The sequence below is a fragment of the Quercus robur genome, chromosome 6 (genome assembly GCF_932294415.1).
Source record: "Quercus robur chromosome 6, dhQueRobu3.1, whole genome shotgun sequence".
Taxonomy (NCBI): domain Eukaryota; kingdom Viridiplantae; phylum Streptophyta; class Magnoliopsida; order Fagales; family Fagaceae; genus Quercus; species Quercus robur.
Window position 1 is genome coordinate 8,765,225 of NC_065539.1, and position 144,179 is coordinate 8,909,403.

At 35.6% G+C, this 144,179-nt stretch overlaps 8 protein-coding genes, 1 long non-coding RNA gene and 1 pseudogene across 22 annotated transcripts; 5 read left to right on the plus strand and 5 right to left on the minus strand.

Annotated features, from left to right (window-relative positions):
* Positions 1-5,624: 5,624 nt before the first annotated feature.
* LOC126732610 (probable calcium-binding protein CML41) lies at positions 5,625-6,537 on the plus strand. The gene has a single exon (XM_050435555.1). The coding sequence runs from the start codon at positions 5,674-5,676 to the stop codon at positions 6,253-6,255; it is 582 nt and encodes a 193-aa protein (XP_050291512.1). The 5' UTR covers positions 5,625-5,673; the 3' UTR covers positions 6,256-6,537.
* A 36,021-nt stretch (positions 6,538-42,558) lies between these two features.
* Positions 42,559-44,766, plus strand: LOC126732611 (cold-regulated 413 plasma membrane protein 1-like). Its single transcript, XM_050435556.1, has 4 exons — positions 42,559-42,855; positions 43,980-44,087; positions 44,178-44,248; positions 44,360-44,766. Exons 1-4 carry the CDS (start codon positions 42,704-42,706, stop codon positions 44,593-44,595), a joined length of 567 nt encoding a protein of 188 aa, XP_050291513.1. The 5' UTR covers positions 42,559-42,703; the 3' UTR covers positions 44,596-44,766.
* A 6,181-nt stretch (positions 44,767-50,947) lies between these two features.
* LOC126732612 (lysM domain receptor-like kinase 4) lies at positions 50,948-53,757 on the plus strand. The gene has a single exon (XM_050435557.1). It carries the CDS (start codon positions 51,266-51,268, stop codon positions 53,180-53,182), a length of 1,917 nt encoding a protein of 638 aa, XP_050291514.1. The 5' UTR covers positions 50,948-51,265; the 3' UTR covers positions 53,183-53,757.
* Positions 53,758-55,036: 1,279 nt separating this feature from the next.
* On the plus strand, positions 55,037-57,297 carry LOC126732613 (lysM domain receptor-like kinase 4). The gene has a single exon (XM_050435559.1). The coding sequence runs from the start codon at positions 55,203-55,205 to the stop codon at positions 57,123-57,125; it is 1,923 nt and encodes a 640-aa protein (XP_050291516.1). The 5' UTR covers positions 55,037-55,202; the 3' UTR covers positions 57,126-57,297.
* A 2,166-nt stretch (positions 57,298-59,463) lies between these two features.
* Positions 59,464-61,940, minus strand: LOC126689822 (serine/threonine receptor-like kinase NFP; annotated as a pseudogene).
* Positions 61,941-62,447: 507 nt separating this feature from the next.
* Positions 62,448-65,026, minus strand: LOC126732614 (pentatricopeptide repeat-containing protein At5g66631). The gene has a single exon (XM_050435560.1). It carries the CDS (start codon positions 64,602-64,604, stop codon positions 62,631-62,633), a length of 1,974 nt encoding a protein of 657 aa, XP_050291517.1. The 5' UTR covers positions 64,605-65,026; the 3' UTR covers positions 62,448-62,630.
* A 2,189-nt stretch (positions 65,027-67,215) lies between these two features.
* Positions 67,216-95,549, minus strand: LOC126732615 (protein DA1-related 1-like). 5 transcript variants are annotated; one of them, XM_050435561.1, is made up of 13 exons: positions 95,063-95,549; positions 74,241-74,768; positions 73,243-73,373; positions 72,935-73,025; positions 71,609-72,215; positions 69,783-69,903; positions 69,566-69,649; positions 68,840-68,959; positions 68,455-68,667; positions 68,299-68,361; positions 68,077-68,192; positions 67,925-67,983; positions 67,216-67,839 (listed from the first exon to the last, which is right to left on the minus strand). In XM_050435561.1, the coding sequence occupies exons 3-13, from the start codon at positions 73,330-73,332 to the stop codon at positions 67,514-67,516; spliced, it is 1,890 nt and encodes a 629-aa protein (XP_050291518.1). In that variant the 5' UTR covers positions 73,333-73,373; positions 74,241-74,768; positions 95,063-95,549; the 3' UTR covers positions 67,216-67,513. The 5 variants fall into 5 exon arrangements, with proteins under 5 accessions (XP_050291518.1, XP_050291519.1, XP_050291522.1 ...); XM_050435562.1 differs by lacking the exon at positions 95,063-95,549 and having other exon boundaries at positions 74,241-74,376; positions 74,623-75,076; XM_050435565.1 differs by lacking the exon at positions 95,063-95,549 and having other exon boundaries at positions 71,609-72,197; positions 74,241-75,073.
* LOC126732619 (uncharacterized) lies at positions 71,798-92,467 on the plus strand. Its single transcript, XR_007659514.1, has 2 exons — positions 71,798-71,840; positions 92,355-92,467. It is a non-coding gene; the product is annotated as an uncharacterized LOC126732619 (long non-coding RNA).
* On the minus strand, positions 88,044-94,683 carry LOC126732616 (protein DA1-related 1-like). 6 transcript variants are annotated; one of them, XM_050435571.1, is made up of 13 exons: positions 94,535-94,683; positions 93,571-93,701; positions 93,281-93,350; positions 92,462-92,573; positions 92,237-92,335; positions 90,420-90,540; positions 90,202-90,285; positions 89,477-89,596; positions 89,090-89,302; positions 88,936-88,998; positions 88,720-88,835; positions 88,566-88,624; positions 88,044-88,480 (listed from the first exon to the last, which is right to left on the minus strand). In XM_050435571.1, the coding sequence occupies exons 2-13, from the start codon at positions 93,658-93,660 to the stop codon at positions 88,155-88,157; spliced, it is 1,473 nt and encodes a 490-aa protein (XP_050291528.1). In that variant the 5' UTR covers positions 93,661-93,701; positions 94,535-94,683; the 3' UTR covers positions 88,044-88,154. The 6 variants fall into 6 exon arrangements, with proteins under 6 accessions (XP_050291528.1, XP_050291527.1, XP_050291526.1 ...); XM_050435570.1 differs by having other exon boundaries at positions 92,414-92,573; XM_050435569.1 differs by having other exon boundaries at positions 92,237-92,325; positions 92,356-92,573.
* Positions 95,550-98,854: 3,305 nt separating the features above from the next.
* On the minus strand, positions 98,855-106,138 carry LOC126732618 (protein DA1-related 1-like). Of its 5 annotated transcripts, none has more exons than XM_050435573.1 (12): positions 105,831-106,138; positions 104,445-104,579; positions 104,129-104,219; positions 103,149-103,413; positions 101,609-101,729; positions 101,423-101,506; positions 100,624-100,743; positions 100,236-100,448; positions 100,082-100,144; positions 99,867-99,982; positions 99,710-99,768; positions 98,855-99,620 (listed from the first exon to the last, which is right to left on the minus strand). In XM_050435573.1, exons 2-12 carry the CDS (start codon positions 104,529-104,531, stop codon positions 99,280-99,282), a joined length of 1,560 nt encoding a protein of 519 aa, XP_050291530.1. In that variant the 5' UTR covers positions 104,532-104,579; positions 105,831-106,138; the 3' UTR covers positions 98,855-99,279. The 5 variants fall into 5 exon arrangements, with proteins under 5 accessions (XP_050291530.1, XP_050291531.1, XP_050291532.1 ...); XM_050435574.1 differs by lacking the exon at positions 105,831-106,138 and adding an exon at positions 105,567-105,795; XM_050435575.1 differs by lacking the exon at positions 105,831-106,138 and adding an exon at positions 105,452-105,795.
* Positions 106,139-144,179: the final 38,041 nt, after the last annotated feature.

Consider the following 144,179-nt stretch of genomic DNA (forward strand, 5'->3'; position numbering starts at 1 on the left):
TATCCTTTGATCTACTAGATTCAATTAAGAATAAAGTTAAAGCTATCCCACTCCAACTCTTTGGAAGTAGGGAAGACTCTATCATGTGGAAATATTCCAAAGATGGTGAATTCTCCACTAATTCAGCCTACCAATTAGCCAACCAGCCTGATTCAGCAGAAAATCCTTTTATAGAGTAGTGGATTTGGAAATTGAATATGCTACCAAAGATAATAAGTTTTCTCTGGCTTTATGTACATGGTAGCATACCTGTGAAGAGTGTTCTAGCAGCTAGGGCTATTGATTGTGATAAGGTGTATCCTATGTGTAAGCAGCATGAGGAAACTATTGTACATCTGCTGTGAGATTGTGAGGTTGCGCATGATTTGTGGTGTAAGTTGGGAGTTCCTTATTCTCATATAAACTCCTTTAATGAAAATTTTGCTAATTGGCTTAGAATTAATAGTTTGAGTATTGTTAGACACAACACACATATTCCTTAGTGCATGGTGTTTTTATATGCGGTTTGGTGTTTGTGGAAAAATAGGAATATTGTGATGTTTGAAAATGGTATACCAAATCCTAAGATAGATAAAGTCTGCCTTAGTCAAGCTAGGGAATTTCACTTTTGTGTGAGTAAGATCAACCAAGTAACCTCCAAAATACCCTTCCCTGTCAGATGGAATAAACCATCATCTGACTGGCACAAATTAAACACTAATGGTGCTTCCATTGGAAATCCGGGTAAGGTGGAAGGTAGAGGAGTAATTAGGGACTGTCATGGTGATTGGGTCAAGGGGTACTCAAGATCAATTAGTTATACCACTAGTGTGCTAGCTGAATGGTGGGCATTGCGGGATGGGCTGATCTTGGCCATTAAATTGGGCAAAAACCAGCTAGAGGTGGAACTTGATGCTAAGGTGATTGTGGAGTTGCTTAATGGTGCTGAATGTCCTAACCAGAGTTACTCTCCTTTGTTGAATGATTGCAGGTCCCTCATAGCAAGACTTGTGCAGTTTCAGGTGAGGCATTGTTTTAGAGAGGCAAATCAATGTGCCGACTTTTTGGCCAAAAGGGGCTGTTTTATGTTGGAAAATTTTGCTGTGTTTGATTTTCTCCCCTCTGCTAATATGTATATTTTGTTAGACTCTAATAAAAATAGGTTGTACTATTATAGGCATGTTGCCAGTACTCTTGCCTCTATGGGCAGTTTGTAATGTTTGTTGCTGGTTGTTAATATAATATCTATCCTATTAACCAAAAAAAAAAACATATATATATATATGTGTGTGTGTGTGTGTGTGTGTGTGTGTGTGTGTGTGGGCCACATCAAGTTGCTCCGGTGACGGTAAGATAAGGGATGTCTTTCTTTTTTCTTTTTTTGTGAATAGATAAAAGGGTCTTAGGTGTGGAGTTATCAACCTCATGTCATTGTCAGGTGACAGTAAATTAAGATAATAATATCACATGTACTACCAGACCTTGATGAAATTATTTGTTATAGGCACAACATACTTAATTTCTGATGTGAAGCGATATAAGAATTTCTACCACCAAGTCATTCCTCACGGTGATAATAAGAGATGTCTATTCAAGACCATTTCGTAAATTTAAATGATGATTACAACGTTGATATACTTTGTTATTTTTGGAGTTAGGTATACTACTATGTATCTATTTGGATTCATGTTTGCGTTTTGCTTCCACGCGTTTTCTCTATTTTTTTTTTCAAGCCGCAGTTGCTGACTATTCTCCCGTGCCCGTGCACTGTTCACGGACCATTTTCAGCAACTTTTTTATTAAAAATAGGTCCCACAGAACTATTCACACATTTAATAATTATTTTGCTACAGTGTTTTCAGTTTTCAGTAAAAATAAATTGTATCCAAACAGATCCTATATATACAGTTTTCACTGCTGTTAGTATTTGGCAGTATGTCGTGGGAAAATTGCAATGGGAAACGGGAATTGGTTTCCATTAATTTATGCTAGGTTATTTTTTGGGTAGGCCAGTGGGCCGAACTTTGTCCAATTGATACAGATCTAGGTAGGCAACTCATCCCTTAGCCTGTTTTACCTGTAAGGTTAGATTAGAGTGGACAACCAGCAACAACAACAAAAATTTGATAAAATTTAAATAAATGAGGTTCAGAAACCCTCTCGTTATGATAATCAAAGATCATCTAATCTTGAAAGGAAAAGAGAAGAAATTTTGATGAAACAGACATGCTCATTTTCTTGAAAAATAAAATGCTCATTTCAAATTAAAATTTTCTATTGCATTTTCAATTTTGGTGTAACCAAAAGATGCTGGGGGAAAACCATAGATGAGCCTGCATGCTTCTGACTTTGTGAGACCCCTGAATCTTGGCTCTATTCATGTCATAACTCATAAATTAATAGTCCTACTTTCCATGTCAAGGTCCACAAGTGGAGTTGGTCATATGCTCTCTGAAGGTTTTTTTTAGGAAGGTCATATGCTCTCTGAAGGTTAAATTAATATATAAGCTCATAGGGAATTCACTAAACAATGTTGAATGGATTGTAAGAAAAGGAGATATATTATTAGCATACCAGTGGAATATCCTCTACTAGATACATCCTAGCAACTTTAGAGTTTGGTTTGGACCATTCATTGTTAATAAATGGCTAGCTTGGGCCTAGGCCTCTATTGGGCTTTCGGATCCATCAACTTATCTTTTCGACCTCTCCTAACCTTACCTACCGAAACATGCATCTGGCCACAGATATACCAATTAATTTTGATAAACCACAGATATACCAATTAAAGTGAAGAGTATTACACACATATAGCCCATTGCTAACATTAAAGTAAATACATATAGCCCATTGCTAACATTATATAGAATTCCTTGTAAAAGCATAAACCTCAACTCAGTAATTAATGATACTTAGCGAGGTATATGTTACAACTAATTTATATTATGGGTTAATATTGATCCACAATGGAAAATTTGGATAAGAACACGTGAATCACTATGTTCACTCAATGCGTGGAGATGAACTTTTCTTTATTTACTAATATGTGTTGTGTTACAAGGATAATTCTCTAGCACAATTACACTCTTTATTGCTCTTTTCTTTCTATATTCTATGTTGTTCTTTTCTTTCTTCTTTCTTCTCTTTTATATGAGCTATTTCCTTCTTCGTATTTTGTCCTTGTCCACCTGAATAACTTCTAGTCTTATTAAGCTCTTCTTTTCATGAAAGGAGTTTTCTAGGGTTTCTTTTTACTATTAAGGAGTCCACCTGGATAACTTTTGGTCTTATCGGGCTCTTTTTTCCTAGTTATTCATCATGAACGGAGACTTCTTAGGCTTCTTTTTGTTGTTCAAGCTTGTTCTTCTATATTAAATGCGGTTGTGCTAGGCAAGTGACCTTCATTAATGCGGAGATTGTTATAGAGTCATTAGGAAATTTCAGAAAGCTAACTCGAAGAAGTTTACCTTCTCTGTGATTTACCTCGGTAGCTCGGACGTGACCTCGACATTGGGCCTAGAAGGTCATTGAGCCCTAACCAACAATCTAAGGACCCATGTTCATTATCAAAATGGGCTAGTCAATGCTAGATTTGCTTTCATTGTTTGGGCCAATTTTAAAATAAGCCTAATATTTACCTCACTACACTCCTCTATCTAGCCTTTCTCATTACGAAAGTGCAACATTTCTTTTCTCTCTCTCTCTCTCTCTCTCTCTCTCTCTCTCTCTTTTTTTTTTTTTTTTTTTTTTTTTTTTTTTTTTATGGGAAAAAAATGCAACATTTCTTTTCTCTTTTTTTTTTTTATTGGAAAAAAAAAAATGCAACATTTCTGGTACATCATAAAAGGAAAATAAGCATCATCTCTTTTGTTATATTTGTTAGTGTTGGCTAATTTCATATCAAAAAGTTTTTAATAACAATTTTTTTTTTTTTTTGGTTGCTTTTTTGACAGAATTGAGATAGGTAGGGATGTGAATAGGTAGTGTGGGTTGAGTTTGAGGAATTTCCAATCCAACCCGACTCCCTCGAGTTAAGAATTTCTAATCCAACCAAAGCCATAGTGGCTCTAAAAACCAATTCAGGTTGTAGGGATTGAGTTGTGTTGGATTAGGAAGCCAAGTTGGGTCCATTTTGTGAGGCCTAACAAAAAACAAAACCTTGGTTTTCATTCAATTTATTAAGTTCATTATTCAATAAACAATTATAATATAAGTAATGTAGTCTAATATTCTAATTTCAACAAAACTAAGTCTCAAACTTCTAAACATAAATCAAACTAACAAATATAAATTACATTTATTTTGTATACAATTCCTATTGCAGGTTGGATATCCAGTTACTTAGTTGAACATTTTGCCAGCTTGAACCTGGCCCAATGCAATGTTGAAAATAAATTAATAACCCAACCCATTCCATTAACCTATGAAAAACCAACCCAAAGCACCATATTAAGTTAGCTTTGTTAGGACGGCTTTAGTTAACCCAACTGATAAAGTTTTTAATAGTTGAATAAGAGATTTGAGGTTCAATTCTCATCTACATCAAAAATTGATTGGTGTCTTAATCCGATAATAAATAGCTATTATATTACCTGCAGCGGACACTATAAGTTAAAACTCTCTTTAAATAAAAAAATAAAAAAAGTTTTGTTGGGTTAGTGAGTTGGTACTCACCTCTGAATAGAAGAGTGCAAGTTGGCAGTTTGACCTGTACCTATGAAGTATGAATTGGTGTAAATAATTAACCAAGTTGCATCAGCAAAAACAAGAAAAACTTTTGGGCGCGCACACAGTGCTGATGCCATTGTTTCCTTTATTTAGGCACCTTCCCACCTACGCCGAAGATAAAAACACTTTAAAAAGAAGAAGAAGAAGATAATGGCGTGGTGTTGCAGACGCAACTGGAGTTCGCGTGAGCAGTACTATTTCTGCCAACATTATCAACAATAATTAAAAACCTAAAATGCGTTGTACAAACAAACCACACTAACCTCCACTTCTGTATCTGTTAGTCAAGTATAGGTTTCAAAGTGAATGCTTTTCTCACAACGTTTATAGTGCTAACTTCCACGCCTTTATTAATTAGTTGACGATTTGTGATTTGGGTTAATTCAGGCCATAATTATATGCGTTTGAGCAACACTCGCAGAATAAGATGGAGCATCCACAGAAATACAATCCAACAACCCAAACAGAATTTCTGGATTTCTAAACTATTTTACAAACCACTAATATAGTGAGTAGATACTGATAAGTGAAACAAATAATATTTGCACTATGAAAATCACTAAAAATTGAACACAATAATAATTTGCAAAAATATTGTAAACTAATTTGTGAGGATAGCATTATTTTTTTTTATTCTTTATTAATTTTTTTTTTTAACTACAAGTTGGTTCGTGCTTTTCACACCCTTTAAAAGGAGCGTATCATTTATGTTTGACGCTGCACTCAATCAATTTATGGGACCCGATAAGGAAATTGCCATGCACTTTCCTATAGTATTAAAAAAGTTTACGTAAGCAGCAGTTTCCATCCTCGAGGAAATTTCTTTGCAAGTCCCTTAGTAGCCCTTTATTCTTTTTCCAATCCTTGAGACTGGCAACATTGTCTACTTCTACTTTCTCTATATAAGGACAGTACGTGATGTCCATGTTCATGAAATAATTCATTTAATTTGCCACTAAACCAATAATGGCACCAGATAGAGATCAGAAGGCCTCTAAATGGTTTGCCAACAAGAGTGTTAGGTTGAGCCTCGATTGCCGAGGAGCAAAGTCTGTCTCGACATTAGACTCTCTTAGATCTCCGAGATCTCCTATGTCCTCGCCACGTACCCCAAAGTTGACATCAAAGGAAGACGAACTCAAAGAAGTTTTTCGTTACTTTGATGGAGACGGGGATGGCAAAATCTCGGCTTTAGAGCTGAGGGCATACTTTGGATCGATCGGAGAGTACATGTCGCATGAAGAGGCTCAAGGGGTCATTGCTGATCTCGACTCTGATGGGGACAACTTGTTGGACTTGGAAGACTTCCTGAAGCTGATGAAGAGGGAAACTGGTGGTGGACAAGGTGATGAGGACCTCAAGAAAGCGTTCGAGATGTTTGAAATGGAAAAAGGGTCAGGGCGCATAACCCCATCGAGCTTGCAGAGGATGCTGCATCGACTTGGGGACCCGAAATCGTTCGACGAGTGTACGGCCATGATTCGAGTCTATGACATCGATGGCAATGGAGTGCTAGACTTTAACGAGTTTCATCAAATGATGGCATAAACGGATAAGTATATTAATAAAATTGTTGTTGAAGTCTTAAATGTCATTGTGTATATAAATCCGAAACATGATGAACTCCTAGATTAGATGCATGATGCTCGTGATTTCTAAAAGCAAAAAACCTGAAAAAAAAATGCATGAGTACGTGACTCCATCGTTTCTGGTTGACTTTGCCTCTGCACAATCACATGGAACCAAATTTTTAGCAGTTTATAAATGGAAGCCTTGTAATAAAGTTTGAGTGGTACACTAATAATAATAAAAGCATGATTTGGCTTGGTTTGATGCTTGTAAATTATAATTTGCTTTGTTCATAAGAAAGAGATTTTTTTTTTTTTTTTTTTTTTTTCAATCAAAATAAAGTTGAGATTTCACCATTGCACTTTGATGCGAATGTAAATCTTTGAAGAGCCCCATCAGGACATCTGTAAAATGCTTAAAGCAAAAGCAAAGGTTAGTTGTGAAATTATGAGGAAGTAGGGGAAAAGAAACATGAATATAACAGGTAAAAAGAGAAAGCTGAGCAGGTCGCCTAATTTTACCTTCTATGTGAGCACTTCGAGATGAAATAATAGTCGTCCATGAGATCATCAAAATGGAAGTGCTTCCGATCGAAGGGAGAGAACCCACCCTTAATGACTTGACCTCTTTTTTTTTTTTTTTTTTTTTTTAACAAACACATACACATAAGAGAGAGAGAGAAATGGGTATTAATACAAAGACACACCACAACTCCACTCAAAAGTTATGGTGAATAATTTCACCTAAGTGTATGTTTGGGACCTTGGGTGGAGATTAAAAATTAAAATTATTTTACTATTCAGTTTATTTTTATTACTATTTATAGGTCTCATTGCACTTTTTGGCACTATTCATGGGTATCACTGTACTATTTCAACTAACTTTTACTTTTATCTACAATACTTTTAGTAATAATTTTTCAGTTTCAGCAAAATAAGCAAAATCCAAACACACCCTAAATCCAAGTTGATATGTTTTAAATAAATCACAAAAAAAAAAGAAGGAAATTCAAAGTATATGCTCTTATTAAAATCATCTTTCATTTTGAAGAAATGCATCATGTATTTTTTTCCCCCATAAAGCGAGTGTTTAAAAGTTTTTTGAGAGTCTAACTTTTTTTTTTTGATGTGTGCAGTCTTAATGTCTCACCCACTAGTTAATTACTACAGGCACATTTATGAATTCAAATTATACTTGGTATAAGAGTTACAATTTACATATTTTCTAAACTATAGATTTTTAAAATATGTAATGGTTTTTCATATTTCATATATATATATATATATATATATATATATATAATTTAATTAGATTTAGACTCTTTGATTTTTGTCAATAATTCACTTGTCACAAAATTTTAAAAAAAAAAATTAGATAGGAATGTCACACTAAATTGAACTCCAATTTAAAATATAATTTGATTTAAACTCTTCAATTTTTATACCTAATAATTCATTTGGCACAAAAATTAAAAAAAAAAAAAAAAAAGATGGGGCACGTGGTGTAAAATTGGAAATCCAATTGAGAATCTAATTGAATTTTCTCTGAGTTTTGACTTTAAATATATACTAGGTTGTAATCAATGCCTACATATGGGAATAATTAACAATAGTGATGATAAAGTAGAGAAATTATAAGATCCACATGGTGGACAAGTGATGTGGTCCACCATTCCACTAAAAAACTTCCACCTGTTTAAAATTGTTAGTTAGAAAATTTTTTTAAAATGAAATTAATTACTGATTCAGCAATTTTAAACAAGTAGAAATTTTTTAGTGGAATGGTGAATAAATGACGTGATCCACCAAAGGACTCTATAATTTCTCGATAAAGTGGTCTTACCCAGATAATCGTGGTCATCATTTCAGAATTCGTTTTAAGTATCATTTCATGTGCTCTGGATTTATGGTTTCAACTCCACGTAGCCTAAGAATTTTTTTTTTCCACCCACCAAACAATCAAATCCAACCAAACTATATATAAAAATTTTTAATTAAAAACAAACCAAACATATTTAAAGGATAAAACCTATAAAGCTATGTCAAACAATGGCTGAGTCGTCATCTGGTTGGGTAGAGGCCAGCGTAACAATGGGTGGTGACCCTCGTGGTGGTGGTGGCAGTCAAATTTTTCTCTCCATAGATTTGAGTTTTTTGTCTTGTTTTTCCATAATTTGTGAGACATGAAATGATTTTTCAATTTTTAAAACGTTTTTTAATTAGACTCCTCAGAGTCCCACATTTTACACCAAATTAAAAAAAAAAAAAATTGAGACGCATAGCACAAAATTAGACTTCAATTGTAGAATCTAATTAGATTTTCTTTGATTTTTTGGCCATTATATATATATATATATATATATATATATAGAGAGAGAGAGAGAGAGAGAGAGAGAGAGAGAGAGAGAGAGAGAGAGAGAGAGAGAGAGAGAGAGAGAGAGAGAGAGAGAGAGAGATGGAGAAATCCCTTAAGAATAACCCAAAAATATTAGTTAGAAATTTCAAAATCAAGCCCTCATAGATCTTAATTATAGCTCATTGGATCCAAATTACTTATGAATTTTATTTTTATGAATGTAAGAATGTACATGATCATGTGTCACATTATATAGAACTACCTTGTAACTCCATGCATATGCATAGATACACTTAAAAATATACAATAAAATGCATAATATAATTCCTATATATATAATTTAAATACTATTAATAGTTATTTTTATATATTGTTAACTCTTTAAAAAATTTTGTAAGAATATGATTAGGTATAAAATGTAAATTGTCCATGTAGGGATAAGGGCCCAAAATTGTATATTGAGTTTTGGGCTTTGGCCGAGGACGAATAAACAGTAGTAAGAGTATTAAGTTCAGAGTCCCCTAAGTAACATACAAGTGGAAAGGTTGGGAAAGGTGGTCCGAGGAGGAATATCTCCTCGGATAAGCCAAGCACAGATCGAATGCATATCCTATCACTCAAAGTGACCTTTCAGGAAACTCCATTGCTGGGGGCGTGCGTTACGAACATATTGGAAGAATGGGAGCTAGGAAATACCTAAGATAAAGCTGCTGCCACTGTATTGAATGCATTGCAGCTAACTTTCTGGCCGCATTTATGTGGAGAAGACCTTTGAACAGTGCTGCATTGGCTATCCCAACTCATAGAGGGCCAGAAAGGATGTCCGATGGGACAAACACTTAAATAGTGGTTTAGATGATCAACAAGTGTACGGTCAAAATCATCAAAAGAGAATTATATAATGTAAAAGACCCTCTATGGAGAAGAGATCGAAAATTTATAAGAGAAAGCATTGTAACAGCTTGAAAGAGATCTGTAACCTTTTTCAATTAATATATACTGTAATAGACCTCCTCGGATTGGGCCGATGATTAATTTACTTAGAGAACTTCAGTCCATCTTTGTTTGATTATCTTTTGAAATTCACCCTAACTGTTAAGTCATTCATTAAAACCTAGTTCTCCAACCCACTCTCTACAAATTCATTGTACTGGGCCTATTGGACTTAGATCCAATCACACCTTGGGTCAAGGACCAAATCTAGTCCTTACAGTCCATTTAAAAAATATATATATATTGTGAAGCACTTCTTTTTCATTTTTTTTTTAACAATTCATTTATTCTAGATTATCTAGTTTTTGTACTTAATAACTCACTTGAATGAATATTTATAATGTGGTATCATATTTGATTCTAAAATTAAGAAATAAAACCCTTTAAGAATAAATAATTTAGGACACATGTCACAAAATTGGAACTCTAATTTGGAATTCTAATTTGAGTTTCTCTCAATTTCACCTATTATTATTATTATTATTATTATTATTATTATTATTATTATTATTATTATTATTATTATTATTATTGTACGACACTGAGATCCTAGGCCCATACAGGCCCTGGGCCCAGTCCCATACAGGCCCTGGGCCCAATCCCACACAGGCCCTGGGCCCAGTCCCATACCAGCCTTGGGCAAAGGTCCAGCCGTCCTGCGCCCTTCTTGGAGCTTCCTTCATGTACGAACAAGCGCAGGGTATTGAATTCTGAGAGGTGATCGGACAAACGTTCCCGGTCAAATATACGAACTGTTCCCGGGAAATTGTGATATTCCCAGGGAATTGAGTTGTCGAACATAGTCGGTCAAGATGGAGCCAAGTTCCAAGATCATAAATGCTGCACCGCCCTTTCACCTAAACATCCACTTTAATCAGATAATATTGGACCTCCAGTAGCACTAACGGTGGCTGTAATCATAATCTTCCCACTAACCTTAGCTATAAATAGAAAAAAGTTGGGAGAAGAAGGGGTTCAGAAAAATTGAGAGAAAACAGTGAAGGAGAGAGTATAAACTGAGTGTCGCTTTGAGTCTCTCTGCCGAGAACGACCCATTGTAGGAAATCCTTAAGCCCACTACAAATAAATTGTGAGCCCAAGTAACCTAAGGCCCAGAAGTCTTGTACTTGGTTCCTACAATTATTATTATTATTATTATTATTATATTTCACTTAATCAAATAAGAATGTGTGTGTGTGTATGTTTTTCGCAAATGAAAATAAGTCATTGTATCATATTACTTAGGAGAGTGTATTGTATGTAACATAACTTGTCTCACATTTCCTTAAAAGTTACCATGGGTGTAGGTGAACTTTATAGTATGCTTTTGTATTAGAATCTCATTTCCTCTTCTGTGTGTGTGTGTGTGTGTGTGTGTGTGTGTGTGTGTTTTGTTTCTTAAAAGAAGGAAAAAAAAAATAGAAAAGAATTGATGTCTAGCTTTGAAAGGTGATAATACTCTTTTAACCCTTACATTTTTTTAGTAATCAATTTGGTATATATTATTTTAAACTTCCAATCAATTCCCATAGGAACCAAATTGACTATTATCAAAATGCTTAAACCAAATTAATAGTGACCCTAAAATAAAAGAACCAAAATAGTATTTTCACCATTTTATCGATCTTAAAGGTAAATTAAAGGAGAGAATAAATTTTTGAGGATTCAAGCTCATAGTAAAGTTTTGTTATTACCATTGATAAATCTAATGGGGGCATCGTTGTATTCTAGCTTTTTTCTTTTTTATTGAAATAATTCATCGAAGTTTTATTCAGAAGCTTATACATCAACTAACACAAAATTATTAATGTTAAGAGAAACATACTCCATTCATACTAAAAGCAAAAAGGAAAACCTAGTTTTCTTAGCTAAGGCCTATGCTACAACATTTTCTTATTTATAAATACGAGAGAATGGCTAACTCTTAAAAAGAGTTTACAAATGACAAAATGTCTTTTACTAAATGACCGCTCAAAGTTAGTTTTGAAAATGTCTGCTATTGGAGGCTTCGATTTTACCTTAGTAGGTCGGGGTCTCTTCATTGTATTCTAACTGAATGTATATACCTTTTTTTATTTTTTTTTTTATTTTATAATAAATTATTTTATTATTAAAATATTAACAAAGTAATATTGCCTAGCAAATGGTCACAACTAGGGGTGGCAAAATTGGACATGACCTGCGAACCCGACATGACATGATACGAAATTAATAGGTTATGGGTTAAAACTTAATGGATTCGTATTGTACTTGGGTTGATACAACTGACCCGTTTAATAAATAGGTTGGGTTAGTGTCCATCACATGAAACCTGTTTGATTTGTCTGACCCGTTTAATTAAATAACATTTTACCAATATACCCTTCAAACTCTGGGTATATAAACTTATTAGTTGTTGTGGTTTATTTTCTTTAACATATTATGGTTGATTATTTGTGATATTGATATATACTTTAGTTTTGAATTATTATTTGTAATACAGTTACTCATTAGTTTTGAATTTTATATTAAAAATATTTATTTGTTTAGTTTTTCAGAATTCATATCAATTTGGTTAATACTAAAATTAGTTTATTTATTTAATTTTTTTATGATAAAATATAATAAACAAGTCGATAAGACTAACCCATTTAATGAATGGATTGTATTAGGGTTGAGGAATCCTGACCCATTTAATAAATATGTCGGATTGGGGTTGACCCATATAGCCAAAAATTCTCATAAGTGGACACGACACGAACCTGACACGCGAACACGAATTGCCATCCCTAGCCACAACACATCTTCAAAGAAATCCAAGTAGAAATTAATTAGACTTCTTCCAATTCTGTTACTAATAACCGGGTCGCTAACCCAAAACTGCCTCCTTCCTTTGTCCAAAGGCAAAGACATTCAAATATTCTCCACTTTTCTTTTATAAAGTCAAGACAAAAGGGAAAAAAAATTTCTATATGTAATTATTATTATTATTTTTGAAAAAGGTAACACAATACCCCTTACCAGCTTGCAAAAAAATTAATTTTTCAATTGTAGGGTCACGTTTTTCAGTCCAAACCCAAAATGTATGGGACCTTAGACTAGTGAGCTGGGTACAATGAATTTGTAGAGAGTGGGTCAAAGAGTTAGGCTTTAGTGTATGGACAACAATTAACATGGTGTTTTTCACGATCAAGCTGAGATGAACTGGGTTTATCAAAGAGGGTTGGTCCTCGGCACGGTCCGAGGAGCCTTTTCAGGCGCCTCTTGTATGATAGGGTTTTTCAGTCTCCCTTTCTGTCTCCCTCCACCATCTTTTATAGTAGTTTCCTTCCTCCTGAATTGGGTTCTTAGTGCTGATACTTGTCCCATCAGCCCTTCCCTCCAGTTCTTAGGAGTGGTTGTAAAGGCAAAAATCCATGGCTATGTCAGGTTCAAGGCACTGAATGCAATAATAGCAGCCTTTCCTTCAGAAATTTCTATTTTATCTGTTGTCCTTTTCTGTTTTAGTACTTTTCCTATTCTGTGGAATGACCCGGATTGTCACTACTAGTAGCAGGTTGCTCCCTTTGTCCTCAGCTACATCCGTGGCCGAGAAGGGTTCTTCCCATGGCCAAGGAGGGGTTTTTCCTTGGATTGGCCCAACGTAGACATTGATATGGGCTTCCCGATCTTGTACCCCCCATAATAGCCCCTCAAGATTCTTCTTTTCTTCCCTATGGGAGGGAAGGAGAATCTCGATGTGATGATTGCCCTTTCGCGCCCATTTTGCACTATTCCTGGCTGTGAGACATTCTTTCAATTTATCCAAGCCTCGTTCCCGCCGTTTTGGTACACGAGGCGCGCTTTCATTAAGGTCTCTTTACGAGATGAAGCAAATCCAACGGTTGAAGACTGCTTTGGAAATTGAGCGAAATTTATCTCTCTTGTAATTCTTTCTTGGAGATTTGGGCAAATTGATTGCCACCAGGTTTGCCCCCTATATAAGACACATGGGGGGAGATCATTTTTCTTTATTCGCAGACCCTTGAGTTCTGCGGGAGTTTCAGACTTTTAACTCTCCAAATGTTTCCAAGGACCCCACTAAGGTAGTGATTGAGATTTAGGGAGTAAAATGGTCAAGGATAAGGGTGAGGGTGAAGGAACCAAACCCTTTTTAGAAGCCACAGGCGTCTCCGAGATTTAGAATGACACAGTTAAGGCAAGGGAGGCAGAGGCCAAAGATATTTCTCCCCTTCGACTGGACAAGAAAGAATTCTCTCTTCCTTCAGCCAAAATCTGAAGCAGGTGTAGGTTGCATCAGATTTTTGGTGCCACAGAATTTGGATTTCTTCCAGTGCCGTATGTCACGCGTGTGTGGATTTGGATTTCTCATCGCCGGTACCATCCATACTTGCTCGATTGCTGCTAGAGCAATACTTGCTCGATTGCTGCTAGAGCAAGTATGTGGGTTTGGCGTTTCTGCTTCTTCTTCTCTCCCATCGCCAGTGCCATCCATACTTGCTCAATTGCTGCTGGAGCAAGATTATGGATTGGGCGTCTCTGCTTCTTCTTCTCTTCTACCGCCAGTGCCATTCATACTTGCTCGATTGCTGTCGAAACAAGATTGAGGATTTATCGTTCCCGTGGATTGCTTTTTATAGTTAGCTTTTGATATAGGCTTGTCGAAGCCCTTTTATGTACACTGTACTTCTTCTTTGTCTAATAAAAAGTCGATTTTATTTCATTTTGCGTACCTTTTCTTTTCTATAATAATTATTTTATGAATGGGTGTGCTGGTATCTTTTCTTTTGAATAGTACTTAGAACTGACACCGTTGATGGTAAAGAGTTGTCACCTTGAACTTATCAAAATTGACGGGCACACCACTACCAACTTTAAGTAAGTTAACCATATAAGACTAACCAGGAAAACAACCGCATGTTCTGCATTGCGAATAGTGTGACCGCCTAAGGACGTGTAACCTAAAGTAAACAGTCTGAGGGGATCGCTGGGCACTAAGGTTCTTTTCCACATTTACAATGATGTTTATAACTTCAACTTGCTTTAGGCGTTTGGTCCGAGGACCGAGGCATGATTGAATTTAGCTTAAATGCTTAGAAAGGTGCCAGCGCGTGTTAGTTTCCACAAAGCAGGAGGTCCGAGGACCATGCAAGACCTTTGTTCTGTCTAGGACTTAGGTTTTTCTTGAAGTAGCTAGTTTCCACATAGGTTTGAGTCTAAGGATCATGCAAGACCTTGGTTCTGTCTAGTACTTGAACCTTCTTGAAGTAGCTAGTTTCCCCATAAGTTTGAGTCCGAGGACTGTGCAGGACCTTGGTTCTGTCTAGTACTTAGGTTTTTCTTAAAGTAGCTAGTTTTCCCATAGGTTTGAGTCTGAGGACCATGCAAGACCTTGGTTCTATCTAGTACTTAGGTTTTTCTTGAAATAGCTAGTTTCCCCATAGGTTTGAGTTCGAGGACTATGCAAGACCTTGATTCTATCTAGTACTTGGACCTTCTTGAAGTAGCTAGTTTCCCTATAAGTTTGAGTCCAAGGACCATGCAAGACCTTGGTTCTGTCTAGTAGTTGGATTTTTCTTGAAGTAGCTAGTTTCTCCATAGGTTTGAGTCCGATGACCATGCAAGACCTTGGTTCTGTCTAACACTTAGGTTTTCTTGAAGTAGCTAGTTTCCCCATAGGTTTGAGTCCGAGGACTATGCAAAACCTTGGTTCTGTCTAGTACTTGGACCTTCTTGAAGTAGCTAGTTTCCCCCTAGGTTTGAGTCTGAGGGCCATGCAAGATCTTGGTTCTGTCTAGCACTTAGGTCTTCTTGAAGTAGCTAGTTTCCCCATAGGTTTGAGTCCGAGGACCATACAAAACCTTGGTTCTGTATAGTACTTGGACCTTCTTGAAGTAGCTAATTTTCCCATAGGTTTGAGTCTGAGGATCATGCAAGACTTTGGTTCTGTCTAGTACTTAGATTTTTCTTGAAATAGCTAGTTTTTCCATAGGTTTAAGTCCGAGAACCATGCAAGACCTTGGTTCTATCTAGTACTTGGATTTTCTTGAAGTAGCTAGTTTCCCCATAGGTTTGAGTCCAAGGACCATGTAAGACCTTGGTTATGTCTAGTACTTAGTCATTTAGAAAGTTGTCAGTGCGTGTTAATTTCCCCAAAACTGGAGGTCCGAGGACCCGACATAGCTAAAATTCTGTTTAACCGCTTCAAAAGATTCTGGTTTGGCCCTCAGCTTCTTTCTTCGTAGGGGATTCAGTGAACCGGACTACTAGGCCCACGAGAATTAGCCCATTGACAAGTGCACAGGGCACACACTTGACGTCAGAAGCCCCCTAGAACCGTGCTCCGTTTAGCAATCCTTCCCGCTTAATCAACACTTCGAAGTGTAGACCTAAACGGAAGCTGAGTTATGACAATGACGGTGTGTTCTTGGAAATAATGGGGAGGCTTTCGTGTAGCTTGCACCACAGCCAAAATAGTCTTCTCGAGGGATTTTTGCTGATAGGAGCTTGATCCCACCATGATTAACCATTGCATTCGCCAACGCACAAGCTCTTCCCACAGACGGCGCCAATTGTAGGGTCACGTTTTTCAGCCCAAGCCCAAGATGTATGGGATTATAGACCAGTGAGCCCAATACAATGAATTTGTAGAAAGTGGGTCAAAGAGCTAGGCTTTAGTGTATGGACAACAGTTAACACAGTGTTTTTCACGATCAAGCTGAGATGAACTGGGTTTATCAAAGAGGGCTAGTCCTCGGCACGGTCCGAGGAGCCTTTTCTGGCGCCTCTTGTATGATAGGGGTTTTCAGCCCCCCTTTCTGTCTCCCTCCACCCTCTTTTATAGTAGTTTCCTTCCTCCTGAATTAGGTTCCTAGTGCCGATACTTGTCCCATCAACCCTTCCCTCTAGTTGTTGGGAATGGTTGTAAAGACAGAAAAGTATGGCTATGTTAGGTTCAAGGCACTAAATGCAATAATGGCAGCCTTTCCCTCAGACATTTTTATTTTCTCTGTTGTCATTTTCTGTTTTAGTATTTTTCATGTTCTATGGAATGACTCGGAGTGTCACTACTAGTAGCAGGTTGCTCCCTTTGTCCTCGGCTACATCCATGGCCGAGAAGGGCTCTTCCCATGGCTGAGGAGGTGTTTTTCCTTGGACTAGGCCCTTGGCCCAATGTAGACATTGATATGGGCTTCCCGGTCTTGTACCGCCCACATCAACAATGCTACAAGATCAAAGGCTTCTTTTTTCCCCTTGCAATAAACCCATTTTTTGAACAATTTTTTTTTTTTTAGAGAGACTTTCAACCTATGATGTCTACTTCTGATGATAGCTCTTTATTATCAGATGAAAACAACAATCAGTTTTTAGTATAGGTGGGGATTAAACCTCAGATTTCTTATTCAACCATAAAAAATTTTACCAGTTGAGCTAATTGAAACCCACCACTTTTTGAACCATTAGAAATGAAAACCGAGGCAAAAAGAAAGGTTAAATAGTGTATCATTTCTTTAAAAAATCATACATTATAGAATTCTTTTGGAAATTTTCAAGTATATTAGCATACTTAATTTCCATTCTTCTAAATAAATTTACTTTTTTCATTTTAGTCTTAAGTAATCAAATGACATGTTTGAGCTTCTTATATTTCAATTAATCTCTTAAGTTAATCTGTTAATAATGTGTATTGATAGTTTTATTTATAGCTTTTATTTACATGAAATATAATTATATTATTATCTATAATTATGGAGAGATCAGGACATGAAAAGAATTGTACTGAGTTTAAATTTCAATACCAAGTCTGAAAAAAAAAATTAACTTTATATTTACATTATATTTTGTATGTCAATCAAACATTCAAACGTTTTTTAAGATAATTGCTTTACTTATATTGGTTATAACTTTCAGAATTGTTTTCTTTTTCCTTTTCGTTTTAGTGATTTTTTTTTTCAATTAATTTTACCCCTTTTCCCCTTAGATTAAAATCCTGGATCCGGTTAAAACTTATGTGCAGGCCTAAAAATTACATGTGCTTAATAAAAAAAAAATTTATTGCGAGAAAACTGACAATGTAACTTTTCTTTTTTTGTTGGTCTTTGTTTAGTTTATCGTTCGTTTGTTTATTTTTTTGGGGGGGGGGGGGGGGGGGTGGGGGGTGTGGGGCGCAATTGACCCCCCTGACTCCTCCAAAAGTTTCTTCACTCTTAAGTCTTACCTGTATCATTCCAAAAGTTTGCTTCTTTGCCCCACCTACAATAGAGAAGAACCAAAACACACTCCACGTGCACATTGGCAACTACAAACTATCATTGGAAAAAAAAAAAAAAAGCAACAAAACACTCATTGACTGTTGATAGCATATCTCTTTTATTTTTATTTTGAGCCATTTACCTTTGTACCCTTCTCATTAAGTAAAATTGTTTTATTTGTTATTAATACTAATTAAAATTTTCAAATTAATTGCATTTTTATTAGTCTTTTAATTTTGCCTCCTCCGAACTTAAATCCTGGCTCCACCACTAATTTATCATTTTATGTATTAAAAAAAAGAAAAACTTAGGTACAGTATTTAGATATTGTTCCCTAAGTTATTCTCTTAAAATTTAGTCATATAATTACTTAACTAAAAATACACTTTCATCTCATAAAAAAACAAGTTACATAGTTGAATTTTAAAAAGAAAACCTAAAAAATATTTTACTTAAATTTTCTCTTCCCCTGTTATCTCAATTCTATGGCTGTATATATGAAATCCAAAGCCATTAAAGCCCTAACAAAATGTAAGCCCATATATAACTCCATTTCCATCAAGAGGGTTTTACAGCAATGACAATTTTTCAAGTTGACTCGGCCTTTTTTTATTAGGCCTAGAAATATTGGGTTCTGCTGGTTGATTTCTCCCGATTAATTGACCCAAGAAAGAATGTGCCCATTATATAGGGCTCCTATGAGCACCGTTTTAGGCTGCTGAGTGCTGATGGGCAAAAGGGCCTATATTTCTTTACCCACAACCGCAAGTTCTGTTTGCTGCTATTGTTTCTCTTGAGGGTTTTGTTTCTTATTCCAACTTATTTTACTACATGTCTGTTTAGAATTCACTTATTTTGGTAAAATTGAAATATTTTTGCTAAATGTACTATAAATAAGTGTAAAAGTTAGCTGAAATAATACAGTAGGACTTATAAATAGTACCAAAAAGTGCAATGAGACCAATGAATAATAACAAAAATAAGCTGAATAGTAAAATAAGTTAGCAAAAAATAAATTATCTAATTGCAACTTTTGCTATTGCTAGTGTTTATAAAGTCAAAAATCCAAATCAGATCTATAAAAGTCTTGTATACGCTGAGCGCATGAGACTTTTGTTTCACTAACAAGCGCATGAGATACCTTCGCAATCAGATCTTGAAATATGTGAGTTGTACATACAGATATTTTGACAACCCAGACAAATCTTAATCATGCCTTATTAGACTTGTTTCATAAAATGCTTCACATGATCCTTTTGCACACAGGTGGAGATTTCAATAATTTGCTAGGAAAATTTACAACAGTAGTGAAGGTGAAGTGTTACTCGACCGTGATTTCTCTGTATAAATACTACTACATATATCCCACGCTTTTTGGGTGAAGGTATAGGTCTGTAAACGATTTATTGCTTAAAACATTCATGCATGTGCAAGCACATGTGATTGTCTTGGTAAGTCTCTTCGTTTGAAGTTTATGGCTACTTGACTTTATTGTTCTTAATTACTTATTAAATTGCAATTATTGAAAATTTAAAACTGATCAGGAAAGGAAAAGGCACGAATATGGACCATCAATGCTAAAAATTCGTTTGGATCTCATGTGAGTTTAAGTGCTCTAATGACATGAAATTTTTCCTTCTTCAATTTTTTTTTGCAATAATCATAAAGAGTAACAATGCTTAGTTTGATTTGTTTAAATATAATATTGTGTTTTTTGAGTTTTGTAACTCAACTAGTACCTTTTAATTAAAGTTTCCAATGAAAATTCAAATCCACCATTCTAAACTATCAATTTTTTTTTTTTTTTTAAAAAGTGTTTTCCAAATAGTTTGCTCATAACCCTCTACTTCACTTAGAGGTTAAAAACAAAGCAGTTGAATTGCTCAGTAGGCTAGTAATGCCAATACTTATTAATTTACTTGCTACCGTATATATCCTCTCTATTATTTTTAGGGAAGTATATATCCTCTTTACCAAAAAGGAAATTTGTTTAAATGATATAGGCCTTAGTGAAGATGTCAAAATTTGTAAGCAAACCTAGGTTATATGTTTAAATGAAACCTTACTTATTACTAATGAAAAAAAATTCAAACTCTATACCTATACCTATACCTAGATGCTTTTAAGTAGGGATAGCAATGAGGTAGAATGAGGTTGGATGATTCAAGGATGCCTTGTTCTCGTTTTATTCCCACTTCAGGGTAGGAAAAACCTGTATGGGACAAATTTGGTGTGGAAGTTTGGAGGAAAATTGTCATCTGTAATGTGGTGGTTTCAACATTGATAAGGTAGGGATGAAACAAAAAAGTGAATGGGCAGTCGGGAAATAGAGAGTGCACCCCTGACTTGTCCCAAAAAAGTGTCTTGGAGATAATAAAAAAAAAAAAAAAATAGAATGTGTTTTGGAGTTTTCCTCGTTTGGAGATTATACACACACACATTTGGGCATGGTAAGGCAAGCAAAACTCATCCTCGCCTTGTTACCTCTTCAAATGAGGAAATCTCATTCAAGTTAGGGCATGTAGTTTTTGCCCCTTTTTTTTATACCAATTTTGCCATTTTTTCATTTCATTTTTTTTACCCTTTTTTTATTTCTTTTGATCAAACATGTTAACCAAGAAACAATTTTTTTTTCTTAAAAAAAGAAAAGAACGAGGAACATATTGATGTTGGAGGAAGATTTGACTAGTAGTTGTGGAGTCATAGTGGTGGTGTATGAGAAAATTTCGCTAATTATTATTGTTTACACAAAATTATTTGTACTTCAGTTATAAAACACTAGCCTCTGAGCACACGTGTACTCAAAGGCTCTTCTATTTTTTTGGGTAAATGTTAAATAATTTCATCAATTATAATTTGAGATTACTACATTTTCCAATTTAAAAAAAAAAAAAAAAAAAAAAAAAAACCTAGGGTGTGATGAGTATTATGTGTAAAAGTTAATAATTTTCTACGATTTACTTGTTCCATTCTATTCCTTTATGGACTCCCAAACGAAATGTAAAAGTTAATAATTTTCATCCGTCATAATTTGGAGTTACAATATTTTCCAATCACAAAAATACTTAGGAGTGTGACGAGGTGTTTGAGTTTGTGGGTAAAATAAATTTTTCATATATATCTCATCACACTTCTAGGTATTTTTGCAATTGAAAAATCCAGCAACCTTGAATTAAGATAAATAGAAAGTGTTAACCTCTAAAAAAATTAGAAGAACCTCGAAGCACACGAAATAATTTTATAAACTTTAAGATGTATTTTATTTGCTGTTGGAATTTATTTGTAAATTATTCTATCATACTAATGGTCTTCACACATTTCAATTCACAATGAGAGTAAAGAAATTTGACACAACATAATGACATAAAAAGTCTCAAATCTATTAATCTTTCTAAGCTTCACAGTGAAGTCTAAAGGGCACCAATAAAATCAAAATTGCTTTAATCCTATAAAAAATAAATGTATAATAAAGTCACTTCAAATAACATATAAGGGCAGCATAATTGGCAATTCAAATATCAAAATTAGATTAAAAGAAGAAAGATGTACTAAGAATGCCTTTTTTTAGGCTTGAAATTTCTCCAGAATTTTTTTTTTTTAAATTTTTAGAAAGGGTTCTTCTATCTTGAAATTGCAGAAGAAAGTGTTTTGAAGTATAAAATTTCCCATAAACATGTTTCAGGCCTGAATTACTATCCATGGTTCCAATATGAATGTGTTTTCTAATTTGTTCTCTTTCTTTAATAACAGTATTAAAAAGCATGTAAATTATAAAATCCACTTTCTGATGGGAGAAGTTGAAAGAGTTGGATACTGACTATATAGTGCCACTATGTTTTCAGTTCTCTAGGCTGAAATCTAGGAAAGAGTCAAAAGCTAGGGCCAATGGCATCAAAATGTGAAGTGTGGTGGTCAGTGGAGACAACATTGCTGCCTGTATATAAGACTCCAATCAGGAAAATAGGTAGCTCCCTCAAGCCTCAGTTAGGACAATAGAATGCCTTTTGTCATTGTGTTTTGTCATTGTTACTTACAAAAGAACTACTTTATTGGTTCAAGCATTTTCAATATGAATAATGTCTCTTTTGTATGGGTGTGTACATCACACTGTTTTCTGTAAAACATTTGCGATATCGATCTATGGATTAATTTTATCATCATTAATTCCATTTTAACAATGGGGTGTTTATCTAAGGTCTAAACTGGGTTATTGTTAGTTTCCCCTTCCTTTATATATATATATATATATAGTGATGATAATCAATCTTTATTTTTAATCCTTATGTCGCCCTATGTAGTAATTGAATTATATTTTTCACTTACAGCGGAAGTAAGGGAGGCATGGTGAGGTTCTATGACCAATATTGACCTAGACAGTTATTGCTTTGTCCATTTGCAAAGCAATTCTGCAGAGGGGAAGATTATTTGCTGTCTCCAGCGTGTGCTTCTAGAACCTACTTAGCTTTCCATAATTTGCTATCATCAAACAGATCTGATTTTTTTAAGGAATATAAATTGTGAGTATTCCAACTATAATTTAAAGAAGAAATCGTAACTATAATTTTTGCCACTTCAAATCAAATTGGAGCAAATGGAGGAACACCCAAATAATAATTAACATTTGCACACATGAAAAGAAAAGAAGAGGTCTACCAAGGTCATCATTAAGAACAAATAAGTAAAACTTAAAAAAATAAAAATAAAAATAAAAATCAAGATTTACATTCTCAACGAAGGTCAATGTGAAAATCCAAGAAAAAATTCCATCAAAGCAAAACCCTATATTATAAACTCAATAAAAAATAAAAACAAACAAACAAATGGCACACTAAATCAGCATTCATAAAATTCCAATAGAAATATCTTATCTTTTAGATGGGGCAATTTAGGATTCTAAGGTTTGGACTTAGAAAACTTGAATCCCATAACAAGTTCCACACTGCAACCATTAGTTAACTTTTGTGGGGAGAAGTTTGAAGCGTGCAGTTTTGCAATCGAGAGAAATGAGCATATAGGGGAAGGAACGAAAAAAGAGGTAGAAAAGAAAAATTGAAAAACTGAATGGAGGGCGTGTAGTGCGAAGTAACGAAGATGTGTATTAGGAAGCTGAATGACATTAATGTACTAAATTGACCCTATTATTTTAAACGTGATAAGTTTTTGCCCAAAAAATAAAGGTGATAAGTTTGAAGGAAGGGGTATTATTGAACCAACAAAAATCTAGTCCAAACAGAGAAAGCCCCTTAAATAGCAACTAGCCTCTGAGCACGCGCTCACGCGCGTGCTCAGAGGCTCTTCTATTTTTTGGGTAAGGGTTAATTTAGAGCATTTATTATAATTTGGGATTACTACATTTTTAAATTACAAAAAAAACCTAGGGGTGTGATGAGTGTCATGTGTGGAGAAATAATTTTCCAATCACAATAATTTTTCATCACAAAAAAATCTAGGGATGTGATTGGAAAATTATTTCTCCACACATGACACTCATCACACCCCTAGGTTTTTTTTGTGATTAGAAAATGTAGTAATCTCAAATTATAATAAATGCTCTAAATTAACCCTTACCCAAAAAATAGAAGAGCCTCTGAGCACGCGCGTTTTTTACTAATAAATTTTGTAAGGTTATATGTAATGAATAAATAAGAAAAGAGGAAAAGCTCTAGTACATATAATAAAATCACAATTACCGTAGAAGTGTATGGCAGCCAGAAACTGGGTGCTCTGTTTCAGAGGGGCCGTGCTCTGTTTCTCGACTACTAGTGAAAGTTAGAAACTCTAACTTCTCCTAGACCGTAGAAGTGTCGTCCCTCTTTGGAGGTGCCTCTGTCCCTTAGAGTAACAAGTTTACACTAAGGTTTGTTGGTTTTTTTTTTCTTGGGTCTTTGGGAAACACTGTACTTTACCTCCATGGACAAACTCACAACAAAATGGAACGGACTCTCTCTTTCTCAACGGGAAGGTCCCAAGTTTCAGATGAGATCAGATTTGGCTACGACGGAGTATATTATCGCAGCCAAATTCTTAACGAAAAGAGCCTTAAATATGGACGCCATTGCAGCTACTTTTCAACCTTTATGGCGATCCAAAAATGGTTTCCGATTGAAAAATCTTGGAAACCATATTGTACTATTCATTTTTGACAGTAAAACTGACGTTGAAAATATCCTTGCAAACGAACCATGGAGCTACGATAAAAATCTTATGATTCTGCAACGATACGAAGCGGACTCTGAAGTTGAAAATCTGTCCTTTAACCTCACCCATTTTTGGGTTCAGGTGCATGGGATTCCGGTTAGGTTCATGAACAACAAAGTGGCAGAGGGGCTGTGTGAGACAGCCGGTCAGGTGTGCCACTTGCAGAATGCTCCAACAGAGGACGGGGGGAGTTTTATGAGGGTCCGAGTGTTAGTGGACATATCTCAGCCCCTGTGCAGGGGGCGTGTGATAGCCTTTGATGACAGTAGGGAGCAATGGGTCACTTTCAAATACGAACGACTTCCTAACCTGTGTTATTGGTGCGGATGCTTGACGCACAGTGATAAAGACTGCGATCTATGGATCGAAAGTGAAGGGACGTTACCTGAATCGGAGAAACGGAATGGATCGTGGATCAAGGCTTCGCCGATTAATGGAAAGAGCAAATCGGTGCTCTCAGTCCCGGGCTTTTACGCGTCGAAGGCAGCCAAGCAGACCGGAGAACATTCCTAGCGACCCACCCGTCACGCGCCAGTGGCTGAGAAGTCAAACCGGTTTGAAAAGGCAACACAGCCCGAGATGGAAAGTACAGAATCGGAAATGGCGTCAAATCCGCAGGCAGAAGATACTTCCCTTGCTGGTAAGGCCACTACAAACTTGTCTCCATCAAACCCGGAATTTATGCCGCACTCTACTCACATGAATGATTTCCAAACTGTTCTTGAAGATATAGACCGCGATCTAAGCAAATATGATTTGCCTCTACCTGAAAATAACTCCCATAATATCCCAACCCAAAATATCACCCACCCCACGTCACCCCATAATATCCCAAAAACAAATGACCCCACCTCTCATACCAAAATCCATACTACGTCATTCCAAAATACCCATGACTTACATGACCCCACCCCTCATCCCAAATGTCCTAACACGTCACCAACACCACCTATCCCTCTCTCTGATATTTCCAACCTGACAGTACCTTCACACAAAAAAGCTAACCCCACGTTAACCCATAATACCATAGCTACACAGTACCATGCTATTCCCTTAAAAAACTCTACCACGACACTTACACCACCCAAACCTCTCTCTGATGCCTCCAACATGAAAATATCTCCAAAAAAAGCTAATCCCACGTTAACCCATGATACCATACCAACACAATACCATGCCACTCCCTTCAAAAATTCTACCTCGACACTTACACCACCCAAACCTCTCTCCTATACTTCCATCCTAATCGTAACTCCACAAAACAAAACCAACCTTACAACCTGGAAACGTTTACTCAGAAATGGAGGGGTACCACCCTCAGACACACTTGACATTATGGGACAAAAGAGGCCAGCAAACAACCATGCAGACCATACTGGGTTACCCAACAAGAAAATGGCAGTTTCTCAGCTTGGTAAGGAAAATGTTCAGATATTGGCAGAGGCTGTTCAACAGCCCTGCCAGAAGCAATGAGTCTCCTAGTGTGGAACTGTCGTGGGCTTAGGAACCCATTGACAGTTGATCAGCTTGCAGAATTAGTGTGGGCAAAAGATCCCTCTGTTGTGTTTATAGCCGAAACATGGACAGATAAAGCTAGGCTAGAACAAGTGCAAAGAAGAATTCAATTCAAGAATCTGTTTGAGGTTCCAAGAAGAAATAAAGCAGGTGGTCTGGCACTATTTTGGAAGGAAGATTTCAACCTGGATATTGAAACTTTCTCCCCGAACCATATAGACACCATAATTAATAAAAATGCACCTGAGGAATGGAGATTCACTGGTTTCTACGGTGAACCAGACACCCAAAAAAGACATGAATCATGGGATAAGCTGAGGAACTTGAAAATGAGGAGAACTTCACCGTGGTTATGTGCTAGAGATTTCAATGAAATCACTCGGCAATCGGAATTAGGGGGAAGAACCCGGCCACATTCACAGATGCAACTCTTTCGGGATGCTCTTGATGATTGTAGTTTCATGGATTTGGGATACGTGGGTTTCCCGTACACTTGGCATAAACACTTTACAGATTATACAGTCTTTGAGAGACTTGATAGAGGTTTAGCCACCACAGATTGGTTCACTAGATTCCCGGGTACAAAAATCCACCATCTAGATGTTACAACCTCTGACCACAAACCGTTGTGGATAACTCCGGAAAGGATGGATTCGAGTTTCCACAAACCATTTAGATTTGAAAAAATGTGGCTTACGAATGAAGGGTGCACTACTACAGTTGAGGCCGTGTGGAGGGAGAGAGTTGTAGACCCGTGGGACACCAGGGTTCTCAATAAAATAGATAAGTGCAGAAGGGAGCTGACTCGGTGGAGTAAAAAATGTTTTGGAAGTGTTAGAAGAGACCTTGAAACAAAGCGTAAGCAACTCAAGCAGGCAGAAAATGAGACAGCTCGGACTAGAAACTCAACCCGTATGAAGTTGTTAGAAAGGGAAGTTAACCAGTTGCTGGATAAGGAAGCAAAGATGTGGGGCCAACGCTCAAGAGTAATGTGGCTTAGAGATGGTGACCGTAATACAAAATTCTTTCACAGCAAAGCTTCACAACGTCGCCGACGGAATTACATTACTAAGTTACGGGATGCCACGGGTAACTGGTGTGGTGGGCAAGAACAAGTGAATACTACTATTCTTGATTTCTACCAGAATCTATTCTCATCCGCTGAGCCAAATGACCTGATGAAGTGATTGACGTTATCCCATATGTGGTTACCCCCGACATGAATGTTCAGCTTGACAGGGAGTTTACTATTGAAGAGGTGGAGGTGGCAATAAAGCAGATGGCTCCCCTTAAATCTCCTGGCCCCAACGGTATGCCCCCTCTGTTTTACCAAAACTATTGGTCTTTGATTGGGTCTGATGTTACTCACTCCATTTTGCACTATCTCAATAGTGGTGTGCTCCCGCAATCACTTTGCCACTCTTTTATCACTTTGATACCGAAAGTTAAGAATCCAGAATATGTGTCTCAATTTAGGCCAATAAGCTTGAGTAATGTGCTTTATAGAATCTTCTCAAAAGTTCTGGCTAATAGATTGAAAATTATTATGCCTCATCTCATTTCAGAACACCAAAGTGCTTTTATGTCTAATCGTTTGATTTCAGATAACATTCTGGTGGCCTTTGAAACACTGCACTACATGAGAAATCATAATAAAGGGAAGACAAGATTTATGGCCTTGAAGCTCGATATGAGTAAGGCATATGACCGGGTAGAGTGGTCTTTTATGGAGAGAGTCTTGGTGAAAATGGGTTTCCAAGAGAGATGGGTGAAACTGATGATGGCATGCATCACTACGACTTCATATTCGGTGTTGATAAATAGGGAACCCCACGGTCACATCACACCATCAAGGGGTCTTAGACAAGGGGATCCCTTATCCCCATACCTTTTCCTCATGTGCACAGAGGGGCTGCATGGATTGATAAATAAAGCAGTAACACATGGTGATATTCGCGGAGTATCAATCAGTCGTAACGGTCCTAAACTTACCCATTTACTTTTTGCTGATGATAGCTTAATCTTTTGTAGGGCTACGGAGAATGAATGCCAAGCTTTGTTGAACATTCCTGCTAAATACGAGCGTGCCTCTGGTCAACAAATAAACCGAGCTAAAACCACACTCTTTTTTAGCAAGTCCACCAATACTGATATCCAAGATAGGATCAAGGATATGCTTGGAGTAACGGTAGTTCAACAATATGAGAAGTATTTGGGTCTCCCCTCCTTGGTGGGTAGAAACAAGACTGAGAGCTTCACCCACATAAAGCAACAAATTTGGAAGAAACTACAAGGATGGGAGTCGAAGCTCTTATCTCAAGCGGGTAGAGAAATTCTTATTAAAGCTGTCGTACAAGCTCTCCCCACTTACACCATGTCTTGTTTTAAGTTACCACTCACTTTGTGCAATGAGATTGAGGCCTTAATTCGCAAATTTTTTTGGGGTCAAAGAGGTGATAATCGAAAGATTCATTGGGTGAAATGGTCGGAATTATGTAAGCCTAAATCACAAGGAGGCATGGGCTTCAAAGATTTAGCCATGTTTAATGATGCACTCTTGGCAAAACAAACGTGGAGACTTCTGCATGACACCCAATCATTGTTCTACAAGGTTTTCAAAGCCAAGTTTTTTCCCAATACCTCTGTGATGGAAGCAAGATCCCCAAGTAATGCTTCATATGCTTGGAAAAGCATATTAAAAGGAAGGGAGGTAATAAAGTGTGGAGCGGTGTGGAGAATAGGTACGGGAACTTCAATACGGGTGTGGGGAGATAATTGGCTCCCTGTGAAACACAAACCCAGAATTTTAACACCAAAACCGGATGGGGATGGTACTGTCTGGGTGAGTGACTTGATTGACCCATTGAACAGAACGTGGAAAGATGATATGCTTGACCGGCTCTTCTATGACTTTGAAGCAGCTACCATTAAGAATATTCCTCTGTGTCGCTCCATTCAAGAAGATGTCCTGATTTGGCCTTTTAATCCGGACGGAGAATACTCTGTTAAATCGGGGTACAGGTTCTTATTCGAAGCAAACACACTCCAACAGCCGGGACCCTCGAATGCTGAAGCCATGAAACCTCTCTGGAGTAAAGTATGGAGTTTGGAGGTGCCAAATAAGGTTAAAAACCTGATCTGGCATGCATGCTTAAATTCCTTACCCACTAAAGTGAACCTGGCTCGCCGTAAAATCACCTCTGATGGTTTGTGTGATATCTGTAGAGTGCACCAAGAAGACACGGTCCACGATCTGTATGGCTGCCCAATGCTGAGTTCCTTATGGAATCAAACTCCAATATGGAATCATGAAGCACTCAAGGGTAGCAAAAGTTTCACTGACGTTATGGGTTTTGTTTTTGCAGGTAATAAGGACCCGGAACTATTCTCTCTTGTCATATGGAACCTATGGAATCGCCGCAACAATCTTCGCCTCGGCAAAACAACTCTGCCCTTAGACAAAATAACAGAGCATGCTCGGGAAAGACAACTCGAAGCTCTCGCACCTTCAGCGAATCCATCTCTGCACCGGGGTCAACATCAGATGGCCTGGTCTTCGCCGGAAGCTCAACGATAGAGAGGTGGGTAGAATTCTAACTTGACCTTCGGAGAGTGTTTGGCCGGCACCACATCGGTGCTCTCTAAAGGTTTTCTTTCGATTGCTCTTGTTGTGCAGGTTCGCTTTGAGTCGCGAGTACGGTGTGACCTATTGGTGATAATTTTCAACGTCGTTAGTTGGCGCCGTCTGTGGGAAAAACGCGTAGCACTTCATCGCTTCCTAGACAAAAGAGTTACATGGTACTCACTCGCTCAATGGCAACCACGAATGACGTTCAAGAAGAAGAAGCCCCTACGACTGCCCTTGAGAAACAGGTCAGGACGCTCGCCATAGCCGTGGAGCGCCTCACCAAACAAAACCACGACCTAGAAGAGCAGCTGAACCAAAAGAATGCGGCGGTCAATAACCAAGGAGTGGATCAAGAAGGGACCAGCGCTGAAAGGAGAAATCAGGACGGACCACAGGAGAGTAACGCCCCGAGCAGACCAGTGCGACGGGACATTAGCATCCCTTCCCTGACGGAAATGGCTCCACAATCCATCATCGCGGAGATGCAGGCGATGAAGGAACAGATGGAAGTAATGATGAACGCTCTCAAGGGGCGAGTGTCAAGTGATCTTGACGACCTTGTCAACCAGACTGACTCGCCATTCACGACAACCGTCAACTCCTTCCCCCTGCCGAATAAGTTCCGCATGCCAAATATGGATAGTTATGACGGAGTCAAGGACCCTCTAGATCACCTAGAGACCTTCAAGACCCTGATGCACCTTCAGGGAGTGGCAGACGCGATTATGTGCAGGGCCTTTCCTACAACCCTAAAGGGCGCAGCAAGGATTTGGTTCAGCCGGCTAGCACCCAACTCCATCAGCACCTTCAAGGAACTAAGTGCTCAATTTACTACGCACTTCATCGGAGGACATCGGTATAGAAAATCCACGGCTTGTTTAATGAATATCAAGCAGCAAGAGGAGGAGACGTTACGGGCCTACATATCACGCTTCAATAAGGAAGCGCTCTCGATCGACGAAGCCGATGACAAGATACTGGTAGCAGCATTCACGAATGGGCTGAAAGGGGGTAAGTTTTTGTTCTCCCTATACAAAAACGACCCAAAGACCATGTCGGAGGTGCTTTACAGAGCCACCAAATATATAAACGCTGAAGACGCGCTATTAGCCCGAGAAGATAGACCTAAGAAAAGAGACAGACAAGAGGATCCCCGACAGGACCAGGGGCGGAAGAAAGGAAGGATGGGAGACCGAAGGGAGGACAGACGTCCAAAATCCACGGGCGGAAGGTTCACAAGTTTCACCCTGTTAACCGCTCCGATAGACCAAGTCCTAATGCAGATTAAGGACGAAGGGTCCCTGACGTTCCTAGGAAAGCTGAAGAGTGATCCCAACAAAAGGTCCAGAGACAAATATTGCCGCTTCCACCGTGACCACGGCCACAACACGGCCGATTGCTACGACTTGAAGCAGCAAATCGAAGCCCTTATCCGACAAGGGAAGCTGCAGAAGTTCGTCAACAAGGGGAGAACGGATCAACCCCCATAAGAACAACACCCTCGCCGAGAAAACAAGCGACCAAGACCCCCATTAGGGGACATAAGAATGATAATCGGAGGAACTGCTGTGGCCGGATCGTCAAAAAAGGCTCGCAAAACATACCTTCGGATGGTACAGAATGTCCAGTTGGCGGGCACAGTGCCAAAGATAGCAAGAAGAGAAAGCCCTATTGTTGGGTTCTCGGAAGAGGATGCACGGCGCCTACACCATCCACACGACGATGCCCTCATCGTCAGCATGCGGACAGGAGACTACAACATGCACCGAGTGTTGATCGACAATGGCAGCTCGGCCGATATCTTGTACTATCCGGCATTCCAGCAAATGAGGATTGACAGGGAGCAGCTAATACCGACAAACGCCCCGCTCGTTGGTTTCGGAGGGAGTAGGGTATTCCCTTTGGGCGCGGTAACGTTACCGGTGACAGTAGGAGATTACCCCCAACAAATCACCAGGAACGTGACATTCTTGGTGGCCGATTGCTCGTCCGCCTACAATGCTATTCTTGGACGACCTACGCTCAACTCGTGGAAGGCGGTAACATCAACTTACCACCTAATGATCAATTTCCCAACGGAGTATGGGGTAGGAGAGCTACGCGGAAGTCAAGTTGCCGCACGAGAATGCTACGTAGCTATGATGGAGATGCAAGACCAAATCCAGGCCTTGAACATAGAAGAGCACCGAACGATGGCAGAACCCACAGAGAAGCTAGAGGAGATAACTCTTGACAGTTCCAATCCAGACAGAACAACCAAGATCGGAATGCTTGCCAAACCCACAATCCGTCAAGAGCTCGTAGCTTTCTTGAGGAGCAATAAGGATGTGTTCGCCTGGAGCCATGACGATATGCCGGGAATCGATCCCTCGGTCATGGTACATAAATTGAATGTATTGCCCTCATTTCCACCCGTCCGACAAAAGAAGAGAGTGTTCGCACCGGAACGAGACCAAGCAATAGCGGAAGAGGTCCTCAAACTCCAAGAGGCAAGCTTCATCAGGGAAGTCTACTATCCCGATTGGCTGACGAATGTGGTAATGGTGAAGAAAGCGAGCGGCAAGTGGCGGATGTGTGTGGATTTCACCGATCTTAACAAAGCGTGCCCCAAAGATAGCTATCCCCTTCCAAGGGTCGACGTCCTAGTAGACTCAATGGCTCAACACCAATTACTAAGCTTCATGGACGCTTTCTCGGGTTATAACCAGATCCGCATGCACGAGGCCGATCAGGAGAAGACTTCGTTCGTAACCAATCAAGGACTATTCTGTTACAAAGTAATGCCATTTGGCCTGAAGAATGCGGGGGCAACATACCGAAGGCTAATGAACAAGATGTTCGCACAGCAAATCGGGAGGATGTCCAAGTCTATGTCGATGACATGCTGGTGAAGAGCTGGAAGGAGGAAGACCACCTAGAAGATCTTAAGGAAACATTCGGTACGCTTCGATCCTACAACATGAAGCTCAATCCGGGAAAGTGCGCATTCGGCGTAACGGCAGGAAAATTCCTAGGATTCATGGTATCCCAGAGGGGGATTGAGGCTAACCCGGACAAAATCCGAGCCATAGTAGAGATGGCCCCCCCGCGAAATGTGAAGGAGATACAAAGCCTTAACGGCAAGATAGCGGCATTAAATAGATTCGTGTCGAGAGCCACGGACAAGTGTTTGCCCTTCTTTCGCACATTAAAGAAGTCTTTCGAGTGGACGGACGAGTGTCAGTGAGCATTCGAGGAATTAAAAGCATACCTATCTTCACCACCCCTATTGAGTCCCTCGCAACCTGGTGAAGAACTTTTCCTCTACTTGGCTGTCTCCTCTGTCGCAGTCAGCGCGGCCTTAATTAGAGAAGAGGATAATGCACAGAAGCCTGTATACTACGCCAGCCGGGCGCTCCACGGTGCCGAAGAAAGATACCAACCTATGGAGAAACTCGCTTTCGCATTGGTCACGGCGGCTCGCAAGCTCAAGCCCTACTTTCAAGCCCATACCGTGAATGTAATGACCGACAAGCCCTTGCGAAGGGCGCTGAGTAACCCTGAAGCCGCAGGTCGACTGACGCTGTGGGCAATAGAATTGAGTGAGTTTGATATCAAGTACCGTCCACGTGTGGCCATTAAAGGACAAGCTGTAGCCGACTTCATAGCAGAGTTTACGCGTGACGAGGACAAGGGGGCAAAAGAATCCCCCCAGTGGAGCATATATACCGACGGATCATCCAATCGGCGAGCCGGAGGGGCCGGCATAGTATTGCTGTCACCTGAAGGAGACAAGATTGAATGTATGGTCCGTCTCGACTTCCCCACTACCAATAATGAAGCGGAATATGAAGCAGTGGCGGCAGGACTCGACCTAGCCAAAGCCGCCGGAGCTGAAAGTGTGGTCGTTTACTACGACTCTCAAGTCGTGACCAATCAAGTAAACGGAGATTATGAATGCAAGGGGGAAAGGTTGAAGAGATATCTTGATCAAGTAAGGGCGAAAGTCGGCGGACTAAAAACAATGATCGTCCAAATCCCCAGGGGAGAAAATGAGCTCGCCGATCGGCTAGCCAAAGCCGCTTCAGCAGAACATATGGTGACACCGGGTAATGTACTTTCTTTTGTTCAAATTTTTCCACTAATAGACCCCGACAACATGCAGGAGATACGCTCCGAAAGAAACTGGACTACACAGATAACTTCATACTTAAAGGACGGGTTACTGCCAGAAGAGAAGGAGGCAGCAAGAAAGCTAAAAGTCCAGGCGGCAAGGTTCGTCTTAATAAAAGACATTCTTTACAAGAGAGGTTTCTCCCGTCCTTATCTAAGATGCCTCGAAACTGAAGAGGCAGACTACGTAATGAGGGAAGTACACGAAGGGATATGCGGGAACCATTCTGGATCGCGGTCGTTGGTGCACAAACTGGTACGAGCTGGGTATTACTGGCCAACCATGCAGAAGGATGCCGAGTCTTACGTTAAAAGCTGCGACAAATGCCAGAGGTTCAGCAATTTTATCGGACAGCCAGCTGAGGAGCTGACCCCTATAACGGCTCCATGGCCGTTCGCTCAGTGGGGACTAGATATCATGGGACCTTTCCCAACGGCGGTAAGGCAGCTGAAGTTCTTGGTAGTGGGTATTGACTACTTCACAAAATGGGTAGAAGCGGAAGCCTTGGCCACCATTACAGAAAAGAACATTAGAAGTTTTGTCTGGCGGTGCATCGTATGCAGGGTTGGTATTCCTAGAGTTCTTGTCTCAGATAACGGGAGGCAGTTCGACAACGGCCATTTCCGGGATTTCTGCACACAGCTAGGAATAAAAAACCACTACTCATCACCCGCCCATCCTCAAGCTAATGGCCAGGTTGAAGTCACGAACCGATCCCTGTTAAAGATTATCAAGACTCGGCTCGAGGGGGCAAAGAGCATATGGCCCGAAGAATTGCCAAGCATACTATGGGCATACAGGACAACGGCGAGGACCCCAACAGGAGAGACGCCATTTCGACTGACGTACAGGAGCGAGGCTGTCATCCCAGCAGAAGTTGGGCTCACGAGTTACAGGGTTCACAACCATGACGAGAGCAGGAATGACGAATCTATGAGGCTACAGCTGGACCTGTTAGATGAGGTTAGGTCGGCGGCAGAGCAAAGGATCGCTAGATACCAGGATCGCATGGCCAGACAGTACAATTCCCGGGTCCGACACAGAGACTTCCAAGTAGTAGACCTCGTACTCAGGAAGGTCATGGGTCCAACTAGAGACCCTACACAGGGAAAACTCGGCCCCAACTGGGAAGGACCTTATAGAGTCACGTTATGGAAAAGGAAAGGAACATACCACCTGGAGACAACAGATGGAGAGAAGCTACCGCATCCATGGAATGCCGAGCATTTGAGAAAATACTACCAGTAATAGTAACACGGCGAATGGCAACCAGTTTTCTTTTTTAAGCTTTTTATAAGTTTTTCTTTTAATTGTTTTTTTTTTGCTACAATCTTGTCGTGCCTTTTTTAAGCCCTAGGGGGGCAGGCACTTTTCCTTTACGCATTTCTATAATTAGATACAATTTTGATCTTCTACTTGGATGTCATTACAATTGTCCACAAAATTAACGAAAACTGAATGAAGTCCACAAGATGGACGGATACAAAATGAAGTCCACAAGATGGACGGATCATCCTACAAGGACGATCACTGTAAGTCCACAAAATGGACGGACACAAAACAAAGTCCACAAGATGGACAGATCATCCTACAAGGACGATCACTGTAAGTCCACAAAATGAACGGACACAAAATAAAGTCCACAAGATGGACGGATCGTCCTATAGGGATGATAACATCCTACAGGGATGATAACTTAAAGTCCGCAAGATGGACGGATATAAAATGAAGTCCACAAGATGGACGGATCATCCTAAAGGGATGATAACATCCTAAAGGGATGATAACATCCTACAGGGATGATAACTTAAAGTCCACAAGATGGACGGACACAAAATAAAGTCCACAAAATGGACGGACCATCCTACAGGGATGATAACATCCTACAGGGATGATTACTTGAAATCCACAAGATGGACGGATACAAAATGAAGTCCGCCGGATCGTCCCAGAAGGATAACCACATACAATCCACGAGATGGATGGATCATCCGTAAAGTGGACGGAAATAAAATAAAGTCCACAAGGTGGACGGATCGCCACAACAATAAAAGAACGTGTCCGCGAAGTGGACAGACCACCAACTACGTTAAAATTTTTTACAAGTCCATTAAATGGACGGTACATTTAAAAGTGATATACAATTCCACAAAGTGGACGGATAACCACGACGATGAAAGGGCTGTCCGCAAAGCGGACGAATCATCGAAACGGTTAGAAAAGCCAACCATGAAATGAACGGTCATGCTAAAGGTAAAACACCACAAAGCAGACAGATAGTATATCCATAAGTCCACCTAATAGACGGATCCAATTAGAAGTAAGACAATTACCACAAAGTGGACGGATCCTCATAATAAACTTCTCTAAAAGTAGACGGAAAAGAAAAATCCTCACGGATGCAAATGCTCATTCAACAACGAAAATATGCATAAACGTAATCAAAGGAAAAAACATTGTTCGATATGAAGGCTGACATAAAACAGAAATAAATGTTTAAAGTACACATTTAAGTCTACCACTCCAAAAAGGAACAAACTGTTCTCAAAATATAAGAATTACAGAATTTCAATCAACTTTCTTAGGGTCGGCGTCCGGAACATCCTTCGGCAAGGTTGACTCTCCGTCATCCTGAGCTGTACCGTCTCTAAAGAGGTCCTCCATATTTTCGGAAGCGACAGGAAGAGCAGAAGTCTGGCCTTGGTCGTCAACTTTGATCATTGACACATCCAGCTCGGGGTAGGCCTTCTTGACCTGACGGAGCGAGTCGTCAAAGCCTTGCAGGAAAGAGTCTGCCAGCTCGCTCAACAAGGAGTCTGAGTCGCGGTACTCCTTGACGGCTACCTCTTTAGCACGACGGATCTCCTCCTTCAGTTCTTTAATCTCCCTCTCCTTCTTCTCTATAACCGTCAACGCCTCGTCTGACTTCTGCTCCAGCTCTTTCCTTGCCTTCTCAGAAAGCTCCAGCTTCTTCTCCATATTGGACCTCCATTTATGGAGTTGACCAAGTTCTTCCTCCATCTGTTCCACCTTTGCACGCACCCGGTCCAAAGTACTCTCACGATTAAGACACCGGTCTAGTAATCCCTTCATCATGACCAAGGATTACAAACAAAAAGAGAGCCCGTTACGTAATATACTAAACAACGAAAAAGAGAAACAAACATATTTGACGGACATAACTCACCTGAGCAACAGCAAAGAGGCCCGTCTCTCCCATAGCCTCCGCGAGTGGTTTCCCAGATCCTCATAATCTTCCGCCGTAATAATGGACGACGGCTTCTCCAACGCATACTTGGAGTCGTCATGGAGGAGGGGAGGAGGTCTCTCTTGTTTAGAGTCTGGGACCGTCATGAAACCTTTTCCCGTCCCATGCTTAGCTGGGGTGACGGTCTTGGCACCCTCAGCCATCAAGCCAACCACAAGTTCAAGAGAGATCTTGGGTTGCTTAAACGGACGGTCAGATTTTGATGTCAGTTTCCTCTTCAAGGCTGAAGCCGACCCCTTAGGTACCACCTCGCCGGATTCCTTCTTCTTGACGGCTTGAGATTTAATTAAAGCTCTCCTTTTCGCGTCTTCCATCTCTGCAAATAATGACGGATGAAATTAAACTAAGTAAAGTTAAATGAATGGCAAAGTAAAGTCGACGGGCTTACGTCTATGAACTCGCTCGTCGTATCTAATAGCCTCTTGGGTGGGCTCAGGACCGTCACAGTACCAATGTATGGTCTTCGGATTCACCAACTTAGCCCAGGTCCTTTCCTCCGGCTTAGTTTTTCTGCAAATCTTTTCAAGGAAACTAAATTCCTCAAGGCTAACTTGCGGGCGCCATCTACCTGCAGAGAAAGACGATCAAGATATATACATAAAAATGGACGGATATGAAAAGCATTACAAAATTAAGACGGGTGCATACACGATTGATTTATCACTGCCCAGGTTGTGTCAACGGGCATGTACTCCGTCTCCCCTGGACGGTTCATCCACCTGTCACCCTCCAGGAAGAAGTAACGACTCTTCCAGTCTCTATTTGAGTCTGGGGTCTCAAAGATCACCTTCAACAAGGGGCTTCGACTAGCAAAACTATACATCCCCCTTGATCCAGAAATCTCGTCTGGACGGTAACAGTGAAGAAATTCACGGACCGTCAGTCTCCTTTCTCCATTCGACATTGCACTATAAAGAATCTCCATGGCTATGAAGACCCTCCAGGCGTTAGGAGATATCTGGGTGACGGACAACCCCAGATAGTGCAAAAGTTCCCTATGAAGTGTAGAGAGCGGGAACCGAAGTCCTGCCTTCAACGCCTGCTCGTATACTTCGACACCCTCTACCCCTTCATAGTAACACTTCTCCGACACATAGGGTAGACGGATGGAAATGTAGTCCGGGATTTGGAAGTTGGTTCTAAAAGTGCTGAAATGTCTCTCCCTGATGACGGATGTGAACCTATGCACTGTCCACTCTGGTAGCATGATGAACTGCCTTAGTCCATCAGCACCTACAACAAACTCCAGTGCTTGATTCCCGTCGTCATCGGAACCTTTTATTTCAACTATCTCCATATCCTCATTTGTTGAGGATGAAGAGGAGGCAGACGGACTCCTATCTTCGCCGGGACTCTCTTGGTCTTTATGACCGGACGGGTATACATCCTCGTATTCCGTCCCGTCACGAACCACCGACTGGTTACTTGACGCACTAGACATTTCCTACAATTAACGAGGAAACCTAAGACTGACGGGTTTGAAAGTATTGACGGGTATAGTAAGCCTAACAACAATGCAAGGATGGAAATGTAACTTGACTATGGTATTAAAGTAAGTACTTACCACACTTAGCAGAGGATAGGTGACGGTTGGTGTAATCGGTAGATACTCGTCCTCGACGGAGTGCTCTGACAAGGTTGACGGCTTCGCTCTGACAAACGATTTCTTGTTGAAAATAGTAAAAATGGGAGAGTGAGGCGCCTTATATATATAGGAGATGCACGGAAGACGAAGCGACGCTTCGATCCTATACAACGGCCATTCAGAGATTGACACGTGGCATGCTCAATAAATATTGACAACCTGTCAGCACGCATCAATAGATTGTACCCTTCATGGAACCGTCAACTTTACGAATCTTCTTCTGACGGGTTAATCCATCTGGAACCGTCATCCTATCTTGCATAAATTCGTCAACCAGTTGTGACTATAAACTTAAAACCTTCTTTTTGTCTCATGGGTCTCATTCCGTCATTAAAAAATACCCGTCATACCCTTACGTTAGGATCGTCACCCCATTGATCCTTTGTCCTAAAAGCTGACGGACCATTGGGGTGAAGGGGGCAACTGAAGATGATAAAATATAGAGCCTGATGGGCCTACCTTAATGGGCCTGACGGGTTGGAACTGTTGGGCCTGTGTAAAGATGATCCCATGCGCTGTGAAGGCCCATCGCTGACAGACATAGTAAGGGCCCATGATCCGAAATCTCTATCGCCTAGAAAAGCCCTAAGATCCGAAAATGGAAATCCTTGCTCACCACGCTCAGGAGAATTTGTATTAGAGTCCCACATGGAAAAGATTTGGAAATCAAGAAGAAAAGCCAACTCTCTACCACTATAAAAGGCCTAACATCCTCGCAAATCAAGGTACGTTTTGATTGACCCTCTCTAGCGCTCTAGAGTGGTGGGAAGAATTCTAACTTGACCTTCGGAGAGTGTTTGGCCGGCACCACACTGGTGCTCTCTAAAGGTTTTCTTTCGATTGCTCTTGTTGTGCAGGTTCGCTTTGAGTCGTGAGTACGGTGTGACCTATTGGTGATAATTTTCAACGTCATCACCTGGGCTCCACACAAAGCACAAAATGGTGTTGTAGAATAGAGGCCAAAGATGCAAATGTTCAATCCGAAATAAAACCAAATAAATTGTGCAAGCAAAGGAATGATCAAGTGGCATAACCATCCATTGAGTTCCATTGATTTTCTTATGAAATCAAAGAATTAATGGGATTTTGAGGAATGCTCTGCATATTGGGTTCCACAGTTTGCTAACAGCACCACACGTGGTCTTGCCTAGCTTGCAATTGAGATTAAATCCATTTAAATTTTTGTTCAAAAAAATTCTAAAATAAATTTATTACAACATAAATAAAAAAGAAACCCTACTCACCATATATTCTGTATGACAATGGTTGCAACCCGAGGCATTAAAAATTGGATAACAATGAATGGAACTCAAGAGAAGACACGTTGAGAGCAAAAACAGATACAATATTTTAAAGCATCAATTGAATGTAAGAAATAGAAAACTAAAAAACATTATAAGTAAAAGAATAATATTTTCTTATATACTTATCCAGATAATCTTGGAAGTCAAGTAATGAAGTCTTTTGTTATTCCAGTGCAGTAATATTCTATTTGGTTTTTTTTTTTATATATCCAGAAGAAGAAGGAGATGAAAAGGAAGGAGGATATAACATGAAACTTAAATAAAATAAAATAAAAACTGGATAAGCAAAAGAAGTTAAAGAGAAGTTAAAATTTTTAAATTTGATAGTAAAGCAATTTCTTAGGAGTAAAACATGGGGGAGTGGAATTCAAACAATTTGTTAGGAGTAAAATGTGGGAGTGGAATTCAAACGTGTTAAGGTTTTTTTTTTTTTTTTCAAAATAGAAACGTGGTAGATAATTTTTTTGATACAACGTGGCTTTTTTCATTAGGTTTTTTGTTTTCAATTTTTATCAATTTAAGATTTTAAACCATTTCTTATGATTTAGAGATAAAGATAAGTTTATTAAATTAAGGGTATTTCATTAGGTTTTTTTTTTTTTTTTTTTTTTTTTTTTTTTTTTCTTTTACTGAACGTGAGGTTTTTTCTGTATGACAATGGTTGCAACCCGAGGCATTAAAAATTGGATAACAATGAATGGAACTCAAGAGAAGACACGTTGAGAGCAAAAACAGATACAATATTTTAAAGCATCAATTGAATGTAAGAAATAGAAAACTAAAAAACATTATAAGTAAAAGAATAATATTTTCTTATATACTTATCCAGATAATCTTGGAAGTCAAGTAATGAAGTCTTTTGTTATTCCAGTGCAGTAATATTCTATTTGATTTTTTTTTTTTTTTTTTTTTTTGATATATCCAGAAGAAGAAGAAGATGAAAAGGAAGGAGGATATAACATGAAACTTAAATAAAATAAAATAAAAACTGGATAAGCAAAAGAAGTTAAAGAGAAGTTAAAATTTTTAAATTTGAAAGTAAACCAGTTTCTTAGGAGTAAAACATGGGAGAGTGGAATTCAAACAATTTGTTAGGAGTAAAATGTGGGAGTGGAATTCAAACGTGTTAAGGTTTTTTTTTTTTTTTTTTTCAAAATAGAAACGTGGAAATTTAGGACTCTTTAAATTGATAATTTTATATGTCTAACCCTACTATTTTACATGTCCATTCCAATGACTCCTCAATGCAATCCAAAAAGTTTGTGCATACGTGAACCTAAGAGAGATAAAAGAATTAGGGAACCAAGTATTATTATTTTTTTTTTAAAAAAAACTTTAATTAACAAACCAACGTTAGCATGCATGTTATTAAAGAGAAGTTAAAAATTTTTAAATTTGATAGTAAAGCAGTTTCTTAGGAGTAAAACATGGGAGAGTGGAATTCAAACAATTTGTTAGGAGTAAAATGTGGGAGTGGAATTCAAACGTGTTAAGGTTTTTTTTCTTTTTTCTATTTTTTTTTTAATTTGAAAAAAAAAAGGGTCGGCCAGAGCTTTTTTTTACAAAACGTAGGATTTTTTTTTTTTCAAAATAGAAACGTGGTAGATAATTTTTTTGATACAACGTGGCTTTTTTTGTTTTCAATCACCACCAACATTTCAAAATTAAATTTAAAAAAAAAAAAGAAAAGAAAAAAAAAAGAGTTAACGCGATACATATATATAAAAAAAATAGAACTCAAGGTTGCTACATACCTAAATAAAAAAATTTAACGCCAAAAACATATACATTCAGTCACCTCCAACATTTCAAAATTACATTTTAAAAAAAAAAGGATAGTTAACGTGATACATTAAAAAAAAAAAAAAATGTAGAACTCAAGGTTGCTACATACCTAAATAAAAAAATTTAACGCCAAAAACATATACAATGATGGTAAAAAAAAAAAAAATATATATATATATATATATATATATATGAAGAAGGAAAAAAAAAAAAAAGAAGTGAAGTGAGGAAGGAGAAGGAAATAGTAATTGATCATACTGTTTTTATTTCAATTCAAATTTTTTAAATAAAATGTAAACAAAGGCTATTAAAGGAGGTAAGGGAAGTCATACTGTTTAACTGTTTACGAATGATTTTGAATGTTTCTTTTGTAGTATAAGGCAGCCCTGTCTTTGGATCACAATACCTACAACATGAAATGACAATTCATTAAGAAGTGCAATGGTAAAGTATATGAAGGAACCATTTATTTCAAAATTACATTTAAAAAAAAGAAGAAGAAAAAAAAAAGTAGAACTTAAAGAAAGTCAATCATAAACAAAAGAAAAGAAAATAAAGAGGAACTTACAAAAAATAGAACCTGAAAATTTGTTGAAGCCTCTGACAGTAAATGTCTTTAATCTGAAGAAAAAGAAAGGAGGATGTAGAGCTAAACTAAATGTCTTTAATCTTAAAAAAAAGAAAAAAAAATGAGAGAGAGAAAGTGAGATAGAAACTGCAAAGCGTACGTGAGTTTGTGATTTTAAAATGTAGGAGTTTTAATTTACATATCTATCTCCGGTAGTTGAAAACTTGTAAGTGGGTATGATGAGGGTATCTTAGGCATGAAAAATATGGAATCCAAACAGGAGAAACCCCTTAAATAGTAGTATAGATATAGATAATTTCAGTTATAATTATAAAATCGCAGAGAATAATTGATACTTAGTGTGTATTTGGCTCCAGCTTAAAAATCCAGTTTATTTTACTATTCAACTTATTTTTGCTACTATTTATGGGTTCTGCTGTACTTTTTGATATTATTCATAAGTCCTACTGTATTATTTCAATTAACTTTTACATGTATCTACAGTATTCCAAACAGTACCTTAGAAGGAATACAGGGTAGATCCCACGGCTGCATGTGTAAGCCACGTGTCACACCGTTTGTTAAACCTCATAGGGTTCTCGAAATTCCTGACCTTACTGAATCTCGGACCCCCCATGATTAGAGGCAATATAATATATTCTCAGACAAAAGAAAAAGAGAAGCTGCGCAGGTGACTCTGTCGTACAAGGTCTCAGTTTCTGTGGGCAAAGAGAGGAAAAAAAAAATCCTTTGACCCAATTTGAAACATTTGGTAAGCTAAAAGATGGAGACTCTGAGAATGGGATTTGCTGAAGTGGTTGCAAGTGTTGCTGGGCATACAGAGACAGTGGTTGGTAATGGTGCATCAACCGCTTTTACAGAAAGTTCAAGCAGTGCTCGAGCTTGGTTTCAATGGGGTGGAACCATCTTTGCATTGTAATAAGTTCTAATTCCACTACTCATCTTTGCTTATAGTTGATTTCTCTTTAGTAAATTTACTGGGTTGGTTTTATATTTCTACTGTATAGCAGTAGTTTGGGTGATTTTGATGTATGTCTTGAAAAGAAGTAGAAAAATGCAGAGGTTGAGGCATGTGAGTGATTAAATTATATGCAAAACACAGCTTGATGATTTGCTTTTTTTCATTTTTGTTAGATAAATTACTAAATTCACCATTTCCTAACAGCTTAAACTCTCGGGACAGTAGCTAATTTATCAGAAAATGTAGGTGGTATTACAACATTGTAATGAAGTAACGGAATTTCGAAAACTCACACGGTTCGTTTAGCTAAATTCCTTAGGTGTTTTACCTTAGTTTTCCTTCTCTATTAAATTCAACTATGTGACTGTATTGACGAATAATCATGTGTAGCTTTTGGGTTGGAGTACACATGGTAAGTTTGATCTAGATCTGGTCAAAGTATTTCCCTGTATTGAGAATCGATGTGTGTGCTGTAACTTGCTTTTTTTGCATATTTTGTTTGTGTTCTATGTTTCTCGCATACAATATAGCTTGGTTGAGTATTAGTTTCTCACAGTGCATAATCCAAATGATGATTGGGCAGAAATTTGTTTTATGTTACATTCTGTATCAGGGTAAGACTGCAAAATACTTCTAGAAAAATCATGGACTACTGTTGGTACTGGACTTGGAGAGATCTCATCCAATACACAAAGCTTGAGCATTTCTCTGGAGGAAGAAAATTCTATTATAATAATAGTTCCCAAAAGCTGCTTTTCAGTAAATAGGCTTGCTATTCATGTTCCATCCATCTCTTTTTTTGTTCATGCTTCAATCAAACGGCATACCGAATATTATGATCTCATTGATACATGTTAGATTTTGATATATTCCTTAGATTCAATGTTCACTGAAACCACCATAGCAATAATATGATACATCCAAATGTCAACTTTATATTTTGGTTCTGTTTTCATGAAGAACATTGGAACTTTTTACATTTAAGGTGGTCTGTGAAATTTATAAATTGGTGCCCAGTCTGTTGTTATAGCATTTCTCTTATCAAAAGTTTCATATTGTATCTGTCTTTGTCCTACAGGTTTTTGTTGCTCTTGAACCGAACAGGCCGGAGATCATCTCTGCAAACCACCCTTCTAGTATTATATCTCATTACAAGTTTCCCAACTGCGCTATTCAAAATTTTAAGGTGCTTTGCAACTCTCTATATGTTACATTATTTGCTTTAGATCCTTGTCCTGCTATTAGATTTACTAAACCTGTTAATCTAAATATGCAGAGGACAAATTGGTTGTTGGGTTGCCTTTCTTGCTATTGCAGCAAACCTCTACTTCCCTCAAACCTTTCCAGGTATAAATCTATACTGGACTACAACAAATCAATTTATTCATTATGTCCATTGTATAATTGCATTACAATTTAAAAAATTCTGCTCTGATTATGAATTATCTATCTGTGCAGTTTCTCGTTTTCTCCTATTTGTTATTACACCTGATTGGCTGACTGATAGACTGCGAGATGGCATTGTGAGTGGCATCGTTTGTCTAATAATTGGAGTTTCACTAGTTATAACTGAGGTTAGAGGAATTGGAGGATTGGGTAATTGTCAATGTACTTTCCACTGCTTTGGTTGTTGTCTTGGTATAGCTTTTTTGTTCTTCTTTACAATACAGTATTTGTGCTTGGGAACTTGGTAGAGAAATTGTTTTCCTGGGAGGGGCACATACCCAATATAATGACCTATTAGATCATGTATATTGCTTCATTTTTCGATAATTCTCCCAAAAGAATGCCTTTGGTTAAAATGATAGAAGATTTCTTCATGAGCTTTCTTTGGCTTCCATAATGATAATGAATTTTCTTGACCAGTGCCGGCAAATGTCAACTACTTTTGTGTTTTGTCCTCTTTTTTTTTTTTTTTTTGGGTGGGGGGGTTTGGAGGTCTGCTGTTACATTTGAAAACAATGAGATTCAAAATAAGTAATTCAAGCCCTATTTTTTATTTCAAAAATTTGTGCTAGTGTTTGCAAGAATTTCAATTCAAGATTTTGGATCTTGCTTTAGTGCCAGGAATAATAACGTGAACTGTTCCCAGCATTGAGAGGTCACCACTGTTGGGGATTGTGACAGAAGACTTAGGATCCTTGGAAGCTGATGTGGGGAGACCTGTTCCCATACTTGGAGGGTCTCTTTTTTCTTTTCTTGGTAGAACTTCAATAGAGATGTCAAATAAGAGTGTAACAACAGCAACAACAGACAAATAAATAAAACAACAAGGTACATATTAAAATTCTACCTTTGCCTTATCTACTGCCCTGTAGACACGAAAAGTTGTTTGTGTGCATTTGCCTGGCAGCTTCTGCATTATTGGAAATTCTCACTAGAGATGTCTGGGGTCTAACCTCCTACATCCTAATATAGTTTTCTCCGATATATCTCTCTCTGATGCCATTTGAATGGATGAGTAAAATTTTGGGTGTCAGATTTGATAGATCACCAACTGCCACCATATGCTCCAAAAGCCTTGCTGTTCTTTCAGTAGCTCAGGCATGCTTTATGGCCTTCAACTTGATAGTGATATTGGTGGATGTGGCAATAGGAAAATTTTATATGTAATTCATATCTTGAAGGGTTATAATGACATAACTGGTCTAAAATAATGCAGGCATGGAACTACCTGTTCCTGTATATTGAGCCCCATGCCTAATTTCCTTATAATTGCTCCCAAAGGAATACATATGGTTTAAAATATACAAGGTATTTCTTGAGCTTTCTTTGGGTTCTAAAATTGTAATGAAGGGAAAATTACAATTTGTCCCGTTGTGATTTGTCCCCATCACAAGTTAGTCACAAACTTTCGATTGTTACATTTGACCCCTTAAGGTTTTGACTAAAATGAAATCATTAAGTTTCCATCCAAAGTACCCTTATCGATTTCATTTTAATCTAAACTTTTGGTGTCAAAATGTAACAATTGAAAAAGCTTGTGTACTAAACTGTTATTGGATCAAACCACAAAGGGATAATTTGTTTGCCCCAAAAAATGCAAAATCTATTAATTTGGATGGAACCTTAATAGTTTCATTTTAATCCAAACTTTGGGGGTTCAAATGTGGCAACTGAAACTTTGTGGATTAAATTGTAATAAGGCCGAACCACAATGGGGTAAATTGTACCCTACAATGAATTTTCTTGATCCTACAAACTTCAACTACTTATGTGTTTTGTTTTACAATGGGGTAAATTGTACCCTATAATAAATTTTCTTGATCCTACAAACTACTTATATGTTCCGTTTTGTATTGCCCTCCACCAACCCCCCAAAAAAGAAAATATATTCTCTCCTAGTCAAGGAAAGAGAGAACGTAATCAAAATAAGAAATTCAAGCTTTTTTTTTTTTTTTTTTTAATAATGCACCAGTGTTTGGAAGAATGCCAATTCAAGATTTTGGGTCTTGTTCGAATTGTTTTCAGCAATGGGAGGTCACCACCATTGGGGGTTGAGAAAGGCTTAGGATCCTTGGAAGCTGTTGTGGCCGACCTGGCCCCACATCCACATGTGAGCCTCATGTGTTTTGAGAGAGTGGTTGCATGGAGTCATTGCATAAGATAATTTTTTACCTGTAAGATAATTTATCCCATAGTTGGGAGTCTCTTTCTCTTTTCTGGGTAAGTGGAGATGCCCCAAATGGTACAATAACAGCGCACAAACAATTGTTGATACCCAAAAAATCACAAGCAGTCCAACTCGGGGAACTAGACCATGAGCCTTATGTGAATACAAAGGACCCATTGTTCTATAAAGACACTCTTATAAAAGAGGCTGAAGAACCATGAAGAATGGGGTATAAGCCTATTAGCAAATAAAGAGAAAATGGCTTTGAATAAGGTGCAAATGACCCAAGAAAATGGTCATTAAAAAGGTCATTGGAAAGTCTGATAAAAAATAGGGCAAGCCCAAAAGAGCCCGCCAAGGAACCAACCACCAAGATCGAGTTCCTTGGAAAGAGAAAAATGAAGGAGACACACTGTGCTCCAAAAGGTATTGAAACTTTGGAATTGAAAATTGACTAATCTATATGAAAAGATTTGAGGGACCTCGGTTAGAGGGAAAAGCAAAAGGAGAAAGATGCTTGAGAGGCTTTCAAAGTTCACCCATCTAAAAAAAAAAAACATTTATACTACTTTCAAGAAAAAGAGCCAATAAGAAAAGTCACTATTAACCCAAGGAACCTTCGAAATGTCCCTTTCTTAGCCTTGAGAATGGACACCCTCCTCATTGAACTCAAATGGCATCTAATACACCACTTTCTATGAAGAGAAAACAATTAAAATATTTTCAAATCCGGGTTCCCAGGAAAACAAAATAAGAATGGAAAAAGGAAAGAAGACCAAGAACTCCTTCAGAGTCATGGCAGAAGGCCATGGTTGATTCAGAGAACTAAAAGCTGCTCTGTTTCAAGGAATCAAAGCATACCCACTATAAAAAGATCATCAAGGCAAATTTAAGGGAGGAGGAAAAAATACTGAGCATTTAAGATCTACACAGTATTAGGAAAAATAAGCAAGAAACACCAACCCAGGTCAAGGACCTTGAGAAGAAATATTGTGTGAATAAAAATTTCAACTTGTAGAAATACTTGGGAGCTCCACACTGATCTAAGGCCCTAGATCTCATAAGTCTTGTAGAGTCTTAAGGACCTACTTAAGTCTGTGAAGTTTGGGATTTATAGGCTATGTGGACTTTTCCCCTAAACTCTCTAAGAAAAAGAAGCATTGTAGAAAGGAAAATCTATACTTATAGAACTTGTATTTTTGAAAACCACATTGATCTAGGCTTCCAAGTCTCACAAGTCTTGCGGATCCTAAAGGGTCTATTGAGGTCTGTGGAACTTGGGATTTAAAGGTCTTGTGGTTCTAGGAACCAATATTTTAGGTTTCACAAATAAATAATAAAATCCATTAAACAATTCTTTTTTTTTTTTCTCTAATTCTTTTAGTTCCTTCATATACATATATGTATTTTTCCCTCTTGGATTTTTGGATTTGTGTTTGCGCGTTATCTTCCGTGGTGGAACCAAACCTAGCTCACCCATAACTCTACTATGGCCTTGCAAAGCCCAAGCCTTAAAACTAGAGCATGGGCCTGATTAATGACAAAAAATTGGCCTTCAGCAAGAATAAAAACAACGAGGTAAATATCAAAACTATACCTTCTAATGTCCTCTAGAGTCTAGACAGTAACAGACGTTCATGCACAATTGCCTATCAGCTATTGCATTATTGGAGATTCTCACCAAAGATATCTAGGATGTAGAGCCTAAATCTTGATATAGTTTTGCTCTTATGCTGGGGAGTATATTGGGCTTATAAAATTTTTGTCACCCTCTCTGCCACTGATCTAAATGGATGAGTTAAATGTTGGGTCTCAGATACTCAGATTTGTTAGATCACCAACTGCCTCTGCCAAATGATTGACAAAAGCCTTGCCATTCTCAGTTGAAACTTGAAAGAAAATTTTATACATCCTTGCTTGATGTGAAGCCCGGATTGGTGAATCACCCTTCTACCTATATATGACTGCTGAGGCTAGAATTTGCACTAGTAAGACATGCATAGAGACGAAACCAGGATTCAAACTTAGGAGACCGAAGTTCTTTATTCAAAGATTTAAAAAAATTAGAATATCAAAACTAAAGGTTGACAAAGTTGCTGTAGGGTTAAGGGCCAAAAATTATATATTGGGTCTTGGGCTTGAGCTAAGGACGTTGGTTGGTCCGAGGGCGAATATACAGTAGTGACGATTTTAAACTTAAAGTCCCATGAGTATATTGCAAATAGAAAGGTTGGGAGAGGTGGTCTGAGGAGGAGTATCTCCTTGGATTAGCAAAGCACAGACCAAGTGTATATCCTATTATTCAAGGTGATCTTCTAGGAAATTCCACTAATAGGGACGTGCATTATGAATGTACAAGAGGGATGGAAGCTCAGAAATATCTAAGGAAAGGCTGCTACCACCGCATTAAATGCTCTGCAGCTAACTTTCTAGTTGCATTAATGTGGAAAAGACTCCTAAACAGTGCTGTCTTAGTTACCCTAACTCATAGAAGGCCTGAGGGGGTGTCCGATGGGACAAACACTCAAGTAGTAGTTTGGATGATCAACAAGTGTAGAATCAAGATCGTTCAAAGGGAACTATATAACACAAGAGACCCTCCATGGAGAGAGGATCGAAAATTTGTAAAAGAAAGCACTATAGCTGCTTAAGTCATATCTGTAATCATTTTTAGTCAATATATACTAGAACATAACTTACTTAGATAACTCTAGTCCATTTTTGTTTGATTATCTTTTAAAATCCATTCTAACTATTATCTCATTTATTAAAACCTAGTTTTCCAATCCACTCTCTACAAATTCATTATATTGGGCTTATTGGGCTTGAACCTAATCATACCTTGGGACTAGGATCCAAAACGCATCTTTGCAATTGCATTATTAGCATTAATTTATTAATTATTATTTGTATTTTTTTCTTTTGAAAAAATTTTATAATAGGATTTTATAATCAAGAGTTTTGTAAATCAATTGACACGTCTTAATATTTTCAAGGTCTAACTAATGTGTGAATGGACAATCAATATGTGGCACAAGAGTTGTCTCTATGGCTGAGTGGAGTCATTTGAAAGGGGCATAGAGCTCTCAAGTGAGAGGGAGAAATTGGGTAAAGGTTATTGGATTTTTGTAATTTTTTTTACTAGGATTTGTAATTGATTTGTTGTTATTGTTTTTGCTTAGACTAGATTTATGATTTGTCTGAAGATTTTTCTTATTATCTGGATATGTGCATTTTTTATTATAGATTTTTCTTGTTATCTATTTGTTGGATTTCTTGGGTCAATTTGTAAATTTGGGGGGGAGGGGGGCAAGTATATAAATTTAAGTGTCAGAATTAAAATTCTTTAAGTTAATATGCATACTAGTATATTTTTTATTAAAGGTTGAGGAAAGCCATGGCCCCCCTCAGCCCTTGAGTAGTTCTGTCCCTGGACATGCATGCATTATTTATGGACTTAAAAGTTCATATTTTGAAATTTGACGTGTTGTATGACATAACTGATCTGAAAATCATACATGCATGGAACTACCTATGTTGGCATCATTGTGAAATTATTGTAAAATTCATTAAGGTTCTCTTATTTGAATCAAGTTTACACTGTTGTCCCTTCTCAAAAAAAAAAAAAGTTTACACTGTTGCCTCTTGTTAAAGGCATGCCTCAGCAAATTAAATTTCTTTTAGTTGTATTATTAAAGTATATTAACACTTATTAAAGCCTCCACAACCATAATAATTAACAAGTTTTCACCCAACCTTCGGTCAGGTCAAGGCCTTCGAAAATCAGGGGAAAGTTTAAACATCATGATTCATGACATTGACAAGGTGGATTTTCTTATCTTATTGCAGTTAAATAAATTAGTCCCTGAGACGTGTAGATTACTGCTAGCATTTATATATAAATAGAAGTTATTTTGATAAAATATAAATAGAAGTTATTATACCTTGTTCTAAGATCTAACTGAATAATAAAAAAATACTTTTTCACAAAGATTGACTTGATGTTTGCAAAACTTCTGATTCACGAGTAAGGATCAATAAGTTCAATGATTTTATTAAAAAGACCTAGTCTTGGTTTCAAGAAATTAATGGTTCAAACCAAGTATAAAATCATAATAACAAAAGTTTCTCATTGAATGGACATGAAACCTTTAAGTTTTGTGAGTAAATAATGGTCTCCTGAATTTGCAAACAAACTAGATTTCATATTTCCTATTAAAAAAAAAAAAAAAAAAAACTAGATTGCATATGGATTTTCATCTAGATATTCTTTTCAATGGTTTAAAGATTCAATAATCGGCTTTTAAAATTTTAATCGTAACATTTCTTTAGATTCTCATTAAAAAAAAAGGAACACAATTTTCAGGTATTTTGTTAACAATAGTAAAATAAAGCTTAATAATCAATTTAACAATCATATGCCACCCAAGTCTAGCTATAAAACTTGAAATTTTAGACAGGATAAGTGTTTTCTTTAAAAAGTTTCTAAGCCTAAGAATGAAATAAAGAGATGTTCAATCAATCCCATATTTGCTGATGATGACATATGGTCAACCAGAAATTGCGGTATGTCTGCCATTCTATACCAAGAAGACATTATTATACTCAACATGCACTGCTTCTGGGAATTTTCTTAACAGGGAAGGACAACTTGATCTTGACTAACTTTGTTGAAATAATAAGCCAATGATCAACCTACTGTCTGCCATAAGTTCCAAAACCTTCTTCTGATCTTTACACTTCAACCCACAATGAGTTTCCTCTGCATTCATGTTTTCACAATCTTTTTGTTCTCGTTCTGTTCTTTGATTCTAGCTCAGCAACCATATGTGGGAAAGGCCACAACAAACTGTAGCAACACAGAAATTTCAACTTCTGTCCTTGGCTACTACTGTAATCGCCAAAAGGACCAAAACCACAGTTGCCAAGCCTACCTCACATTCAGATCCCAACCCCCTTATAATACTGTTTCTGCCATCTCTGCTCTCTTGGCTTCTGACCCATCTCAGCTCTCTCAAATTAATTCAGTTTTCGAGAATGCAACATTTGAAACTAACAAGCTTGTGCTGGTTCCAGTCAACTGTTCATGTTCAGGTCAGTACTATCAAGCAAACACAACTTATGTTATCAAGCATACTGATACATATTTTTTGATTGCTAGTAACACTTACCAAGGCCTTTCAACCTGTCAAGCTCTCAAGAATCAAAACAATATTCAAACTAAAAATTTATATTCTGGTACAAGAATAACTGTTCCTCTTAGATGTGCTTGTCCTACAAAGAACCAAACTGCTATGAGTGTCAAGTATTTATTAAGTTACTTGGTCTTTGCCGGTGATTATGTTTCAAGCATTAGTAATAGATTTAATGTAAACACTGAGAGCACTCTTGAGGCTAATGGGCTTTCCGAACAAAACTCCGTTATCTATCCCTTCACCACGCTTCTGGTTCCTCTGCAAGACCGCCCATCAAATTCTCAGACAATAGCACCGCCGCCGCCGCCACCATCACCAACAGCATCACCACCTCCTACTTCCTCAAATAAAAGCTCATGTAAAATATGGTTTTACGTCCTTGTTGGGGCTCTTGGAGGAAGTTCTCTTGTACTGGTCTTTGGTGCCATATTGTTCTATGCATTCCTCCGTAGAAGTAAGAAGAAATCTGATTCCACTATTGTCTCAGATGGCTTCAAGGCAATTGAGAAACCAAAACCAAAAGAGGCTGAGGAAGAATCTGAGGACTTCTTAAAGATCATATCTAGTATTGCTCAATCCCTCAAAGTGTACAAGTTTAGGGAACTCCAGGATGCAACAGATGGTTTCAGTCCTAGTTGTTGGATTGAAGGCTCTGTTTATCGTGGCACGATTAATGGGAATTTGGCAGCCATTAAGAGATTAAATGGAGATGTGTCAAAAGAGATAGATTTATTGAACAAGATCAACCACTCTAATATTATACGCCTTTCTGGCGTCTGTTTTAATGACGCTCATTGGTATCTTGTTTATGAATATGCTGTCAATGGACCCTTGAGTGATTGGATCTACAACAACAGCAGTGATGGAAAGATTTTGAGCTGGACACAAAGAATACAGATTATATTTGATGTAGCCAGTGGACTTAACTATCTTCATAGCTTCACTACTCCTTCCCATGTCCACAAGGATATAAAGTGCAGCAACATTCTTTTGGACACTGATTTCAGGGCTAAGATTGCAAAGTTTGGTCTAGCAAGGACAGCAGAATGGCAGGAAGGCCAATTTTCCTTGACAAGTCACATTGTTGGGACAAGAGGTTACTTGGCTCCTGAGTATTTGGAAAATGGTATTGTGTCCACAAAGCTTGATATCTATGCATTTGGGGTTCTCGTGCTGGAAATTATGACAGGGAAAGAGGTTGCTGCTTTGTATGAGGAGGAAAATATGCAATTATCAGATGTCTTAGATGCTGTGCTTCATGAGGATGGACAGGAGAGACTGAGACACTCTATGGATCCTTCACTACTAGGGAATTATCCTTCAGAACTTGCGGTTTTTATGTTCAAACTGATTGATAGTTGCTTGAAGAAAGATCCAGTAGGTCGACCAGCCATGGATGAGATTGTGCAGTATGTCTCAAGAACCTTGAACACTTCACTGACATGGGAATCATCTAAGAGCATATCAGGGTAACAGAGTTTCTGTGGAAGCTCTTATGTCACAGAAGTTGAAACAGTATCAATCAAATACTATGTATGTTGTACTGATTATCCTTCCACTATATAAGTTTATCTGATTTGCTAAATTGAAATCGTATAATTTTTAATTGCTTTATTTTCTAAGAAATATAGCAGTTTTGAATCTTATACAATATTCCTTTCTCATTTTAGTATAGGGTGTAGCCTAATGTAGTTTGGAATGATATTTCTCATGAATTATAGTCCAAGAAAGCAATGAGATACTGAAAAGTTGTCTATCAACAGTTCCAGTGAAAAGCCATCAAGGAACTTGAAGAAATGATTAACATAGTGATTGTCAATTGGATAGATTCAAAGCAGCAACCCTAAACTGTATCTGTGTGAGGCAAACTTGGGTTTTTACTGAGAGGCTATGGTCATTCCCCACCCAAACCCCTGATTCCACCCTGGATGGGAGTCAGTCCCAGCTCAAGCCTAAGCCACTAAGGCCAAAGCCTAGGCCTAAGGCCCCATTACAAAAGGTTCTATCCTCTTTATAAAAAGATTCCACCTGTTATAAAAAGGCCAAAATTTCATGACAATAGGTGGTGTAAAACACATACGGTTGTGCATTATTTTTCTCACCGCTAAAAATATTAGACCTCAATCCAATTAAAACTCTACGCTATTGGGGTGAAAATGTTATAAATTTGATGAATTATCAATGAAGATTAATTTTCACTAATGGCTTAAGGCTTTAATTTTTGCAAACCAATATATCTTACTTCCTACATGCTCCTATTAGATTGTCAACATTAGCCACCTAATCTCTCACATAGCCACACACCAAATAATCTATATCTCTTCTTTAATAACAAAATCAAGATTGAAAATTAGATTACAACTTTACTTAACCATACATTGCCTGATCCAAGATAAAGTAAACCCCATTTTTTTAATTAAAAAATTGATGAATTTTCACTTCTTTTTGTTAAACTTTATGCTTGAACCATTGTATTTGATTCTCTATATAAAACTAACATTAGTATCAAATAGATTTATGTACTTGATATTTAAAAATAAAGTGGTCCACTCAAATTTATAGCCTTAGGCCTAAAATTATATTGAGTCAGTCCATAGGAGTCAAGTCTAGGCTAAAGTGTAAGTCCAAACCCCTTGCTTCTTCTTGGATAATAAATGTTTTATTAGGATTGTCATTATTTATAGTACTCTTTAAAATACAAGTTAAGAAAATTGATGTGGTAATATTTGATTGGTGGGTAAGTAATAGTTTTAAACCAAATCCTTTTGTTTAACTAGATCGCATATGTTTTTTTTCTTCTTCAAATTGCTAAACGTTGATCTTTGCAGGTTTGAGCAATTGCTTTGAACTTTCATCAAAACAAAAAGAATATTGACCATCATCATTTTATAAATGATTTGAAAGTTCAATTATCAACTTTTTGAAAGTATAACTGCAATATTTTCATTAGATTCTCATGAAAACTCATAAAAAGGGAACATAGTGTTGACATAGTTTGGTTACAATATCTGAAATTAAACTAAATATTCAATTTCAAAACATATTATGCCTCACAAGTCTAGCAACAAAACTTGAAATTGCAGACAAGTTTAAGTTTTGGAAAATAAAAATGTCTATCATATTCATATGTACTAATTTTAATATCTTATAGTAAGGTAAAGTAGCATTCTCCATTGTTTTTCCTTCGATGAAAAGTTTTTGTAGCCCAAGCTATGAGTGAGCAGATGGTCAACCGAGCCCACACATATATGTTGATGTTGGGACGTGGTCAAGTTCAATCATGTCTGCCTTTCAGTTCCACCCTGTCCCAAAAAGACATCGTAAAGAAAATTCAACACGCATTTGCGTAATTGCGTTGCTTCTTAGAATTCTCTTTTACAGGAAAAAAAGTCAAAACTACAGCTTCACCACCGTCATTGAAATTCTAAACCAAAGAGTTTCCTCCTACAATCTGCCATAACCCCCCTTCAGATTTTTACACTTCAAACCCAAAATGAGTTTCCTCTCTGTCATTCATGCTTTCACTATCTTATTACTCACATCATGCTTTTCTTCGATTCAAGCTCAGCAATCTTATGTGGGAGCGGCCACAACAGATTGTACTGGCAACACAGATAATTCAACTTCTGTTCTTGGCTACTTCTGTAATGGCCAAAACCAAAGTTGCCAAGCCTACCTCACCTTCCGATCCCAACCTCCTTACAATTCTGTTTCTTCCATCTCTGCTCTTTTGGCTTCTGACCCATCACAGCTCTCTCAACTTAATTCAGTTTCCGAGACTGAAACTTTTCCAACAAACACATTGGTGCTTGTTCCAGTCAACTGCTCCTGTTCAGGTGCCTACTATCAAAAAAACACAACTTACGTTGTGAAGAAAGATGATTCTTATCTTTCGATTGCTAATAACACATATCAAGCCCTTTCAACCTGTCAAGCTCTCCAGAAACAAAACAATATTCCCGCTACCAATATAAGTATTGGTGAAAATCTCACTGTTCCTCTTAGATGTGCTTGTCCTACAAAGAACCAAAGTGATGCGGGTGTCAAGTATTTATTAAGTTACTTAATTGAACAAGGTGATGATGTTTCAAAAATTAGTGGTCGATTTAATGTAACTACAGAGAGTATTCTTTATGCTAATGGTGCTAATGGGCTTTCTACCCAAAACCCACCAATTATTAATTTCTTCACCACGCTTCTAGTTCCACTGCAAGTCCCCCCAACAATTTCTCAAACAATTGCACCACCACCACCACCAGTATCACCACCTCCTACTCCTACTTCTTCCTCAAATGAAAGCTCAAGTAAAACATGGGTCTATGTCCTTGTTGGAGTTCTTGGAGGAAGTGCTCTTTTGTTGACCCTTGGTGCCATAATATTCTTTGCATTCTTCCGTAGAAATAAGAAGAAACCTGATTCCATTATAGCCTCAGATCGATTCAAGGCGATTGAGAAACCGAGAAAGGTTGAGGATGAATCTGAGGATTTCTTAGAGAGCATATCTAGTATTGCTCAATCCCTCAAAGTGTACAAGTTTAAGGAGCTCCAGGATGCAACAGATGATTTCAGTCCTAGTTGTTGGATTAAAGGATCTGTTTATCGTGGCATGATTAATGGGGATTTGGCAGCCATTAAGAGAATAAATGGAGATGTGTCAAAAGAGATAGAGTTATTGAACAAGATCAACCATTCTAATATCATACGCCTTTCTGGCGTATGTTTTAATGAAGGTCAATGGTATCTTGTTTATGAATATGCTGTAAATGGACCCTTGAATGATTGGATCTATAATAGCAGCAATGATGGAAAGCTTTTGAGCTGGGCACAGAGAATACAGATTGTATTCGATGTAGCCAGTGGACTTAGCTATCTTCATAGTTTCACTACTCCTCCCCATGTCCACAAGGATATAAGGAGCAGTAACATTCTTCTGGACAGCGATTTCAGGGCTAAGATTGCAAATTTTGGTCTAGCAAGGACAGCAGAATGGCAGGAAGGTCAATTTTCCTTGACGAATCACATTGTTGGGACAAGAGGTTACATGGCTCCTGAGTATTTGGAAAATGGTATTGTGTCCACAAAGCTTGATGTCTATGCATTTGGGGTTCTCATGTTGGAGATAATGACTGGAAAAGAGGTTGCTGCTTTGTGTGAAGAGGAAAATATGCATTTATCAGATGTCATAAATGCTGTGCTTCATGAGCAGGGTGGACAGGAGAGTTTGAGGCACTCTATGGATTCTTCACTACAAGGAAATTATCCTTCAGAACTTGCGGTTTTAATGTTCAAACTGATTGATAGTTGCTTAAAGAAAGATCCACCAGGCCGACCAGCCATGGATGAGATTGTGCAGATTGTCTCAAGAACCTTGAACACTTCACGGACCTGGGAATCATCTAAGAGCATATCGGGGTAGCAGAGTCTCAATAGAAGCTCTATGTCACAGAAACAGTATCATTCATATACTTAATGTATGCCATAGAGATTATTCTTTCCCTATTTAATGTTAGGATTTATTTGAGGTACTAAATTGAGATTGTGTAATTTTTGCTTTATTTCCATATAAAACAATTTTGAATCTTGTACAATATTTCTTTTTTATCTTAGTGTAGGTTGTAGCCTGTGTAGTTTGGAATGATACCTCTCATGAATTATAGCCTAGCAAGCAATGAGCTATTGAAAATTTGTCTATCTGCAGTTCCAGTGAGAAGCCATTTAGGACACACTGAAATGATTAATACGGAGCCTGTCAATTAGATAGATTCAAAACAACCACCTCAGTTGCCACCTTGTGAGAAATGTGAACACTCCACTTAGATGAAATAGCCATATGCAAATGTTGTGTCTGGATAGCAGGATTTGAGCATGTGGATCTGGACTTGAGTGATTAAAATCTAAATACCTTGTTTGGATAGTTTTAAAAGATCAAAGTTTTGGATTTCAAATTCAAATAAAATCAGTGGATTTGAAATCAAGACATTTCAAGTCTATTGATTTAAACTCAAATCCAAATTCATGTTTCCAAATGTAACCTAAACTCATTATGTAGAAACTAAGCTTTGGGCAACTCAACGGTGGACTAAGAATCGCAGAGGTTCTGTACATATGAAATCATACATCTTCTATCAGAATTAACTTTTGATATGATACATCAACCCTCATATTTAATTGACAAATAATTTTTGGAAAAATAAATACCTATGCATGACAAGTTGATTGATGACAAATTGTCTATCAATATGGTATCATGTCCATTATCAGAAATTTTATATATATAAATATATTTATATATATATATATATAACTCCTGTCCCATTCAGGGAAGGACAGGACACAGCAGCCTGACTGACCCATTGATACATATGGATCATCCAATACATAGACTAATGGGAGTTGAAGATTCCTTTCTTTTATTAATTCTAGTAGTTTGTTTCAATTATTGGAAGTTAGTCAAGAGTAAGTTTACTAGGAAAGTTCGGATTGGAGTTGGAAGTTCTCATAAAAGGGACTAGCTTTTTACTAAAAGAGCTTGTCCATATGTTCAAAGCTGGAATCACGGGTGTACAGATTTCTTTGTGCTGCAATGCTGCATAAGTACCCAAAGATGTACAAACTCTTATTCAATATAGATGTTAGGAGTTAGGACTAAGATTGTAGCATATTGATCTTCTATGATCACCAGAGAAGGCACAAAAAAGGATTTATCTGCTCTCTGGTGGCAAAAAATAACATGACACCTGCGGATATAGGATATGACTTGGTGATACCTAAAATTAAGATATATGCTTTTGAAGTTGTTCTACTGGAGCCGATTATATGGAAGGAATCTATCATCGTGACCACCCTTATGTTACAAGCTTCCATTTGTGATCCAATGGAAAGAAGAGATGCATTGTCATATCTTGATGATGAAAGGAGGCCATGCAGAAGTTGAGTAATTTAAAATGCAGTAATCTTGTACTCTTTTGTACTGTGAATTTATAGAGAGTAAGCAAGCCATATGAATTTGATTGATGTGAAACATGTTTCAATTCTCAGAATAAAAATCAATTTCATCATGCATAATTAAGAAATGTTAGACTTTGCATTTGTTGTAACAACTTGTTGGAGTTAGCGAACAACAGAAGCTTGTCACATAAACAAGAAAATAGAAACATCCACGCAAGATAAGGTTTAGCATGGTCATTTTGTGCCTCCATTAGTAGATAACACCAAGCAAAATCCACAATCAACAATAACGAATTATAACAATAATGCTAATTCACAAAAACAACTCGTAAACTCTTACAAAAATTACCAATATAAACTTAATCACAATATTCTTCCCAACACAAATATAAATCCTGACCAACATAAACCTACCAAGACTTATAAACCTGATACTTGCACAATCCCACACCTATACACCCAGGTGGTACTCTTATCACCCAAACAATGGAAAAGCTTTCAGCTTACACTCATTTCCCAAATGAATGTATCTTTCAACCCCTAAAACTAGACATCTTTCAACCTCTAAATACAACTAAACCATGTGCATATTTTAACACACATCTTTTAACCTAAAAAAACTACCGAACTGTCCCCCATACAGGATGACCACCTAGGGGCCAAAGCCACCACTTGAACTGAAACCACCAGACCAGATCCTTAATAGTAATGTCTATATGTAATACTACCAACTGCTATTCTATAATCAACCATGAATTCCAAATTACTTCTCTAGTATATATATAGAACTTTTACTTCTACAAAAATAAAACTCAAATAGTTAATCAAATTAAAATATAAATTTGAGACAATTTCCAACAACATACACAAATCATCAAAAACTGAATAAATACAAATCATCAAAAGCTGAATTTGATTAACTCCTACCTCTAAGCATACGCCCAATGTCATTCTCAATTCTTAGAAGATGATTGAATGATAACAGAGAGGTTAAAAACGATTTCCACCATACTTGGCCTTGCCGAAGAATCATCCTGTGTGCACGCCCTTCCCAAGGCTGCCAAGCTGAGAGCACCATTAATGGGATAAAGGCTCTCCAAATTTGGATCCATCCATTTTTTCAACCTCTCCTCTCTCTTTTCTTCAACTTCCAAGATCCCTCTTATCTCCTTCCATGACAACACAACTTCACCATTCTCCTTTACTTCCATTGCTTTCCTTCCTGAAAGCAACTCCAACATAACCACTCCAAAAGCAAAAATGTCCATTTTCAGCATCATAGGGTTTGTGGTAGACTTTGCCACAGAAATTTGCTATCTTGGCCTTGAACTTGGAGGCAAGAAGTATATTAGCTGTTCTAATATCCCTGTGAACAATGCTTGGTTGAGTGTGTTCATGCATGTATTGCAGGCTGTTGGCCACATCTAGTGCTATGTTTAACCTCTGACTCCATGTGAGAACAACCACAGAGACCGAAGCTGCTGAAGACTTGGAGTACAACAACTTATCAAGTGATCCATTTTCAGCATACTCATAGACCAAGAAGCAATTCCCACCAGACTTGGATGACATGCCCATTAGCCTCACCAAATTCACGACTTACTTTGTGTAAAAATCTTTAGTTCCTCAGTGACATCTTCCTAGGATTTCTTGACTGCTAAGATTTTCCCATCGATAATGGCCTCGTACATTGATCCACCAATCCTACAGTTTTCATTTAGGTTCATGGTTGCCTCCGTAATCGCTTTGATCTCATACATGATTGGCCTTCCCAGGTAATCTGACACCCCATGATAAGTAGCTTATCCAGTGAGACCTGAGGCTCGTCTGTTTGAACCGGATGAGTGCCCTTTGAACCCTTCTTTCTCATTAATGAAAAATAAGTATAGACCAACAAGATTGTTAAAAACAAAACTGAAATAGAACCTCCCAAGCTTTTAGCAATGACGATCCCCCGATGTTTGGCTTTGATTATATCAGCCAGGTTAGTTTGAGAGAGAAATGGCAATTGTGACACAGGAATCAAAATCGGAAGCCCCACTGCAGTATTCTTGTTTTCATTGCTAATTTCCAACGAAGATGCTTCAAACTTGGCACCAACTTGTGTGACATCATCACCAGGTTGCCAAACATAAGTTATAAAATACTTTGTTCCGTTTAAGCTACGTGCCTTTGAGGGGCAACTACAGAACAAAGGAAGGGTTACTTTGATGCCAACAGGCAAGAGGGGTTGGACTATAATCAAGGTTGAACTCTTCTATGACATGATAGTTGGTTAGGTTCTCATATGAATTGGTTGAAACATCAGAGAATGTGTCACCTGCTTTAATCTGATAAGTAATGTTGGCAAAATAGCGGTTTCCAGTGCATCCACAAGTGATGGGTACCAATAAGAGTTGGTCTTGAAACAACTATATATTCTCAGAGGCTAGGTTGCTGGATTCAGCTACTGATACACGACTGACCTGAAAGAGATCAGATATATTTCCTAAATCCAAAAATGCTGGTGGCTGTGCAAAGTATGCAACATATGCTTCACATGGGGGAGGTGAATCCACAGAGCATGAGAAGCCTGTGCTGGTGTTGTTGGAGGTTGATTGAGCTGTGAGATGAGCGGAGGAGAAGGACAAAAGAAGCAGGAGAATGAGAAGAAATAAATTGCCATTCTTAGGGAACTTGGATGGTAAGGATGTGAAGTAGTTAATGTGATATGTGCTCAATGAAAGAGAAGTTTCTTATTCATATGAAAGAAAAGACACCTTCGGCCGGGGGGGGGGGGGGGGGGGGGGGGAGGAGGGGGATAATGAAGGTTGTCTTTAGAGACTTAACAAAAGGTCGAAAGAAGTCAAATCACAGATGTCTTTTTTTTTCTTTCTTTCTTTTTAATAATTGTAATTCACGAATGTCAAAACAGCATAGTTGTTGTTGTGATTATTTCAATCAAGAATAAAATAGACTTTGTTTTATAAGAATAATTTTTGATATGGTGCACAAAGATTCACATAATTAAAAATGGGAACAAAAAAAGACAAAACTTTGATCTTGGTTATGATTCCCTTTTCTGCTAAGAATCTTTGGTAAGCATCGGATTTATTCAATACAAATGCCACACATGCAGAATCGGCCAGCTACTGGGCTAAAGAAAATAACTAAATAAAGGCATCAAATTTGATGGCTCCACCTAGGATTTTTTTATACTGGTCACAGGAGAAAAAAATACACAACTAGGATTCTTGTAGTGCATAAGAGTTCGGATTGTTCCTGCATGGTGGCACCAGATCATGGTATTCTCTAGTATTGGACTAGATAAATGGTTGTCAAGAACATGGATGGCGCAATGTGCTCAAACATATTCCAAAGTTGAATTCAATTGGCCCTTAAAATGATTTCAGGTCCGCTTGCTAAAAAAACATCCAATTGCATTGCGCTGCTGTCAATTCTATGTCGAGATATTCCTCAACAGACACAAAGGTGATGTATAGGTACTTACCCAAAAAAGAAGAGGTGATGAATACTCTAAATGGTTTTTTGAATCACAATGAATTTTTAATCCAATAAAATTATAACTCTTGGGCGGTATCACAATGTCTCTTTAACTGCTTCACTTTGCCATTCAATCTGACAGTATGTATGCCCTAATGATTTGGAAACACATATATCACAATAGCTTTGATTCAATAGACCAAGTGGCAATAATTCATTTCTTGGTGTCACCCTTTTTTTCAATCAAAATAGTCCCTTTCTTTTTATAATCAAATTCTTGCACAAGTTTTATTTACAAACAACAGCATAAAAGAATGGTAGCAATACTTCAATACAAACATAAACAATTTTTACTTTGGTTTTCTTTTTCAATTAGTCAAAAATAAGAAGGCAAAAAAGGATGGTATGTATACTGTCGATCCTTGACATGAAGTAGATCAGTACACAGTTTTGAAACAGATCATTGTTTGTTTTTTGAAACCATTTAGCTCTAGCCAGCTATTGATGCAAAGCTTTCAGAATAAATATTAAAAACACGTGTGAGATCTGCAGAGCTCACCGTCCATATGTGACCACGCAATGTTAGCGGAAGAACATTGTTTATTTTCTCACAATTTTCTTCTACAGCAGCAGCCTCTCGCCGCTTGCCCTCCTTCCAGAGACTCTTTACAAGCAACTCTTTTGTGTTGGCATCAGGCACCAAATTTGAATTCCTCAAGTCTTCAAAAACCCTCCATGCAAGAGCAGCTCTCTCAGCTTTGCAATAAGCTTGGATCAGTACTTTAAACATATAAGCATCTGGCTCCACACCACTTTGCCTAACCATTGCAAAGAGTTTCTGCACTGTTTTGATATCCCCATTTAATGCAAAGTGATACATTAACCCAGAAAATGTCTGTATATCTGGGCAAATTCCACCCAAAATCATCTCCTCCAGTACATCCATGGAATCAGAATTCCTCCCACACTTGGTCAGTGTTCGTAATAGAGATGAATACAAAAGCATCATATTGAATTTTGATATTGGACCACAGAGAGTTCTATCATAATGAAAGACCTTCAAAGCAGCATCAGCTTTCTTTGAGAGGCCATAAAAGTCGATTATCAACCTGATGGTGCTGAAAGGCAATCTCATTCCCTCCCTTCTTATTTTGGACATGAGTTTATCAACCAATTCAGTATGCCCATGGCGTGCAGAAAGGGCCATCATCCTTTCTACTGAGTAAACATCATGAGTAAATCCTGGCTGATAAGCAGCCCAACAGAAAAATTTCCAAGCTGTTTCTGGTGAGTTGAAATGCCTAAGAATCTTGCAAACCAACCGAGTTGTCCACACCAATTTTGCATCCTCCAGGGCTGATACCTCTTCATGGTTCCAATGTTGCAAGGCACTTGCCAAAGCTCTTGGGTCTAACCATGGTTTTAACTGAACCCCATTAACATCATCAACACCACTAGCATGACTAACCTCATTACCCTCATCATCATCGTCATCATCACTACTATCAACACTACATCCTATATTCTTGATTCTCTCATCCGGCGACATTTCTTTAAGAAATTCATCAGTTTCTTGGACAAATCCCGCCTCATTCATACGTCGCAATGACAAAAGCAGGGCTCTTCCAGGAAATTTCCCATCAGCCCGCATTTCATCAAGTAAAGTCTTGACCTCGTCAAACCTTTCAACACCAATAAATCCTTCAACTAAAATCGAATATTGCTTTAAAGTGCGTCTAATTCTCATCAAGGGCAATGTATTAAAAACCTCCATTGCAGAATCCAACTTTCCCGAATTCATGAGGTGCTCAATCACTATCGTATATGTTCTAGAATTTGGAATTGCCCCTGCGTCAATCATCCTATAGAAAACCTCCACAGCTTCAGTGTCCTTACCCATTTGCACATAAAGGCCCATAACAATGTTATAAGACTCAGTGCATATCCGCTTGCTTGAGAGCCTATACTCATCCCAGACATGAAGAACCAACTCAAGGTCTCCAATGGCAGCATACCATTGCATGAGGTTCATAAAGCTAACACGAATGCTGCCAAACCTACCAGCATTTATGGCATCAATGAGGGCTTTGAGTTGCACAGTCCGGCAAGACTTGGCAAGGACTGTGGCCAGGGCGTGGAGGGTGTTCTGGGTATGTGAGAAATACGGAGTTGTTTCAAGGGTTTCAACCAGGGACAAAGCAGAGTCTGCAGAAGGTGCAGACCGGAGCGCTTGAGTGACAACAAAGGAGTCAAGAAGGCGATTATTTAGGATAGGGGTGAGAGAGGTGGGACTAGGAGGGTTGGAACGAAGGCCAAGTCGAATGGAATCGATGAGTTTGGCACGGTACAGGTAATGGGAGATTTTGTTGGGAAATGGGTCTCGTGCATAGCAGCGAGTTTGCTGGGTTGTTAGGCTGTTGAGCAGGGTTATCCCACCAATGAGTTGCTTGAAATGCAATCTCATTACTGATCAGGTGAAGAGGATAACACTCAGAACTGTAGTCTATAGATGGTTCTGAGTATGTATTGTTGATTTGTGAAGTTGTTCTGACACTTAACACGGGTCTTAATGTCATGGTATCAGCCATCCATTATAGACTTGACTCACAGTCACAGAGGCAAAATATCAAACACCTAGCGTGCAATGGCAAGTAAACCATCAACTATCAGGAAAAGGAAACACTCGTACCAAGTACCAAGGTTCTTGTAAGGTCCAAATGGTGGTGTGGTGCTAGACTGCTACGGCTCTTTACCCAAAATTGCCGCCAAAATCAAGACCAGGTCATGGTTTCAAAATGAGATGGGTGGGTCTCTGCACTTTGCACCTTCCGGGTTAAGCTCCCAGTTTCCTTATATAGGTCGGGGCTGGAAGGCTGGCAAGTATGAATCGGGTTAATCTACGTCTTAGAGCATATTTTAATTATTTACTTTATAAAATATTTTATGAAAAATTGAAAAAAAAAAATGTCAAAAAAGTTACTAGTGATTTACTAAACTGTCACTTTTTTTATTTTTTCATAAAAAATTTCTTTAAATGTTTTATTAATATAGAAAAATGTCCTAAGGCATAGGTTATTAAAACACTTTAATTACTTCATTTTATTTTATTTTAATATTAATATGAAGAGCCACATTTATTTTTGTGGGGGCCGGTTAGTCACTAAAATTATTAAAGTCAAGTTAATTGGGTCTGTGGCCCATCCGATGATGTAAATCTATCCGAGGAGGCCCATATCAAGTTGTAGGGGTAACCAAATGAAAGGATGAATAAATATCACGAAATGTGAGTTCAGTATTCGTCCGAGAACAAAATCATTCTCGGCAATATGAGTCCGAGGACGACCAGAACTCCACCTTATTACAAACGTATTTCGGAGCTACGTCACCACTAAAAGTGGGATAAGGGACCAAGGGCAAGAAAAAGAAGGCAAACAAATATCTAAAACAACAGCTGCCTCCGCATTAATGGTCTCTCAACCAACTCTCTGACCGCATTAATGTGGAGGTGATGCCTGAACAGTGATGAAGCAGTCTTACAGCTACTAGTAGGAGGTTCTAGAAGGTGTTAGATGGGACAGAAAGAGATCCCCTAAACCCAATTTACACGTGTGTGGAAAAGATGATATGAAGAGGGCAGTATATAACATGAAAGAAAAGCATTGAGGAGGGGGATCGGAACTAAAAAAAAAAAAAAAAAAACAAAGAACACTCAAGAAAAAGGCTTGGAAACCAAAGAACTACACTTGTTTCAAAGAAAAACTAATTGTTATATCAGTGCTAATCCATCTATAAACGTGTGGTTTAATCGTTTTTCTTTTAGAAGTTAACCTAGTTCTTGAACACCCACGCTCTACAAATTTTATTGTTTGAGCTTTTAACGTACGAACCCAATACCAGTTTGGGATTGTTACAAATTGAGTCCTTACAATTTTTATTTTTTTGGAAGTTGGCCTGCAACATAATTTGTTGCCTTTATTCCTGTAAAAAAAAAAATTAATGATAAAATACTATTTTGGTCCATAAATTTTATCAAAAATTTGTTTTTTATCCCTAAACTTTTAAAAGTTCATTTTTTGTCCCAAAACTATTGCAAAGTTCATCATTTGTTCCTAAGCCATTAAAAATGTTTTATTTATGTTCTTAAATTTTATCAAAAAATTGTTTTTATCCTTAAACTATTGAAAAAAAAATTTATTTTTTCATCTATCTTTTTTGTGTCTAAACTATTGAAAAAACTCTTTACAAATTTTTGGGATAAAAAAAAAAAAAACTTTTTATAGTTTAGGGTCGAAAAATAAATTTTTATTAAAATTTAAAAACCAAAATATTATTTTACCTTTTGTTTTTAATTTTAAGAAAACTAATAAATACAATATAAATGGTATGGTCATTAACCAAATCCTTCACAATTATTGCTCCACTAAACGTCTGTTTAGAATTCGCTTATTTTGCTAAAATTGAAAACTTTTTGCTGAAAATACTGTAGATAAATGTAAAAGTTAGCTGAAATAGTATAGTGGAATCCATGAATAGCATCAAATAATGCAGTAGAACTTATTAATAGTAGTAAAAATAAATTGAATAGTAAAATAAACTGACAAAAGATAAGCTATCAAAGCGGACGCTAAAAGTAGCTTATGGCAAAGTTGTAATTAGCATGGTTGAAAAACACAATCAACATTATTTTATCCATTTTACATTCACCGCTATCTTATTTACTTGACCACGATGCAAAGTGTGTAATGTAATACTCTTTATATCAATGAAAGAAGATTGAAATGCATCCCAGTTCCATGTGAGTTATGAAATAATTCATTTTTGACAAGTTATTATTGGTTTACACACCATGAACTATGCCCGGAAGCTACCTGTGTCTCAAGGTGGTGCACTACATTTGATATTACAACTTATTGAGCAAAAGGCTAGGTTTTGAAAACACTACTTTTCATAGTGAGATGTAACCACAGCAAAGCAACATCCTAAACAAAAGCAAAATGCATAATTGTGGTATTCATTGTTTCTATATATACTTACAAATCTAATATCATTATGAGGTAAAGGGTAGAGTACAACAATTACACACAAACATTTCTATTGTTTATTTTTGTCTCCTGAATTCATAATAGGTTTTAGTTCTATTGAACTAAGTATGATAAGTGCTCAACGAAGCACATGGGAAATGGGAAAAACATAGGTATAGTTTCTTAACCGTTATACTTTACGCCCCCAGTTAAATTCAAACATACGACAATTAGTGCTATCTTGTCTAATGACAATTAAATTCAACAAAGGTGTTTGAATTTAATTAAAAAACCTAAAATACAACACCTAAGGACTGTACTTAAATTTTACCCATAGGGAAAATATTACATATCAACCGGGAAAGTTATTTGTCATTTGAATATGTTTGAGAGTAGTCTTCAAGTCATATTTGAGCACTGCCTCGTTTCCTTCCCTAAATCCATCTCCATAAGCTGATGATGTATCTGTCTCGATCTGGTGTTTGAAAAACTCACCAAGTTTCTTCTCAAACTCAGATCGTTTACCCTTTTTTGATGACGAGGAAGAAGTGGGTGATGAAGAAGACGATGATGAAGCAACATCACTTCCAGATGCTGAAAGGATCTCAGACTCCATCCACATATGAGCTAAGACCTGGCAGATACCCTCTTCAACCTTTGGACTAAGATTGGGGTAACCTGTCAAACATCCTATTGGTAATTCTGGGCTTAACCATATCTAAAACACAAATAATGTCAACAGGAGAATGGAAAGAGGACAAACCTTTAAGCCTGAGCCACGCATGCATCATCTCATGAGCCAGGATTGACCCAGTCAACAACCTGTACATAGAGAAGTCTAGGGTCATACAAAACTCTTGGCATATATTTATTTTACAACAACTGCATCTAAGGTGCAAACGAGAGGAGAAGTACCTAGGAAGGCCATACAAAACAAGAATTGCTGTTACTTCACACCTACGGATCAACCTACGAGGCTCAGTTATCATGTCTATAAATTGGTTGTCCGCCATCCTTGGCCCCCTAGAGATCTGGCAACATAGTTGAACTAGTTATAGATGTCTGATCCAGATCCAATATACAGATATCATTACAAGAAAAACAGCTGGAATTAAAGACTGGGGAAGTAATTCCTACAGTGGTAACCGTCTGTTCCTTTGACATACAAAGTCCTCTGGTCTCAGGCATGTGATGGTGACCCTGCCACAATAAAAATAAAATAAAGATCAACATTAAATGTAAACCAAAAGAAATGAAAATACACAGCTGAAGTATGAAAATGTTAGCATTTACATTCTTTTCTCCATCCATGGCCACATTTAGTGCTTGTCTCTCAACCAAGAACATTGGAATTTCCTGCTCCACTTTCATATGTAAACCTTCGAAGAAATTTTGTATTTCAATATAAAGAGGCTGGCATTCATTAGTATCCATAACTGCCGAGTCTAGACACTCCAGACAAAGCTTCCGACCATCATCAAGTAATAGATATTTCCTGTCCCTCGTCTGCATGGATTGGAAGGTTTTGCATCATGAATAATATAATGAAATTACTCTTAGGTATTTCTGAAGCACGTTTTCCAGATGGTGGTAATGTTTACTTATATCATTTTGCTTTCCTTAATGTTTTCTCACTTCCAAAGAAGAGAGACAGGGATGATTTTTTTGCATTACTGACCTCCATTCTTTCACAGCTGCAACACTGAGGAGTTCTGTCATGCTCATGTGAGGGGCAGAACTGCTGCTTCCAGAAAGGACGTTCCCTACACTCAATAAGACCTGCTGAATTTGTTGGGATCTGCACAAAAAGAACAAAATTTAGTGAAAAAATTCAAGGGAACCATATTTGATACAGGCCACAAAGAATCATTTTACCTAGATCTTAGAAGTTATTCTGTAAATAGCTTCTTACAAGCTCTGTCAGACAATTTAGGATGTACTGAAAAATCGCCAACTAAATTTCACATTTAAACACACTTGATAGAATATTAGGAACAACATACATATTGCTATGAAAATTTCACAATAAAAGCACTAAGGCACCATTCAGATTTCTCATATGTTTCTTATGAAATGGTTTAACTTCTATATAATCCTGCTTTTCTTCTAGATAATTGAATGTGGGGCCTAACAATTTAAACAGATATTTTTATCAACAGAGAATGTATGATCCATCTCAAACAGCCCTTTCAAAATTAGTTTCAGGAGATAATTTGATGAGATTATGAGAGTCATAATTAGGTTTACAGCAACCTGAAGTATTTGTTAACGAAAAATCAATATGCAAGCACATAATGTTTGATCATTAGAAAACAAAATTAAAAGAAAAAACAAAACATAGCTATCTTCTACAAATGTATACAAAATCAACTAGAGGAAATGACAAAACATGATATATACTTACAAAATTCTTGCAAATATCACATACTGGGGGACGCGGCTTCTTACGGCAGGATTTGTGATAACGGTGCTTGCCTGACGTAGAAAACTGTCACAGAAAGGAGAGATTTCAGTCAATAATACTCAATGAACCACCAAAATGAAAGGAAACTCAGTCAAAGATTCAAGGATTTCGTTATCCAATTCCAAACGTAAGTTTCAATTAACTCAATAAGTCGTACCTCACGATCCTTAATGGGTAGATTGCAAGCATGACAACGAAAACATTCTGCATGCCAAATAGCATCCATGTGGCGCAAAATTTTCCCATGGCTAATCTCAGTGTTGCAGCCAGCACAGATTCTACAAGAAATTTTATCCAACAAACAGGTCAGGTTTCATTTGCTCTATAAAATGCAGCAAATTCAGATCAAATGAAGAAGTCAATAAGTATCAGGAGGCATTGTCATGTCCGGTTGCTACAGAAATGTATGCTTGAATTTTACAAGATATCTGTCAGAATTATGATTAAGTGATTAAATTCACCATTTTCTAATAACTTATAATTTTGGGACAATCGGAAATTTATCATTGTATCAGAGCAATAAATCCTAAGTTCGATCTCTATATTTACTCTACCAATCGGTACTTTATCAATATCAATGCAGTCTTCTCTTTCCTGGATAGGTTGCTTACAAAAATAAAATATTTGTACATTTCACATGCTTATGTTCTTTAGTTACTCCAACAGTACATGTTCATTCTTCTAATATCTCTCTTTGTCCATTTAATCTAAAACCAAATCATGGACCCATTAGTGACAAACAAGCACCAGCGTAACTGTTACATCTCTAAAAACTTTGTATTGTTGGTCAATCTAGGGCTCCACAGCTCAACACAAGATCACCATGTATCAACTCTGAAATAGTTTCTCTTGCAGCTTAGATGTTCGTGCCACCTTTAATTTATGTAATTTGGCAAGATAACCTGATGCGAAAAGTGTGAAGAAAATTATATGTTAATTTAGTCTTATTTAATTTTAGAAGTCAATTGTATTTTTATTGGTCAGTTGAATTTATTTTAGGTCTTATTAGTTAATTACGTTATTAGCATTTTTACTTAATTTCCTAGAGTTGAGGCAATTTTTCCAATGGTTTAGTACTAGCTCCAGCCAACCCTAGGTGCTTCTACATCAAATTTTATTTGGGAATCAAAGTTTGTTGTTACCTCTTATTACAATTCAAAGAAGTACTTCAAATTTAATTAAAAGTTGCATTGCTCATCAAAATTTGCATATTCTTATTGTGACCATGCATGGTAACATGGGAAAGAATAAAGCACCGAAAATCCAAAGAACAAATGCATCACATTGTCTCTCATTTAAGTATTCCTTCATGCTCTGCTCAGTGACAAGTCATTAGAAATAAATTAGATATCTAGAAACCTCCAACAGTCATTACAGACTCAAAGAGAGAAAAAAAAAAATCCAACCTTTATCTATCCTGCTCTCTCTCTTTCCCATATATTATGCCGAGTAAAAATTGATTAGTGCAAGGTTTAGGGTTAGATTTGGCATTCTTTCCAGATGCTTATCAAACTAATTTGCACACTGTTAAACATTCAGAAAACTTGAAATTCATATGTGTTTGTATTAAGCAGGTTAACACAAGGAGGAATCTCAACATGTTGATTATTGCTAAAATAAATGTTTAAACGTTGGCTAGGAAAGTACAAGCTGACAAACTTGATAATTGAATAAGTTCATAGGCACACAAGATGAAGAAAGTAAAGCAAGAAAAGTACTAAGAAGAATGTTTATATGCTAATGCCCCTAATTAGTTTTCTCAAGTCTGATTCAACGGGTAAGCTAGCCTCTAACCTATAGGAAAACAATCTCCACTCAAGTTGAAGCAATTAAATTTAACTTTTTAAAATTTGTATGATAGTCAGGATTAGAAAATTACTAATTAGCATATTGATAGTCATACACAAAAGATGACATCATGACAAATATACCTTTATCCAGCTGAAAAGAAGAATGGATGAGGTTGAAATATATTTTCATTACCCGTATCGGGGAGGAGACTCCAAGAGACTTTCGTGAAGAGCTTTGGCAAGTTGTTCATCTTCCTCCGAAGGATAACTTTCTCGAATAGCCTTGGCAAGTTGTTCATCTTCCGCCAAAGGATAACTTTCTTGAAGAGCTTTGGCAAGTTGTTCATCTTCCTCCAAAGTATAACTTTCATGAAGAGCTTTGACAAGTTGTTCATCTTCCTCCAAAGGATAACTTTCTATGACAAGTTGTTCGTCTTCCTCCAAAGAATAACTTTCTTGAAGAGCTTTGGCAAGTTGTTCATATTGCTCCAAAGGATAACTTTCATGAAGAGCATTGACAAGTTGTTCATCTTCCTCCAAAGGATAACTTTCTATGACAAGTTGTTCGTCTTCCTCCAAAGGATAATTTTCTATGACAAGTTGTTCATCTTCCTCCAAAGGATAATTTTCTATGACAAGTTGTTCGTCTTCCTCCAAAGGATAACTTTCTTGAAGAGCTTTGGCAAGCTGTTCATCTTCCTCCAAAGGATAAATTTCTTGAAGAGCTTTGGCAAGTTGTTCATCTTCTACCAATTGAGCTTTAGAAACATGTTCATCTTCCTCTGATTGAGAGTCATCATCTAAGAAAAATAAGAAAATAATAGACAAGACTCCAGACCACCATTTATTTCCATACAAGTAACTTTTGCAGCAGAAAATAACACCTGAAATAGATTATCATCTAGTGGACCCTAACCAAATTTTGAGTTCTGTACCACAGTTTAAGCAGACCATCGACATTCATTATGGCTTTCAAGGAGCCATATGTGCATTCATTTATTCCCATTGAATGACTTCAGAAGCATTTGCACATTAGAAGAATCTGGACAGTATTATAAGTTAAGCAGTTAAACGTGAAGCCTGACATGAGGAGTGGGGAGAAAGAGAGGCTGGTGAGTTCAATTTATTTTTAACTTTTTATAAAAAAATAAAATAAAATAAAAAACAATAAAAATTACTCCTAGATTTTATAATTAAAATTCTTACAATTACTATTATCAGATGAAAATTTATAGAGATAACGAAACTTTACTTTCTAGTTTCTAGTCATTGATCAGCAAAGAACATTACAATTTAAGAAGAATGAACAGAACTCTCTGATATCAAATAAAGATCTTACACAAAGTCATATAGAAACAGCTCAAATGTACAAAGCAAAACCTACACTAAAATTATTATAATCCGTTTATTGTAAGGTAACTTAAATATTGAGTCATCAGTCTTATTAAATAGAAGTGAGAACCTTCCCAGGTCACGACTGAATGATGTTCAAGGTCAAGGCACACACCATGCAACTTACCAATCACGTTTTTCCCTTTTTGGTCTTGTTCGGAAAGTGACATTGCCGCAGCACACTCAAGATCTTCTTTCTCAATAACTGTCCATTCATCCTGCATCCAAGTTTGCCAATTAGCACTGGAGAATAATAGAAACAAACTAGCATATAGTATGAGAAAGAATGCTAAACTTCAGAATCTCCTCTTCATTAAGAGTTTTGTAATATGCACATTTTGTACTAAGAGTCAGCTACTGGTAGACAAAAAGCCACCTTAATCATATTATAAATGAGTAGGACCAACAAGAATAAAAAGCAGATATTGTCAGTACCACTGAACTACGAACCCCATCCCAAATTCTTTCGTCTGCATAGTTCCCATGATATTGGCCTCTATGGCTAGAACCTTTAAAATCCTTCATAATGCAGACTGCTATTCACTGATGGGTTGCCAAACTATTCCCTGCACCCAAGTTGTTCATTTGAATTAGAGACCATATTTCAGTTCGTGAAAGAAAACTATAGATACTTAAAACATCTCTAACAACATCAGATGACTCAGATGTTATGTGCAGAGTTCATCAATAAATGAACGAGCAACTACGCAGGTGAAAATACATAACATGCAACAAAGTTGAAGATAATGGCAATCTCAAAGCAAGAAACAACACAGAGATTGGAAAATATATACTGAACCACACCCTCCAGAATTAGTGTCCTTATATGGGACACACTCTCCAGAATTTTAGGCATTAATTTTATCGAGCAATTGGGAAATTAAGAAAGAGTTGAGATAAAATTTAAAGAAACTATAAAAATAATAAATAAATAAATAAAAACGATGTAAGAGAGAAATATTATACAGCTAGCCATTCTCAGAGAGTTCACTAGCATGTAATAAAAACCATAGCTAAAGTCTTCAAAATATCTAATAGATATCAAACAGACTAATAAACATAACTCTTTGTATGTATAAGCATGACGACTTAAGAATATATTAATCCAATATAAACAAATGACTTTATCCCTCATCAATCAAAAACTCAGAGCAAGTAATGAAAAAACACTCTGAATGACCCACAGGAGACATAAATTTGCCCACATCATTTCAATTCCTCAAATTTTCAATAAGATGTGAAATCAATGACCTTTGCCAGATACTAGCAAAATCCATATCTATGAAAATACCCTCCACCAACCACATCCAATTCATGATTAAAAAAACAAAAAATCAAAGCAAGTGGAATCTTGCAACTTGATATTTTCAAGCAATAATAATATAACAGGTAACAGTAAAATGAAGCCAGAGATAACACTTTCAGAATCGCACCTGAAAAAAGAGGCTTTAGAATCTGATGAATCCCAGATCACTTAAGATACGCAATACCCGTGAATGCATAGTCACCAAAGAAGAATTAATGGACACCATAGGATATTCCCCCTCATGCCCTTATTTGCCTTTAGCCCTGCCAAAAAAGCACTTGACCCTTTGCTAACAAAGTCATCACATAATCATTAAAAGAGGAAGGAAGACAAAACAGAAAAACTTTACTCATCCCAAAGGGAAAAAAATAAATAAATAAAAGATTAGTGTGACCTATAAAGTGTTTTGGAAACTACTTGGATCCTACACAAATACAGGCTAAAAGGGTAATAGGGAAAAAAGCCAAAAGTTGGAAACTTTGAAGAGGTTTCTGGGAACTTGATCAAACCGTTCAATCTTTCCTTCCTTAAAACCCCACCAAAAAGATGGAATCTTGTGGCCCCTTGTGGATTTTGTATTGAATTCTAAGTTCTAACACTTTCTTCTTTTGCTTGTGGGTCCTCTCCTCTACTCATTTCCCAGTACCCGCCCCACCTCACTAAACGTCGAAAACTCCCCATTGAAACTTTCTGGTTGACAAAAAAGGTGGCATAGGGGAGACAGGTTGTGAAACTGTGAAAGTTCATTTGGCCCGCCAGCCCAGCCAGACCATTTGTTCACCTAGCAATGGCAGTGTGCCACGTAGCTAAATCAAGAACACTGAACCACCACCTCTGCTTTTAAGTAGGTAATTGGGATAGAATTTTGATAATAGAAAAATTATGCTACAGTGATGATCCTGACTTTCCATATACTTCTCTCAAGGAAAATCTATGCCACCCTTCAAAACTTTATGATAGCTCTTCACCTGGAAACCGTTGAAGGGATGGGAACTCTTAAGTATATGATACCATCTTGCACTGATTGAGAAAAATCAAATGTGCATTTTGTATTAGTGAATGCAGTCTTAGTGCTGTGTGTGTGCAATAAGAAGGTATACTACACATATAATGCTCCATCAATGGCAAAATTTGCTATTCAGACTGATTTTAGAAATTTTTTTGGTGAATAGTATGCGAGTCAAATATTTTAGTTAGTTAAACTGTTTTCAAAAAAAAAAAAAATGGAACTCGAGTTTCAAAAAAAAATGAAACTCAAGTTTTTGAAACTCGAGTTCCAAGTTTTTTCACATAGAACTCGAGTTTAGGAAACTCGAGTTCTGTACAAATGGAACTCAAGTTTCTTAGACTCGAGTTCCATTTTTTTTCCTTTTTTTTTTTTGGGTCCATTTCAGACTTCATCTAAGAGTTGGAACTCGAGTTTCTTAAACTCGATTTTCAAAAACAGTCCAACTAACTAAAATGTTTCATCCGCATGCTACGTAGCAAAAAATTTTCTAAAAATCTACTATTTGGCAAATTTTGCCCTCAATCAATAGTTTACAAGTAATACAAATTATCTTGGACAGCCATTGACAGAGTTTTAGAACTCGATGATAAAGAACAATCATTGTGGTGCAGAGACCGTAAGTTGAAATTATATTTTATCTATCAGTTAATTTTTTTTTTAAATCATGCATCTAAATGTGTTACAAATCAAACTTTTTGTTACGGTTTTTCATTAGAAGTTTAAATAAAAGGGGAGTACATAAGGGTAGATAAGAAATCTTTGTTCCTAGACTATCTATTTTCTATTAAAGGCTTGAAAAATGGAGAAAATGAGAGGTAAGAAAACTCACTTCATGGATTGGTTTTTGGGGGTCATACTCGAACTATGGTTAAAAAATCGACTAGAGTTAATAAATTGGCAAAATCTAGACCTTAGATTTTGTCAACTTTGAATAATTATCAATTAAAATGGAGATGATCCAAACCCATCAAACTATACCTAAAGACACAACCAACCTTATTTTATCCATTTCATATTCACTGCTAGCTAATGTACTTCGGTGAAAATGGCCAAATACCACCATTTTCAGAAATTTGTAGCAATTAAGCACTGTTTCGGAACTAAATGGCAATCTACCACTTTTTATGTACTCGAGCTCACTAAACTCGAGTTCTTAACGGTACTTGAGTTTAGTAAACTCGAGTTCCTAGTTTCATTCCACCGTGGCGCTGCTGACCTGGAATTTGTGCAATTAAAAAAAATAATGTGGTACTCGAGCTTGGTAAACTCGAGTTCCTTATAACTTCTTTTTTTTTTTTATGATAATCGACAAATAAACATAAACATAAAAATAAGTAGTTTTTATGTTTTTATTTATTTAAATAGAAGCATTGTAAAATATAGAGATTTTAATTTCAAGATATGAATTTTTAGGCCACTCGTACCCCTTGTTCATTCATTTTTAACACACTCATCAATTTCTTACTTCTCGAAAGCGTTGTGGTCAAATTGGTTAAAATATTGGGGTTAAAATGAGAAATTAGAACAACATGTAAAAGAAAAATCTCACTCCATTTTTAGCCATGGGCACACCGAAAGAAGTTTAAGCTACATATTGTTACTTTATCAATCCTGTTTGGAATTACCGTATGGTTAAATGATTGATAAGTATTGCAGAAAGAGTGGACCACTCGGATATAAAGAAGAAATTAAGCTTTACCACATCTAGATATGTAAGTTCTTGACTTGCAGTGTTTCTAAAAGGAATGTGAAACATTTTTTTATGTATATCTAAATGTTTGGCTAATGATGTGAAAGTCGCTTTGGCAACTTTTTTTTCTTGGCGAGTTGTAGCACCCCATGTTTAGATATTGTTCATTGTTTTCTCATAAAACACCTCCTGAAATTATGTTCTCTAAATTTAAAAGCTAAATCTGTATGCTTTTTCATGTTTAAATTTCACAATAATTGAATCTGTTTTTCTGCATTGATAAAATTTGTTTCTATATTAATAAAATTTGCTCTCTACACATCATGTTTACTGTATATTCAAATTTGCTTACTGCATTCATAAAATATGTTTTCTACATTAATTAAAATTTTTCATTGTTTTCTCATAAAAATTGTTCACTGTTTTCTGTATAAACTATTTCTAACATTCTGCATAAAATTATTTTCTGTTCAGCATTATTTAAAAAATTGTTCACTCTGTTTTTAGCATAAATTATTCTCTATTCACTGCATAAATTGTTCACTGTTTTCTCATAAAACACCTAGTGAAATCGTGTTTTCTAAATTTAAAAGCCAAATTTGTATGCTTTTTCATGTTTAAATTTCACAATAATTGAATCTGTTTTTCTGCATTGATATAATTTGTTTCTATATTAATAAAATTTGCTCTCTGCACATCATGTTTACTGTATATTCAAATCTGCTTACTGCATTCATAAAATATGTTTTCTACATTAATTAAAATTGTTCACTGTTTTCTGCATAAACTATTTCTAACATTCTGCATAAAATTATATTCTGTTCAGCATTATTTAAAAAATTGTTTACTCTCTTTTCTGCATAAATTATTCTCTATTCACTGCATAAATTGTTCACTGTTTTCTCATAAAACACCTAGTGAAATCGTGTTTTCTAAATTTAAAAGCCAAATCTGAATGCTTTTTCATGTTTGAATTTCACAATAATTGAATCTATTTTTCTGCATTGATTAAATCCGTTTCTATATTAATAAAATTTGCTCTCTACACATCATGTTTACTGTATATTCAAATCTGCTTACTGCATTTATAAAATTTATTTTCTGCATTAATTAAAACTATTCATTGTTTTCTCATAAAAATTGTTCATTGTTTTTCTGCATAAACTATTTCTAGGATTTTGCATAAAATTATTTTCTGTTCAGCATTATTTAAAAAATTGTTCACTCTCTTTTCTACATAAATTATTTTCTGTTCACTATTTAAAAAATTATTCACTGTTTTCTCATAAAACACCTCTTGAAATTATGTTCTCTAAATTTAAAAGTCAAATCTGTATGCTTTTTCATGTTTAAATTTCACAATAATCGAATCTATTTTTCTGCATTGATAAAATATGTTTCTACATTAATAAAATTTGCTTTCTGCACATCATGTTTACTGTATATTCAAATTTGTTTACTGTATTCATAAAACTGTTTTTTGCATTAATTAAAATTTTTCATTATTTTCCCATAAAAATTGTTCACTATTTTATGCATAAACTGTGTTTAGCAATGTCACGGTTATTGCACTTAAATGGTTTTTGTGTTTTTTTAAATATGTAACCATATGAATAATGGACAAACTCCATGAAAGAAAAATGAATGATTCGTATAAATCACCTAATGGTAAATGCCTTGAATAAATCCAAAGAGTAACTAATAATCCTACTATACAGACAAAAGTAGTTATTATGCCTTTTTTGGACGAATCATATGGTCCTAAGGTTGTATGTAAACACGCCAATGCTAAAAACAATTTATGCAGAAAACAATGAACAATTTTTATGAGAAAACAGTGAATAGTTTTAATTAATGCAAAAAACAGATTTTATGAATGCAGTAAGCAAATTTGAATATACAATCTACATGATGTACAGAGAGAAAATTTTATTAATGTAGAAATAGATTTTATCAATTGAGAAAAATAGATTCGATTATTGTGAAATTTAAATATGAAAACGCATTCAGATTTGGTTTTTAAATTTAGAAAACACGATTTCACTAGGTGTTTTATGAGAAAACAGTGAACAATTTATGTAGTGAACAAAGAATAATTTATGTAGAAAACATAGTGAACAATTTTTTAATTAATGTTGAACAAAAAATAATTTTATGCAAAATGTTAGAAATAGTTTATGCAAAAAACAGTGAACAATTTTTATGAGAAAACAATGAACAATTTTAATTAATGCAGAAAACAGATTTTATGAATGCAGTAAGCAGATTTGAATATACTAGTAAACATGATATGCAGAGAGCAAATTTTATTAATGTAGAAACAGATTTTATCAATGCAGAAAAACAGATTCGATTATTGTGAAATTTAAACATGAAAAAGAATATAGATTTGGCTTTTAAAAGCATACAGATTTGGCTTTTAAATTTAGAGAACACAATTTCAGGAGGTGTTTTATGAGAAAACAGTGAACAATTTTTTAAAAGTGTAAATACACTTTTGGTCCCTACATTTTGGGTCGATTCTCGATTTGGTCCCTGATTTCATCCCTGCCGTCAACCTAGTAACAGAAAATGCTGAGGTGGCAAACGGAATGCACTGTGTACGTAGTAAATGCTGACGTGGCTATTAAAATTATATTAAAAATTTTGATTAGGCATTTTTTAAATGCCACGTCAGCATTTAAAATGCCACATCAACATATAAATTAATAAAAAAATAAAAACAAAAAAAAAATCAATTTCTTGATTTTAATTTAAACTGAAAAAATTAAAAACAAAAAAGCTTATTTTCTTATTTTCTTTTTATTATTTTTGAAAGAACAAGGGTAGGATGTTCTTCATGTTCTTCGAGTTGCCCAGAAATTAAAATAATCTAAGATTTTCTTCTCTTTTCTTATATTTTCTTAGCAAATAAACATGCACAAATTCATAAAAAATTCCCATCCTCCACCGAAACCTCCAACATGAAGAAATCATCAAACCAACATGAAAAAGCCAACCCAGATAAATCAACAAACCTCCAACCCAGAAAAATTATCAAACCCCGAAACCTCCAACCCAGAAAAATCATTAAACCTCCAACCCAGAAAAATCATCAAACCCCGAAACCTCCAACCTAGAAAATCATCAAACCCACATGAAAAAACCAAACCCAGAAATTTAAAACAAATCAACACCCACAGGGAAAAACAAACCCAGGTTAGAGAGAGAGTGATCTGATTGGTTCTTTTCCCCACTCTCTTAGCAGCCAAACACACAAAAAAAAAAAAAAATCATCATCTCCTTCAATTTCGTAACCCTTTACCAGACCCGATCTATGACCCACATGCCTCAACCTGGCGACGGAGCTCCGATGCGGTGACTCTGGTCTCGTGCGATGGAGGCGATGGAGGTGATGTACGTGCCGATCTACTTCGAGTGCTACGACATGCACGACGACATGAAGAGAGTCCCTAAGGAATTCATGAACTCAATCAGGAAGAACAAGGTAGGTTTCTGGGTAAATCGAAGAAAGAGTGTTGTTTTATTTGGCCATGGGTTTTTGGTTTGGAGCTTGGTGTCTTTTTCCATGGGTCTCTCGGTTTGGAGCAAAGGGTTGGAGTGGAGCAAATCAAAGAGAGAAACGGAGAGTGAGAGAATTCAAGGGGCAGAGAGAGATATTTGCGTTAGGTTTGTGAGTTTGGGTTTTTTTTTTTTTTTTATAATAAGCTTTTTTGTTTTTAATTTTTTCAGTTTAAATTAAAATCAAGAAATTGAATTTTTTTTTTATTAATTTATATGCTGATGTGGCATTTTAAATGCTAATGTGGCATTTAAAAAATGCCTAATCAAATTTTTTAATATTATTTTAATAGCCACGTCAGCATTTACTGTGCACACAGTGCATTCCGTTTGCCACCTCAGCATTTTCTGTTACTAGGTTGACGACAAGGACTAAAATAAAAATGATTTTTTGAAACAGGGACTGACCTAGGAGCTAAATCAATCTAGGGACCAAATCGAGAACTGGCCCAAAATGTAGGGACCAAAAGTGTATTTATGCCTTTTTTAAATAATGAATAGAAAATAATTTATGCAGAAAAGGGAGTGAACAATTTTTTAAATAATGTTAAACAGAAAATAATTTTATGCAAAATCCTAGAAATAGTTTATCCAGAAAATAGTGAACAATTTTTATGAGAAAACAATGAACAATTTTAATTAATGCAGAAAAAAAAAATTTATGAATGCAATAAGTAGATTTGAATATATAGTAAACATGATGTGCAAAGAGCAAATTTTATTAATGTAGAAACAGATTTTATCAATGTTGAAAAATAAATTCGACTATTGTGAAATTTAAACATGAAAAAGCATACTGATTTGGCTTTTAAATTTAGAGAACACAATTTCAGGAGGTATTTTATGAGGAAACAGTGAACAATATCTAAACATGGGGGTGCTACAACTTGCCAAGAAAAAAAGATGCCAAAGCGACTTTCACATCATCAGCCAAACATTTAGATATACATAAAAAAATGTTTCACATTCCTCTTAGAAACACTGCAAGTCAAGAACTTACATATCTAGATGTGGTAAAGCTTAAGTTCTTCTTTATATCCAAGTGGTCCACTCTTTCTGCAATACTTATCAATCATTTGACCATACGGTAATTTCGAACAGGATTGATAAAGTAACAATACGTAACTTAAACTTCTTTCGGTGTGCCCATGGCTAAAAACGGAGTGAGATTTTTCTTTTACATATTGTTCTAATTTCTCATTTTAATCCCAATATTTTAACCAATTTGACCATAACGCTTTCAAGAAGTAAGAAATTGATGAGTGTGTTAAAAATGAATGAACAAGGGGTATGAGTGGCCTAAAAATTCAAATTTTGAAATTAAAATCTCTATATTTTACAATGCTTCTATTTAAATAAATAAAAACATTAAAAAAAAAACTACTTATTTTTATGTTTATGTTTATTTGTTGATTATCCAAAAAAAAAAAAAAAGTTATAAGGAACTCGAGTTTACCAAGCTCGAGTTCCATAAAAAACAATAACAAGCACCACATTATTTACAAAGAACTCGAGCCCGGTATGCTCGAATTCCATATTACAAGGAACTCAAGTTTACCAAGCTCGAGTACCACTTTATTTTTTTTAATTACACAAATTCCAGGTCAGCAGTGCCACGGTGGAATGAAACTAGGAACTCAAGTTTACTAAACTCGAGTACTGTTTAGAACTCGAGTTTAGTGAGCTCAAGTACATAAAAAGTGGTAGATTCTCATTTAGTTCCGAAACAGTGCTTAACTGCTACAAATTTTTGAAAATGGTGGTATTTGGCCATTTTCACCAATGTACTTCACCACGATGCAATCACTAAAATGGTCTAGAATTACTGACTACAAAAGCCAACCAAATAACCAATACCAAGGTGTAGAACAATCTTTAAACCCATGAAAGAAGATTGAAATCTGTCCCAATTCCATACGAGTATAGGAAGCACGAAAACTTCATTTTGAAGTGCTGCAATCATGTTGTACCCCTTCTATGTCATGTTATAATATTTTAGAAATTACTCGTCTTATTGTGTCGCACTCGTACATGTGTTCATGCTTCCTAAACACCGAGTCACATTCACAGAGTCAAAATATCAAACACCTGGTGTGCAATGGCAAATAGACTATCAACCAACTACGCGGGCGCATTCTCTTACACATTCCAATCAAACTTTATTTCTAATACTCCCCCTTGGATGGCCACTTTCTAAGAATATGCCTTGTTAAAACTTACCAAAGAAAAACCTTGTGGGGAAAAAAAAAAATTGGCTAAGGAAAAAGAGTACAATATTCTTGTATAACTTCTAGTGCCTTAGAATTGCCTCGTTAAAACCTTGCAAAGGAAAACCCAGTGGGAAAAAACCTTAGCAAAGGAAAAAGATTACAATCAGCACATATCCAATTAACTGTTGTTTTGATCCATTTGGATAAAGTAATCCCAAATCAGTCGTCCCACGAAGATAACGTAAAATATGCTTAATTCCATTTCAATGTCTTCGAGTTGGTGTAGGACTATACCTTGCTAGTAAGTTAACTGCAAATGCTATAGCTGGTCTTGTGTAATTTGCAAGATACATCAAAGCACAAATTGCACTAAGATATGGTACTTTAGGACCAGGAGTTTCTTCATCATCTTCTTGTGGTCGAAACGGATCTTTCTTGACATCAAGTGACCGACCCACCATTGGAGTGCTCAAAGGATGAGCTTTATCCTTGTAAAATTGCTTCAAAATTGCTTCAGGACTTTTTTAAATATTGCTTTAAAGTGTGTCTAATTCTCATCAAGGGCAATATATTAAAAACCTCCATTGCAGAATCCGACTTTCTCGAATTCATGAGGTGCTCAATCATTATCGTATATGTTCTAGAATTTGGAATTGCCCCTTCATCAATCATCCTATAGAAAACCTCCACAGCTTCAGTGTCCTTAACACATTTGCACGTAAAGGCCCATAACAATGTTATAAGACTCAGTGCATATCCGCTTGCTTGAGAGCCTATACTCATCACAGACTCGAAGAACCAACTCAAGGTCTCCAATGGCAGCATACCATTGCATGAGATTCATAAAGCTAACACGAATGCTGCCAAACCTACCAGCATTTATGGCATCAATGAGGGGCTTTAAGTTGCACAGTCCGGCAAGACTTGGCAAGAACTGTGGCCAGGGCGTGGAGGGTGTTCTGGGTATGTGAGAAACGCGGAATTGTTTCAAGGGTTTCAACCAGGGACAGAGCAGAGTCTGCAGAAGGTGCAGACCAGAGCGCTTGAGTGACAACAAAGGAGTCAAGAAGGCGATCATTTAGGATAGGGGTGAAAGAGGTGGGACTAGGAGGGTTGGAACGAAGGCCAAGTCGAATGGAATCAATGAGTTTGGCACGGTACAGGTAATGGAAGATTTTGTTGGGAAATGGGTCTCGTGCATAGCAGCGAGTTTTCTGGGTTGCTAGGCTGTTGAGCAGGGTTGTCCCACCAAAGAGTTGCTTAAAATGCAATCTCATTACCGATTAGGTGAAGAGGATAACACTTAGAACTGTAGTCTATAGATGGTTCTGAGTATGCATTGTTGATTTGTGAAGTTGTTCTGACACTTAACACGGGTCTTAATGTCATGGTATCAGCCTTCCATTATAGACTTGACTCAGTCGCAGTGACAAAATATCAAACACCTAGCGTGCAATGGCAAATAGACCATCAACTATCAGGAGAAGGAAACACTCGTACCAAGTACCAAGGTTCTTGTAAGGTCCAAATGGTGGTGTGGTGCTAGACTGCTACGGCTCTTTACCCAAAATTGCCGCCAAAATAAAGACCGGGTCATGGTTTCAAAATGAGATGGGTGGGTCTCTGTACTTTGCACCGTCTGGGTTAAGCTCCAAGTTTCCTTATATAGTCGGGGCTAGTGGACTGCCAAGTATGGATCGGGTTAATCTATGTCTTAGGGCTTTTTTTTTTAATATAGTTTTAACTTATGGTATTTACTCTTAATGATAACTCTTTTATCATCAGATTAAGACACCAATCAGTTTTTGGTGTAGGCAAGAATTGAACCCTAGATCTCTTATACAACCATCAAAGATTTTACCAATTGAACTGACTAAAACCCATGACCGTCTTAGGCATGTTTTAATTATCGACTTTAAGAAACTTTTTTATGAAAACTTTAAAAAAATGGTCAAAAAAGTTACTAATGATTTACTAAGCTGTCACTTTTTTATTTTTCCGTAATTTTTTTTTAAAATGGCATATTAATAAAGAGAAATGTACAAAGGCATGGGTTATTAAAACCATTTAAGTATTTAATTACTTCATTTTATTTTATTTTAATATTATTATGAAGAGCCACACTTATATTGTTTCCTTTTTTTTCTTTTTTCTTTTTTTTTTGTGTAAGTTGGCCGGCAACCTAATTTGTTGCCTTTATTCTTGCAAATTTTTTTTTATTAAAAATTTGTTTTTTACCCCTGAACTTCTAAAAGTTCATTTTTTTTAATCTCAAAACTATTAAAAAGTTCATCATTCGTCCTTAAGCCATTAATTTTTTTATTTATTTATGTTCTTAAATTTTACTAAAAATTTGTTTTTCTTCCCTAAATTATTAAAAAAATTCTTTTTTCATCCATATTTTTGTCTCTAAACTATTGAAAATACTATTTACAAAGTTTTGGGAAAAAAAAAAAACTTTTATAGTTTAGGGATGAAAAATAACATTTTTGTAAAGTTTAGAAACCAAAATAGTGTTTTACCATTTTTTAAGAAAACTAATAAAGAAAATATATATGGTACGGTCATTAACCAAATCCCTCACAATTGTTGCTCTACTAAAAGTAGCTTATGGCAAAGTTGTAATTAGCATATTTGAAAAACACAAACAACATTATTTATCCATTTTACATTCACCGCTATCTTATTTACTTAACCACGATGCAAAGTGTGTAATGTAATACTCTTTATACCAATGAAGAAGATTGAAATGCATCCTAGTTCCATGTGAGCTATGAAATAATTCGTTTTTGACAAGTTATTATTGGTTTACACACCATGAACTATGCCAGGAAGCTACCTGTGTCTCAAGGTGGTGCACTACATTTGATATAACAACTTATTGAGAAAAAGGCTTTCAAAACAACTACTTTTCATAGTGAGATGTAACCACAGCAAAGCAACGTCCTAAACAAAAGAAAAATGCGTAATTGTGGTTTCATTGTTTCTATATATATATATACACACGTACGATGTAGTATTTGTAACATCCCATAATTTGATACCAATTAAATTATTATACGTTAAATTTTAATGGAGGCCTATAATTAAAATGGATTAAATAAATTTGGGCCTAACGTATTAAAAAGAAGATAAATTCTGTGGAATATGAAGCCCAAGTGAGGTGACAAAAGTACATATATGGGCCTTGAAAACCCTAGCCTTTTCCTCTTAGGTCACGTGTTTTTCTGATGGGATTTCTTTTTGCTTCAGCCGACAATTGAATTTCTGCCTTTCTCCACTGTGGCGTTGGTGGGAGTCTTCAGGTATGATTTTCTCATGCTCAAGATTTAAAAGTTTGTATGGTCAATAGCTTGCAATTGATTGGAACTAGACTATCATTATACTAATAGAAAAGGGTTTCCTATAATTGTATTATATTAGATAAAGACTTGGTCAATATGTCAAGCAGAGATACAGACTTGAAATTGAGCCAAATAGAGTAATAGGTGTGGACTTGGTCACCATGTTAAAGTGAAAAGAATGCTTATGTTATTGCATTTACACTAAGCCACAATTGTTGACGGGTTATTTTGCTTTCACACTAGTTCAACGTGTAATAGATTTTGGGTCCTTGGAGTGATTATTTCAATATTATAATAGCAATTGTTTACATAGCTGCACTGACCTAGTAGTTCTAAGTCCAACATTGAGGCTGAAAAACTAAGAATAATAAATAAATTTTGACAGTTTGCCATGCTACACATGCTACCTCAAGTATTGCCATGCTATTCCCTACTAAGCATGGTCCAAGCTTGATTGTTTACGTAGCTTTCACTTGGTTTATTATTATTATTATTATTATTATTATTATTATTATATATGTAATATTAAGGTCAGTATATGCCTAGCGGCATCAAGAGAGCATTCTAGCACTAGATTGATGGATTAAAGCAATCTCGCGTGGCCTTCAATGTTAAGTTGAATATATATAGTTATATATATAATGGTTAGAGTCAATGGACATCCAATGGCATTAAGAGGGAATGCTAAGCAACAAATTAAGATAATACGTGGCTTCCAATAGTAAATTTGATAGTTAAGTGAATGAATGGAGGATTTTGGATATATTAATATTGTTTAGGATAAAACCGTTTAAGTGTGAAAATAAATTTTGAAGTGGGAAATTGTGTATTGATGAACCTATTTTTGGTATTGCTAGGTTCTAATTCTACTGAATTGTTGTGATTCAAGGGAGGTTGATTTCCTTTATTTTTGCAACTAAGAGGTAAGTGGTGTTTACTAATTTTGGGGGTTTTCCCAAAACAGCGTTAATTATTAAACTATTTTATATGAAAGAATATGTTGATATTCTATATATAAATGAATATTTTACAAATGTTTGATGTGCACATTGGCTATTCGTTTTATGAAAAACTTGTGGGACAACCTAATTTTATTTAAACTTGTATGTGTGAATATGTCTCTATATTTTGAGAAGTATGAATGGATTATTTTGTGAGCATATTGAATTTGTTTTGAAAACCTATGGCAAGTCGTGATTAGAAGCTCAATATGATATTTAGTCCTTAGTTAGGGACAATCATGCTACAGCTAGTCCTTAGCAAGGGACGGTCCCAAAAGGGGACAATGCACATTTGATAGCTCCTTAGCAAGGGAGCATACTATTGAGGATCCAAAAGGAAGCTCCTTAGCAAGGGAGTGTACTTTTAGGTTCCAAAGGAGCCATCCTTGAGAAATGGGATGAAAGGAGGTTCCAGTCCCAAAAAGGGGACAGCACAACCCTGTCAACGGGGCGTAAACGTTGACCACGAGAAAAGCCTAGGGAATTGTTTATGTGATGGTATCAATATATATATTATGATGGCTCACAATATAAAGATATTATTTTCTTTTACATGAAATAGTTGGTGACAAAATATTGGTGAATTATAAGTTGTGAATCTGTTGAAAGAATTATTTATTTGAAAGGTTTGTTCCCACACCCCAATGTTAGTGAATTCCACTTATTGAGTTATCTCACCCCCCTTTATTTCCCATTACAGATACATTAGGTAGATTATTGGAGTAGAGATTCTTGGGAGACAGAAGTTACAAATTAATTTTTGTGGAACAAAGGATTTTATTATTATTTTATGGCATTAAACTTTGTATTGGAGAATTATTTTGAGGATGTTTTGTATTTGGTGAATTAGAACTCTGACTTTTGTAATCAGTTTCAAGGTTGCTAGTTTCTTTTATTTAATATTTTTATGGATTATTCAGATTAAATAGACTTTTATTGCCTATGATTTTGGGGCGTTACAGTATTATTATGAGGTCAAGGGTAGATTACAACAATTACACACAAACATTTCTATTGTTGATTTTTGTCTCCTAAATTCATAATAAGTTTTAGTTATATTCAACTAAGTATGATAAGCCCCAATTAAATTCAAACATATGACAATTAGTGCTATCTTGTCTAATGACAATTAAATTCAACGAAGGTGTTTGAATTTAATTACGAAACCTAAAATGCAACACTTAAAGACTGTACCTAAATTTTACTCGTAGGGAAAATACTACATATCAATAAGGAAAGTTTTTTGTCATTTGAATATGTTTAAGAGTAGTCTCCAGGCCATACTTGACCACTGCCTTGTTTCCTTTCCTGAATCCATCTCCATAAGCTGATGTTTCATCTGTCTCAATCTGGTGTTTGAAAAACTCACCAAGTTTCTTCTCAAACTCAGATCGTTTACCCTTTTTTGATGAAGAGGAAGAAGAGGGTGATAAAGAAGATGATGATGAAGCAACATCACTTCCAGATGCTGAAAGGATCTCAGACTCCATCCACATATGAGCTAAGACCTGGCAGATACCCTCTTCAACCTCTGGACTAAGATTGGGGTAACCTGTCAAACATCCTATTGGTAATTCTGGGCTTAACCATATCTAAAACACAAATAATGTCAATAGGAGAATGGTAAGAGGACAAACCTTTAAGCCTGAGCCACGCATGCATCATCTCATGAGCCAGGATTGACCCAGTCAACAACCTGTACATAGAGAAGTCTAGGGTCATATACAAAACTCTTGGCATATATTCATTTTACAACAAATGCATCTAAGGTGCAAACGAGAGAAGAAATACCTAGGAAGGCCATACAAAACAAGAATTGCTGTTACTTCACAACTACGGATCAACCTACGAGGCTCAGTTATCATGTCTATAAATTGGTTGTCCGCCATCCGTGGCCCCCTAGAGATCTGGTAACATAGTTGAACTAGTTATAGATGTTTGATCCAATATACAGATATCATTACAAGAAAAACGGCTGGAATTAAAGACTGGGGAAGCAGTTCCTACAGTGGTAACCGTCTGTTCCTCTGATAAACAAAGTCCTCTGGTCTCACGCATGTGATGGTGACCCTGCCACAATAAAAATAAATAAAGATCAACATTAAATGTAAACCAAAAGAAATGAAAATACACGCTGAAGTATGAAAATGTTAGCATTTACATTCTTTTCTCCATCCATGGCCACATTTAGTGCTTGTCTCTGAACCAAGAGCATTGGAATTTTCTGCTCCACTTTCATATGTAAACCTTCGTAGAAATTTTGTATTTCAATATAAAGAGGCTGGCATTCATTAGTATCCATAACTGCTGAGTCTAGACACTCTAGACAAAGCTTCCGACCATCATCAAGTAATAGATATTTCCTGTCCCTCGTCTGCATGGATTGGAAGGTTTTGCATCATGAATGATATAATGAAATTACTCTTAGGTGTTTCTGAAGCACGTTTTCCAGATGGTGGTAATGTTTACTTATATCATTTTACTTTCCTTAATGTTTTGTCACTTCCAAAGAAGAGAGAGAGAGGGATGATTTTTTTGCATTACTGACCTCCATTCTTTCACAGCTGCAACACAGAGGAGTTCTGTCATGTTCATGTGAGGGGCAGAACTGCTGCTTCCAGAAAGGACGTTCCCTACACTCAATAAGACCTGCTGAATTTTTTGGGATCTGCACAAAAATGACAAAATTTAGTGAAAAAATTCGAGGGAACCATATTTGATACAGGCCACAAAGAATCATTTTACCTAGATCATAGAAGTTATTCCGTAAAAAGCTTCTTACAAGCACTGTCAGACAATTTAGGATATACTGAAAAATCATCTACTAATTTGATATTTAAACACACTTGATAGAATATGAGGAACAACATACATATTGCTATGAAAATTTCACAATAAAAGCACCAAGGCACCATTCAGATTTCTCATATGTTTCTTATGAAATGGTTTAACTTCTATATAATCCTGCTTTTCTTCTAGATAATTGAATGTGGGGCCTAACAATTTACACAGATATTTTTATCAACAAAGAATGTATGATCCATCTCAAACAGCACCTTCAAAATTAGTTTCAGGAGATAATTTGATGAGATTATGAGAGTCATAATTAGGTTTACAGCAACCTGAAGTATTTGTTAACGAAAAATCAATATGCAAGCACATAATGTTTGATCATTAGAAAACAAAATTAAAAGAAAAAACAAAACATAGCTATCTTCTACAAATGTATACAAAATCAACTAGAGGAAATGACAAAACATAATATATACTTACAAAATTCTTGCAAACATCACATATTGGGGAATGCAGCTTCTTACGGCAGGATTTGTGAAAACGGTGCTTGCCTGACGTAGAAAACTGTCACAGAAAGGAGATATTTCAGTCAATAATACTCAATGAACCACCAAAATGAAAGGAAACTCAGTCAAAGATTCAAGGATTTCGTTATCCAATTCCAAACGTAAGTTTCAATTAACTCAAATAAGTCGTACCTCATGATCCTTAATGGGTAGATTGCAAGCATGACAACGAAAACATTCTGCATGCCAAATAGCATCCATGTGGCGCAAAATTTTCCCAGGGCTAATCTCAGTGTTGCAGCTTGCACAGATTCTACAAGAAATTTAATCCAACAAATAGGTCAGGTTTCATTTGCTCTATAAAATGCAGCAAATTCAGATAAAATGAAGAAGTCATTAAGTATCAAGAGGCATTGTCATGTCTGGTTGCTTCAGAAATGTATGCTTGAATTTTACAATATATCTGTCAGAATTATGATTAAGTGATTAAATTCCCCATTTTTTAACAGCTTATGATTTTGGGACAATCGGAAATTTATCATTGTATCAGAGCAATAAATCCTAAGTTAGATCCCTATCTTTACTCTACCAATCAGTACTTTATCAATATCAATGCAGTCTTCTCTTTCCTAGATAGGTTGCTTACTAAAATAAAATATTTGTACATTTCACATGCTTATGTTCTTTAGTTACTCCAACAGTACATGTTCATTCTTCTAATATCTCTCTTTGTCCATTTAATCTAAAACCAAATCATGGACCCATTACTGACTAACAAGCACCAGCGTAACTGTTGGCATCTCTAAAAACTTTGTATTGTTGGTCAATCTAGGGCTCCACAGCTCAACGCAAGATCACCATGTATCAACTCTGAAATAGTTTCTCTTGCAGCTTAGATGTTCGTGCCACCTTTAATTTATGTAATTTGGCAAGATAACCTGATGCAAAAAGTGTGAAGAAAATTATATGTTAATTTAGTCTTATTTAATTTTGGAAGTCAATTGTATTTTTATTGGCCAATTGAATTTATTTTAGGTCTTGTTAGTTAATTACGTTATTAGCATTTTTACTTAATTTCCTAGAGTTGAGGCAATTTTTCCAATTGTTTGGTACTAGCTCCAGCCAACCCTAGGTGCTTCTACATCAAATTTTATTTGGGTATCAAAGTTTGTTGTTACCTCTTATTACAATTCAAAGAAGTACTTCAAATTTAATTAAAAGTTGCATTGCTCATCAAAATTTGCATATTCTTAATGTGACCATGCATGGTAACATGGGAAAGAATAAAGCACCGAAAATCCAAAGAACAAATGCATCACATTGTCTCTCATTTTAGTATTCCTTCATGCTCTGCTCAGTGACAAGTCATTAGAAATAAATTAGATATCTAGAAACCTCCAACAGTCATTACAGACTCAAAAAGAGAAAAAAAAAAATCCAACCTTTATATCCCGCTCTCTCTCTTTCCCATAAATTATGCCAAGTAAAAATTGATTAGTGCAAGGTTTAGGGTTAGATTTGGCATTCTTTCCAGATGCTTATCAAATAATTTGCACGCTGTTAAACATTCAGAAAACTTGAAATTCATATGTGCTTGTATTAAGCAGGTTAACACAAGGAGGATCTCAACATGTTGACTATTGCTAAAATAAATGTTTAAACGTTAGCTAGGAAAGTACAAGCTGACAAACTTGATAATTGAATAAGTTTTTTGGCACACAAGATGAAGAAAGTAAAGGAAGAAAGGTACTAAGAAGAATGTTTATATGCCTCTAATTAGTTTTCTCAGGTCTGATTCAACAGGTAAGCTAGCCTCTAACCTATAGGAAAACAATCTCCACTCAAGTTGAAGCAATTAAATTTAACTTTTTAAAATTTGTATGATAGTCAGGATTAGAAAATTACTAATTAGCATATTGATAGTCATACACAACAGATGACATCATGACAAATATACCTTTATCCAGCTGGAAAGAAGAATAGATGTGGTTGAAATATATTTTCATTACCCGTATTGAGGAGGAGACTCCAATTGACTTTCGTGAATAGCTTTGGCAAGTAGTTCATCTTCCTCCGAAAAACAACTTTCTTGAATAGCCTTGGCAAGTAGAGAACTTTCTTGAAGAGCCTTGGCAAGTTGTTCATCTTCCGCAAAAGGATAACTTTCTTGAAGAGTTTTGGCAAGCTGTTCATCTTCCTCCAAAGGATAACTTTCTTGAAGAGTTTTGGCAAGCTGTTCATCTTCCTCCAAAGGATAACTTTCTTGAAGAGCTTTGGCAAGTTGTTCATCTTCTACCAATTGAGCTTTAGAAACATGTTCATCTTCCTCTGATTGAGAGTCATCATCTAAGAAAAATAAGAAAATAATAGACAAGACTCCAGACCACCATTTATTTCCATACAAATAACTTTTGCAGTGAAAAATAACACCTGAAATAGATTATCATCCAGTGGACCCTAACCAAAATTTGAGTTCTGTACCACAGTTTAAGCAGACCGTCCACATTCATTATGGCTTTCAAGGAGCCATATATGCATTCATTTATTCCCATTGAGTGACTTCAGAAGCATTTGCACATTAGAAGAATCTGGACAGTATTATATGTTAAGCAGTTAAATATGAAGCCTGACATGAGGAGTGGGGAGAAAGAGAGGGTGGTGAGTTCAATTTATTTTTAATTTTTTATAAAAAAACACTCGATAAAAATTACTCCTAGATTTTATAATTAAAATTCTTACAATTACTATTATCAGATGAAAATTTATAGAGATAACGAAACTTTACTTTCTAGTTTCTAGTCATTGATCAGCAAAGAACATTACAATTTAAGTAGAATGAACAGAACTCTCTGATATCAAATAAAGATCTTACACAAAGTCATATAGAAACAGTTCAAATGTACAAAGCAAAACCTACACTAAAATTATTATAATCTGTTTATTGTAAGGTAACTTAAATATTTGAGTCATCAGTCTTATTAAATAGAAGTGAGAACCTTCCCAGGTCACAACTGAATGATGTTCAAGGTCAAGGCACACACCATGCAACTTACCAATCACGTTTTTCCCTTTTTGGTCTTGTTCTGAAAGTGACATTGCCACAGCACACTCAAGATCTTCATCCTGCATCCAAGTTTGCCAATTAGCACTGGATAATAATAGAAACAAACTAGCATATAGTATGAGAAAGAATGCTAAACTTCAGAATCTCCTCTTCATTAAAAGTTTTTTTGTAATATGTACATTTTGTACTAAGAGTCAGCTACTGAGAGACAAAAGGTCTCCTTACTCTTATTATAAATGAGTAGGACCAACAAGAATAAAAAGCAGAAATTGTCAGTACCACTGAACTACGAGCCCCATCCCAAATTCTTTCGTCTGCATAGTTCCCATGATATTGGCCTCTATGGCTAGAACCTTTAAAATCCTTCATAATGCAGACTGCTATTCACTGATGGGTTGCCAAACTATTCCCTGCACCCAAGTTGTTCATTTGAATTAGAGACCATATTTCAGTTTGTGAAAGAAAACTATAGGTACTTAAAATATCTCTAACAACATCAGATGACTCATATGTTACTATGAGCGGAGTTCATCAATAAATGACCGAGCAACTATGCAGGTGAAAATACATAATATGCAACAAAGTTGAAGATAATGGCAATCTCAAAGCAAGAAACAACAGAGAGATTGGAAAACATATGCCGAACCACACCCTCCAGAATTTTAGGCATTAGTTTTATCAAGCAATTGGGAAATTTAGAAAGAGTTGAGATGAAATTTAAAGAAATTATAAAAATAATAAATACATAAAAACGATGTAAGAGAGAAATACTATACAACTAGTCATTCTCAGAGAGTTCACTAGCATGTAATAAAAACCATAGCTAAAGTCTTCAAAATATCTAATAGATATCAAAGAGACTAATAAGCCTAACTCTTTGCATGTATAAGCATGACGACTTAAGAATATATTAATCCAATATAAACAAATGACTTTATCCCTCATCAATCAAAAACTCAGAGCAAGTAATGAAAAAACACTCTGAATGACCCACAAGAGACATAAATTTGCCCTCATCATTTCAATTCCTCAAATTTTCAATAAGATGTGAAATCAATGACCTTTGCCAGATACTAGCAAAATCCATTTCTATGAAAATACCCTCCACCAACCATATCCAATTCATGATTAAAAAAACAAAAAATCAAAGCAAGTGGAATCTTGCAACTTGATATTTTCAGGCAATAATAATATAACAGGTAACAGTAAAATGAAGCCAGAGATAACACTTTCAGAATCGCACCTGAAAAAAGAGGCTTTAGAATCTGATGAATCCCAGATCACTTAAGATACCCAATACCCGTGAATGCATAGTCACCAAAGAAGAATTAATGGACACCATAGGATATTCCCCCTCATGCCCTTATTTGCCTTTAGCCCTGCAAAAAAAGGGCTTGACCCTTTGCTAACAAAGTCATCACATAATTATTAAAAAAGGAAGGAAGACAAAACAGAAAACTTTACTCATCCCAAAGGGAAAAAAAATAAATATATAAAAGATTAGTGTGGCCTATAAAGTGTTTTGGAAACTACTTGGATCCTACACAAATACAGGCTAAAAGGGTAATAGGGAAAAAAGCCAAAAGTTGGAAACTTTGAAGAGGTTTCTGGGAACTTGATCAAACCGTTCAATCTTACCTTCCTTAAAACCCCACCAAAAAGATGGAATCTTGTGGCCCCTTGTGGATTTTGTATTGAATTCTAAGTTCTAACACTTTCTTCTTTTGCTTGTGGGTCCTCTCCTCTACTCATTTCCCAGTACCCACCCCACCTCACTAAACGTCGAAAACCCCCCATTGAAACTTTCTGGTTGACAAAAAAGGTGGCATAAGGGGTGACAGGTTGTGAAACTGTGAGAGTTCATTTGGCCCGCCAGCCCAGCCAGACCATTTGTTCACCTAGCAATGGCAGTGTGCCACGTAGCTTAACCAAGAACACTGAACCACCACCTCTGCTTTTAAGTAGGTAATTGGGATAGAATTTTGATAATAGAAAAATTATGCTACAGTGATGATCCTGACTTTCCATATACTTCTCTCAAGGAAAATCTATGCCACCCTTCAAAACTTTATGATAGCTCTTCACCTGGAAACCTTGGTTCTGCAACGGAAACCATTGAAGGGATGGGAATTCTTAATTATAGGATACCATCTTGCACTGTGTAGAGAGGGAAAATTCCCTTCATACTACCAAATTCACGAAAGTACAGCCAACTACGAAATACCATGTAGTAGTCTACTAAGTTTTGTTATCACCGTTCAGAAATAAACAAAAATTTGCAAGTGTCATTGAATTAGGGACATAAAATGCATGCAAAAACCAATCATACGTCAGCGCATGTAAGCAATGACATAAGAAGTCCAATTAGGTGCTGACATATGTCATCTTAAAAGTCAAAACATTTGAACGAATCAAAATATGCAACGTGTCTTGAAGAAAAAGTCTTAAAGCTCCTCCACTCAAACTGTGACGCATGTCACCAATCGAACTTCATCACGTGTCGCTCACCCACTTCCAAACTCCTATAAATAGAAGCTTTCCTAAGGCATTTCTACATACACACCAACAGACCAAAACATCTAGAGCACAAATAGCATCAAAGAAAATTCAGAAGTACAGAATCTCTACTGGAATCAAGCTTTGAAGCCTCCAGGAACTTCAAGAATTTCAACTTCGAATATGAAGAACATTCGAAAAGAAATCATCCAAATCATCTTCCTAAATCTCAAAGTTCACTGGAATCAAGCTCAAAAGCCTCTAAAAACCTCAACAAACAACAAATTGGCAAAACTCTACGAATTCAAGCCTCAAAAGCACCGAAGAACTTCCACCACAAACCTTCGAAAACGAAGAACGCACAAAAAACACAAAGTATACGAAGAACAAATAATTTCTAACAAGCTCATAGCCAAAGATTCATTGTAATTCTATTTCAAGGGTCTTCGATCCATCCTTCAGCCAAATTGAAGGATATTTGGTGTTCAAGTCAAAATCAAATGTGCATTTTGTATTAGTGAATGTAGTCTTAGTGTTGTGTGTGTGCAATAAGAAGGTATACTACACATATAATGTTCAATGAATAGTTTACTAGTAATATAAATTATCTTAGACAACCATTAACAGAGTTTTAGTCTGATAATAAAAAACAATCATCATGGTGCAAAGACCATAAGTTGAAATTATATTTTATCTATCAATTAAATTTTTCTTTTTTAAATCATGCATCTAAATGTGTTACAAATCAAACTTTTTGTTATGGTTTTTCATTAGAAGTTTAAATAAAAGGGGAGGACATAAGGGTAGATAAGAAATCTCAGTTCCTGGATTGTCTATTTTCTATTAAAGGCTTGAAAAATGGAGAAAATGAGAGGCAAGAAAATTCACTTCTTGGATTGGTTTTTGGGGGACATACTCGAACTATGGTTAAAAAATCGACTAGAGTTAATAAGTTGGCAAAATCTAGACCTTAGATTTAGCCAAATTTGAATAATTATCAATTTAAATGGAGATGATCCAAACCCATCAAACTATACCTAAAGACACAAACCAACCTTATTTTATCCATTTCATATTCTTCACTGCTAGCTAATGTACTTCACCACGATACAATTACTAATGGTCTGGAATTACTGACTACAAAAGCCAACCGAATAACCAATACCAAGGTGTAGAACAATCTTTAAACCCATGAAGAAGATTGAAATCTGTCCCAATTCCGTATGAGTCTAGGAAGCACCGAAAACTTCATTTTGAGGTGCCACAATCATGTCGTACCGCCCCGCTGTCTCATGTTATAATTTTTTAGAAATTATTCATCTTATTGTGTCGTACTGATATCTGTGTTCGTGCTTCCTAGACACCAAGTCACATTTACAGAGTCAAAATATCAAACACCTGGTGTGCAATGGCAAATAGACTATCAACCCAGCTACGCAGGTTGTCAGGGCTAAATGGTTCGTGGTGTGGTGCTTGGCTGCTTGCTAGAATGCTACGGGCTCTTTACGCAAAATTCCCGCCAAAATCAAGAGGAATAGGTCTTGTTTTCAAATAAAATGGGACTAGTATTTAAGTACTTCCATTTTTTTTTTTTTATAAAAAAAACTTTAATATTAATATGAAAAGCCAAACTTATTTTATATCAAGCTTTTTTTTTTCTTAATTAAATGTAATAATATCTATTTTCATTGACCTATGCAAAATAATTTTTTATTAAATTAATATTCTCTTATCTTTTAGTAATTACTGGTTGGTAAGAAGTTTAAAAAAGATTTGTTTCTTTTTAATTTTTTTTTTCTTCTAAATATGAAATTTGATCATAGGGGATTTGATTTAAACAATTAATTTATTGCATAATATGGGTGTGATAAATCAAACTTTGTAAAAGTAAAAAGTTCCCATGGACTAGGTTGAGGAAATCATACTATAGTTTTTGTTTTTTTATAATACCATGCTTGAAAGCACCCAAAATAAAAATCCATATTGCATCCACCACTAGCTTATGTAGGGATTTTTTTTTTAAGAAAAAAAAAATCAAAATTTTACAACAAGTGAGGGAAAGGGATTTAATCCTTATTCTTTCTTATAAAGGAAATCAAATAATATGTTGACCATGATGATATCAATCACTTGGAAACAATTGATTGTGAAAGTTAGAAATTCCTAGGTGCACAACAATCCTTAATCCCATAATTCTCAGACTGTTTTGAATGTCAATAGCGATATTAAACTTTCAATTTTGAATAATTAACTTTTGTATATTAGTTTCTGAAAAAAAAAAAAAAAAAAAAAAAAAAAAAAAAAAAAAAAAAAAAAAAAAAAACTTATACATATTAGACTGTGTTTGGCATTAACTTCAGTTATTATATATAACTTTTTAAAACTTCACTTTTTTCCATTTTTTCTCACTTTTTCAAATTTTTTTTAAAATACAAATAAGCTTTGACACACTTTGACTAAACACTTAAGTGTGAAAAATTAATTAACTTTTTGTTATTGTTTTTCATTAAAAGTTCAAATGAAAGGGGAGGACATGAGGGTAAATAAATAGTCTCAGTTCATGGACACGTATTTTGTCTATTTTTCATTAAAAGCCTAAATAATATGGGAGAAAATGAAGGGTAGATAAGAAAACTCACTTCATGGATTGGGTACAAACATCATTATTTTATCCATTTCACATTCACAGCTATCTTGTGTACTTAAACCTCAATGCAATCACTAATAGTCAGAAAGTAATAAACTACGAAAGCCAACCAATACCAAAGTGTAGAATAGTCTCTATACCAATGAAGAAGAAGAAGAAGATTGAAATGTATCACAGTTCCATTGTGAGCTATGAAATAATTCGTTTTTGATAAGTTATCACTTGGGTTGCACACCATGGCTTATGCTAGGAAGCTACCTACTTCTCAAGGTGGTGCACCTCATTAAAATCATTTGATTTAAGTATATTATCAAAGTTGATGTCTGTCGATGAAGTTTATTTTCGTAATATGACTCCTAGTGAAAAGGTTTTTAAAAAAAACCTATTAACCACAGTAGAACAATGTCAGAATCAGGAACAAAAGAAAAATGTGTAATTGTGGTATTCATTGTATCTATATATAAGTATAATGTAGTATCATTATGAGGGCAGGGGGATATTACAACAATTGCACACAGGAAGGAGCATTTCTATCGTTTATTTTGTCTCCTGAATTCACACTTTGGTTTGGTCCTATTGAACTAAGTATGATATAAGGCTATGAAGGCATTGAAGCAAGTGGGTATTGAATAAAATTTAGGTACAATTTCGTAAGTGGTGTACCTTAAGTCCCTCAATTAAATTCAAACACATGACTACATTGACCAATACAACACAAATAGTGTTATTTTGCCCAATGGCAATTAAATTTAACATAACCATGTGTTTGAATTCAATTAAGAAACCTAAAATACACCACCTAAAAAACTGTACCTAAATTTTACCTGTAGGGAAAATAATACAAATCATAAAGGAAAGCTTCCTGTCAATCGAATATGGTCAAGAGTAGCCTTCAGGCCATATTTGAGCATTGCCGCATTTCCTTTCTTAAATCCACCTCCATAAGCTTCTGATGTATCTGTCTCGATCTGGTGTTTGAAAAACTTACCAAGTTCCTTCTCAAAGTCAGATCGTTTACCCTTTTTTGATGATGAGGAAGAGGATGAAGAGGATGAGGAAGGTGATGAAGAGGATGATGATGAAGCAACATCGCTTGCAGATGCTGCATAGATCTCAGAATCCAACCACATATGAGCTAAGACCTGGCAGATACCCTCTTCAACCTCTGGACTAAGATTGGGGTAACCTGTAAACATCCTATTAGTAATTCCAGGCTAACCATATCTAAAACGCATATAATGTCAACAGGAGAACGGTAGGAAGACAGACAAACACCTTTAAGCCTGAGCCACGCATGCATCATCTCGTGAGCCAGGATTGACCCAGTCAACAACCTGTATGTAGAGAAGTCTAGGATCATATACAAAATTCTTAGCATGTATCTATTTTACAACAATAGATGCGTCTAAGGTGCAAATATGAGAAGAAGTACCTAGGAAGGCCATACAAAACAAGAATTGCTGTTACTTCACACCTACGGATCAACCTACGTGGCTCAGTTATGATGTCTATAAATTGGTTGTTCGCCATCCTTGGCCTCCTTGAGATCTGGTAACATAGTTGAACTAGTTATAGATGTCTGATACAATATACAGATATCATTACAAGAAAAACAGCAGAATCAAAGGCTAGGGAAGTAGTTCCTACAGTGGTAACCGTCTGTTCTTCTGACAAGCAAAGTCCTCTGGTCTCAGGCATGTGATGGTGACCCTACCACAATAAAAATAAAATAAAGATCAACATTAAACGTAAACCAAGAAATGAGAATACACAGATGAAGTATGAAAACATTAGTATTTACATTCTTTTCTCCCTCCATGGCCTCATTTAGCGCTTGTCTCTCAACTAAGAGCATTGGAACTTGCTGCTCCACTTTCATATGTAAACCTTCATAGAAGTCTTGTATTTCAAGGTAAAGAGGCTGGCATTCATAAGTATCCATAACCGCTGAGTCTAGACACTCAAAACAAAGCTTCCGACCATCATCAAGTAACAGATATCTCATGTCCCTCGGCTGCAGGGATTGGAAGGTTTTGCATTATGAATGACATAAGGAAATTACTCATAGGTGTTTCTGAAGCATGTTTTCCAGGTAGTGGTAGTGTTTACTTATATCGTTTTGCTTTTCTTAATGTTTTGTCACTTCCAAAGAAAAGAGAGAGAGAGAGATGATTTTTAGCATTACTGACCTCCATTCTTTCACAGCTGCAACACCGAGGAGTCCTGTCATGTTCATGTGAGGGGCAGTACTTCTGCATCCAGAAAGGATGTGCCCTATACTCAATAAGACCTGCTGAATTTGTTGGGATCTGCACAAAAAGAACAAAAATAAGTGAAAAAATTCAAGGGAACCATTTGTGATACAGGCAACAAAAGGAACAGGCAAATCCAAAATTCCAAATATATCATTCATTTTATGCTCATGCATTAGTGGATGCTGTAATATACCTGTGGCTACATGGATCTTAAAATTTACTCTGTAAAAAGTTTCTTACAAGAACCGTCAGACAATTTAGGATATGCAGAAAGATCATCTGCTAATTTCATATTTAAACACACTTGACCAGAATAGTAGGAGCAACATCCTTACCGCTATGAAAATTTCACACTAAAAGCAGTGGGCACCATTCAGAATTTTCATATGTTTCTTATTTATGAAATGATTTAACTTCTGTATATTTCTGCTTATCATCTAGATAATTGAATGTGGGGCCTAGCAATTTTGCACTGGTATTTTATCAACAAAGAATGTATGATCCTCCTCAAACGGCCCCTTCAATATTAGTTTCAGGTGATAGTTTGATGAGATTATAAGAGTCATAATTAGGTTACAGCAGCCTGAAGTTTCTGTTAATGAACCATCACTATGCAAGCACATAATGTTTGAGTATTAGAAAACATATGAAAAGAGAAAACAAAACATAGCTATCTTCTACAATTGTATACAAAATCAACTAGAGGAAATAACAAAACATGATATACACTTACAAAAATCTTGCAAACATCACATCTTGGGTGATGCTGCTCCTTATAGCAGGATTTGTGATAAGGGCGCTTGCCTGACATAGAAAACTGTCACAGAAAGGAGATATTCCACTCAATGAACCACCAAAGATTCAAAGTTTTCACCATCCAATTCCAAAAAAAGTTTCAATTAACTCAAATAAGTTGCACCTCATGATCATTAATGGGTAGATTGCAAGCATGACAACGAAAACATGCTGGATGCCAAACAGCACCCATGCAGCTCAAAAATCGTCCATGGCCAATCTCAGTGTTGCAGCCAGCACAGATCCTACAAGCAATTTTGTCCAACAAACAGGTCATGTTTCATTTGACCTCTGTAAAATGCAGCAAATTCACATAAAATAAAGAAGTCATTAAGTTTTAAGAGGCATTGTCATGTCCAGTTAATACAGAGATGTATGCAAAAATTTTACAAGATATCAATGCAATCTTCTCTTTCCTAGATAAGTTGCTTACAAAAATAACATATTTTGAACATTTTAAATCACATGCTTATGTTTTTCTGTTACTCCAATGGTAGATGTTCATCTAACATCTCTCTTTGTCCATTTAATCTAAAACCAAATTATGGACCCATTAGCAACTAATAAGTAATAAGCATCAGCATAACTGTTAGCATCTCTAAAATATTTTGTATTGTTGGTCAATCTAGGACTCCACAGCTCAACACAAGATCACCAAGTATCAACTCTATCAAATTTAGGTATCAAAGATCGTTGTTATGCATCACATCCTCTTATTTCAATTTAAAGTACTTCAAATCAAAGTAAAAGATGCTTTGCTCATCAAAATTTGTGTCTTCATTATGTGACCATGCATGGTAAAATGAGAAAGAATAAAATGACTCCAGCCAACCCTAGGTGCTCCTGCATCAAATTTGGGTATCAAAGTTCGTTGTTATGCAGCACAAACTCTTATTACGATTAAAAGAAGTACTTCAAATTAAAGTAAAACATGCATTGCTCATCAAAATGAGCGTATTCTTTATGTGACCATGCATGGTAAAATGAGAAAGAATAAAACTCCCAAAAGCCAAAGAACAAACACATCATATTCTCTCTCATTTTAGTATTCCTTCATGCTCTGCTCTGTGATAAGCATTGGAAATAAATTAGATATCTAGAAACCTCCAACTGTTACAGCCTCAACAAGATACAAAATCCAACCTTTTGTCTATCTCGCTCTCTCTCTCTTTCCCATACTTTATGCCAAGTATTAATAGATTAGTGCAGGGTTTAGAATTAGATTTAGCATTCTTTCCAGATGCCTATCAAACTAGTTTGCACACTGTTAAACATTCAGAAAGCTTGAAATTCATATGTGTTTGTATTAAGCAGGTTAATGCAAGGAGAAATCTCAACATTCTGACTATTTCTAAAATAAATGTTTAACTATGGCTGGTTAAGTACAAGCTGACCAACTTAATAATTGAATTAGTTAGTTGGTATACAAGATGAAGAAAGAAAAGCAAGAAAAGTACTAAGAAAAATGTTTATATCCCTTCAATTAGTTTTCTCAACTCTGATTCAATAGGTAAGCTAGCCTCTAACCTGCAGGAAACAATCTCCACTCATGTTGAGGCAATTAAATTTAACTTTTTTAAATTTGTAGGATCATCAGGATTAGATAAATTACTAAGTAGTATATGGATCGTCATACACAACAGATTGCATCATGACAAATATACCTGTATCCAGATGGAAAGGAGAATGGATAAGGGTGAAATATATTTCTATTGTCATGTGGAGGAGAATCCAAGAACAAACTTTCTTGAATAGCTTTTGCAAGTTGTTCGTCTTCCTCCAATTGAGCTTTAGAAACATGTTCATCTTCCTCAGATTTAACTTCATGAAGATGTTCATCTTCCTCAGATTTAGCTTCAGCAAGACTTTCATCTTCCTCTGATTTAGCTCCAGCAAGACATTCATCTTCCTCTGATTGAGAATCATCATCTAAGAATAATCAGAAAATAAAAGATTAGACTCCAGACCATCATTTATTTCCAAACAAGTAACTTTTGCATCTGAAAAAGATTATCAGCTACATAGACTTTATCCAAAATTTGAGTTCAGTAGTACAATTTAAGCAGACTGTCAACATTCATTATGGATTTCAAGGAGCTATACGAGCATTCATTTATTCCCATTGAACGACTTCAAAAGCATTTGCACATTAGAGGAATGTGGGCAATATCATTTGCTAAGCAGTTAAATATGAGGTCTGACATGAAGAGTGGGAAGAAAGAGAGGGTAGTGAGAAAAAGAGTTCAACCAAAAAAAATTTTTCATTAAAAAAATAAAAGACTCTCCCAGATTTCATAATTAAAAAAAATTTATAACTACTATTATCAGCACGAAAATTTGTAGAAATAACAAAAACTTTACTTTCCGGCGATTTATTGGCAAAGCGCATCACAATTTAAGAAGAATGAATAGAACTCTCTGATATCAAATAAAGATCTTACACAAAGTCATATAGAAACAGTTCACATGTACAAAGCAAGTAATTGATGTATACCATTACACTTGCATTAAAAAAAATTTAATCTGCTTATTGTAAGGTATTTAAAATATTGAGTCATCGGTCTTATTAAATAGAAGTGAGAACCTTCCCAGGTCACAATTGAATGATGTTTCAAGGTCGAGGTCTACAAACCATGCAACTTACCAATCACTTTTTTCCCTTTTTGGTCTTGTTCTGAAAGAGACATTGCAATAGCACAGTCAAGTTCTTCTTTCTCAATATCTGCCCATTCATCCTGCGTACATGTTTACCAATTAGCACTGGAGAATAATAGAAACAAGCTAGCATATTGTATGAGAAAGAATGCTAAACTTCATAATCTCCTCTTCATTAAAATTTTTGCAATATGTACATTCTGTACTACAAGTCAGCTACCGTTAGACAAAATGTTACCTTAATCATATTATAAAAGAGTAGGACCAACAAGAAAGTATGTATAAAAGGAAGAAATTGTCACTACCGCTGAGCCATGAGCCCCATCACCATGTGTCCCATGATATTGGCCTCTATGGTTAGAACCTTTAAAAACCTTGGTCAACCAACCCATTATGCAAGCTATTATTCACCGTTAGCAGGTAGGTTGCCAAACTCTTCCCTGCACGCAAGTTGTTTGTTTGAATTAGGGACCATATTTCAGTTCATGAAAGAAAATTATAGGTACTTAAAACATCTCTAACAACTGTAGATGACTCATATGACCCTCTTTTTATGTTATTATGTGCGAAGTTCATCAATAAATGGACAAGCAACTATTTAGGTGAAAATATACAATATGCAACAAAGTTGAAGATAATGGCAATCTCAAAGCAAGCAACAACGCAGAAAACCACAGCTCAAAATTCAATTAGTTTGTCTTAATATGGGACACACCCACCAGAGTTTGAGGCATTAGTTTCATCGAGCAATTGGGAAATTAAGAAAGAGTTGAGATGAAATTTAAAGAAACTATATCAAGGGAAGGATATAAGAGAGAAATACCATACAACTAGTCATTCGCAGAGAGTTCACTAGCATGGAATAGAAACCATAGCTAAACTCTTAAAAAGATCTTAGTAGATATCAAAGAGATTAATAAGACTATGGATTGGAACTCTTTGCATATATAAGCATGACGATTTAAGAATATCTTAATCCAATATAAACAGATTACTTTATCCCTCATCAATCAAAAACTCAAAGCAAGTTATGAAATAAACTCTGAATCACCCACCAGAGACATAACTTTGCCCACAACGTTTCAATTCCTCAAATTTTCAACATGATGTGCAATCGATGGACTTAGCCAGATACTATCAAAAACCCATATATCCATGAAAAGTGAAAACACCACCCACCAACCACATCCAATTCATGATTAAAAAAACAAAAATCAAAGCAATTGGAATCTTCCAATTTGATATTTTGCAGACAGTAATAATATAACAGGTAACAGTAAACTGAAGCCAACAAGTTTCAGAAACGCACAACCTGAAAAAGGCTTCAGAATCTGAACAATCCAAGATCAGATAAAATAGTCAATACCCACGAATGCATATTCAACAAAGAAGAATTAAAGGACCCCATAAGATATTCTCTGTCATACCCTTAATTTTCTTTAGCCTTGCAAAAGCACTTGACCCGTTTCTAACAGAGTCATTACACAATCATTAAAAGAGTAAGGAAGATAAAAGATAAAAACTTTACTCAACCCAAAGGGAAAGAATGAATAAATAAATAAAAAGATTAAAGTGTTTTGGAAACTACTTGGATCCTACTCAAATACACGCTAAAAGGGCAAAAGGAAAAGGCTAAAAAGTTTGAAACTTTGGAGTGGTTTTGGGAAGTTGGATCAAACCATTCATCTTACCTTCCTTAAAAACCCAACAAAAAAAAGATGGAATCAGGAACAGTTTGTGGCCCTTGTGGAATTTGTGTTGAATTCTATCACTTTGCTCTATTGCTTGTGGGTCCTCCTGTCTTCTACCCATTACCCAACCGACCTCACAAAACGTCAAAGACCCCATTGAAATTTTCTGGTTGACAAAAAGACTGCCATGAGAGGAAAGAGGTTGTAAAGTTGTTAGCTAGTGAGAGTGCAATTCTGTGTTCTTTCCTAACATTAAACACTCCAAAGTGAGACTTCAAACTGCGAGAGTTTGTATAGCCCGCCAGCCCAGCCAGACTCTTTGCTCACCTCGCAATGGCAGTGTGACACGTAGCTTAACCAAGAACACTCAACACACCACCTCTGCTTTTATGCAATTTTTTTGGGATAGATTTTTGGGAGGAAAAAAAAGAAAAGAAAAACAATTTACACCCTCTAATTTTGGATGCTTCTAAATTAAATCTCTAGTATTACAAGAATATCAATGTGCTCATTTCTTTAACACCGTTAAAATCTTAACATTAACTCACCCAAAAACAGTGTCATTATGATGATCATAATATAATGGGCAAATTGACATTATTTTAATAGTCGATAGTGCAAATTGCAAGTTTTGAAAGTCACCAATTAGAAGTAACTCCAAACTTAAAGGATGGAAAGTCCATTTTAAGTTATATGTTTTCAAGCAATATTAGGAAGAACATATTTCACTATCCTTTTTCAATTGACTAAGGTAGAAAGTTATGATTGATAAAAATATGAATACCCTACCGTTTTCAATTTTTTTCATCCACTAATAAAACTCACAAATCAAATACATTGCTGTATAGAATAAATTGTGCACATATATTTATTGATTCCTTTCTCTTTTTTTTTGGTTAAAATTTATTTCTAGTAATAATAATTTTCTCTATTTTTATTTTTCTCTATTTTTTGTTTTTTAGATAAATATAAATAAAGAGGATTCAAATCCAGAGTGTTTTTGGATTAGTTTTTCCCCCCTTTTTTTTCCTTTTTGCTTATTTTAAACTTTTCAAAACCTCATTTTCTAGGTACAATTATATTGTTGTTAACTTTTAATCAATTAAAAAATAAATAAACTTTTCAATAAAAAATAAAAAAACAAATATTAGGGATGAACACTTTATTTACTTATTTCCTACTTTTATTTATTATTATTATATTTTTTTTTTTTTTTGGTATAGAAAAGAGGCATGGCATAGATTAGATAGGGATAAAATCTAATCCATCACAAGCAGTGATGTTTGAAATAAAACAAAAGCAACATCACTAGAGTTTCCAATCTTTGACAAAGCATCCACGCAACGATTGGCTTTCCGGTGTGTGTAATCAATTCACACCTTCAATTCAAGTTAAAATTTTGTTTCACCTGAGTGTGTGTTTTTTTGTTTTTTTTTTCATACGTCAATGGGTCATGCTTTCACTCTGCTCCATACTATGGAAGTAGAAGATCCTTCATGAACAAAGAAATCTCCTAGTAGTTTTTTTTTTTTTTTTTTAATAATTGGTTGGTGATATGATGAGGCAACAATCTCTTTTTTAAATTTAAAGGAATTAGGTGATGATGTATCAAAGCATAATTTAAAACACTCTTCACATGCACCATAACCACTCAGTTTCTTTCAGTGGACGTCATCTCATTTATATGATTATTTAATTAGCTTCCATTTGAATAGGTCTAGGAATGTAATTTGCTCACTTTGTTTTTTCCACAATTTATTGAAAGTTGTGATTGGAAGATAAAAATAAAATTAGTGTTAATAATAGATTAATGTGAAAACTGTTTGCCGCCTTTATAGTTTGTATTAACTTAGAATATGGATTAGGTCCCCAAAGTTGCACATGCAAATTGCAATGCACTAGTAAAAGTCCCAACTCCTAATTAGGTGAATTCCTTTTTTTTTTCCCCTACCAATAATGGAAATCAAGCAGCTTTTACCTCCGAGTCGGTACATGAAACTGTGCATTCCACCAATTTAGAAGGTTCTAACCTCTAGTTTAGCAAAAAAGGTTCTAACCTCTAGAGGGACATTGAAAGGCTAAACAATCATAAATCTGTCTACCACTTTATTTTCTGGCCAATAAAAAACATGATAACACTTAACAGTAGCATGTTGTCTAATGAATGCACACCTAAGAGTCCGACCTCACTTATGAGGTATTTAATGGTCCGTTTGAATTGTGAGAAGGAATGAGAAGTGGGGGAGTAGAATAGAATAAAATAAACTACAACACTTTGTTTTCCTCCATTCCCTCTCCTTCTCTTTCAATTTAAACAAGCCTTTAGTTACTCACGCGGAATTTGATTGGAAGAAACAGCTATGAAGCAAGTTGAAAATACATTTAGTGTGTACAAGATACATAGCTGAAAACACGATTTCAGTTATAATTGAAATTGTTTCAACTGAAATATATTTAACAGTATGAAATTGGTATGTACAATAATAATTAATGACATTTATAAAAAGGAGAAAGAGTGTGGACAATAATTGCAACAACAAAAAAGTCGTGAGAGAAAGAAGTCTTATAAAGATGAAATTGTGTGTTACAAGTTAGTGAGGATGCAAAGTAGATAGGCCACGAGCGATGGAATCATATTCCAGAATAAAGCAGGGCACTCTCAGCCGACCATTATTTTGATCCTTTCTTGATGTCATTGCCTCATCCCTTGTGTCCTCATCCGCATGCTTTCGTTTCGTGCTATATTTTCCTTTTCACCAATCAGAGTGGTTAAATTGTCTAACACAAATCCGATGGTGATTGTGATGTTCTACTATTGTGGTTGGCGGTATGAGCGTCAAGTTGATAGGTACAACTCTATAATAAGTTCAAGTGACTGCTAATTCTTTTTTCATAATTGCTCATTTTCTTGAAAAATTGTCAAACACAAACGTTGAAATTATTGCCACACTTAAAAAAAAATCTACAAAACATCTAATTAAAGCTGTTAAGTTCAAGCATCCTAACACTGCTAATTCTGTTTCATAATTGTTACTTTTTCTTGCAAACTTGTCAAATGAAATAGTTGAAACTCATTTGATCGATGATCTTAGATTATTAGGATCCTTGAGAGAAATTATATCCTGCATCGAGTATATTTTTCCCCTCGGGAGGAATTCCTTTTGCCTTCTCAATCTTACACGTGGGTCCTTAGTGGGATCCACCAGTTGTGAAAAAGAGGTAACATATACTCCGTGTGTAGTGTATTTTTCCTCCCGAGAGGGATTCCTCTTGCCCTCTCAATCCCATACATGGGTCCTACGCTGACATAGAATTCATTCTCATGAAAACAGAGGTAAAAAAACACTAAAACCCATCTAGTGAACTTAATAAATTATAATTAAGAGAAACTTCATATTATAAACCATTCATTACTGTTTTGGAGGAATATAAAATGATAAATTGCTGTCGTAGTTGGTGGCTGCTGGCCAGTAAATGTTTAATTTATCGTGAACGTCTTAAAGAAAAATCTAGTGTCCTTTTTTATGCAAATTGATTATGTTAAAAGGAAAATAAATTGAGGTTCAATTACACAATAATATTTATAAAAGTAAAAAAAAATTAACCTCAAAGCCTTAAACTATTTAGGAAAAAAAATTCATCCAACTTACTATGTGATGATTGATTAAGTCATTCACATGTATCTTTAGTTACATGACCTATTTAATAAGATTTTTGACTTGTTTAAAAAATACAAGTAAATGGTTTTTATAAGGGACAAAGTTTAGTTATAAAATATGTTATAGCCTAAAAATACAATCTTACTTAATAAAATTAACATTATTACATATTTTGAAAATATATCCGTTAAATTGTATGTTCTTTACGCTCTTAATACAAATGTCAAATTTTATATCAATTAGATACTATTTAGTATATGATTTATAAGTTTATATTTTATGCATAATTTTAAATTACAAAAACTTGCAATTTAAACAATTTATTGATGACATAGCCATAGCTATTGATCTTTAATTTTCTATAAATTTTGTAAGCATAGAAGATATAAGAAGAAGATGTAATCCAATGGTGAATTTGTTAAATTTACCTCAAATAAAAAGATATCAAATAAGGTTATAGCCTAAAACTACAATCAATTTTGTAACTAAACTTTATCTTTTTATAAATTGCTAAGTAATAGTTGAAGGAGATTCCTCCAAACCGAATTGATAGAAAACCTTATAAAAAAAAGTTTTAAACAACTATTTATAAAAATATAAATCAACTTAATTTATAAATTAAATCCTACCACACAAACACTTAACCATCAGTTTGCGAACTTTTCAGGAGGAGAAAAACAAATTTAGTAGGCATAATATTATGTTGTTTAACAAATGAAACAATAATCATGGACTGTATAATTCTGACCCCTTCTTTTTTTTAAATCCATTTCATGAATATCCTCACTAATGTGTTGATTTATTTAGGGTAATATTAAATGTGTAAATTTTCACAATTTTTTTTTTTACGATAACTGAATTAGTAAGTTTTCATTTGGTGAACTGGTGTTCATTATTTACTTTACTTTACTATTATTATTATTTTTTTTTTTTGAGAAACAACTTTATTATTTATATTAATAACTTATTGAAAATGTAAAATATTTTGTGAAAATTATTATGAGTATATAAAGTCATTGATTTAGTTAGGTTCAATTCGTTTGTTTCTAGCCCTTCTAGGCATCGATATCTTGTGAAAAAACCGTATATGATATGACGTTTTTTGGCTGCTGAATTATGATATGACGTTTACCAATTGATTGATTGTGCTTTTTGGACGTTTTCTTTTTATTTTTTTCTCGATAAAAAGTAATTCATTGAAGAAGAAAATGTCAAAATGACACTACAAAAAGAATGAACGATTCTCTTTTGCAACCCCTCTCTTTTGCAACCCCTCTTTGAGCTTCTTCGCAAAGAGCACAACTCATTGTTTACGTCAATGAGCCCACACATTCGCTACCTTATTGCAACCCCTCTTTAAAGTCTCAAGGTATTCAAAACTATAACAAGGCGAAGAAGATAATGCAAATTGAGCATGAATGTCCTCCACATTCTCAATAATTAATTAATAAATAAATAAAATGCAACACTTCTTAACTTCTCTTCTTCTTTTTTTTCTTTTTTTTTGGATCATTGATGCCATACAAAATTAATTGAGTCTCCTTCAACAACTATCCCACTAAAATCTTTGTGAATGTCCCTCACTGTGTTGAGAACCTGATTGCCAAAGGATCTATATTCTACCACTTCATTGGAGCTAGAATTTGTGAGTTGCATCCAAGCTTTCAAAGTCTCAACTGGATTGTTTTTCGTAATGACACTAGTGGCAGAGCCAGGATTTCAATTTAGAGGAGGGAAGATTTAAAAAAAAAAAAGAGCCTAAAATTATTAATCGATATTAATAATAAAATTATAAACAACAATAATTGTCATACAAAATATATTAAAATTTAAATAATTGTAAAATAAATAAACAATTGTAAAACATTCTTGACGATCAATAATCAAAGTAAGAGATTAATTTATATAAATCAAGTTTAGACATTTAATTTGATTCCTCAAAATAAATGGAGAAAATAAATTTCAACTTTTCTTTCTCTATTCTTCTAATTATTTAAAATTTGGATTTATGAACAAAATTTGAAACTATCAAAATGCAAAAAATGAAGGAGAAATAAATAATGGATGTTTTACTACTTTAGTGTCATACAAGATATTATTATTATTATTGTAGGGGTATTGGGCCCAGGAGCACATTATTTATGTATATATTGGGCTTGGGGCCCAATCTAAGGACATGAAGTCGTCCAAGGAGGAGTAAACATTGTTAGGGGAGTTCGTGTTAGTAAATGAAGAATTTAGTTTTGGTCATAAGGGCCCAGAAGAGTGGTCCAAGGATGAATGTCTTCTCAGCTAACCAAAGCCGAGGTCCGAAGGGGTGGTCTGTCGTTTAGGAGAATGTTCCAGGAAATTCTATTGATACGGATAAGCATTACAAAAATATAGGATAGGGGGGAGTCCTAAAATATTAAAGGAGAAAACTACTACCATTGCATTAAATGCTCTACATCTAACCCTCTGACCGCATTAATGTGGAAGTGATACCTGAAAAGTGGTTATCAGTCTTACAACTACTACACAAAGAGTTCAGGAATGTGCTGATGGGACAAGTATCAACACCAACCATCTAGCCTGCATCTAAAGAGTAAAGATGAAAATGAGAAGAGAGTATAAAAAAAGAAAGAGGCAATAAGAAAAAGGGATCGAGAAACTAAGAGAAAAACACTATAGCAATCAAGAACTGAATTTGTAATCAAACTTGAGATATATATATATATATATATATATATATGAGCTGATCTCCTCGGATTTTGCCAAGGACAATTTTCTTTAGTTCAAGTTAGTCTATCTTCCTTTTCTTGTCATTTGAATCCATTTTACTTATTGTCCAACTCATTAAAGCCCAATTTTCCAACCCACTCTCTACAAATTCATTGTATTAGGCTTTTTGGGCTTAAGTTCATCCATCACTTGGGTTAGGGATCCAAATTGCGACCTTACAATTAGCGTCATCTGTGGGAAATTACTGGTGTTATAGTGAGTCTAACGTTTAACGATGATAAGTTCAGGTCCAAACCAGACAGAATCAATGCAGTCTCAGCGTCAAGATCACTTCTGTGATCTTGAACAAAGAAGAGACCGAGAGGAAAGTGTGCACACTACCCATACTAAGACCAGTCTCGAGGTGGGAGCCATGTCTTTCATGAGAAAAATGCTAAGGACATGCAACTGGAGATTGATCATTTAAAAAGGAAGTTGCTCCACGAACAGAAAAGGCGAACTCCCTCCATTTCTGACTTCTCTTCTAATGGTAAAAAGGATGGTAGTTATAGATGCAGATCAAGGACTCCTCCTAGTAAGTTTTTCTCGTATGAAGAGGACTACCATCATGAGTGTAGAAACAGAAATTCATCTTCCAAAAGCTTGGGGAATGATGCTATGAGTAGAGCACTCAACCAAATTTCTAAGTCACCCTTCACGCGTAGAGTCGAGGGAGGGAGACTTCCTCGATGATTCACCCAGCCCACATTCACCATGTACAATGGTCAAACAGATCCTGTGGAGCACGTGAGCCACTTCAATCATAAAATGGTTGTGCACTCCAAGAATGAGGCTTTGATGTGCAAGGTGTTCCCCTCCAGTTTAGGGTCTGTGGCTATGAGATGCTTTGATGGCCTAGGTACAGGTTCCATTGATTCCTTCAAGGAGCTCACCCAGGCGTTTGGATCTCGTTTTATCACATGTAGTAGAGTTCCTCGGCCCTTGGATTCCATGTTATCCATGTCCATGCAAGAAAGAGAGACCATGAAAACGTACTCAGACAAATATTGGGAGATATTTAAGGAGATTGGTGGGGATTTTGATGACGTAGCTGTAAGAACCTTCAAGGTCGACCAACCCACCTAGCATGATTTGAGAAAATCCTTAACCAAGAAACCGATAAGGAGTGTGCGTCAGCTTATGGACCACATTGATGAATACAAGAGGGTCGAGGAAGACCAACAACAAGGCAGGGGAAGGGTAAGGTTATCCCTTAGGAGATGAGGGATTTCAGGTTGGACCGCTACAATAATAACAGACCTCAAAGAGATTTTGCTAGACAATTTGGGTTTACGGCTCCTCAGCTGATTAGCACTATGTTTCGAGAACCAATGCATCAAGTCTTGGAGAAGATCAAGAACGAGCCATACTTCAAATGACCAAAAAAAATGGAAGGAGACCCCTTAAGGCGTAATTAGAGCCTTCATTGCCAATACCACAAGGAGTAAGGACATACCACTGAGGATTGTAGAATTTTATGGAACCATCTGGAGCAACTGGTCAGAGAAAGAAGGTTACAGCAATTTTTGTATCGGCCCAACGGGCAAGGAGACCAATCAAGGGGCTCAAGGGAACACTTCTTTAAGGCCCCCGTTAGGCACAATTAGTGTCATCTTTGCTGCACCTAGGAAAACTAGTTCTCATCTGTTAGTTTTTAGACTTCTTAAACAATTGGATTAACCTAGTTAATTAGCCAAGTTGTTACTTAGTCCAAATTCCAAGTCTAGGTTATCACAATCAAACAATCATATCATACATAGCAGCGGAAAATAAATAAGACAATGATATGATCACCCAGAAAAACCAAACCGGTAAAAAACCTGGGGAGGATTTAACCTAGCTATCCTCAAGGTAAAAAGCAAATCCACTAGAAAAAATCGAAGTTCATACAATAAGACTTACAAGCCCCCACGCTCGACTTCTTATTGCTACCAACCAGTAGAACTTACTGACACGACCACGTGCAAGCTCCGAATCCACGGACTCCTTCTTTCTTTGGCCTTTGCAAAACACAAACACCCCCGTTTGTGACTTTGAGATCCCACTCAAAGGTTTAGCAACACAAACTCTCCTGTTTGTGACTCCAAGACCACTCTTGAAAGTTTAGATCATCAACACCTTTGATGACAAGAAAAGGCAGCAACTTCTACAATACTGAATCTTGAGATTCTTCAAGGAATAACACCGGTAGAAGACATAAGAGAGTTTTTTAGGAACAAAACCCTAAATACAAAAGATGCACACTCTTTTCTCTCTAAAAAAGCCATACAAAAACGTGTTTAGGGTTTCCTTTATATACTGGGAGAAGTAGATTAGAAACCCTAATCCTAAATGGGCTTAAACTGCTGTTTGGGCTTAATTAAAATTTTGCAGATACGACTTTCGATCGATCGAGCCTGTCTTTCGATCGATCGAGCCTGTCTTTCGATCGGTCGAACCAGATAGATTATGAAATCTTCTTCCTGCAGCTTGTATGTTCTTGAATCTTGACTTGAATCACATTGAGCATTGTCTAATAAAACCTATAGACTCTAAGATCTATATCTAGACAAGTTTGTGTTCACGATTTGCCAATTGTTCTAAACATTTAGAACCTAACATCATCTTTCCAGGGTGATGTCTATAGCTCGGCTACTAGCCAAGGACTCTGATTCTGAGCCAAAGAGGGCTAAAGTGGAGATCCGACCAACGCTAAGTTTTTCGGACGAAAACAAGATTGGAACCATCCAGCCACATGATGATACTTTAGTGGTCACCCTCATAATATGAGGGTATAATGTGAAGAGGGTGATGGTAGACCAGGGCAATGGTGCCAAGATTATGTACCCTGACTTGTACAAAGAGCTGAACTTAAAGCCTGAAGATCTGATAGCCTATGATTCACCTTTAGTGAGTTTTGATGGGAAAATTGTCATCCCAAGGGGTCAGATTTGGTTGCCCGTGCAGGCAGGTTTAGAGGTGGTTGAAGTGGACTTCATTATGGTAGATGCATACTCTCCCTACACGGCCATTGTGGCCAGACCTTGGTTTCATGCTCTAGGGGCTGTTTCTTCAACTCTGTATTTGAAGGTGAAGTATCCATCAGGGGATCGAATTAAAGAGCTCGTGGGGAGTCAATCCATGGCTAGGCAGTGCCTCGAGGCTGCCATCATGCATCAGCCTGCTGTTGAGACCTCGGCCTCTACTAAGGAAGGCTCATAACAATTAAGGATTCCAGTCCTATCTACGGTTGCAATGTCGGAAGAGGCAAAGAGTGAGAAGTTGGAGGAAACTGCTATAAATGGTGATCCAGAGAAGTTTTTTTAGGTTGGAGCTTAGTTGCCTCCTTAGGAGAATGAAGAACTATTAGCATTTCTTAGGAGGAATATTGATGTGTTCGCCTGGAATGCCTATGAGGCTCCTGAGGTAGATCTTGACTTCATTTGCCATCATTTGAATGTCAACCCAACTGTCCTCCCCAAAAGACAACTACCTTGGCGCTTATCTAAAGAGCATTCTGATGCTGTCAAGAAAGAGGTGAACAAGCTTAAGCAGGCTGGGCTATCAAAGAACTATTCTACCTTGAATGGTTAGCTAATGCAGTGGTAGTAAAGAAGAAGAATGGGAAGTGGCAAGTGTGTGTAGACTTCATAAACTTGAACAAAGCTTGTCCAAAGGACCCCTCATGCCTCAGATTGATCAGTTAATGGATGCAACTGTAGGCCATCATCGGATGAGCTTTTTGGATACCTTTCAAGGGTACCATCAAATACCTTTAGCCTTGGATGACTAGGAGAAAACAACTTTTGTTACTCGTATTGGGAATTACTACTACAAGGTGATGCCCTTTGGTTTAAAGAATGTGGGATCTACCTATCAGAGGATGATGATCAGGATGTTTGAGCCACAACTAGGGAAGAATATTGAGATTTATATAGACGACATGGTGGTCAAGAGTAAGTTGGAATCTGAGCACATTAACGACCTCAGAAATATCTTTGAGATCTTGAGGTGGCATAAGTGGCGACTTAATGCTTCTAAGTGTTCTTTTGGGGTCGAATCAGGAAAGTTCTTGGGGTACATGGTTACACACTATGGAATTGAAGTTAACCCTGACTAGATTAAAGCAATCAACAATCTACAGCCACCTCGAAATCCCAAAAAGGTCCAGAAGCTAATAAAAGAAGACCGCTGCTTTGAACCGATTCATCTCTTGGTCAGCAGATAGGTGTAGACCTTTTTTTTCAGTTGTTGAACAAGTGGAAATGATTTGAATGGACCGAGGAGTGTGTCCTGGCTTTCCAGCAATTAAAGGAATATCTTTCTCAGCCACCCATTATATCCAGACCCAAGGTGGATGAGGTTTTATTTACCTATATTGCTGTAGCTTCCCATGCGGTAAGCCTGGTACTTGTATAGGTTGATAGTGGTGTACAGAGGCCAGTTTATTATGTGAGCAAGTCACTACATGAGGCCAAGGTCCGATACCTACCACTGAAGAAGGCTATTTTAGCAATGGTGCATGCTACGTGTAAGCTCCCCCACTACTTCCAATCACACACTGTTGTTGTCATAACCCAACTCCCGCTTAGATCTCTACTTCGGAGCACTAATTACACAGGGAGGATTGTAAAGTGAGGTACGATCCTAGGGGCTTTTGATATCAAGTACGTGTCTCGCATCTCTGTCAAGGGCCAGGTCCTCACCGATCTGGTGGCTGAGTTTGCTGAAACCCCAATAAAAGAGAAAGTAGAGAAGAAAAACATGGATGGAAAATCGGTTGGTGCAATCTCCTTACAAGAACCTTTGTCTTGGAAGGTATACGTTGATGGCACGGCGAACCACAGAGGATCCAGAGTGGGGCTAGTTTTGATATCTCCCGAGAGGATTACAATTGAGAAATCCTTGAGATTGAGCTTCTCGACCACAAACAATGAAGCTGAGTATGAAGCTCTACTGGTAAGGATACCTATGGTTCAGAAAATGGGTGGAAAAACGGTGGAAATATTCTCTGATTCAAGGATGGTTGTAGGCCAAGTTTAAGGAGAGTTGGAAGCCAGAGATCTCAAAATGAATGAATATTTGAACTAGGTTAGACACTTACAGTCTGGATTTGAGTCTTTTAATTTGTCACAAATCCCTAGAAGTAGAAATACATATGCTGACTCTCTTACCACGTTGGTAACCTCCTCAGCACAAAGTTTACCTTGGGTGATCCCTGTGAAAGACTTGTATAAGCCTACTAAGGCAGGGGGAGATAGGGTTCATATTCATCAAATAAAGGTGGGTCCTAGCTGGATGGACTCTATTGTGCTATTCCTTAAGGAAGATGTCTTGCCCGAGAGTAAGTCCGAGGTCGACAAGGTATGAAGGAAGGCTCCTTGGTTTTGGCTGTCCGAGGACCAAAAGTTGTAGAAATGCTCTTTTTCTAGATCATATTTGATGTGCATACACCCTAAAGTAATTGAGCTACTCCTAAAAGAATTATATGAAGGGATTTGTAAAAGCCACACGTGGGGTAAATCTTTGTCTCACAGGGCCCTCACTCAAGGGTATTGGTAGCCAAATATGCAGAGGAAAGTACAAGAGTATGTGAAGAAGTGTGATCAATACCAAAGATTTGCCCCAAACATTCACCAACCTGGAGGGGTCCTTTATCCTTTATCCAGTTCTTGGCCTTTTGCTTAATGGGGTTTGGATATTGTAGGGCATTTCCCTAAGGTAGTAGGGAATAAGAGATATTTATTGGTCGGCATGGATTACTTCACCAAGTGGGTTGAAGCTGAACCATTGGCAAATATCAGGGACGTGGATGCCAAAAGATTTGTTTGAAAAATATTGTCACTCGGTTTGGAATCCCTCATACACTCATTTTGGAAAATGAACTTCAGTTTGACAGTAAAGCCTTTAATTAAGAGGTACTGTTGCAACTTGGGAATTACAAATAGGTATTCCACTCCAGCTTATCCATAAGGAAATGGACAGGCTGAGGCTGTCAATAAGGTCATAGTGAGTGGACTCAAGAAAAAACTGAATGATGCGAAGGAAAATGGGTGGAAGAGTTATTACACGTCCTTTGGACATACCAGACTACACCTCGTAGGTCCACTGGGGAGACACCTTTTTTAATGACTTATGGGCCGAGGCTGTTATTCCTCTGAAGACTGGATTCCCCACGTTGAGAACAAGTTCTTTCACTCCGAGCAGTAACGAGGAGCTATTGGAGAAGAGTTCAGACTTAATTGAAGAACGAAGAGAAAATGTCATGGTCCAATTAGCTTACTATCAACACAAGCTCAAGCAGGGGTACGATTTAAATGTAAAGTTAAGGCCATTGGCACTTGGAGACTTAGTATTAAGAAAAGTTTTGGGTACTGCCAAAAACCCAGCCTGGGGAAAGTTAAGGCCTAACTAGGAAGGACCATATTGTATCATATCAGTAGCGGGAATATGTGCATATTATCTTGAAGATTTAGAGGAAAAGCTTGTACCACGCCCCTAGAATGTAAACAACTTGAGAATGTATTATTATTAATGAAAGTTTTCTTTACCATATTCGGATTTATTATATTGTGAGTCATGCCTTCTACTATTTGTTCAAATATCAAACAGAACCTCAATCATGCTGGTTTCCTTGGACCACATACCTTGGATAAATTGATATTTTAAGTTATTTTCCTAAGTATTAAACAGAACCTTGATCATACCTGGCTCCTCAAATCACATACCTTGGGTAAATTGATATTTTGGGTTAACTATCTAAGTATTAAACAAGACCTTAGTTATGCTTGGCTCATCGGACCACATGCTTTGGATAAATTAATATTTCCTATTATTTTCTAAGTATCAAACAGAATCTTGGTCATGCCTGACTCCTCGAACCACATACCTTGGGTAAATTGATATTTCAGGTTATTCGCCTAAGTATTAAACAGAACCTTAGCTATGCCTGACTCCTCGGACCACATGTTTTGGGTAAATTAATACTTCCTGACATCTATCCAAGTGTTAAATAGAACCTTAGCTATGTCTGGCTTCTCGGACCACATGTTTTGGGTAAATTAATACTTCCTGATATCTATCCAAGTGTTAAACAGAACCTTAGCTATGCCTGGCTCCTCGAACCACATGCTTTGAGTAAATTAATACTTCACATCATTTTTCTAAGTGTCAAACAGAACCCTAGTTATACTTGGTTCCTCGGACAATGTACATTGGGCAAGTTCATACTTTTTGTCATTTATCAAGTAGAACCAGCCATGCTAAGTGGCAAACATCTTTATTATAATAACATGATCAAATAAACACTCATGAGCATCACTTAAAGCATTTGAAAGTATGTCCATGATTCAGTTTGAAAATTGATTATCATCCCTAGTTCCTTAGACCTGCTGATAAATGAAAAACTAATTAAAACTTGATGTGAACAGATACTCCGCAATTGTGTATATTTTTGAGCTGAATGTTACACTTGGTTGGGATTATGGACTTAGAAAATTTAACTTATCTTGCTGCTAATCATTTAAGGTGGGATAACTATGCCACCACTTATGCAGAAAACTAAATGGAGTTTTATCTCAATTCCATATTAGTTAAGTGTTAGATAAAACATAAACTATGTTAGAATCAACACCAATATCACAAATATGAAGGGAAACCTTGTAAATTATCATTAATCTGAGCCTTAGAAAAAGGAAAATTGTTTACAAAAGGTTAACTGGATTACAAGTTTTGAAAATAAAAACACAAAAGAAAGAACTACATTGGAATCTATTTCTTTTTTATTACAATTTTTTCCTTGGCAGGGGCTTTGCTGGGCTAAGTGGAGGTTGTTTTTGAGACCTTAAGGCCTTTGCTTGCAAGGTTAGCCTTTGCTTGCAAGGTCAGCCTTGGCTGGCAGGGAAAGGGTGACCAGGACTATCTCCTTTTTGTTGGAAACTTCTTTCTCAGCATAAGGGTCCTGGGTGGCAGTGAGGGGTTTCATGGCATCAGAGGCCACTCCCTGGTCAGAGTTATTTTCCTTTTCTGTGACCTCGGGTTACTTGGCCTCCTCGAAGGGGTTGTTAGAAGAGGTTGGGACCTTAGCTGTACTGTCCTTGCCTACTTTTGCCACCCCGAGCTAGAAGGAACAGATGCTTGGATGACAGGGGGTTGTATACACTCTCTGCCTTCCTAAGTATAAATGAAGTCTCGACCCTAGCTTGATTAAGAGCTTCATTTCACACTTGGGAGCAGTAGTTCCTACAAACCCCCGAAACCTCAGCCCTGAGGGCATCCTCAATCTTCGCCACTCCTATATCATATCCCTCTTGCTTGGCCTGATCCTTGGCCTTCTCTATCTATTCCCTTGCCTTCTCGACCTTCTCTAGTTTCTTCTTAAGGGCAACAATCTATCCTTTGGAGGCGGTCAGCTGGTTCTCGGCATTGCGAAGGAGTACCCGTTAGCCTTTAGCCTACCTTTCAGCGTTATCTAGGGCAGCCTCAGCTCTCTTTTATCATTTTCTATTTCAGTCATTTTCTTCTTCATCTTGATTATTCTTTTTTAGGCCACATTAAAGGCCTCCACAGTGGCATTACGCCTTCCTTCCTCTTCTTTCATCTGCCGATGGCAATAATTGGTTATCTCCTCCACCTGGAATAAGGCTTGAATAGCCTGCCGAGGAAAGAAACACAAATTAAAAAAGAAAGGGAAACAGTAAAAGGAAGAAAAGGAAGGAAAGTTGCAACATTCAAAAAGAAAAGAAAAAGAGGCTAAGTAAGGGATATACCATAGCGAGGTACCTTTTTAAGCTGAGGAAGACCTTGTGCCTCCTCATGGACCGAAGCTCAGCCATGTCCTCAGGGAGCAGCAGAGCCTACTCTACCGCATCGGCCACATAGCCGACCGTCCCTCCTCGGAAGTCCTTGATGGAGGCACTAGTAGGTAGATGAGTCCCATCAAGAATTGGGGTGGGGGTCTAGGTTGGAGGTGCGACCTAGAGATCAGCACTCTGCTCGATGCCTTGCTGTCCCACTTTGGCTTGTTTGGCCACTCTTTGGGCCTCATCCTCTTGGGAGGGGTGGTTTTTCCCTCCTTCCACCACCTTTTTACCCTTCTGCTCCCTTTTTCTTTTAAGGTCAGCAGGTTCAAGATGAAGGGGTTAAGCGGGTGGAAGGGTGGGAAGCTTAGTCTAGGCTACCTTCCCAGGCGCGTTCCTCCACGGTTGGGACTCCAGCAATTCCTGCAAGATGAACCTTGGCTTATGTTGGATCCCTTTCTCGTCTAGTATTGATGTGAATGGATGGCCGAGGTCACCAGTTGAAGCTTCTGGGGACAAAGGTTGATTGAAGACTTCAAACTCGTCCTCAGAGTCAGATACTTCAACTATTTCTTCTTCTTCTGTGATGGCAGGGTGAGAAGAAGTGGCCTTTTCGATTGTGTGCTGTGGTGGCAAGGCTACCTTTGGTATGCCCTCTAGTATGGGAGTGGTGGTAAGCGTGCCTTTTGGAACGAGATCGGTGATGAGAAAGCCTGGAGTAGCAACGCTGATTTGGTGTAGACGAGGATCCTTGGCTTTGATGACGCACTTTGGCACCCGGAAACTTTTGGAGATAGGGATGTAGTCCAATATCAAATGGGTTGCCCTGGGTTGGCCGTTTGTGTGGACGAACACCTCGGCCTTCAAAATCTTGTCCAAACTCAGCTGGTTCACATGATTGAAGTTAGGAACAGCAGCGTTCCTATTTGCAAAACTATTGGGGAAGACTGAAAATATCATTAGCAAAGAATAATGCAAATCAAAGGAAATTTCATGTACAAGCACAAGCAAAGTGCTTACAAGGCAAGGGTGGGAGGCGTCTTTCTCCGATGTGGGATTGACTAAATTCGTGCGGGTGGGAGAAAGGGTCGACCCTGCCCTTCCCAAAGTGGACAATACCTGATTGGGGAAAGATTCATTCCTCCCGTAATTATTATTATTATTATTATTTTGTGTAAAGTTTGAGTTCCACGTGGTTAAACTGAAATGAAAGGAAAGAAATTTGGATAAATAAAAAGAAAAAGGATTGAAATTGGTCAAAAGTCTAAACAGGTTTGGTGGCAGTGGCATTTATTTTGTGTCAGACTCATTATTTAAAGTGGGAGGAGTTGTTTGAGTAATACTACAAAATCTTACAATATTTTTACAACAAATTAAAATATCAGTATATCATTGGTCAAAATAAAAATAAAATATATATATTCTGAGATGCATCTCAACTAAAAATAAGAGCATTGTGAAAATATTGTGAGAATTTATTGCGTTTTTAAACTTTCTCAAATAAAAATGTGTATTTTATTTATTTATTTATTTCTTGTAAGGGGTATGGTTTGCTTTATAGTAAAATATGAAGGACTTTTTTTGGAGGAGTTGAGGGGGCAGGTGCCCCCCTTCGCCCCCCTCTAGCTCTGCCCTTGAATGACACTAATGCAAAGCTTTAATCCCAATCCAAGATACATCAACATTGAGCTAAATCCATGAGAAGAGAGGCTTCTTCTAAGAAATTGTCCTCATCAACATTGGGTTTATAATGATGACTTGGATAACCTCTACAAAAACTTCCACTAAAGAGAAAATAATCTAATTTCTTAACAAGTAATGATAGTTACACACTCATTATATACACATTGTCACATGAACTAGTTTAAAAAAAGAATGTCCAAAGTATGCAATAGCAAATATATAATAAGATTTTTATTTTTATTTCTCTTTTTTTGAAGCCAAACTGGACCCCTCGTCCAACAGCTCTTTCTCCCTTTTTTTCACTATTTTTTCTTTGGATTAAACTTGTTATACATAAACTATTTTACACGCATTTGACAAAATAACTAAAATCGTGACAATTTGGAAATCTAAAATGTTTTAAAGGGGTTTAGCTCAACTTTTTAATTGATGCAGACATAATGACCAAATTGATAACAAATATAATTATAAACAAGAAAATGGAAAATAAAATAAAATATTAGAAACGAAAAATAACAATTTCCTCATACTTAAGCGGTATAATTTGTATTTTTTAACTACATTACAATTGTTTATCCCAAGCCCAGAAGGTGTGTACTTCATATCCTAGTTCTGTATCATGCATTAAGTCTTGAATCCTAAATAACATTCCAAATCCCATTGATGCCATATTAGATACAAGCTCTAAGCCTCTGTGTTGACACTATATATATTTAGCTCAAGGGTTCACTCTTTTGGATTCAAGTGGACTCCAAAAGGAGCAAATATTGGCAGCCCATGTATAGGCTTCATGGTTTCAAACTAAAAAATTATCTGATTGTTTTGTATTGGGCTTTGCCCCTACTGTTCTTTGTGGTGCAAGCCTTTGTCCTAGGCTCTCCTGTGTAGCCCTCTGAGAGTCTGGTTTTTTTTTTTTTTGGTAGGCCCGTGAAAACGATCTTTGATGGAACTTTAGCTTAAGCCGGTCATGAGGGGGACCATTTATACAAATTATCAAAAGAAAAATAGGATGACATTCCAAAACCCAAGACATCTAGTCCAGGTCTCAAGAACTTTGGTTTCAATCCTTGCTCAAGTCGAGTTTGTTTATTGACTTGACTTGTATTTTTGTATGAATTTTTTTATAAATTAAAAAAAAAAAATTCACTTAATTAACATTTAGTAAATTACTTGGTATGAAATACATTAATTTAAATTTAACACTCATAGAATATAAATTCTTATATTTCAAACATCTACAACAATAACAACTCATTCGTTCCTTTAATAAACAATTAAGCTCCCCAATCCTTTGCCAAGTTTGAGTGGGCTGATTCTCAAAAAAAAAAAAAAAAAAAAAAAAAAAAAATGAAGCTTGAGTGGGCAGGCATGACTCATGAGGCAACATTAGCATTATATATATTTAAAGACAATGGTAAAAAATTTGGTTGGTCCATACTAATTGACAGCTTGATGTCTAGTTTATCGTGTGGTTATGTAAATGACAAAGCCAAGAATCATTAGATAATCGATCACTCTAGTCACTCTGCTCAAGGATTAAAGGGAAGACCAAACCAGAAAATGACAACTCAATATATCAAAAGAGCACAAGAACCAAAGATTCTCTGAAAGAAACCAAAAAGAAAATTTTAATCTATGCAGTATTTTCCACAGAATGTCTGTCCATATTCGCATACATGTCAGGGTTCAGTCACGTCCATTTTTGCGGGTTCTAACTTTTTGCTCCAATTACAAACAAAAATTTTGTAATTGTTTCTTTTCTTAATTGCTAATTAAATATCGAAGCTTCAATCAATTGTATTATTGCCATTCCTCTAGTTTTTAAATTCTTACAATATATCTAAATAAATCTTAATAAACTAGAAAATTCCTTCATGAATTCCAGGCATATATAAAAAAAATAAAATAAAATAAAAAACCTCACAAAACAAAGTAAACACCCTAACAATTAAACATAAGTTTAATAGAAATGTTAATATTTTGTGATTTCTTATAAAATACCAAATGTTTAATTAAATTAAAATAATATTTCAATTAAAACTCAATTATAAAATAAATTTAAAGGAATTTTGTTATATATTTTATGTTATTTTATAATTTATTATAATTTTTTTTGGTAAAAACTTAATCGTGTAAGATGTGTATTGTTCATATAACTTAAAATAAATTTTATTCTTTTATTTTTATATTTATTTATTAATCAATTTTAATTATATCTTTGATTTTTTTAATTAAATCATGCATTATACGTATATAGATATTATATACATCATGATGATTACCATCTATCATAAAAAAAAATACCAATTAATTTTAGTATAGGCGGGATGTGACAACCAAAAATTTATCAACTGAGCTATTGGAACAAAAACAAATACAACTTGATAGAGATAAATGTTTATTTTTTTGAGAGAAAAAAAAAAAAACACTCATCTCGCTTATACGACAACAAGAGAATAATTTATCAATTAAGCTAGTTGGAAGACTAAAATTGAAAAAAAAAAAAAACAATTTAATAGATCAATTTTTAAATTTTTTTATAGATAGAAAATGGAGGAGGGAGAAATGTGGTTCAAACTGTAGAGATAGAGTGTAACAACAAAGATTCCATTACTACTAAACTATCATCTTGTAGTTGTTCAAATACTAATAAAAAATATAAATATTATCACAAGGGCGGTAATTATTATTATTATTATTTTGTTTTAGGGACGTTTTATTTTTAATAGTGAGGGAATATAAATATTTTTATTTTTATTTTTGAGAGTTCTCTGCCAATGGTGAAATACTATTCCATGTAGAACAGTTTATCTACTTTTTGCTAAATATTTTTTTGATGAAAATGTACTAAAATATATTTGTACCTTGAAAAATTTTGAAAAAATGAAAAAAAAGAAAAAAAAAAAAATAATGAAGTTTTAAAAAACTGTACATAAAAGTTAAAAACTAAAAACTAATTGGAAGACAGAAAAAAAAAAAAAATTTAATAGACTATCATCTTGTAGTTGTACAAAATACAAATACTATTGCAAAAATATAAAATACTATTACAAGGGTAGTATTATTGGCTGAGAACTCTCAAAAAAAAAAAAAAAAACACATTTATACAATTATACTCCGTCCATGCACAACTACCCATGTATAAATGGAGCAAGAATAGCTAAGGAACTCTCATAGTCTCAAATATATATATCTCAGGGCACGGATTAGAGTCTAGAGTCTAGACCCTCTTTGAAGAAGACATTAGCGCATAAGATCGAAGATCGAATAGTAGTGGACTGAAGGAGGAAGAAGTCGAAGAAGAGGATGATGAACTCAAGCTGCATTGCCGCTGGGTGTTTAGATGCCCAAACCCCAATAAAAATAAGCTTTGTGAAGCTTTACCAATGGCCTGAATCAGACGCAGAGTTCTTAAAAAGAAAAGTAAGCATGAATAAAGAGAAAGAGAAGGGTAGTCTTTCTTCTTTGGTAAACTCTGAAAGCTGTGTCTACCATGAGAGCTATGTTTCCAGGAGGCAGAGGTACCTCAGAAGCTACACCTTTAGCAAGAAAGAGACTGTTGCTGAGAAAACAAAGAAGTGGTTGATGGAGAATAATCAGAAGGTGAAGATGGAATCAAAGCATAATAAGTCTGGTACTGCCTCCTCTTGTTCTTTCCTTGATTGCATTTTCAAGCTTCTGTTTTCATGTGTGGGAGAAGTAGATGTTCATGAGTAGCAAAAGGAGTACAGTGAGATTCGAGAGGAGGGGTCCAAATCAAATCCTACTCCTTACTTTGCGAAAATATAAAGAATGTCCAGTACTCCAGTTAGAAGAATTAAATGGTTTTACTCAGAGTAAAACCTATGTTGTAATTTTCTTTTCCTGATTGAAGTTTTTTGTTTTGTTTTTGCTAACGAATCGTTGAAGTATTTGTTTGTGCGACAAATAGTCACCATCTCATGAATTTCTCTATGTATTCTACTTGTGGTTGTTTATATATATTTATTCTTTTCCATGGCCATGAATCATTCTCTATATATTATGTTTAAGAACATTCGCATCAATCTGTCTAATTGCTCTAATTATTAGACTTTATAAGACCAATATCAATCTTTTTTCTTCATAGACAACCTTTCATATAGCACTCCAGCCTATTCTAATTGCCAATGATTTTTTCCCCTAAGAACATGGCCTAATGAAATATATACATCTCAACCAGCAGTACTTTATGGTCTCTCGTTTTTCAGGTACTCTAAGTGCCCTGAATGCTAAAATTAGCACAAGAAAAAAAAAATTTTTAAAAAGGAAAAAAAAGAAAAACGGGGGAGGTGTCATAACAAAAGTAAACTCAAAACGTAATATGGCATTATGGCTTATATCAATTTTAAGCTAATTACAAATTTAAGCCCAATTGTTAATATAATGATTAGCCAATTGATATATACACAAATACAAAAGCAAATCCCAAAATAATTAGAAGCACCCAAACACCGTGAAGTGATTATGGAGTGAAAAATTGGGCAAAAATTCTCTTTAGACTATGGTCTGTTTGGATTGAGCTTATTTTTGCTGAAACTGAAAACACTGAGATAAATAATTTTTAAATGTGTGAATAGTGCCATGGAACCCATTTTTAATGAAAAAATTACTGAAAAGTGGAATTTGTGGGTCCTTGAACAGTGCACGGGTGCACTGTTTATCGTGGAAAAATCAACCTTTGCAGTTACTGTTCATGAACAGTAGCCGCATTACTCCCTGAAACGCATAAAAAAATAAAAAAAAAAAGCCAGAAAACGCAAACCTGTAAACACAGACGCCCAATCCAAACGAATACTATAGCACCAAATTGATTTCACTAATAAGGATAGTTTCAATACATCTCACTTACAAACTCTCCAAACTATGTAAATGACAATGTATTCGAGCTTTTCACTCTTGCTCACTGTGGGGGCCGGTTAATCAATAAATTATTAAAATCGTGTTAACTGGGCCTGTGGCCCATCCGAGAACGTAAAACTGTCTGAGGAGGCCCATATCAGGTTATAAGGGTAACCAAATGAAAAGGAGAGTAGATATCACGTGAGGTGAGTTCAGTATTCGTCCGAGGACAAAATCCTTCTCAGCAGTATGAGTCCGATGACGACCTGAACGCCATATTGTTACAAACACACTTCAGAGCTATATTACCATTGAAGGTGGGACATGGGACCAAGGGTAAGAAAGAAAAGGTAAATAAATATCTTTAACAACAACTGCCTCCACATTAATTGCTTCTCAATCAACTCTCTGGCCGCATTAATGTGAAGGTGATGCCTGAACAATGATGAGGCAACCTTACAGCTGCTGGTTGGAGGTTCCAGGAGGTGTTGGATGAGACAGGAAGGGATCCCCTGAATCCAACCTACACGTGTATGGTGAAGATGACACCAATAGGGCAGTATATAACATGGAAGAATGCATTGAGAAAAGGAGATCGGGACTTCTAAACGAGTAGTACATAGAAGAAAGCCTTATGAGATAAAGAACTGAACATGTTTCAAGGAAAAATTGATCGTTATATTAGTGTTAATCCATCTATAAACGTTAAGTTTAATCGTTTTTCTTTTGGAGTTAACCTAGTTCTTTGACATCCACGCTCTACAAATTTATTGTTTGGACCTTTAACGTTCGAACCCAATACGAATTTGGGATTGTTACAAATTGAGTCCTTACACTCACAATTTATTGCTCCAATATTTTCTCATTGCTAACCACTGGTTTCACAAGTTGAGTCACCAATTGCATGACCAAGTTTATTTGGCCACTCTCAGTCCTCTTGAAGATTTAGGGATTGCTTTAGTGGTTCCTAACACCAAAGAACACCCAAGGTATTTATGTGTGTAAAGATTTAATCTCCCCTCTAAGGATTTGGCAATTTGAGAGTGTGAAAGGTAGAGAGAACAAATGAGATTTTGCTCTAGCGTAAAGGATAGCTAGCTCTCTAGCTCTTCAATTTGAGAAAATTAAGGAGTAGTATTTTGTGGGTTTAAAAGACTATATCAGAGGATTAATTGGACGAGTGCAGTAGGGAAGTGTGTAACTGAATTCTCTCAGGTTTTGACAATCTTGCTCGATCGAGTGTCTGTTGGGTGTTGAGTGAGATTACATAAACTGTTATTCAAATCTCAAACTTCGCTTGATACTTTGCCTAACGTGCCAAAATCACTCAATTGAGTTTTAACATCTCAACTAAATACAAATTATCCCACAAATGTTCAAAATATAATAAAATTAATAACATGAAAATACATGGAAATTAGGCATGCATGAAGAATGCCAACACTAAGATCCTTAGGCATGCATGAAGAATGCCAACACTAAGATCCTAACACATAATAATGAAAATTCTTATTCTTATGTTTGTAATTTGTAGCTTTGTATTTATTAATCTAGAAAAAAGAGGGGGAATTTATTCAAGTGAAAGTCTTTCGCCCAAGCCTCTTTAACAAGGGGAGCTAGGGAGAGAGTCCTTGGACATGGTTTTCATTTTTAATGAATAATGTTAATATATTAAGAAGAATAGATAAGATTTCCTCTCATTGAATTCTTCAATTCTCTCTAATTTTTATTTAGACGTAAGAAATATGACATTTAAAATTCAAATAAATGCCACATGTCACACATCCGGCTAAAAATGAAAAGGAATTGGAAGATTCAATTAAAGATGATTCTTTCTCAAAAAGAAAGAGAAGAGAGGACCTGTATCTATTTCTAACCTCTAGGATAAGAACCCAAGATGGAAAAGGAGGAGGAGATAGTAAGAGGTCCATCCCAATTACAAAAGGCAATTGGGCTAATATGTGAGGACCAAAAAATTTAGACTCTCTAAAAAGAAGAAATCATATTGCATTATTAATGTGTTTATTATGCTATGCACATTTTATCATATCATATACTATATAATAAAAGTTTAGTTTAGAAGTCGTGGTTACGCTAAGTGGCTACTCTCACTAATTAGTAAATTAATTATATATTTTTTGTTAGGATATATTTCCTCAATCAATGGATGATATTTAGTAACTATTTAATTTAGGTAAAACTTTATCATTTAAATTTCAACAAATTTAAATCCTATTCAAACTAAAAGTCTATTATAAAAATTTCTAAACTTAAATCCCACACAACCCACATTTTTGTTTTTCCCTTAAGTTGCATAATTTAACAATAATTTAAAAATAAATTTGAATAGACTAGTATAAACAATTTCTAAACTTAAATCCCACACATGACGCAACCCACGTTTTTGTTTTTTTTTTCCTCAAGTTGCATCATATTAAATTAATATTTTATTAGAATATTAAGTTACAAAGCTCTTAACTATGGGATATGATTTAACAATAATTTAATTTAGATAAAACTTTATCATCTAAGTTTTAAAAAATTAAATTCTACTCCAACTAGAAGTTTATTATCAAAATTTTCAGAACTAATATATATTCAGCTATGGCTTTTTGATACAATCACTCTTAACCAATAAACTATCTATATAATTAAATCCCACACAATACACTCCTTGTTTTTTTTTTCAAAATGTAACTTATACTTATGTATTAATCTAATAATTTCATCTTACTTATTGTTCTTTGCTTCTGAATTTGCGTGGATGATATTATGCTAAAGAAAGATTACTATAAAGCAGCAAAACGATGCACACCCATTTAAGTTCTTGGTTCTCTTTTGTAATTTTTATTTATTTATTTTTATATTCTCAATTTTTGAACTCTTTTGTGTATGTTTTGATTTTCAATTTTGGTTATTGTATTTAATTTGTGAGTGTGTTGATCTTTTCAATTATACTATCACTAGGAAAAAAATCAATATTGAGGAACTATTTTGTTTATTATTATTTGTACTAGTTAGGGTATAGATTAAACATAACCCAAATAGGAATGATCAAACTCATTTTATATCTCATATTAAGAAATTAATACAAAGCACAAAGAGAATTTTAAATTGTAAAAATAAATAAACATTGATAAAGTCTAAACTCTAAACAATCCGAACTTAAAATAATTATTTTTATTAAAATTATTTACTTATTTTATAATTTATTATTACTATTTATTTAATAATTTAGTTTTAATTCTTTTTTAAATTTTGAACATACATGTGAATTTTTGTTAAGCCGTGCATCAAATAGGAATAATACTAGTATTAAAAAAAACACAAAATTATGATAAATGATTTAAAAAAAAAAAAATTAAGCCCATTAATGACATGACGTGTAATAATTCTCAAAAAAAGAAGATATCTTAGATATGTGAGCCCAGTTCTAAATACTGTGCATAAATTGTTCATAGTTCATACAGTTTGGAATGAATATGGGTTAGGACTAAGGCCTTCTGGTCATCTTTGATTTTCTGACCAACCCGGGCCTCCAAAAAAGAGCATAAAATGACTTGTGCTATGCAATTGAGAGGTTAAAGTGGTGCAACAAATATTAAATATTGTTTGGCAAGCTTCAGTCTGAATCACCAATTAGGCCTAGTTTTTGGGTTAGATATTCGGCTATTGCTTCATCTTTCTGGGGTTAACTAGCCTCATTTAGGTTGGGCCCTTGGCCTTGACATAGGCAGTCTTGTCAACCCCAGTGAGTAACAAAAATGACTTTCATTCCAATGTACAAACCAGACCAATCCATGTAATTGGGCCAATCTTTGTAGACTCTTTCCATTGTGCAGCCTTCTAATAGTGTTACCTAGCCCAAGCATCAAAATGCATACTTCTCCCCCACAAAACAGAAGGACAAACAAATGTAGAAGGTAGAGGAAGAAGAAAGCATAGAAAGCGAAAAGTTTGGCTCAAACTTATTTGGAATCGTCTTTGCTTCAATCGATGATATGACGATTGAAGAGACTATCCATGTGTAATTTTAGCCACATAACTTTATTGATTAGTTGTGTCATTTGTTTAAATAATTTATATTTTTATAAATTGCTACATAATGAGTCGGAAAAGATAACTTCAAATTAGTTTGAAATTAAACTTTGTTACTTAAAAAAATTTATAATGAAATTTTATAACAATTTAAACTTTAAAGTTGTTTTTTAAATTTTATTTTAATTATTTATTTATTTTTGCTAAGATAAAATTTGAGGGGGAAACGGTACTAAGTACTAATCCACCACCCGATATTAATGGGGGTGGATCAGTGGATGTACCACTTGCCCCAAAGGCTATTAGCTGTATCTCTAAAGTTGGACAAGGACTTCAATCGATTACATACATACATTCATACATAACAGCCTAGCACAAACAAATATATATATACACAGTATTTCCTGTATAATATTAATTCATTAGTAGTTTATTTATTTATTTATTTTGAGAATCTAACTCATTAGTAGTTAATTAATTAGTGTGATACACGAAAAATTTTACTTAAAAAATTTTAAAAAATGATACAAACACATATAGAAATTTGATAGAAAAAGATGCAATGTAATACTAAATTAAAATTTATTTAGAAAAGAACAAACACATTTGCTTAATTTAAGGTTGTTTTATTCTAATAAAATTGTAAGTCCTAATTGGTTATAGACTATTCATTACTAACGCCTATAAAAAAAAAAAAAATATATATATATATATATATATATATATATATATAGATTGGATATGGCTTGAGTCTAGTGATACAGTGCATTAATTAGATTCAATATAACATGAACACGTATCTAAAATGTGTTGTGTTCGCGTCATGTCAGGTTCAATAAACAATAGCACTGAACTCAAGTATGATAAGATATACAGAGACTTATCTTTAGAGAGATTGGTAGTACATCAATCATAGAGGCTGGACTAGCTAGCACCGTTTTTGGACAGAAACCAGATGTGATTTTGTTGTCAAAGTAAAATCTGAACAGTAAGTTGTTAATTGTTTTGTTAATGCTGATGCTTGAAAGTTGAAACTTTGAAAGAATTTCACATCAAACTTTGAAATCAATTTATCATATAAAGTGTGATACTTTTTTGGCACACCACAACAACACTTTATGGACCATGATATAGAAAAAAAAAAAAAAAGAAAGAAAGAAAATATATATAGTATTCAACGTAATAACTTGAGAGATAATTTTGAGTGATTGAGAAATGCTAGAAATTGACTGTTAAGAAAGAGCTATGCATGCTTTGGTAGTGGAGCCTTTAGATCGATTGAGAGTTACAAAAAAAGCCAAAAAAAACCCCAAATAGGTCCATAGATTATATATATAGTCTCTCACTTTGGTCTTAGACCCACCTTGGCAATAAGCTCTTCCCAACTCACTTTTTTATACATTATTAGAAAAACAAAAATACAAAAAATCATTCTCTCGTAGTCTCATTGTCTTAAACTCAAAAACTCTCTAATAATCATAATAATAAAGTCTCTCACTCTCTTTCTCACCCATGCTCGCTCGCTCTTGCTCAACAGCCTGGCACCTCTCTTTTCGAAACACGTATTTGAATTTGTGAACATCGCTAGCTAAGCTAGCTCGATGCCCCTTTGGACCACTTCTACCACGTGGCTCTGGCCCCACCTTGCCGGCATTGCCACGTGGACCCCCTTATATGTAGGGGACCTCAATTTTTATTTATTTATCTAGATTATATATAATATATCCCCTCAAATATAAATATCGACCCCTCCTTCGGTTTTTGTTATACTTATACTACAACAACAACAAGTGCTCTCTCTCTCTCTCTCTCTCTCTCTCTCTATATATATATATATGCTTTCAATTATTTCACGTCCCTTTCTTCTTTGGGTCCATCCCCTAAAAGATCTCCAAAACCCGAGAGACTCTCTTGCAGTTGCACCCATAATTTTTAATGCTTTTGATTTTTCCCTCCTTTTCTTTTCCTACATTTTTTCTTTATAATTTCCCTTTCGGTTATGTTTTTAATTTGAATGAACTAATATCAGTCAGGTTTAGAATTTTTCAAAACTAACTTGGTCCCTAATAACCGTATGAGAGTGGAGAAAAATGAATAACAGTTTAGAATTCAAATTGTGTTTACTAGTTTAAAGACCAAGTTAATTAGTTTTGAGAAGTTTTGGATCTGATTAAAATTAGATTAACTGTATTTTACCCTTTCAACTTCATTAACTTGCTTATATGAGTTATGTTATGTTGTGTTGTGCTTTGTTTTTTCTTTCATAAAGATTAAAATGTAAAAAAAAAGAAGGAAAGAAAGTAAAAAAATTTATCTCGAAAAGGGTGGAGCCATACCATGAGAATGTTGGTCCCTTAGTTAATGTAATCATCTCAAAGGATGGTGACCCACTTGAGAAGGACATGGCTGTTTCCTTCTCAAGTCCCAAGAACAATAACAACAACCCCTTGCATTAAGATTCGGCCATGGTGACTCTAATTTTTTTAATTAATTTATCTAATATTAGTTTTGTATAAGATATTATTTGTCAAACAGTCCAGGAAGTTGATTTTGGCGTATTGCACTAGGTTCTATATGAATAGTCACACAACTTTGAACCTTAGATTTCTATTTCCTTTAATTATAAACAAAGTGATGCTGGGTTCTAGAGGCATTTTAGCACATTATATCTATATCTAGTGACATCCTAGACTCCTTCAATTCAATTATATTACCTCTCTTTTGATGATAAAAAAGTAAGGTGTGTTATTACTCGAACTTTTCTTTCCTCGATGACTAGGAAAGTGGAAAAAGAGGCTTTTAAAACGTAGCCATCAACGTTTAAAATATTTACATTAAGGTTTTTAATGCAATTGTTTTACCCCGTCAACAGACTCAACAATAAATTAATCAAATACATATAATATAACATAAACATAATAGATAAAATCTAATATGATATGGTTTTTTGATACCTCATAAAACTTCTTGGACTATAAAAGCTGACTAATACCTTTCACACTTGGTCCCACATAAGAGCAATTATATATATATATATGTTGTTTGCTTGTCTCTTTAAATAAATACTAGTAAATAGCTTTTCTTTTTTACCCTAAGAAACAAACACAAAATCTTGAATGGCTCGTGTGACATGAATGGCACATTCGAATAGAAAAATGCATCATCTGTATTCTAATCATTTTATCATAATATAAGTCTCAACCTCAATAGATTCAACTTTTTGGACCAATGGAGGAAGAAACCGAATCGGCTAAAATACGTAGGGTTTGGTGGTGCGAGAGAGTCACGAGGCTTAATTTTTAAGCAAAAAAAAAAGAAAAAATTATAATTATGCAAGGTACTTGGTTGCTTATAAACATCATAGAGTATCTAGACATACCTCATTCAAGAGAAACGGTTGGTTAGGGCATAACATCATTAGGTAAGGCTTACCTTAATATTCAATATTTTTTTTTTGTTGTTGCTGATTTTATGTACGCAAACAAGCAATTAGGATATACTTGGAAATAAATATATATTTTTATACATTTTTGGGGAAAGATTAGGATCACCTGAATATTTAAACCTAAATTCATTATGATATTGTTTGGTAAGTTTATATAGTGACGCATGAGGGCATGGAATTCCTAAGCCATTAAAGAGACATGAGTGACACGTAGAAAAAAGAAAAGTTTAGATAATTATGTAAATGTTTTTATGATCTTCATTTAGTAAACTTTGTTGAGTTTCCTTGTACGGGGCATTTCATGCGACTATTCGGTCAAATGGCCATGCTTCGGTGTATGCTCACTTTGACCTAGGTTTCTTGAAATTTTCTTAGAGTAGTGCACACTGCCTAATCGTGACAGCAACTTTATATTGTAAGGTCAACACCAAGTTGGCCAGCCCAGATGAGATATGAAAATCACCAATCATCATAGGTTGAAAGAGTTTAATAATAAGCTTCTTTTCATTTTCATTTCATCCAGAGTCGAATAATTAAGGTTACTCTGGGCTATATTGGTTAGATACTTAGATTATAATAAACTGTTCAAATTTGAACAAAAAATTATTCTTTGTGAGACGATTCGATTGTGTCCTTAGTACTCGCTGATATTTGACGTTATGAACCACAATCATTTTGAACCTTTTTTTTTTTTTCAAAATAGGAGCCTATGAAGTCCTAAAACATGGGCAGCCCTTGCTACGGTGAAAAGGGCCTGACCAGTATTTATCATTGACCCCCAGTTCAGACAGCCATTTTGTCCTTTAACCAAAAGAATTTTAGGGTTTGAGAAAGAGAAGCATATAAACAGCCAAGCCAACCTGAGCAAGTTCACGCGTGGTTGGATGAAATATTTCGGCACATATGGTATTTGGAAAAAGTTTAGCTCCAAACTCCAAATTGGTTTGGAATTATCTTCTTCCAATCTATTATGTGATAATTAAAGATGTCATTTATGTGTAGTTTTTGGTTGCATGATTTTTTGAATGAGTTATATACCTTTTTTTTTTTTTTTAATTATATATATATATATATATAAAGAGTTTCAACCTATGATATCTATTTTTAATGATTGCGTTTTTATCATCAAACCAAGATATCAATCGATTTTTGGTTTAGGTGAAAATTGAATGACAGATTTCTTATTCAATTATTAAAGACTTTATTAGTTGAGTTAAAAGGAACCTACTAATGAGTCATATAACTTGTTTAAATAATATATATAAATAATATTATAAATTGTCACCTAGTAGAATGGAGGAAATGTTTGAACTAAACTTTGTCATTATGTAACCCTAATTAATGATTGTGCTCTTTATCATCAGAACAAAACACTAATCAATTTTTGGTTTAGGTAAAGATTGAACTACAGATTTCTTATTTTATCATCAGAGAATTTATTAGTTGAGTTAACTGGAACTCACTAATGAGTTATATGACTTATTTAAATAATATACATAAATAATATTATAAATTGTCATCTAGTAGAATGGAGGAAATGTTGGAACTAAACTTTGTCATTGTGTAACCCTAATTAATGATTGTGCTCTTTATCATCAAACCAAGATATCAATTAATTTTTGGTTTAAGTGAAGATTGAACCACATATTTCTTATTCTATCATCGAAAACTTTATCAGTTGAGTTAACTCCCACTAATAAGTTATATGACTTATTTAAATTATATAGATAAATAATATTATAAATTGTCACCTACTAGAATGGAGGAAATGCTTGAACTAAACTTTGTCATTGTGTAACCCTAATTAAAGAATGAAATAAAGAAAAGTGAGCATTGTAATAAAGTTACTACCAGAATTTATGTGTTTAGCGGTAAAAAAGTTATTTAAAAAATTTTAGGCTGCTTTTATTTATTTATTTATTTATTGTGTTTTCTTCTAAGTTATATAAGTATCCTGTATCCCATCATAATTGTTTTAAAAAATAAAATTGATGTCTGGCTCTGGTATAATAAAGTTTTTTGTTATTGATAGAGAGATTGATTCAAATTCTGCTCACAACAAGGAAAATAGATTAAGAGAATCATGGGTTTCACCTTATATTTTGTATATCCTATGCATCTAATGCATTTCCAATAGAAAAAATATATATAGATTTTTTTTTTCTGTTTTTAGTCAAATTTGAATCTATTTAGAGAATATAGTACTTATATCACTATATGTTATATATATCTTTTTTTGTTAGAAAGTACTTATACATATATATATATATATATAGTTAATTGAATCCATCAGCAACCAATAATTAATTGACTTATTATAAACCTTGGGAACCCGGTCATATATATATAGTTGAGTTCCACAAGAACTTTGAGCATGAAATATACCTAAACCTTAGAAATTGATTCTAACCTCATCTCTCTTATTAATCCAACTTTTTAATTAAGATAACCACCCCCCCCCCCCCCCCAAAAAAAGAAAAGAAAAGAAAAGGAAGGAGCGTGGGTAGGTGTGAAAGTAATAGGATTAAAAGGCAAATGAGAAATCAAGTGAAGTTGTGGTCACCCCCACCACCCCCCCCCCCCCCCCCCAAAAAAAAAAAAAAAAAAAAAGACTCGTAAATGTAATTTGCTGTTCAAAAGTGGGGATAAAAAATTTAAAAAAAAAAAAAAAAAAAAAGAGGCATCCGGAAAAGGAAAGGAATAATGTGAGTGTTTTTAAAGGACAAAGCAAAAACATGGGACCATCCCCATTTTTCTAACACTTGTCCTTATATATTACCACGCACACACACTCACACACGCAGTGTTAATATTATGACATAATACTAGTATTATATTATAGTGAGTGAGTGATTGTCATTGTATTTGTGGGCTTTTGATGAAGAAGAAGAAGAAGGTTGGTGTGTGATCCCATTTTGTCTGTCTTACCCTTTTGCTTTGCATCATTTCCTTTTCCCTATCTCTCTCTCTTTCTCTCTATTGGGCAAAAGAGACAGTTACAAATTGGCGTTGACGCTTCCTCGTACATCAATTTGCCTCTGTACTTTCTTTCTTTACCACTCTTTTCTTTTTTTCATTTTACTACTCACCACTTAGCCTATTTTCCCAGTTTGAGAGGTATTTCATTTTTCAAACTCCTAAATAACCTTAAAGAATTGGAATTCCCGTCTACTTCCCCCATATCATTGGCCGTACAAGTCATTACCCATTTAGCAGACTTTCTTTCTTCCTTTCAACTTTTTTTTATTTTTTTCTTCTTATTTATTCTTTATCATTTCACTGACCACAGATTTATTTTTTCCTTTTTTAAAAGGAAGAGAGTCTCATTCATGTTTGACAAGTGGTTTGTCTTTTTTTTTATTTTTTATAAACCAACTAGAAATATTACCCCATCAAACTGAGAGTCCGAAACCTCCACACTTTTCCATGAACTAAAAGCATAAAAAAGTACCACTCGGCTCAACTCACCGCAATGACATAAGTGGTTTGTCTCTAACTACAATTATTTATACACATTTCAATACATATACCCAACTAATTTGCAAGAAATAGCATCGAGTATCAAATAATCTTTACCGTTGAATCAGTCAAATTCAGAGAAATGATAGCATCTCTCAAAGAAAGGAAATGATTCACAGCATATGGAACAGGTAGATCAAGTACATCGGCAAAAGGCCCGTGAACTGTAGCCCATTGTTGTCGTCCACCTTTCTGGGTGGCATGAGCATAAAAGTACGTACACAGGTCCCAATAGTGTGCATGTATGTCAATTATTTTATCAGACCCCCCCCCCCCCCAATGAAAAAAAAAAAAAAAAAAAAAAAAAAAAGCAAGTATCAGCATTATTGAATTTAACAAACGAAAATAAAATGTTCTCCTTTTCTTTATTTCAACAACTGGATGTAAGTGGATTTGAACTCTCTCTATGTAAAGAACTAGACAACCTTATCCTTTTTTTTTTTTTTTCATAGTACCCAGTGCATTAGTTGGTAACACTACCTGGAATAATTTATTAGTACATGACCAAACCCTAAAACACCTTGAATTCACAAGAGAAAGATATGAATCCACTAAAAAAATAGAGAATAAAATATTGAAATATCAATAAAATAGAGAACAAAAGATTGAAATTTTTATTGATAGATCACTTCTGCCTTTTGTTTTACAACTTAATTAGGAGCTAATTTAAAGGCCTCGAGAAAACATAATTAATTTTCAATTAATGTCCTACTAGATAAGAATTCTAATTTAACTAAAATACTCCTAAAAAAGATGCTCAAAAACAAGGAAATAACATCAAATTTTAGAAAATTCCAAAATTCTCATAAAAATAATAGCAAATTTCAGTAATTATATATGATGCATGTTCTATGTCAAACCCCTCTACTTAAAAAAAAAAAAAAAAAAAAAATCATTTTTGAGTTTATTTTTTAGATTTGAAAATTTTCATTTCAAGAGAAAAAATATTTCAAATACTTCAATCACATTGTCTTATTTCCATATTTGCCATCCTTGATCAAGTATCTTCATTCCCCTCCCCCCCCCCCCCCCCCCCACCCCTCTTTATTTTAAGGCAATTAAAAAGATCCATAAATAAATAAATAATCAAATATTTCAACCAAATGATAAAATTAATATATTAAAATATTTTATTGTTCAAACATCAATTGGGTTATTGGACTTGTGGGACATATTGTTTCGACAACCTCAAAAAAAAAAAAAATTTACTTGTGCATAATTTTCTAGAAAAAAATTTATTTTCAACAAAATTCTTCAACTCGTGCCTCTTGTTCATATACCTCAAAATCAACCTTGTCATTCTCTTGTTTTGAAAATTCTTAAGTTTTGAATTTTGAATTCATATACTCAACCTTCAAAATCACATCTTTCTTTGGTATTTGAAAGATAAACCTTAAATAATTAATCCCTCTATAAGAATTTAGATGCTTAGAATTGTCATTTGTACCACTCAACTTTTCATAATAATCACAGAAAAAAGAAAAGTAACTAAAATACTTTTCGTCTGTTGCGAGGAAAAAGAAGAATAAGTCAATTTAACTTAACAAATTTTATCATCTTGTATGTCATCCAACCAGTCACATCGTTACGAACTCATTAGATAGAAGTCTTACTTCTTCTTTTTTTGTTTTTTTAGGAATCTCCAAATAACAAAATAATCCTCAAAATCAAGAATCCAATCAACAGAATTCCACTTGCACATATTAATTCCATTAAAGAAAAAAAAATCTAGTAGTATCTAGGAACATGTAGACAAAAAATTAAGTTGACCTCAAACTAAATATCTAGTATAATTTCTCTTGTTGCTTCCATAATTCCTATTGGTGTAAATTCTTTTGCTAAATATAGGGTCATATATAATGTTGCCATCTTAGAAAGGATATATGTAAGTGCCTGTTACCGACAAGCATTGCTTGCAAGGTGTCTTGTTGGGATAAAGGAATTCCTTGTAAGGAATTCTCCTTCACAATCTTTGTCAATATAATTGCTACTGCTTCGTTTGTTGGCCACTAGAATAGAAAAAAACAAGAATTTGTTACCAAATGATTCAACGTGATAGCTTGAGAATGGTTAATACACAATTAAAACCTAGAACACCTTGAATCTACAAGATACAGATATAGAGAATAGACTAGAAAAAAGAGAAAAAAAAGATTGAAAATTTTATTATTATATAACTTACAATATTCGTTTTACAACTTAGGGAAAAGTTATACTTAATTAGTATTGTGGGGCCCAATAGTTTATGGGCCCGGCTCGCTCGCTTATATGGAGTCCACAGGCCCCAAATTAAAGGAGGCCAGGGCCCAAGCCCAAAAATAGTGAGCCCGATGTGGCTCAAAGATACGTCCGAGGACCGCTCAGTCCTCGGAAGACCCAGAATCCCATTGACGAAAGTGGAATACAAGCAAACTTAAAAGATCAGAAAATATCTCAGGGAAATAGTCCTTAATACCCTTCATTGACATGACACCGCACCTAACAGAGCCGGATTCTTAGGCTTTATGGACCATCTCCCACAATTTCGGGATGAGACTGATGGGACAAGTCTCTGTCCTGGAAAAGTCGACCCTACACGTGGACGGGGGATAATGAACGTAGGCTAGTATAAAAGAAAACGCAAGGTAACAAAGTGGAGGGGGGATCCATCTCACTTCCTAAGAAAGACTCCAGGAATGAGAATGCCCGGAAAGTATATACGCTCCACCAGGGATAACCCATCGACGGGTAACCGGAGAATACATTAGTGCTCCTCGGACATGATCCGAGGAGCCCAATCCCTCAATTCATAAAGTTAATGGGTTAGATAACCGGACTAAAGCCTTTTCCAGTCTAGGTTTGTCTAGTGTCCGGCCTGCACCAACGTCCCGTGACCCAACTCCAGCCTTTCAAGCCCACTCTCTACAAAATTTATTGTGAGGGATCCATCACGCGCGAGCCCAACGTCATTGTTGGGCCGCTTGAGAATCGTGTCCCTACAAGTATAATTTTAAGCAAAGTTACATAACCTAATAATTTTTTAATGGATTAAAAATTTAAAATCCCGTTGTTGGATTATATGTTTTTTATGTTTTTAACAGATATACTAAATTTTGTGTCAAGCAGATGTTATTTATTATTTAATCTAAGAATCGTCTTTTATAATATTTTTAGGATACGAAAATTTGAATTTAAACATTTGATAAATGTCATAGTTATGAATCTTTGATCACTTTGAAATTTGCAAGCACAGAAGTCAGAGGGTATGTAGACGAAGAAGATTTAATCAATGATGAATTTCTCAAATTTTGCATTAAATAAAAAATATGCAAAATTTAAGCACAGTACCTTAAATGTAGTACATTAGGTTCCCCAATTGAATCAAACATATGATTGTATTGAATTTAATTATCGTCATTGGAAACGGAAACAATGATTGTGTTTCATTAGTCAATACAATCATATTTTTTTAATTAAATTAAAAACTTAATGTACTACATTGTACCTAAGTTTTGTCTATAAAATAAATATTGAGTTATATAACATTGCTTAACATTGTACTAAAGCTAGTAAAGAGTCTTATAACTCAACTTGTACTTCCTGGCAAGGGTGGAGCTAAGGGGAGGCAAGTGCCCTCCGGACCCCACCCAAGGTCTCCCCTACCCCACATTTGTTGTTGTAATTTTATTTTTTAAAGTTAGGTTCCACATACAAAGCTTTGTCTTTATAGGGTTCTAAAGATGTGAACGTGATATTGAAGAAATAGATAATTAAGTTTCAAAAGACAGATTTTAGTGGAAATAAATTGATTTCAATTAGCTTCTTAACTACTAGTATTTCCAGTTTGAGAATAATTTAACTGGATGGGTTTTATTCATGTTGGGTTAAAATTAAATTGGCTCTGGTTAATTAATTCAATTACCCAAGTTGATTAATTAGGTCAAATTACATGTAAATCGTGGAGACACCAAAAAATCAGCAAATAACTAATGTGCAGCAGAAAATAAATTAACACAGTGATTTGTTAACAAATGGGGAAAATTTCTCGCAAGACAAAAACTTTATTGGGTGAATTTAAGGCCACCACTCCTAAGAATCTACTAATCAATAATCAAGCGGTTACAAGTATAAAGAATTTTACCACTACCCTGGTCTATCCCAAAATACCAACTTACAGTTGAACATTTGTTTTAATACACAACTAACTTGTAACCCCATGCATATGCATGGATACACTTAAAGATGTATAATAAGATGTATAATATAATTCTCATATATATATAATTTAAATACTATTGATAGTCATTTTTATATTTTGTTAACTCTTTAAAAAAATTTGTAAGGATATTATTATGTATAAAATGTAAATTGTCAATATTAAATTATTTTGAAACACTTTTTTTTTTTTTATGATTCATTTATTCTAAATTTTTTGGTTTTTGTACTTAATAACTCACTTAGATGAATATTAATGATATGGTCTTATATTTGATTCTAAAATAAAAAAAAATAAAACTCTTTAAGAATAAATAATTTTGGACACATAGAGCAAAATTGGAACTCTAATTTGGAATTCTAATTTGAGTTTTTCTCAGTTTCACCGATTATTTTATATATATATATATATATATATATATATATTAAACTTGATCTTGTAGCAGACTTTTTTACTTTGCACAAATCTCCAATCTATGACTAACTCTTTTGCATGGATTCCAGTATGTGACTAACTCCAGCAACTTGATTAATTGTTATTGGCTGCAAAGTTCTTCACTTCATAAACGATAAATATCAAAAAACACTTGGTTACAAAACTCTGAGGCGTACAAATGCAGTAGCTTCACACAGAGTATTTGAGCTCTAAATCTCTGTTTCTGTACTTGATGACTTTTAAAATAAGTCTTATATATGTCTAGGGCTATAAAGTGAGAAACCCTAATCATTCAAGTCATTATGGGCTGAAATTCATATATGAGAAATCTAAAATCGTAATTCTCGATAGATCGAACTTGTGTCGAGCTTCTTCAATAATCTTCGACAGTAGATAGTGTCGAGCTTTAATGAGACAACTTTTTTTCACTTGTTTTTTGGGTCAAACTTCATATTTTTAATGATACCACTTGATATGTTAGAACAACATACTTCTTGATACATTAAACCCAACTTAGATCTATCCAATTACAAGTAAATTGCGTTTTGTCAAATGATTAACTAATTACATAACAATTTAATATAGTCTATGTCACTGTTCACTTTCCTATAAGTTGTTAAAATAGCCATGAGAAGAAATAAACAAGGTAGCATTGGTTCCCGACATAGTCCTAATTTTTATGTGATAGTCTTATCATGTAATAACATTATGGTTTTGAACAATTAATAGCGAAGACAAGTAAATCAATTGAATAACTTATCTGATTATCTCTGCTCAATGATGATTACTAACGTTTAATCTTTTTTACATTCCTATGATTTGTTCGAATATCTTATATTTAAATTAATCTTTTAACTTCATACATTAATAATGATTATGAATTCTATACTTGTTTGCAATATACATTTTTAGCTTGTTTAAATTATGAAGTAGCTTAAGCATTACAATGATTATACTAACTCCTACGCTAGGCTCAAA

Bases quoted from the DNA above. Each gene is read 5' to 3' on its own strand.
- LOC126732610 (XM_050435555.1), top strand. From the start codon at position 5,674: ATGGCACCAGATAGAGATCAGAAGGCCTCTAAATGGTTTGCCAACAAG.
- LOC126732611 (XM_050435556.1), top strand. From the start codon at position 42,704: ATGGAGACTCTGAGAATGGGATTTGCTGAAGTGGTTGCAAGTGTTGCT. The intron at 42,856-43,979 runs GTAATAAGTTCT...TTTGTCCTACAG, and splicing joins GGTGGAACCATCTTTGCATT to GTTTTTGTTGCTCTTGAACC. The intron at 44,249-44,359 runs GTATAAATCTAT...CTATCTGTGCAG, and splicing joins CTTCCCTCAAACCTTTCCAG to TTTCTCGTTTTCTCCTATTT.
- LOC126732612 (XM_050435557.1), top strand. From the start codon at position 51,266: ATGAGTTTCCTCTGCATTCATGTTTTCACAATCTTTTTGTTCTCGTTC.
- LOC126732613 (XM_050435559.1), top strand. From the start codon at position 55,203: ATGAGTTTCCTCTCTGTCATTCATGCTTTCACTATCTTATTACTCACA.
- LOC126732614 (XM_050435560.1), bottom strand. From the start codon at position 64,604: ATGAGATTGCATTTCAAGCAACTCATTGGTGGGATAACCCTGCTCAAC.
- LOC126732615 (XM_050435561.1), bottom strand. From the start codon at position 73,332: ATGAAGGATTTTAAAGGTTCTAGCCATAGAGGCCAATATCATGGGAAC. The intron at 73,026-73,242 runs GTACTGACAATA...ACTTGGATGCAG, and splicing joins ATGGGGTTCGTAGTTCAGTG to GATGAATGGACAGTTATTGA. The intron at 69,904-71,608 runs GTAATGAAAATA...AATTTCTTGTAG, and splicing joins GAGTCTCCTCCCCGATACGG to AATCTGTGCTGGCTGCAACA.
- LOC126732616 (XM_050435566.1), bottom strand. From the start codon at position 93,660: ATGAAGGATTTTAAAGGTTCTAGCCATAGAGGCCAATATCATGGGAAC. The intron at 92,574-93,280 runs GTAAGTTGCATG...TATTTTTCTTAG, and splicing joins AAAAGGGAAAAACGTGATTG to ATGATGACTCTCAATCAGAG. The intron at 89,303-89,476 runs GTCAGTAATGCA...CAATCCATGCAG, and splicing joins GCAGCTGTGAAAGAATGGAG to ACGAGGGACAGGAAATATCT.
- LOC126732618 (XM_050435573.1), bottom strand. From the start codon at position 104,531: ATGGGTTGGTTGACCAAGGTTTTTAAAGGTTCTAACCATAGAGGCCAA. The intron at 100,744-101,422 runs GTAAGTGTATAT...CTTTTTGTGCAG, and splicing joins GTGATGTTTGCAAGATTTTT to ATCCCAACAAATTCAGCAGG. The intron at 99,769-99,866 runs GTACTTCTTCTC...CTCTACATACAG, and splicing joins GTTTTGTATGGCCTTCCTAG to GTTGTTGACTGGGTCAATCC.